Raw genomic sequence first — 144,179 nt, forward strand, 5'->3', positions numbered from 1 at the left:
CTTTGGTTTATCTTTTCAATATATTTTTGTTTTTGGCAGTATTATAGAGAAATACAATTGTCGTATTCCTAACGACTCCATTTCAAAAGCTTCTTTCGCTTAAATTTGTTTATTTTTTACTCTTATAATATAGAGTGTACTTAATCAGGTTTCCAAATTGATGAAAACGTATTTTAGTTTCATTTACGTACTATTTATTTTTTTAAATATGTCCGCAAACGTAATTTTCTTTTCAGTGTTGGATTTGCACCGATTTGATAGAAATAAAATATTTCTTATTATGTATTGAGGCACTCTATCCTGTAGTATTTGTTTGGTATTTTTCTTTCGTTCGTCGAGGAATAATTTAATACGGAACAAACTCTCCCCAAAATCGATAATATTTAAGTATTTATTACTTGGTTTGTCTTCTTTATATCCGCGAACGCCGGAGTGAAATTTGTGTTCGTTTTTAAAAGATATAGTATTCGAATGGAATGTTTGATTTTAGCGATGTCCGATTGATCAAACAATGATTTCCATTCGGTTGCCTTTGCGGATGATTCGTACTTGTCCCGGTTGGATGTCCGCAACTCCCGTAGATTTGAAACATAGGGGCACCATTTCTTTGCCGAAGTTAGCTTCAAATCTTATTATACCAAAAATGTAATGGTTAGTACATTTTGAAAGGGTCATTGCTTTTAAGTAGTGGCCCAACAATGGTTGGATCAAACTGCGCAATGTGTTGGGTGTGTCGAAGGGCTGATCACCAAGATTTTGTATATACACCGAGTACGTTATCAGAGAGTACGTCGAGATTACGGGGAGTACGTCGAGATTATGCGGAGATTACGATGAGTACGGCGAGCTTACGAGAAGATTACGGGGAGTACGTCAAGATTACGCGGAGATTACGATGATTACGGCAAGCTTACGAGAAGATTACGATGAGTACGGTGAGCTTACGAGAAGATTACGGGGAGTACGTCGAGATTACGAGAAGATTACGGGAAGTACGTCGAGATTACGAGAAGATTACGGGAAGTACGTCAAGATTACGCGGAGATTACGATGATAAGGGCGAGATTACGCAGAGATTACGATGAGTACGGCGAGATTACGCAGAGATTACGATGAGTACGGCGAGATTACGCTAAGATTACGATGAGTACGGCGAGATTACGCTAAGATTACGATGAGTACGGCGAGATTACGCTAAGATTACGATGAGTACGGCGAGATTACGCTAAGATTACGATGAGTACGGCGAGATTACGCTAAGATTACGATGAGTACGGCGAGATTACGCTAAGATTACGATGAGTACGGCGAGATTACGCTAAGATTACGATGAGTACGGCGAAATTACGCTAAGATTACGATGAGAACGGTGAGATTACGGGGAGAACGGCGACATTATGCTACGCACTGATTGTATACGACGATTACGCAGAGTGATCAGCCCCTCGGCATGTGTAGTAAAAAGTACACCAAAGTAAAAGGAAAATTGCAATTGACTTTTTTATGTAATACTTCCTTACTAAAGCCAAATGCAGAAAGTGCGAGAAAACGTGTCTTAGTTTACTAGCATGATCCTACTGTATGACGAATTGCTACCCGTTCGTCACAAGCGTAGTCTGCCGCTCTTGGCCAGGAAGGGAGTACAGAGAGTGGAAAATATCATTGTGTCTCGTCGTGCCATCTAACGACCGCCCGTGGTACTTATATTTATTGCACATTATGGAATGTAGGCTATCCTACGAAGCGCCATCTATTGAATCTTAACATTTTAATATATTGTATAAATTTTTGTTTAAATATTATGATATTATTAAAATTAATTATGGAGATAAAATAATTATATTGGTACTGCAAATAATTTGTTTTATATTATTCCTTTTGTAAATTAGAGTACCGGTATAGATGGCGCAAAAAGGCATAGTGAGATTTTTTTCCTCAATCTGAAACTGACGAAAGAGTTGCAGAAAAAACCGAAAGTGCGTTGACCAGTCAAGAGAAAGATCGTGGCTCTAGTCCAGAATCAAACCAGAATTCATGCAAATAAAATTTGACGTCATGGATAATAATTTTTTCATTGAACAAGACATTTACTAAATCTAGCAAGCATTCTCATTCGAAAAGGCAATAGCTTTTAATGACTGAAATTCTTAAAAACCCTGCAGTATAATCGTCAAAAACAGTACAGTTTCAAATATCTGTTAGACGCAAATTTTAGAAAACTTCAAAAGTCTATAAGTGGTTTCTTTTAGCTTGTTCCGTAATTTTATAGTATGGTAAGAAGAGTAAGACTATGACGTCATTTTACTCCGATTCTGTGGAGTAAAAATGTTTTTCCAAAATGGCTACCCGGGGCCTTTTCAGCAGATAAATTATGGCTAGCAGACGACAAAATCCGATTTACTCCTTTACACCTCCTTTTCAGAAGAAGAAGTAAAATGAGTAGCCCTAATACTCCGGAACAAGCTTATAGTTTATGGGGCGCAGTAATTCTCATCCCCTGAACAGGTGAATAAAACGTTTTATGGTAAAAATAGTACACTTTCAGTCCTAGAACTGGCGAAAAGAAACCACCTAATGTCCGACCGTCCATGCATTATTCAAACTAAGACCAGTCAAAACAAACTTGACAAAGTTGACAAGCAAACACGTGGTGCGAGCACAGATATAAGAAATGTATATAAAGGTCTAGATAAATTTCGGGGCGTCTAAGCCTAACATAAAATACGGAATTGACACCTAGCACCGAGGAAGGCACGTGACCAAGAGCGCGAGCTCTCTTAGCATTTTAGTACTAAGTGCTTGACCTTTCCGCTGGCCGTAGTCTTTAGACACCATCTGTTGGTGACTTTTAGTATAATATTTAAGCAGGAGACAATGGCTCTCGCGACGATAGCACGAGCTTTCTTAGCGATAGATGGCGCCTTATAAGGATAGCCTGCGGAAATTACGCGTTTCTGCTAGCTGTCAACTCCGTATTCACTCCCTTTGAAATATTTTATCTAGACCTTTATATACGTTTCCTATATCTATGGGTGCGAGTGTATTAAAATGAAATGAAGACTTACTCAGGCGAGATAACAACTTCCGGTGGTTTACCAGTCGCGTTCTGAATTACCAGGTACAATTTGGTCACGATTTCGATCACGTGACCGGTTTCGAAGAGAAAGTCACCTTTCTTTTTCGTTGTTTCCGTCTACAAACCCACCAAAACAAGAGTAGAATATCATAAGTTAATAATTGAAAGGGTGAAGAAAGTATGTCCTTACGCTTCTGACGTGGAAGACGGCAATGTCATCGAGAAAAGGACTGAGCGATATCCTGTAGATTTCGGCAGCCGGAATGCGATACTTGATCTGCAAAGTTCTCTGATCTAGCACCAACATTGAGCTTGTGCTGATTATGAATAGGTTCTGAACGCACTGCAGTCAACAACAAAAAGGGAGTGTTACAGATATTGAACGTTTAAAATGAAACGTTTGGGGCTGGTTTTTACTAGAGCAAATGCGCCGCAACAGCGAACGCTAAACGTAATAAGCCTAAGCACTGGTTTCCACTAGCAACTCCTCTCAACTTTGGCACGTATAACGGTTTTAAAATGAAACGTTTGGGGCTGGTTTTTACTAGAGCAAATGCGCCGCAACAGCGAACGCTAAACGTAATAAGCCTAAGCACTGGTTTCCACTAGCAACTCCTCTCAACTTTGGCACGTATAACGGTTTTAAAATGAAACGTTTGGGGCTGGTTTTTACTAGAGCAAATGCACAGCAACAACGAACGCTAAACGTAATAAGCCTAACTTCCTAAGCACTGGTTTCCACTAGCAACTCCTCTCAACTTTGGCACGTATAACGGTTTTTACGCGGTTAAACATTATTACGTACGCAAGTGGAAACTAAACTTAACGGGAATTTTTGCGTCGATACAAATAAACAATTATTATGCTTAGTTTCCACGGCACATCAATCAACTTCGGCATTTACAAACGTTTCACGCGTAAAAAAAATACACTATCGCGCGCGATAGTAGAAACTATGGCCGCGTTCAGTAACAGCAAACGGTTTAACCGTTGAATGCACATTCGCTACTCTACGACTTTTTTCACTTCCGGGATTGAAGTCACGTTTGCAATCGAATAGCAATCGAAATAAGCGGCTGGAAGAGCCGCTTATTTTGTTGATAAACGAAATCGTGACGTTGCAAGCATGGCGACTTCTAATCTGCCTAGTAGTTTTAAACAAATTGATTTGTCCGATAATGAAGGAAATATTTATAGCATAGCAGTGCCATCGGACGATTATGACAGAATACTAATTGGTAAGTGTTGTTTCATTAATTTTTCAGCTATTAAGTTACCAAATTTATTCAAAATACTTAAATTAGCATAAGCCTCGGTAAAAATAACTTATTTGAGCTTTTAAGATGCAGAAAAAAATAGCAGACGACTCAACGTAAAATTCAGTCAATTTGCCTGGAGCCGTTCAGTAGAATATTACGTCACGTTAGCAATCGCAACTCAACGGTTGATAAACTGTTTACTCTCCGATTACGGTTACTGAACGCGGCCTAAGCTTTAGGCCGAATGCTTAGTGTCCACTAGTGTGCGTAAGTAGGCGTCACTCAAATTAACGTATATACTAATCTCCACCACTCTCCCCCTATTCGGCTTTCCGTTGCTACGCAACTCGTTTTGAAATTTTTAATATTTAGGCTTAGTTTCTCTATTCGGTGTTATAGTCGCGAGCCAGATTTCCCGCACGGTACTGAAGAGTCCCAAATAGGACGAAACCGGTCTACCGTTGGAATTTCTGGCTATTTCGTTTAATTTAATTTAGTTTTTCACTCGAAGATCTATTTGGTCCGAGTTTCGCGTCTTTTTGTTCGCTCGAAGACCTATCGGTACGAGCTATTATTAAGTTTTTAAATTTCTTAAAATTTGTTTAGGGTTTAGCTTTATTATCCCTTTTTATAATGGACTAATCTACTTATTCGCTAATTTTATCATCCTTTACAATGCAGTCCAAAGGTGATTCCTTTTAACTCAAATTAACGTTTTGCTAGAGCGCATGGACTAATTAGTTGTTAATTAGTCCATGTAGAACGTAAACAAAAATACATTAAAACGCGCAATAGCGGAAATTAAGCTTCACCGTGAAATATTACTTTGACGCAAAAAATTAGCCCTAACGGAAAATGTTTACGTTGACGGTCGCTATCACGGCGGGCTTGTCCTAGTGGAAATCAGCCTTTTTAACATACCTTGCCACTAGATCTAGTGATTTTGTTGATTATGTCCGCAAACACGACGTACTGGTCTCCAGTTTCTTGCGCTATCTTTTTCCATCTGACATTATGGCGCAATCTCAAATAGTCACCGCGAAACGGATGAGAGACGCTATCACGCCAACAAAAGTCAAAGTGTTAAAACCGGCGCTACGATTAACGTCGCGACAATCAGGGCGTAGGAACGTTCTAGAAGTTGGAGGGGGCAAAGAGAAACGAAAAGGGGTCTAAAGAATGGAGTGCAAGTGTTATTTTTACTTTTATGTGAATTGGTGGGAAAAGACTGAAAATTAAACACAGTTTTGGTTCTATAAGCTTTATATGCGTTTAAAATAGGCATTTGAGCCTTTTGAAGATTTCAACAGACCAAAAAGTTGGAGGGGGCAATAACATTAGTTGCCCCTCCCAGCAAAATTCTAGGGAGGGGCATTGCCACCCTGCCCCCCCCCCCCCTGGTTCCTACGCCCCTGGCGACAATACGGTTACCTTCGAGGGTAGGAAGCCTTTTTATCTTTGAAGATAAAACTGGCAGTAACTTTTTCCCTCATCCTATTCCTCGAAGTTTGATCAAACTGTTGTCTGTACTTTTGACACTACACGGGAAAGTAGACCAAAAATGGGTTAAAGCGTGATAGCTAAACGGAAGGAGCGGATGGTAGCGTACCCTCCACTTGTGGTAGAGTTTTCTGAGCAGGTAACTGGTCTCTTGCAGACACCAGGGCGCGGGTGGCCACTCGTGGAAGAGAGGAGACTCTAAAGGCAGGTGGCGCGCGAGCCACATCAGGTAATTCCTGCGCTGTGGGGAAGAATAACTTTGAATGGTCGGTTCACTGCGAGCCACAATCGGCACATTGGAACAAGTACGCCTGCAGCCCGAGATTTCTCGGAACGGCGGCTCATTTTGGCCCGTTCCTTCACATAGCAGCGGTGCTATAAAGATTGCGGACGTTTCGGTGCCATATACAACCACTCGCTTCCCATTCCACTCAAAATAAATAACACAAGATTAAAAGGAAATTATAAAAGACACGATCTTATTTGGGATAAAAAAGGAGACGTAGGACAGTCGTTCTTTCCAGGTCCATCGCGGACAGCTTCATTCTCTTTGACCTTCGAAAGGCGGGACTCTCCGGCCCTTTGCAACGCGAGTTGACCCTTATTAAAACGAGGTACCACGTAACGCTAGTAACCCGTAAAAGAACGAATGACCGTAAGAAAGCACCGTAAATGAAAGATAGAAGAGAAGAAGGGATATTGACACGCAAATAAAATAGATGGAAGAGAGAATTGGTTCGGGGATGGGATGAAGGCTGGACAAAAACGGGAGAATGATTGAAGAAAATAAACGAAAAGAACTTTGTTGTTAGATTTGGCAGTTGACGTTGGGTGTCGGGTGGTGGTGGTTGTGGGGGGGCCCCCATTCTGTGGACGTCACGAAATGGACCTCACCTTCCAGTTGAGGTAGTTCTCGGTGAGGCATCTAGCGGCAGCCGCGACTCGGCATTCCTCCACATCGACCTCCGTTTGGGACTTTTCGTGCAAATACCAAACACAGAGACCACATTGTACCCAGACAGCACGTGCAAAAACAAAACTTTGTACAAGCATCGAGAGCCCGATAGATAGACCGTGCTATACTTTAGCTTAAGTATTTAATTCAGTTTATTTTCGCTACAAACTAAACCTAATTTAGTACTACTACGTATACGTATTACCGTGAGCAAAATGTTTGACAATACAATGATGTTATTTCTTTTCCAAATTTTGTTTTCACAAATGTGCCTTAATTGACACTATTCACTCGTACATAAAACCGGATAAAAATATATATATACACTGTATTTGGCACCACGCACCAATCCATTTCGTGAGAAGGGGGAGGTAATGCCCTACATTCGTGAGATGGGACAAAAGGACAGTCATTGTTTCAAAAAAATCAGGCCTAAACTATGTCTGTCTTCAAAAGCGCGTCAATATCTGAAATAAGCTTTATTTTACTGTAAATAGGGATACATAATTCGTACAAAATTTTGCCACTAATTTCTGGAAAAAAGCAAAAAGATTTTTATATTTGCTTAAAAATTAACTAAATAGCCTAGCGTGTTTAGTCGCGTTATTTAAAAGCATTATAAAGCTAAAGCAAAAATGCATCCTAAGCAGAATCTTTTGCAAAATTAATTTGACTTCTGAAAAACCTTATGTATGTGGTTTTACGTTTAGTGGATCGAATTCACACCATTTTATATATATATATATATATATATGTGTGTATTTTCCTAAATGAAACCTTGTTCCAAGGATTTGACGTAACTTGCCCCATTCCCAACGTGTGACATTAACTATTGAGAAGAGTTGAAGGCTAGTTCCCACTTGGCGAATTTTCGAGACGAATAAAATTTTCGCGCAACGAAAAAAGACGCGTTTTTTCGGTCGCTGGGGATGCGGTTCTCACTTTAGCGCGAAAATGTAAAAACGCTGAAAACAACTCGTGCGGGTTTTAGTAATGTTTTAGGCCTAACATAAAACATCAGTTCAAAATGAACCAAATGGATGTTCCTGTTGATAATTTCAATAAATAAACGATTCTATTCGTATCTTGGTCAAGTTGGCTGAGCTGCTTTTCTAAAGACCTAGGCTTAATAAGTGACGGACGGGAGCGGAAGAGATCGAGGGAACGCGTTTTCTGATTGGCTGAAGCTTTTTATCGCAGGTGTGGACGTCAAAAAATAGAACATTCGCTAGATACCGCGGAGACGCGACTTTAGCGGCGAATTTGAAAAAAAATCGCTAATTTTATCCGCGAGCGTCAATTTTCAGCGCGAAAATTGTTTTTTTTTCGCTAAGTGGGAACTAGGCTTAATGGAAGTTAGAGAAAGTACCAAATCATAACTAAGACAGCTCGTGCTGCTGGCTCTGACCAACCAAGTTTATCTCGCGCAGTTCGAGAATACTTTAAACTTTTTAATTTGGTTTCCATTGGTCGAATAGCCGTATATACTTTTCCAAATATAAGCGTTTTAACCTTATCTGTCCGATTACTAACTGTTCTGTATGAAACAAGGTCTCATTGACTTTTTATGGATATATTACACTGAGAATCTATTCGGGTGAACAGAAAATATGTTAAGGCATACACATGACATTAGCAACGCGTTACTAGTTCGTGTATATGAGTAACAATGAATGACGTCCTTTTGTATGACAACCTTTCCATCGCAACAATAACGAACCGAGAACCATCAAAATTTGAAACAAAAATATACCAATTGTGGAGAAAAAATGTTCGTTTCCCCGCGCGAAAAGGGGCTGTTATAAAGGGGAGAGGGGTCGTCAAAGAGAAGAGTAATGCGGATTAGATTAATAGTAGTAATAATAATAATAGGCACAGACCACTTGATTAACCAAAGATAACCTTCAAAGGACGTTACTATAGGAGCAAAAGGAGAGGACCTTCCACCCAAGGTATCTGGTGGCTAGAGCAACAGCGGAACGCTTCATCCTGAGATATTCTTTCCTTACCTAACACAGACAGAGAACATACCAGTAAAGCCCCGCCTCTTCCATCCTAGCTCATGGTTGGCTCATCTCTCAAGAAAGCCAACTCGAGCAACACGACCGAACAACAACTTCGATATTTCTCAAAAAATAAACCAATTCAAAACGAAAACGCATTTTTCAATGTACAGGGTGTTTCAAAAGGTATTGCAAAAATTTGAATTAATTGTAAGGGGTGAGTTGAGAAGTATGCCTGGTTTTTCCCCATTTTCCTACGATGAGTTAAAAGAGCGCCAGAGAACTTCAAAGTATGGCCTACTAGCCCCTGAAAGTAGGTTGCAACAAACACAAAACCAAGCAGCAGGGACTTTAAATACGGTTTAAGCTAGGAGCAATATACACAGCACCCCACACAAGGAGAACGCAACCCGTCAAAAAACCTGCATTTTCTTGAGTACAGTTTTCATTGGTTAGACGCTTTAGCGCCTGCTGCCGTCGGAAGGAGAAAATTCGGAAATTGTCTTTCCCTCAGCGTAAAGGTTCGTCCAATGAAATTTGTACACAACACTGCGTTAGCGTGTTTAAAGGCTAGCTTGCGTTCTCCTTGTGTGTGTTGCTCCTAGGTTTAAGTTGACTCTTTTACGCTGGTTACCTCGATTTGTTTACAAAGTCTTTTTTTACCTATCACACGAACCCAAACCTTAATGTTCGCGTTTCCCTGCTGCTTGGTTTTGCGCTTGTTGCAGCCTACTTCCAGTGGCTAGTAGGCCACACTTTGAAGCTCTCTGGCGCTCTTTTAACTCACCGTAGGAAAATGGGGAGAAAACAGGCATACTTCTCAACTCACCCCCTACAACTCCTTCAAATTTTTGCATAAAATTTTATACGCCCTGTATTTAAAAAGGAAGTCGTTATTCTAGTTGCTCGTGAGTCATGAACTCATAAATAAAAAGCAAGGCTGAGGGTTAGGATGGTGTTTCAAAATATATTTCTTCTTGAAGTGTTATCGAAATTGCATATAAAATGATTTACGTATCCATTACTAAATAAATTATGAAAAATGTTTTTTAACAAATATACAAAAATTAAGAGTGAACACAAAGTAACGATTTAAAAAAAAATCATGACCAAATTTTATTACCATATTTATCAAGTCTCGAAAAAGGTTAGAACTACCATTTTATATTTTTAAAATTAACGAAAACAATTCAAAAGCTTCTGATTTTTTTTGGGGAATTTGTCAGTCAAAATAAAAGCCTTTTTTGAATCAGATCCAAAAAAAACCATTTTACAAAGAACAACGGCACATTTCGAAAAATGTAATTTCTAAACACCAGCCTATTTGTGTGCTATCGTGCCAGGCAAAACCAAAATGAAAAAAGTGTCTAGGTAATTATAGTTCGACTGAAGTGACGAAGTTCTGAAAGGTATGCGGTCTAAAGGTGAAAGGTCAAGAACTTATATAATTTGAATATTTTCTTTATCGAGAAAAGTACGTTCATACTCGTACAATTTGTTTTTAATAGTTATCAAATCAGTGTGCGTTTTTCACTTAAAAGGTAACCAATTACCATCTGTTGCTTCTGCCACTACAGTACCGGAAGTACCAGTTCTTATTGCAAATAAAAATAGCAAAACAAATGAAAAAGTTACGTAAAAAAGCCAAAAATATCTATAATATGAATATAAAATAGAAAAAGCGTGCGCGAGGGAAATATATTTTATCAATATTTAATATTTTCAATATTCAAATTGAAACCTGAAAAGAATAATTATATGGTTTGGTGGACAGGGGGAAATAAGAGTAACCAATTTTCGACTCTAACAAAAATTTCAAAGCGTGATAAAACTACCAAACCTACTTGTACATTAATTTTAACGTTACTTAGATATGTTCGACATGCACCGAAGACGGGTTTTTCAAATTTAATGAACTGAATTGATTCAAAATACGAACCTCTCCCGGTAGCACTTCTCTCGAAACAATCTAGCTCTAATCTTAAGTAACCTAATAAAAATAAGTATGACACTTCCTATTCCCAACGCGATAATGTTTTTAGTGATAGTCTTTTCAGCAATAATAATAATCAGCTAAGCTAATACCCAAGGCACCACTTTAGGCCCAAGTGAACTAGCGACAGGTGGCCGGGTTACAATGCAAGAGGGTGGTGGCAAGCCCTTCAGGACACGCGAGCCAACAGCTCCCTACACTCACTATTACCGTTAACGTCTACAAATAACCACATATATCATTGGTTACTAGTCTTTGAAAGTATCAGGTAACCATGCCCGAGAAGTCGTCAACTATAGCTTATTTGTGTGACCGGAAAATTGATAATCTTACACGATAAAAAATAATGTTAAATTTAACATAATAATGATAAACTATTAAGCGTGGTTTAGGTAATTTTCAGAGTAGTTTAGTTTATTTCAAGAGTAGTTTAGGTAATCGTTGAATGTCATACTTATATTAACTATGTTACTTATGTTCTTACGCAGAATTTAAGTACATTTCTACTTGTTATTTGAACTTTGGTGTCTAAAACCTCGAGATACGGTGGCGGGAGAGATTCGACAACGAAGTGAAATTTGGACGAAATGTAAAAGTGCGGAGACACTAACCTTCCAACTTCTGAAGTTTTGGGCAATGAGTAGTTGGCTGTTCCTGAGTCCCATGAATCGGTGTCGAAGGACCCAGCCTCTCCACGTCTTCTGGATCAACACAGCCAACTCGTTCAGCCGCTCACCGCGAAATTCCTCCAGCTCGAAAACCTGATAAGTAATCGCCAATTTCCCCATTAGAGACTCTACATACTTCATTCAGGGTAAATATTAATAGCTGATAGAGAAGAGGTCTCGAAGTATTAAAGAACGCCATCTGTTGGCAATGACGGCAATGTTTAAATTCCTCTATCTTCTAGGCGCTATTAAATTTATCCCGAAGGCAAACTTCTTCTCTAGTTTAGGGTTTTCCATTTTCAGTTCTAGAGCGAGACACCCCCGGTATGTATTTACTGACGATACGGGGGTATATAAATCAAATAGTGCAGCTCTAGGGCGCTTTGAGCTTGCACGATCCACCATTTCGGTCAAATTTTGTTTTTGAGTGTAGTTTTCGACTCTGGTTCGCGAAACGCGTTGATTTTTCGTTCCTACGCTCCACAGAAAGTTATTGAAGAAAATTACCTTTTCTACTACTAAATATTTAAATTTATATTAAAAAATGTATTTTTTATTAATATTATCATTTAGGTTGCCGTTATGAAAAAGATGTATACGAAAATTATGAAATTTAAATATTTTAACCTAAGCCTCAGTCAGAAAAACAGGCCGACAAATTAATTAATTTCGTAAGTTTTATCATATCTATAAGCTGATTTCACACTCGACGGAATATTAGCAGCGTAAAGTTGAACGTTAGCGGTATACAGGGTCTTTTTTTTGCTCGGAAAAGTGTTTATTTTCAAAAACTATTTATAGTACCGATTTCAAATTTGGAAGGTCAATTCTCTATACCGGGGGACATCAGTTTGAGAAATTTGAGCGTTTTCGGTAATGTTTTTCACCAATTTTGAAAAATTATTTTTCGACCACTAGGTGCGAGATAAAAAATTTCTATTATAAAGTTGTAGGCCGTCATCGAAAACCCTTAAAAATTGTTCACTCGACGAAAAACAATTTATTTATCAGTGAAAATTCGAGCTTGAAAAATTTACAAGTTGGTGAAGCCAAATTACGATTGTTTGAAACGATAATTGAAACCGAATTACCTAATCCAGTTGAAACTTTGGTTAAAAAAACGACCGGATTTAAAAAACACGAGGCTATAGGTCAATCCTAAACATGCATTGGGTATTTAAAGGAAAACTTTGGGAGATTATTATCAGTGTTTGATAATATTTCGAACAATGCCTCGTTATTCAGTAGCTGAGCGTACCGAGATAGTTGCCATTTACTATGGAGAAGCAGCGCAAAACCTTAGAAGAGTGACTGAAATCTTCGCAGAAAGACATCCAAATGGAGCACCATCTGTAAATACAGTAAGACGAGCAATTCACGATTTCAATCAATTTGGTAACTTGCAACCTAGGTTTCGCGGATTGGGTCAACCGGATTTAGACTTCGAGAACAATGTACTCGCGTACTTTGTGGCATATCCTCGTCACAGTTGCGCTAACGCCGCTGCTGATTTGGGTTGTTCTGCAAATCGTGTGTGGAAAATTCTTCGTAAGAATCGCTATCACCCATACAGAGCTACGCTCCACCAAGGACTAATTGACGGAGACCATCAAAGACGTTATGAATTTAGCAACTGGTTACTAAATGCTGTCCAAGAAGATAGACAATTTTTGCGCCATGTTTTGTTCTCCGACGAAGCGTCATTTTCTAGAGATGGGCCCTTTAATCATCAAAACAGCCATCTTTGGTCTGACATCAACCCACATTGGGGTTTTGAATATCATCACCAGGTTCAATTTGAACGGGTCAATGTTTGGGTTGGACTTGTTGGAAACCGTTTGATTGGTCCCTTTTTCCTGCCGACGAACCTCAACGGCCAAAGGTATTTACATTTTCTACAGAACGAACTGAGTGACGCAATCGACGACCTTCCATTGGCTGAAAGACGTCAGTTGTGGTTTCAGCAAGATGGCGCCCCTCCGCATTTTTCCCGGCAAGTAACTGAGCACCTCAACAACGAGTTTCCTGAAAGGTGGATAGGGAGAAATGGTCCAGTGCATTGGCCAGCAAGGTCACCTGACCTAACACCGCTGGATTATTTTCTCTGGGGATTCGTTAAAGCAAAGGTATACGCCACGCCCATTGAAACTAGGGAGGAACTCATTAGACGAATAATCAGTGCTTGCCGAGACGTCACACCAGAAATGGCAGAGAAAGCGTTTGATAACTTAATTGTCCGCGCACAAACCTGTGTTGCAGCCAATGGTGATATTATTGAAAATGTTTTGTAAAAATTTATGTGAATAAAATATCTGCATTTAAAAACCAAACGTGTACATTTTTTCAAGTGTGAAAACTCTACTACGTTTGTATTAGACTTGTTCCCTTTTCAATTATCGTTTCAAACAATCGTAATTTGGCTTCACCAACTTGTAAATTTTTCAAGCTCGAATTTTCACTGATAAATAAATTGTTTTTCGTCGAGTGAACAATTTTTAAGGGTTTTCGATGACGGCTTACAACTTTATAATAGAAATTTTTTATCTCGCACCTAGTGGTCGAAAAATAATTTTTCAAAATTGGTGAAAAACATTACCGAAAACGCTCAAATTTCTCAAACTGATGTCCCCCGGTATAGAGAATTGACCTTCCAAATTTGAAATCGGTACTATAAATAGTTTTTGAAAAAAAACACTTTTCCGAGCAAAAAAAAAGACCCTGTATAGAATGGGAATCAATTTTCAGCTCGGCGTTTCTTATCGTCTTTCCGGCATATTTTCCGTCGAGTGTGAAACCAGCTATAAATTTGTTAGTGTTTGGCTTTTTTGCCAACTTTTTATTATGGACTTTTACCATTTCGCGTAATTAAGCTCCATCATAGTCCATAGGTAGTTTTTATTAACTTTAACTTATCGGTTATTTCATTCTCCACCAATATCCCCATATTTGGTTTTCCTTTGCTACGCAACGCGAAATATAGCTCCATCTGCTTTAATATCCGTCAACTAAATATGTAAAGAAATTGCAAATGACGTTTGAATTTTAATGTTTTTCAGCGGTCGTGCAGAGAGAATTTTGAACAAGCGTCGATACTTGTTAACAATATTTTAACTAAGCACGAAGCCTATAAATTTGTTAGTGTTTACATTTTTTCCCCTTTTTACTATGGATGTTTCTACCTTTTCAAGTAATTTAACTGCATTATAGTCCCTAGGTGGTTTTATTAACTTTAATTAATTAATAAACTTGTTTATGATGATTTTGTGTACTTAAAAGGCATTAAAATTATTTTAAAAATTAGCAATTAGCGCTAAATTGTAAAATAAAGCTAGACCTAGGTCAGTCGATTCGAAAAACAACGCTTAAATACATCACATGACCATCGTCACGTCAAACCGAAAACGCGAAAAATCGTTCAAAAAGAAACCGGTGTCATAGGTTAGAGTTAAGAGACGAGATCAATGACGTCAGAGACGGTCGGAGTGAATCTCAGGCAATCAAATGAAAAAGCTATCCTAAGGTCCCCATAAGCAAAGGTCTAGGCCAAATTTTTGACGATCGCATACCCGTTATTAAGAGGTAGGTATTCAAAATCTGCACCTCCTAGTGGTTAATTCCTCAACTATGTATTTCTGAAATAAATTTTACGATATGCATTATGAATGAGGACAAGCCGTGCGCGAACGTATTTAAACTTAGAACCACGCGGGATAAATCTCCGCCGCGAGCCATTAGCACCGTAGCCAAGGCTTATTATCAATTTTATCGATTTAAAACTTAAAGTTAACACTTATCTTTGCAAAATGATTCATCAGGACCTAAAACTGGCTATTAGAAATAAGAGTTGTCTTTCTGAAGGTATTTATTTTTAAAATTTGAGATTTAGACACGTTTTTTGTGGCATTTATCAACCCGAGCGCGGCTGCTCTATCAAGTAAGAGAATATTTTAGATGTAGAAATTTTGAAAAAGAAGATGTCGCTATTGCCCTATCGCCGTACGTTAATTTTCTTCTCTCCAGAACCACGCCGTTACCAGTGGGGTAGCCAGAAATTCGTCAAGGGGGGGGGGTCTGGACCCGGAAACACCCCCTTGTCTACGCCAATGGCCGTTACCATGGGTTCCTATGATAGACCTTTACTTAAGGGGACCTTAAGATAGGCTTATGGTATAACTATTTTCGAAAACTAACTTCGGAAGAGAAGAAGATTTATTTGGTTTTGACAATTAAGGGAAAGGGATGAAAAGAGATTTTACCGTTCTAGAATGTTTAATGAAGACTTTGGTTCTTCCGAAGGCGTACTCTAGAGGGTGAATGGGCAGGTCTCGGAGTAAATGCGTGACTCCTTCGATGGGCAACCCCGACCAGGAGGGCCACGTGTGCAGCGACAACATTTTGTAGCGCTCTAAGAAAGACTCGTAATCCTGACGGAAGGCGTAACCGGCTTTCCGAATCTTCGTCGTCTCCATCACCCTGCGGAGATCATTCGAACGAAACCAATTACCATCCATAACCTTAAACCCGATCGCCCGTTGCCTCACGTACCCGAGATATCGAACTTGATGTTGTACCAGGGCCATTTCAAATATCATGGGCTGCTTCAGTTCGTTAGGCTGAGGGAATTGTGGGAAATTTAGTATATTGTCGTTCGTCGCTAGAGAAGGCTGGCTTTTCGTTTCGTATCCATCCTGCCTTCCACAAGGCATTGTCTCCGTTACGAAGCAAAGGCTCGTGAAATGTAGGACGGAGACGTTACGAAGAGCAGTGAGCGCCTGGCGAACTAACCTTAATGCATCGAACGTAGTTGGGTTGCTTGGCCTGCAAGCTTTTCATGAGCGCCCCTATTGATATCCTAAACTGAGTGGATATCGTCGCTGGTCGCTTCAGCGTCGTCCTTTTGGGGTTACCTAAGAAGACCATACAAGCTTTATTGAAGTTTCATTCTAAATGAGTGGGAGGCAGCGTTACCTTCTGGGAACAAGGTTTTCAAGAGTGGATGATCACAGTTAAACATGGCTTGGGATAAGTCTCTACACAGCAGGTCGTTATTTTTGTCGATGAAGCCGCTAACGCTGTAGGTGACGGCGCCGGCGAAGTGGCGCAGTCGAAAGCACTGGTGTGGAAGGGTACTGTCCATCAGGAAGTTCCTGCAGCCTCGACTCTCGAAGTAAGGGTTGTCCTGACACGCTTGCGTCAACTTGAACAAGAAGCTCTCGTCGTTGAGAGCCCCCGATCGAAGGCACTCCTCATCCAACAGCGCCAATATGCCATGGTTATTCTGAGCAACAGACGCTACATTAACATCCTCGTTTCAACATACCGCGTCCATTAACGATACCTTTTCAATGAGATCACATATCACAGCGTTGTTGAAATACTCTACCGACATCCACGTAATTCCCTAAACGGGTTTAATCACTTATGTCAGTTCTTCCTCTAAAGAAGAACCACTTTCAACTAAGGATACAAACTTCTCTCAGGTACTCTTCTTGTTCTTGTCTCAGCGTCAGCTCCGTCAGAACGTGTTGAAGTTTCTCGTTGCAGTAGTTAATTATTAACTGCTCGAATGTGTTGTGCTAATACAGACAAGAAAAATTCAATACCACGATTGGATACCCCAATGATGTGGCGAGCCCTTTCCTATACGTCAAATCTATTGATATATATTTTGGCCTTGAGCCTAGTACTGGTCATGGCCTTGAGCCTAGTACTGGTCATGGACTCTTAGAAACGCACTGAGGTAATTAGGGCGTCCATCAACCCCCGTAATAGTGTACGTTAGAAAAACCATACGAAGCACGTATCAGACCCGAGGGACTAACCACTTCGTAAAACTTTGTACAGGCATACGAAACTGAGTACAGCCTTTCATAGTGCTTCCAAGAGCTACCTATCAGGTTATTCAGCTCATAATTCTCAGATATCTGAAGATATTGAGGGGGGCATTTACTAGGGTAAAATTGAATGACCTTGAACTATGTCTTCAAGGTCATTCAAAAACTATCTCGAGAACCGTTAGGTTAACGGATTTGGTTCAAATTAGAAATATGACCAATCAGAAGCCAAGAAATTGAAGTTTTGCGAGAAAGAATAATTAATGCCTTCCGTGACCTTTCAATTGAAATTTTGAACAACACTATGAACTCCGTCGTTAAACGAGCTCAAGCATGTATCGTAGACGACGGTGGCATAAATGAACCGTTGTAAACTATTCAGTATTTATTTGATTTAGTCACATAAAAACTAATCAGATTATTTTATTATCAAACACTGAATATATATATATGATATAAAAAATTCGGAGGATAATTAAAAATCTATAACTGTGTGTCTAGTGCCCTTCTGTCGGTCGGTTTTCAATGAATTCAGATTAGTATCTGGTTTGCATTTTAATCCATATCAACTGGATCTGATAATATCTTGACGTAAATGCGGATATTCTGATATCTGATCTATCTTAATTATTAGCCCAGGTTGACTGTTATCTGAGTATCGATTGGAAGCACTAGCCTTAGATCATACGTAATCAGATACGTACAGTCAAAATTACAAAGCCGTACACCTATCACGGAAGTGACCAACCTCTGGATCTGATCCGCAGTTTATTGATACCAAGAAGGAAAAGGTTCACTAAAACGGATTGAAGGCTCTCGTCGACTAATTACCTCGAAAACTTCAAAGCCATAAATATCCAAGATACCTATGTATTTCCTCTTCCCCATTCTTTTCGCCTGAGAACGGAGAAACCAAACAATCAGAGAGAACGCGACATAGTACCGCTTACCTACTTACCCTAATAATTTCGTTTATTTTATTTACAATCCAGGTAAACAGACGACTGTACAAGGCTTTGCATAAGGCATCTTTTGCATATGTTGCCTGTGTTAGAACGGGACATTAGTGTTCGATAATTAGGAGAATTAAAGCACTCAAAAGGATGAAAAGCGTACCTCCGAAGCGGAGAGGTCTGTAATCACAGTTTCGTGCCTAGAGTCTACAAGCCTCTGCGTGAGTGCGTTGTGCAGCTGAGTGAAATCCCCTTTCAGGAGATCGCACACGTCGTAGATCTCTGCTCCGAATGAAAGATCAGCGTTACCACCAATTTTGCGGATAGAGCCGTGGAGAGGACGTGAGAGGTCAGGAGGATCGGGAGTTTTAGGGGACAATGAATAGAGAGAGGAGCTGCTAGTATAACAAAGAGAAACTACCATACGGACCGTATTCGTTCACAAGCGTGCAGCCTTCGGTGCCGTCCATGTTAGCTCTTGGCTGGAACTGAGCATTGCCGAGCTTCAGGACAGCGGAGACGATCTGGAAAGCCGCAAACATCTCGTCCTGCGAGAAGCCCATTGCCTCCATTGACTTCTGCGCTCACCAATACACCATCATCATCAACAACAACATCAACAACGAACGTAATAGTTACCATCGCGAGTTCGAGAGAAAAACACGGGATTGACGTCAAAAATTGATTTAAAGAAAACGGAAAATAACAAGCAATTTCCGACCGTCTTAAGAGAAAGTCTTGGACAAGCCACGTATTCAAGCTTCCACTATGATTGGAATGTTCTTAAATGAACTCAAATGAATTTCTGCCATTTTCTTAACAAATACCAAAGACTATTGTTAATTTCAAATAAGCAATTATTGTACTGAGATATTTAAGCAATAGAAAGAAATAACTGTGTAAAAATTGTAGATTGTAATTTTGTAAGCAGGACCTATACTTGGAATGCTTATCGCGGCAGATTTTCGTCTCGATGTGGCTGACTGTTTTTTTTTTGACGTCATTATGTTAAGAAGAACCGGGTTCGATCCCGGCTTGTGGCACTGGGTGAAAACTCGGAACTACTCCTTCTGCATTGATTTTGCAAGTTATCTCCCCACTGGTTTAAGGCCGGGTTTCCCCTTTCATAAAAACTTGTTGAGGTTAAATCTAATAGTTAGTGTAGGGAGCATTGCAACCCGGTTACGCCTAATGCTTGTTTTCCACTGGCGCGCGCAACGACGCGTTTCTCAGCTTTGAAACGTTCAAACGTTGTTACGCGCGTAAAGAAAATAACATTATGACGCGCGCTAGTGGAAAACAAGCTTAAGGTGGTGCCTTGGGTATTAGCCTAGCTGATAATGATGATTATTACTTAACAAACAACAACGTGAGAGGGGAGCGCGCGCAGAGGGGATTTTTATCTTGTAGGTGGGGCCAAAGCCGTCAGAGTGATCTTACCATTCGCGATACGGCAGAATAAGCATTCCAAGTAGAGGTATGGATTCCCGTTGTAAACAATTGACGGCTTTTAAAATTCATTTTGCGCGTGAAAATACCTCTACATGTTATGGTCAAAAAAGCACGCAAATAAGGCTGTGTGCCCAAGACATGTACCTGTAGTGTCGCGCGGTAAAACGTCATTTCAAAATCCGTCAATTGCAAATTTAATTTTGTCTTATTAAAACCTCAAAAAGAAGCGAACTACATTTTATCGCGGTAGAGTATACATTTGATAAAATCCATGGAATTGCATAGAAATCTAAAAATACTTTGCGCTTTGTGCAAGACTTTCTCCACCTATTTGCTTTTGCCGAGAGTACCTAGAACTTGTAAATTATATTAACCTCGCATCACATTTAGTGTTAATATAAATATACAGGGTGTATCCTAAATGGTGGTAGGACCGACCGTCTACGGGTTCTACAGATAATTTTAAAACGAAAATGTTCTATGGCATTTTTCCGATTTAGGCCACCGTTTCGCAGTTACGAAACGATTGATGTATGGACGACCCCTTCATTTAACTTTGCATTTTAATACCTTAACGTAAATTAGCTGATTCATTCACAAACATCGGCACGCGGCCGAAATAAAAATCTTTCTCGACGAAGGCAACTTTTACGAATGAATAAAATATTCACGCGCTCACTAAAAAATAATTTTGTTGGGACGCGAACGCGCTATTTTTTCGTTACCATGGCGACTATCTGATTTGTTTTTATTATAAGTTTAGTAAAGTTTATTTTCACTTATTTCCTAATATAAATAAATAATTGCCATGGAAACAAAAAAAAGCGCGCTCGCGTCCCAACAAATTTATTTTTTAGTGAGCGCGTGAATATTTTATTCATTCATTAAAAGTTGCCTTCGTCGAGAAAATTTTTTTATTTCGGCCGCGTGCCGATGTTTACGAATGAAACTGCTAATTTACGTTAAGGTATTAAAATGCAAAGTTAAATGAAGGGGTCGTCCATACATCAATCGTTTCGTAACTGCGAAACGGTGGCCTAAATCGGAAAAATGCCATAGAACATTTTCGTTTTAAAATTATCTGTAGAACCCGTAGACGCTCGGTCCTACCACCATTTAGGATACACCCTGTATAAACATCGCTTAAATAAAAATCGCTCTTTTTTATTTTAGTGTAAAATTGCAATTTTATAATGAAGGATATTAATGAACATTTGGCGGAAAGATACTAGCACGAATTCCCTGTAAATCGGCGGCAGAAATTTCGAAATTGGCCTGTTTACGGTTGAATTTCTAAGTATACCCGCGCGCGTTGTATAATTTTGGAAAATACTTTATTACGTTATATTTCAATATGTTAATTAATGATGATTCCAGGGTAAGTATAGAACGGGTAAGGCCGAGATCACCACGTTGACGTACATAATCGTGTTATTTGATGATTGTTTAGGAGCGTAATACTAAAAATACGCTATGATGAAGCTTAAAAATAAATATGTTAATTAAATATTTATTGATCACTTTGAAATTTACGTAAAAGACATTTCTAAAATGGATTAATGTAACACGCGTAGGAACCTTTAAGAATTCAACAGAAAATAGTCGAAATTCGAAATTCCCGCCACCGATTTACCGGAAATTCGTGCTAAGTCTTTTTCCGCCAAATGTATTAGATATTTGACCTTTTTTAACCTGCAACTGAGTATATTGAATTATTGTTAATGAAATGTTATTGGGAAAATGAGCTTTGCATTTTCCCTTGAAATTGTTTTCTATATCCCATCAAATATTATTCGTACAAACAGAGTTTATAAATTGTTTTATTTACCACAAATATCTCTATTTAATTCGCGTTATTATTTCTTGACCCCAAGTAATTAAAACAACAAGATTGTCGATATTACGATTTGGGTACATTTGTTCGAATTTCATTCGTCCGAACGGTGGTACAAATGTCCGAATGATCATTTGTCCGAATGCCGGAAAACAGGATCGTATGTCCGAAAACGTATTACATTTGCCCGAAAAATTTATCACAACTTTTGTTGGTGATTTAGTCGTTCAATTTATGTTAACTTTACTGGCGAATTTCATTTGTTCGAATAATCGTTTGTCCGTTTTTTCAAACATTAGGAATTGGTTTTTTTTTTAAATATTGTTAATATAAGAAAATAGTAACATTAACATGAAGCTAACCTAACCTAACCTAACCTAACCTAAAATATCCACAACATTCAACATAGTTTTTTATTTTTTATTCTTTCACTAAGAAAAATCCGGACCAAAAAAACAGCAATAAGAAATACTAATTTAGCGACAGAATTCGGACGAATGAAACAAACAAGTTGTTCAATTCGAACAATTGAAACATTTGTTATTTCGGCGGTTCGGACCGAGGGGCAGGTCACTTCCTTGATTAACGACGCACCCCTCAAAAGATTAAATCCGATTTAATCGTGATTATTTTGATTAAATTCAATTTAATCGCGATTAAGTTGATTAAATCAAGTTTAATCATGATGAGAATGTTTAAATCTGATTTAATCAGGATTAAATGATTAAATCTGATTAAAATGATTAAATCTGTTTAAAATGATTAAATCCTGATTAAGAAAGTTATATCGGGATTAGTATGATTAAATCGTACTTTATTTTTGATTTTAATGATAAATTCTCGATTCAACCGATTATATTGATTAAATCGTGATTAAAATGATTAAATCGTGATTAAAATGATTAAATCGTGATTAAAATGATTAAATCGTTTAAATAGTGATTAGATTTTCTAATCATGATTAGAATGATTAAATCTCGTTTAAATAGTGATTAGATTTTCTAATCTTGATTTGATTTTTTAATCTTGATTACCCTGATTTAATCTATTTACTATGATTAAGACGCACCCAAAATGGAAGTGACCTGCCCCTCGGTTCGGACGAATGAAATTCGATCATTTGTTCCACCATTCGGACGATTGAAATTCGAACAAATGTACCTACCCCGATATTACATATCTGAACATTATTAAGCGTGGATTGACAAAATCCGAAAAAAAATTCCCCTTTCATTATTCTTTGCAATCATATCTTACATTAAGTTTTGCTTTGAAACGGCCTCCCCAACTCCCCGAAATCCCATATTAAAAAAACCTTTATTTTAACGAACAAAAGTAATCGATGATGACCCGAAACTATCACAAAAAGAGCCAAAGTGGGACATAGTTAGGAACGAAGACTTTTTTCCCAATTGTTTTTGATGTCGATGAATATTTACAACAGTGTCAGGGTTATTTCCACTGCTATAATAGCATCGCTACCGCTGTCAACGGACGTTGTCGGATGGTGTAGCGCGCTTTTTTTCCCGAGAACTGCAATAAATGAGCTCCGCGAATGGGAAAATATTTGTTTGCTGATGTCATTCGTTAGCTTGTCCCCGGGGCCACAATTAAACGAGGATCTCCATTTTGAAACTACTCTTAAGAGTCGGGATTAATATTATACTAATGCCAAGGTTTTTATTTTCAATGGCTCGTTGTTAAATGAGCTTTTCGATTCATGCTGGAACAGTTGGACACTCTAATTGGAAATTTACAAGCCAGTCCTTAAAAGGAATATGAACTTGCGTATTTATGGTGGATTAACGAATTTCACATATCTGCTACTTACAAGGAGACTACCCGAGGTGTTACACACCGATTTAGTTCAAAATCGGGGGATTGGTAGACCTTCATGTAACTTGAAAAATCCTAAAGGGATTTTATTCAATGGGCAACGGTTTTGCCATGGCAACGAAAAATGTTTTTGACAACTTAAAATGGAAATTTTCCCATTGAAAATAACATGGGATTTTGACCGATTCCAAGGCCCCCCCCCTGTGAAACATTTTACAAAATTGAAAAAAAATTAAAATACCAAAATTATAAAAAAAATTGATAAAAATTGACGGAAAAAATCAAAATTTGTCACATTTTTATCAATTTTGTTGCCCATTGAGTAAAATCCCTTTAGGATTTTTCAAGTTACATGAAGGTCTACCAATCCCCCGAGTTTGAACAAAATCTGTGTGTAACACCTCGGGTAGTCTCCTTGTGAGTACCTAGTCCCTTTAACAAGGAGACTACCCGAGGTGGTTATCTCCGATTTGGTTCAAACTCGGGTGGTAAGTAGACCTTCGTGTAACTTGAAAATCACTAAAAGGGTGGACAAGAATGGGCTTTCGTTTTGCCATGGCAACCAAAAATCTTTTTCGCAACTCAAAAACTGATTTTCTCTATGAAAATTAACATGGGAAAATCGAAGATTTTAAGGGCCCCCCCCCCCCCCCTAACAATATTTTACAAAAAATTAAAAAAGGTTCATCAATTAGATACATAATTCAGATCATGGCTAAATCTGATACATTTGGACCAATATACGTCAATTTTGGTAAATATGAGTAAATATACATATATTTAGTAAATACGAGTAATGAGTTTTTAAGTTGTGAAAAACATTTTTGGTTGCCATGGCAAAACGAAAGCCCATTCTTGTCCACCCTTTTAGGGATTTTCAAGTTACATGAAGGTCTACTTACCACCCGAGTTTGAACCAAATCGGAGATAAACACCTCGGGTAGTCTCCTTTGTAAGTGTAAAACCTTGGAAAATCCCAAATATAAATTGATTCAAAATACTTAGAATTGTACGTTTGATTACCTTCTTTGGTCAATCAAAATTAAAATAGCGTTAGATTTATTTCATATCTAAGCAAAATTCTTAATATTTTGACGTAGCCTCTCATTACGAAGTAAAAACCCATTTTTTCGAAGTTTATTCCGTAACAAAATTCTAACCATCGATGTAAGCGTTGTCTACGATATAACAAAGGCCTGTGCTTGAATCACAACAAGGTGGTGGTACATTTTAACGACGCGACTACTTGTGTCTTTGCTTCTGATTCACGAGAGATGGCGGTCTAATCTGGACCTTTCTTTTTCTTAAATTCTGGGAAATAAAATTACGTAGAATAGCTAAAATAGAAAACTCCACCCGGAATGAGTTATAATGCAACAGTTTTCACTTTGCCATCTTCATTTGCTAGTCTGAAAGCAAGTGGCGGCTCGACGTGAAGTAGCTCTTTTTTCAATAGATGTCGCTAGCGTCGAAATCAAAAAGGCGGTACTTACAGGTACCCCTCGCGTTGATTGGATCGTTTGTAAATTGCTCAATAACATAAATTACAGCAATTATAAACAATATTTTTACATAGGATATATAATTTAGGTGAAAGTACACTAAATAGAGTAAGTTGTCTAACTATTACACTCGACAAAGGCTCTCTTACGACATTATCATTTGGATATTTTGAATTTTAGCTTCCTTTGCCATTAACAGATGGCACCACAATCTCGAGTAAAGTCGCGTTTTTCGAAGAATCGGATGGATTCATGACCATCTCTAATATAACAGGGGCCTTATCATAATACAAGTGGCAATGATGGAGCTGCCATTTGCTTTAACTCTTAAAAATTAAAACCTCACCGTTGCCTAGAAACTAGCGGCCCGAATTGTCGAACTAAAATTCCAGAAATTAACTGAAGAAATGTACGGTGCAAGGGCCTTTATAATATCGTAGGCAACGATGTAAGCCCCATATGTCAACTTAAACGGATATAAATCCAAGCGATTATCACTATTCAAAATAAAGCGATTGGATTCGATTCAAAAGCTTTCGGAAACGGTCGGAATCATTTGAGTCTATCGGAGCGAGGATGAGCATTTACCTTCGTCGTTAGGAATCCCGACCTGTCATCAATATTTTCGGCCTGAATACATCGGCCTTGCCGGAGGATGCTGTAGTTCTCCAAATTCCTCTGAAGCTTGAGGCTTTCTGCAGATACACCACGAAAGGGAGAAATGAGAGAAAAAAAATACCGCAACAAGACGGTCATTAAACCTAATGACTACTCTTCCGCCTGCCCCCACCCGTTCGGACACCCGAGAACCCCGAAACTTCTCTCCGGCTTTTATTATTTAGGCTCAACGACTTCCCCTTTCGACCAAATATTTCCTATTTAAGAATGCGTTGGGACAATGGAATAAAGAAGCGCTAGAGCAAAAGGATGAAGATGGGGATGCGGAGGTAGAGTGCGTCTCCTAAGGGGATTAGTGGTTTTATTGCTGCGAGGACGGAGTAAGAGGAAACTCTCATTCCTATTTATACCTATAGAGGGCGGGATAAAACGTTAATTTGTAAGCAGCGACGTTAGCGGCCATTCCGGAGATATATACAATTCGAGACTGAAATTAATCTCGGGAAACTCGCGTTATTTTCCGCTACGGTTTTGAATTGCGGCTTATATTAAAGAGTGTCTCTAGCTTATACATCATTTCGGAGCTTCGGCCAATGTTGGCTGGTGCGCTTCCCTGCACGCCCTGTTTTTGGTTCGTTGCTTATATTTATTCCTGGCAGCCGCGTCCGCCCCGCCCGCAGCCAAAGGTCGCGGCCTGATCTCTCCCGCGCCCAACTGGGAAATATGGCGAGCGTAAATAATGGAAATCCACCCCGAAAACATACGCTGAAAGACCAGAACCACCACTGCTGGTCATTGGTAACAAGATGTCACGGACATTTAAGTACACACAATAATTGTGTGTACTATATTTTAATATTAAATTTAAATTTGAATTTTTTTCAAATATCTTGAACATTAATTTAATAAATCAAAATATTTAATATTGAATTTATAATATTTAGCATTTAATATTAAATATTTAATATTTAATAAAAAAAAATTCCCAATTTTGCGTACGGTTTTAAAACGGTTTCGAAAGATCAAATTGTAAAATTTTGCTATCGAATGTATTTATCGTATTATTAATGCAGTTGACACCGAAAATATTCAATTTTATCTTTCAGAAACTGTTTTTCAGATTTTAGGGCGTGTGGTTTTCCTTTTTTTTAAGGCTGATTTAGCGATTTTGAGACTGATTTGGGTCCAAGTCGATTTCAAGATTTCTAAAATAATTTTTTTCTAGACCGTACGGGATTTTTACGAATATATTTTGGCCGTAAATATGTGCAGATTCAATCTACCGTCTACAAACCAACTACCGCCTAATACAGTGGGGTAGTGAATCCTCGCAGCAAGAAAAGCCAGGTTCGGTGGCACTGGGTGTAAACTCTCTCCCTGCTTGATAAAAGGGTTTCCCCCGAGCTCTTCGGTTTCCCCCTTCCATAAAAACTTGTTGAGGATAATGGTAATAGTAAGTGTGAGAGCTGAGGGATTGCGTCGCATGAAGGACTTGCCATCACAAGTCACTAGTTAACTTTGGCCTGTTTGGTTCCCCGGGTATTGTCTTAGCGCTGGTTTCTTTTCGCCTGTTCTCGGACTAAAAGTGTACTCTTTTTACCCTGAGACGTTTTATTCGCCTGTTCCGCGGATGATAATTACTTCTCTTTTTACTCCTTCTGCAAAGGAGTTGTAAAGGAGTAATTCGGATTTTGTCGTCTGCTAGCCAGAATTTTTCTGCTTAAAAGGCCACAGGCAGCCATTTTGGAAAAACGTTTTAACTCCGACTCAAACTATTCGCCACCACAGAAACGGAGTAAAATGACGTCATAGCGTTACACTTAAGGGTTCGTACAAAATTTCCAGAATTAAATTCCCTGACATTTCCAGGTTTTCCCTGGCCAAATTCCCAAATTTTCCCTGAACATTTTTGTAGAATAAATGAGTTTTTTTAGGTAAAATGTAAAAAAAAAAATGTATTTGTCCGATTTTTGTTTGGGTTCATTTTAAATTTCCCTTACTTTTTTGGAGTTATTTTAAAATTCCCTGACTTTTCGAAACATTTTAAAATTACCTTACTTTACTGGGGTTATTTTAAAATTCCCTGACTTTTCGAAACATTTTAATTCCTTTACTTTTTTTGGGTTTTTTAAAATTCCCTGACTTTTCCCTGACCTTTTGGAAACATTTTAAATTTCCCTTACTTTTTTTGGGTTATTTTAAAATTCCCTGACTTTTCCCTGACCCTCTGAAAACATTTTAAAATTCCCTTACTTTTATGGAGTTATTTTAAAATTCCCGGACTTTTCCCTGACCTTTTGGAAATATTTTAAAATTACCTTACTTTACTGGGGTTATTTTAAAATTCCCGGACTTTACCCTGACCTTTTGGAAATATTTTAAAATCCCCTTACTTTTTAAGGTTATTTTAAAATTCCCTGACTTTCCCTGACCTTTTGGAAATATTTTAAAATTACCTTACTTTACTGGGGTTATTTTAAAATTCCCGGACTTTTCCCTGACCTTTTGGAAACATTTTAAAATCCCCTTACTTTTTAAGGTTATTTTAAAATTCCCTGACTTTCCCTGACCTTTTGGAAACATTTTTAAATCCCCTTACTTTTTGGGGTTATTTTAAAATTCCCTGACTTTTCCCTGACCTTTTGGAAACATTTAAAAATTCTCTTATTGTTTGGGGTTATTTTAAAATACCCGGACTTTTCCTTGACCTTTTGGAAACATCATAAAATCCCCTTACTTTTTGGGGTTATTTTAAAATTCCCTGACTTTTCCCTGACCTTTTGGAAACATTTTGAAATTCCCTGACTTTTCCAGGTTTTCCAGGTTGAGTACGAACCCTGCACTTCTCACCCTACTCCGAAATCCCGGAACAAGCGAAAAGAAACCAAATAATTTTTATTATAAATGCAAAACTTACTGAGCAAGTGTACGTCGGCACCACAAATGAGTTGGAAAAATATATGAAAATTCCTTTCACCCTGAGCTTGGCTCACTATCCGAGACTGCTCCGGTCCAAACACGTCCGCGAAATATGAAAAACAAACAAAAGGGCGAGAGAAATACAAAATATCGTAAAACAACGAGCGCAAAAAGATAAAGAAAAACATCAATACGAGGGCATATGGTTCTGATTCCCTTTCCCCTTCGCCCCAACAAACTCCAATTCTGAAAAGGTCAAATGGGTGTATGCCTTTACCATCCATCGCAACCTGATACCTAATTCGATAGAGTTAAACGTAACTTTCACCCCATACCCCGCTTTCGTCTATCACTATCGGGTTAACTGGAATCGGCCAGTTTTCTTTTTGGGGTCTTAGACGAAAGCCTCTCCAATAAAAAGGTGCTGGGAAAAATCAATGAAATATTTGGGCCGCTTTTGCTAGCAAGAAAATGAGATAATCTCTGAGCGGCTGGCTGCTGTACAGAGAGCATTAAAGCGATAAATTGTAACCCCCCTTTACAATCAAGAATTCGTTAGGAAGCTCCTTTTTTATACTTTGAGCGTTATAAGTTAGATCATAAGTAACATAATAACAATAAGTATGACACTTCCTATTGCTTTAATGCTAATTTTCTAACCGAACCTTTTTTCGGCACTGATACTCTCTTCAAGCTGTGACTTGGACTCGCGACTTACCGTTTTGGATGACCACTTTTTGATACAAATTTAAGCCTAATATCGGAGAGCACGTTCTGGAGTCGCGAGGGGCTTTGGCTTTGTTTCGAAGCCCGCGTGCGAATCACGCGTTATTAAAAAAACACGAGCTCGTGGCGCCGAGAAAAACCTTTTTTAATTTTTATCACTTTAGCCTAATATTCCGCCTATCTATCGGGAACCAGATATTTCGGCATGGCGGAAGTCTCGCGTATTTTAGACACTAGAGGGCTCTATGTTGATAAAACATCTTGATTACGCAATAACTATGAAAATCACTTTGGTTGTAAATATCGTTAATGGTCATACTTATTGTTATTATGTTATTTATGGTTAGATCAAGAATGTGCTCGGGTGAGCCCGTTCGCCTCATGATCTCCGGAAGAAAAACCACTCCCCTTCCACCTTTCATCGCGCCATCTTTCCCCCTTTTCAAACTCGGGGGTTAAGAAGACCTTCATGTACCTTGAAAGCTCCGAAAAGGAAAAGTTTCAATAGCCATTCGTTTAACCCATGGCAACCAAAAATATTTTTCACAAGTTTAAACTTTATCTTCGTAAAATCAAAAGTAAATGAACCAAAGTTATCAGACTGCTATACTCCTCATGTTGGAGGCGTTTTCCTTATGAAGTTACATTTCGATCTCGAATTTGAAATTTTGCGCGCTCCTAGGCCGAAAAAAACGCGCTTTTGTTTTTAAGAAAACATTTTTTATACATAGAAATAGCTATACCCACAATTCCCAAGTGCAATTTATCGCGTCAAAAGACGGGGATGGAACTATGCTTTTTTTTACTCGATTTTCTGATCATTTTCATAAGAAAAACGCCCCCCGATTCTGAGTGCTATTTCGACAACTTAGGTTCATTAACTTCTGGTAAAATAGCATAGGAAAATCACGGTTTGCCATTTTTTTTAAATTAAAATTTTTGGCAAAACAATTGGGTAAAATTGATAAAATGGTGTAAAATCGATAAAAATTGGTAAAATCAATAAATTTTCGGTCAAATCGTAAGGGTTTACAATCCGTGATTTTGCCATAAGGAAGTTTAAACTTGAGTTGTGAAAAACATGTTTGGTTGCCATGGCAAAATGAATGGCTATTGAAACTTTTACCTTTAGGAGCTTTCAAGGTACAGGAAGGTGTACTTAACCCCCGGGTTTGAAAAAAATCGGGGAGAAACACCTTGTCAGTGTAGGAGGATAATATCTTCCGGGATTCATAAAAGCTAAATATTATCCGCTAACCTCTATACATTCTTGGCTATATCTAAACTCGCAACGGATTTATAAATAGCTCCTTTTTTTTATTAAATATTGAATAGGTCAACTTGGTTTCGGATTTTTTCCCGGTGGGGTATGCTATTGGTTACTTGCCTTATCCAAGAGATCTGTCCACGGAAAATGCAGCGTCCACGAAAAACAAGAGGGAATTATTAATGTTCTTTCGGTATTAGCCTAGCTGATTATTATTATTATTATTATTATTTTTATTTGTTTAAAGCAAGGGTCGGCTCGACGTGAGGTAGCTCTATTTTCAACAGATGTCGCTAGCGTCGAAATAAAAACAAGATAATTAAGCTATATTTTCACCAAAAGGCGGGACATAAGAGTACCCCTCGCGTTCATTGGTTCGTTTGTAAATTTTATGATAATTTAAATTATTATAATTTTTTACAATATATTTTTTATGGGATATATAATTTAGGTTAAAGTTCACTAGCTATAGTATAAGTTGTCTAATTATAATACTCTACACTGGTTCTCTGATGACGTTATTGTTTCGTTATTTTGAATCTAGCTTCCTTTGCCATTAATAGATGGCACCACGCTCTCCAGTAAAGTCGTTTTTTAAAAAAAAATCGGATAGATTCATCGCCATCTCTAATAACAAGGGTCTTGTCATAATACAGGTGGCAATTATAGAGCCGACAGTTGCTTTAAAGCAAATGGCGCCTCCAGTCTAGTTGCATTCTTTCGCATTAGATGTCGTTAGCGTTATTATCAAAACAAGTTGAATAATTATCAAAATCTAGCCTAAAAGGTGTGGCAAATTGGGAACTTCTGGCGTTGATTGGCTTTTCGGAATCACGTAATTATTAACTTAATAAACACGTGGTTTCGGGAAGCCAATAGATGGCCTTTCGCTTTTAGTCCCGAAAGGTGCTGCCATCTAGAAGCCTTTTGGTAAACGTGTTTTTACTTTTTTGATAGAGCCGCCACTTGCTTTAAGTGTAACCAAAAGTAAACCTAACGGACTAAAGTGAGAAAATAAGTGAGTCTTACAATGAGTGATGACTCCACCCATCGGATCTCCTTTGAAATCAAACTCCACGTCCAGATATTTTCCCTTAGTACAAGAATTAGTCGATTTACTAAAACGGTCATTTATTTAGCAGAACAACCATGGTTTTGAAAGAACCTTTAGCACGCGAGACACACTAACAGAAGTATATTGTATAACTCATTCGTGAGAAGTTTTCAATTATAACGTAAGATTGTAACATGTTCCAACGAACTATTTTCCCACAAAACCCCATCACTACCTGTTTTACTCCGAACAATGACATAAATTGTTAAAATTAAATTACCTAACAAAGCTGCACGGATTCGTGTCCAATTTGAGCTAAAAAGTGATTTTGAGACCTGGTTCTTTAAAAATGAGCCCAACAAATACGGTGTTTAAAATAAGAACTGAGCCGAGACCCTAACTTTTCTTCAGATGAGACTAAATCGAGGTTTAGTTTTCCTATAATTTTATGAGCCTTGGGAAATTGAGTCCAGTTAAATATTTTATTGTAAAAGACACCATTAATCCAATGGTTTGAGTCTATTTGATCGATTCCCAAATGATCGAACGGGTCCCATTTGATCGAATTTCCATTTGATCGAGTGGCATTTGATCGAACGAAATTTGATCGAAAGCTACTGTAGGGTAAAACTACTAGTTTTTGGGAGTAAATCGAAAAGGCAACATCTAGTCAGAATGAGATACAGTAGACTCTAATACAGAAAAAAAACCTAAGCGCAGTGACGTAGAAAACAAAATATTCTATCGGACATAATTAATAGAAAGACCTATTAAAAAAAACGAACTCTGTACCTAATTTTTAGCAATAGAAGGGCCGTGAACGTGGTCAGACCCCTCGTATACAACGGTGCATACGCGCCTACGGCGCGCGTACATCAACCTAACCTAACCTAACCTAACCTAATCTAACCTAACCTAACCTAACCTAATCTAACCTAACCTAACCTAACCTAACCTGACCCTATTTATATATATCAAAAACAACGGGCCGTTATCGTCGATGTCATAAAAAATTCCATCATATAGTGTATAAAGTAAAAATCTCTTCATCTTTGTGGCTTAATACAGTTAAAGCAATGAATTATTCCATCATTATTCCTTCTACACTTAAGCAATGAATTATTCCATCATTATTCCTTCTGCACTTCATATTGACATTCGGTAAAATAAAAACATACCAACTGGTACTATAGATACTTTTGAATTCGATCAAATAGTATTCGATCAAATAGTATTCGATCATTTGAAGGTTCGATCTTATGAAACAAATGACAAATGGGATTCGATCAAATGGAATTTCGATCAATTGCAACGTATAATGATCGACTGTCGATCACATATTTTTCGATCAAATGGACCAACACCAATCCAATAACAATTTTTAAATCTCTGTGGATATCTTCATAATGGGTGCTTCAATGTAGGGTGTAAATTATTACCCTACGTGTTGCCGTTTTGGCGTCAGCATACAGCGCCATCTGTAGTATACTATGACGGTGGATGAGTCCAATGTTAAATTATCTAGATACAGTTGAGCCTCTTAGTTCAGAATCCGAGAAGAGTCCTACAAATTTTACTATTTTAATTTTTTAACTGAAAGAGTTTTAACCAAATTTTGAGGTGAGCCTGACTGAATTAAGTTGTACAGCTATGCTAAGTAGAAATATTCAGTTATATATTTTCCAGATTAAATAGTTTTAGAAAGTTAGGTATTTGGTTTTTCCGAAACGTACGTCTTAACAGTAGGCTGCGATGGTACATGTTTCAATGAAGTAGAGTTGTTAATTTTCCGGAAAAAAATGCGCCTAACTGATTATTAAATAGATTCCTATTCCGTTAAATTTTTCGAATTGAGGGAAAATAATAAATTGAAACATATTTTACTTTATAAGGGTTTTTATTCCAGACAAGTCTATAAGTTTAGTTTTACTTTTGGATTCGACCAAATAAGGCGAAAAAGCCGCAAAATTTTAATTTGCGAACAATTTTAGCTTTTTTATTCTTTTCATCGGAAAAATACGGCATATTTTCCCAAAAAAAGCCTCGATAATTTTTTGGAAAATTTTACGACTTAGAAGACTACAAGGAATACTTCTCTACTACGAGTTAATTTATATATTTATGATAGTACGTATTATTGGTCGTGTAAAGCGTTCCTTAAATGTACTTCCAAAACTACCAATGCGCGGATAGAGACACGAAATAATGAACTATAGAGCATATCTTGGACTTACAAATCTCGAGGCGTTGTCGTTTCTGACAGTTTTGGCGTTCCCGAAAGCTGATCAAGAAAGAAACAAATATTATCGAAATTTCGCTTCTTCCCCATCTAATTTAACGTTTCAGCGCTTATGAGATATGGCAATACGTTTCTTTATAAGCCCTTGAATAAACCCCTACCCCTATTAGCTTCTTCACGCCCTTCCTCCTAGCTAATTTGCCTGGCTAGCTAAAAATGTCAACTACAATCAGGGCACCCACCTCAAATCTTCAATTTTGTTATAGGAAAAATAGGATAATATTTCTAAAAATATAGGACTTTATAGGACTATTATTTCAAGAATAAAGGATTTTATAGGACTATTATTTCAAGAATAAAGATTTTATAGGAATATTATTTCAAGAATAAAGGATTTTATAGGACTATTATTTCAAGAATAAAGGATTTTATAGGACTATTATTTCAAGAATAAAGGATTTTATAGGACTATTATTTCAAGAATAAAGGATTTTATAGGACTATTATTTCAAGAATAAAGGATTTTATAGGACTTCTATTTCAAAATAAAGGACTTTATAGGACTATTATTTCAAAATAAAGGACTTATATCGGACTATTATTTCAAAATAAAGGACTTATATCGGACTATTATTTCAAGCATAAAGGATTTTTTAGGACTATTATTTCAAAATAAAGGATTTTATAGGACTATTATTTCAAGAATAAAGGATTTTATAGGACAATTATTTCAAAAATAAAGGATTTTATAGGACTATTTCATTTACTAACTTTATGCATTTAAAAACTAAATGTATATTTAGTGAAATAAATCTTTGATTTCCACTTAAAAAATAGAAACTATTTAACCATTTTATCACAAAAATAAACAAGTAGCTAACCATGTTAACAATAACAAAAGTGAAGACTAGAATGACTTTGTATAGAAATTAATCGTATAGCTAAATCTAGCAATTTAACTGAGTGGCGGGATTTGAAATGGGCAAAATATCAAAATTGTAGGATTTTATAGGACATTTTGGGGATTTTGCAAAAAAATAGTTATAGAAGATTTTGGAAAATATATGATTTTATAGGGCCCTGATTTCAATCCATACTTAAGTCAAAACAAGTCAACCTAAATACCCCAAATTGACTCAAATATTGTCCACTCGTTCCTACGTCTTTTGCCATTTTCGGTTTGTTACGAGCTATCTTGATCGTAAAGAACGCGTTGGAGGTTTTTCCCTTTAAGATTGGTTTTAATTTTTCAAACGGGCAAGCGCTCCACGATGGCGACCGTCGACGCAAAAATCTCCGTTAGGGTTAGGCCTAACACAGTTTTATTGCGTCTTGGCGTTTTTGCCCCAGTGAAAACCAGCCCTTATTATTACCAAAAGTGTATAATATTTTTCAGATAAGTGTGACACTTCCTATTCTTCACATGAAAAGGTTTTACTGACAAGGGAAGTACCCGAAGTGTTTATTGCTGATTTTGTTCAAAGTCGGGCGTAATGTAGACCTATTTGAGATATGAAAATATTTTCGACCATTTAAAACAAATAAAATCTCGATTTAAAAAAACCATTGGATTTTCTCGGTTTTACAGGGTCCTACCTATAAATTTTTTTAATTTCATAAATTTTAATTTTTTTAAATTACAAAATGGGTAATTAAAATTTGAACCGAGAATATTATATGCTTTTTTAATTGGAGATTTTTTTGTTTTAAGTGGTCAAAAACATTTTCGGTTGCCATGGCAAATCGAATGGGTAGTGCAACGTCTCCTTTTGGGAAATTTCATATCTCATATAGGTCTACATTACGCCCGACTTTGAACAAAATCGGCAATTAACACCTCGGGTACTTCCCTGTGAGAGCTATTCACAAGACAGACTGCATTACGGGCTTCGTCACCGTTTTGCCTCCGCTTGCTAACGCGTCACACTAGCCTTCAACAGCACCTCGTTAGAGGGAGATTTTCTTCTTGCGATGACGTCACTCCGTTACTAGCTCTCAGTAAAATATTCCCCCAAAGTGACAGACTTATGGAATAATATTATAGACTTATGGTATTACAGTATTAGTGCTTCCTTTAGAATTGCAGGAACGGATTCATTGAAGTGTGAATACCTTCAAGGATCGTACTCGATTGCAGCAAGTACTCCTTCATGGTCGTCACTTCCTTCCACCGACCCGACACTTCCGCTATGTAGTGCAAGATGAATTTGCTCGCTTCTGCAAAAGGGTAAAATGCCATACAAATAAATACAGGCTCTCGACTTGGAAATTGTATATATACTGACCGGTCTTGCCAGCACCACTCTCCCCGGTAATAATAATACATTGATCATGATTTTTATCCACCAGAGACCGGTAAGCATTGTCGGCCATGCCGTATCTACCAACAAAATCCAAATATCAACATTTACGAATGCAATGAAATTTACTATTCAAATAAATGTACGACAGAGTCACTTTCAACATATAGGTTAAATACACTTATTGTATATTTAGCCATGCCGATTTAACTTTGCAATTTTAAGTGTTAGGCCTACTTTCACGTCATCAGTTTATAAGCGCTTTAGTAATGAAGTGTACTAAACATACAACGGTTCCCTATTTTCATTGGTCAAAAATTTTCTGCTGAGACAAAGAAATTTTCCAAACTAAAGATTTGCGTTTTAATAAATTAACATAATTTAAAAAAAATCTTACCCTAATCAAACCAAAGATCAAGCTAATCTAACCTGAGCTTAACCTTACCTAATCTAACCTAAGCTTAACCTAATCAAACCAAAGATCAAGCTAATCTAACCTGAGCTTAGCCTTACCTAATCTAACCTAAGCTTAACCTTACCTAATCTAATCTAAGCTTAACCTTACCTAATCTAAACTAAGCTTAACCTAACCTAATCTAACCTAAGCTTAACCCAAGCTAATCTAACCTAAGCTTAACCTAACCTAATCTAACCTAAGCTTAACCTAACCTAATCTAATCTAAGCTTAACCTTACCTAATCTAAACTAAGCTTAACCTAACCTAATGTAACCTAAGCTTAACCTAAGCTAATCTAAGCTTAACCTAACCTAATCTAAGCTTAACCTAAGCTAATCTAACCTAAGCTTAACCTAACCTAATCTACGCTTAATCTAACCTAATCTAAGCTAAGCTTAACCTAACCTAATCTAATCTAAGCTTAACCTAACCTAATCTAATCTAAGCTTAACCTAACCTAATCTAATCTAAGCTTAACCTTACCTAATCTAAACTAAGCTTAACCTAACCTAATGTAACCTAAGCTAATCTAAGCTTAACCTTACCTAATCTAAACTAAGCTTAACCTAACCTAATGTAACCTAAGCTAATCTAAGCTTAACCCAACCTAATCTAAGCTTAACCTAAGCTAATCTAACCTAAGCTTAACCTAACATAAGCTAAACTAACCTAAGCTTAACCTAACCTAAGCTTAACCTAACCTAATCTAAGCTTAACCCAACCTAATCTAACCTAAGCTTAAACTAACCTAATCTAACCCAAGCTTAAACTAACCTAATCTAACCCAAGCTTAACCTAAGCTAATCAAACCTAAGCTTAACCTAACCTAATCTACGCTTAACCTAAGCTTAACCTTACCTAATCTAAACTAAGCTTAACCTAACCTTAACCTAAGCTAATCTAAGCTTAACCTAAACTAATCTAAGCTTAACCTAAGCTAATCTAACCTAAGCTTAACCTAACCTAATCTAACCTAAGCTTAACCTAACCTAATCTAACCTAAGCTTAACCTTACCTAATCTAAGCTAACCTAATCGTAACCTAACCTATCTAAATATGTCATTTTCCACATTAAATTCTTGTTCCAAGTAACTCGGCTGTATTGGAGAATGAAATATTTATCGATGAAATGCCATTAGAATGGGTATTTAGGAAGGCCCTAAATCGGGGAATTCGAGAGCGTATTGGAAGCGAATAATTTGAATTAATAGAATTATCTGAACGCGACCATCCGAAAGCTATCTCGTAAAATGAATGGAATCCAAACGTTAAAAAATTAAACAACAAAAGCAATATCGTGCAATGAGCGAGTTCAGGGAAAGCGTAGCTGCGAAAACGTCTAAATGATAAATTCGCCTCTAGATTCTCAGATTAATATCGCAATTAATACCCGGGGGGGGACCAGACCGATCGAAGGCTAGGCTTTCCCTCTCTCTCCTGCACTGTATCAATCAATGGACAATTACCACCTTAATTGGCTTAAGTTTTGCGTATAAATGTTATAAGCCCTAATTGTTATTAAGAACTAGTAGGATTAATCTCGACCACACGTAAGACGACCTTTCCTACAGCCCCCACCCCCCCCCCCCCGGCCACTTACTTAAAATATGAAATCAAGAACATGTTTAGGTTACTAAGAACGTGCAAGTCAACCCAATTACAGCACCGAAATGGTAACGACGTCTATCGGAATAGTTCTTTTTATAAACTAACGTGGTCTTCTTGTTGAAATTTTGCTCTTACGTCACAGTCTCTTTCTTCCACAAGCCTACTAGCGCGCGCTACAGTCGCGAGGAATATAGGTTTCTTTAGCGCGCGTGCAAATCGCTCGTGCGCAAAATATACTAATAAAGCTGTGTCTTGTGACGTAAGAGCAACATGTTAACAAGTTGGGCAAGACCACTTTTTATTTTATAAAATCAACTATTATTTTTAATATTTTGGTTCTTAACGCGGTTATTGAGAATCTGACAACTATATTGCTATACCTGATTTATTTAATTAATTAAATCGTAAAATATTTCTCTTAATAAAGTTACTCGACCTACATTCTGAGCTAAATCAAACTTATACTAATTATAATGGTGCTCTCGAAAGATAAAAGGAAAAATTCTTACAACCGATACTAGGTGACGCGATACAATAATGGCGAATGACGCATCAACAAAGATTTTTAGCTGTGACCCCTAGCTGATTATTTTTATTCCCTTTCTTGAAGGTACACAGGGTTTTCTTTGGTGTCATAGATCTCAGCGAATTTAGACCATGGAAAACTATTCACACTCCTAAGTTATTTCAATAAATAGTGACAACTAGTTTAAGGGTTGGAAAAGACCATTTTGGAGCATGGTATCACGTGATTTATTTCGAAAAACGCGTATGGATAGCTTTAATTTTCCAACGATTATTAGTAAACGTTACAATTAGTCCATTTAATATTTTTGAAAGTTTCCCTTCGCAACCTTTTAAGAAAGTTGAGTTTCAAAATTTTGAAATTAATTACTAAATTCCTAGCTAAAATTTGGCTAGAAAAAAATGTCGTAGAATAGTCCTACCGTTGCATAAATTAGCGTTACCACTAATTTGCACACATAATTATATTATAAATAATATTAAGTTAATCTAATTTGTACCAGTAATCTAATAATTCTTAGATATTATAGTTATAAATGTATATAGTTATAATAGCTTAAAGTCTTTCGAAAAAAATACCTATAACAATTAAAATTATAAAATTAAATCAAATTCTTTTATTTCCGCTCTTTTTTTTTTAAGAAAAGTCTTTCAATAAAAAGATAAAATACATTTAAAAATATTGAAACCTTTTTCCGAAAGAAATTACTTTTTTCTTTTAGAGAACTTTATTTACTTTTAATTTACACCTATAAATTAGTTTTACCAATTTTTTAATTTAAAACCCAACTTTCTCCTAAGGGTGCGAAAGGGAAACTTACAAAAATATTAAATGGACTAATTTTAACGTTTATTAATAATCGTTGTAAAAATTATACAGGGTCTTTTTTTTTGCTCGGAAAAGTGTTTTTTTTCAAAAACTATTTATAGTACCGATTTCAAATTTGGAAGGTCAATTCTCTATACCGGGGGACATCAGTTTGAGAAATTTGAGCGTTTTCGGTAATGTTTTTCACCAATTTTGAAAAATTATTTTTCGACCACTAGGTGCGAGATAAAAAATTTCTATTATAAAGTTGTAGGCCGTCATCGAAAACCCTTAAAAATTGTTCACTCGACGAAAAACAACTTATTTATCAGTGAAAATTCGAGCTTGAAAAATTTACAAGTTGGTGAAGCCAAATTACGATTGTTTGAAACGATAATTGAAAAGGGAACAAGTCTAATACAAACGTAGTAGAGTTTTCACACTTGAAAAAATGTACACGTTTGGTTTTTAAATGCAGATATTTTATTCACATAAATTTTTACAAAACATTTTCAATAATATCACCATTGGCTGCAACACAGGTTTGTGCGCGGACAATTAAGTTCTCAAACGCTTTCTCTACCATTTCTGGTGTGACGTCTCGGCAAGCACTGATTATTCGTCTAATGAGTTCCTCCCTAGTTTCAATGGGCGTGGCGTATACCTTTGCTTTAACGAATCCCCAGAGAAAATAATCCAGCGGTGTTAGGTCAGGTGACCTTGCTGGCCAATGCACTGGACCATTTCTCCCTATCCACCTTTCAGGAAACTCGTTGTTGAGGTGCTCAGTTACTTGCCGGGAAAAATGCGGAGGGGCGCCATCTTGCTGAAACCACAACTGACGTCTTTCAGCCAATGGAAGGTCGTCGATTGCGTCACTCAGTTCGTTCTGTAGAAAATGTAAATACCTTTGGCCGTTGAGGTTCGTCGGCAGGAAAAAGGGACCAATCAAACGGTTTCCAACAAGTCCAACCCAAACATTGACCCGTTCAAATTGAACCTGGTGATGATATTCAAAACCCCAATGTGGGTTGATGTCAGACCAAAGATGGCTGTTTTGATGATTAAAGGGCCCATCTCTAGAAAATGACGCTTCGTCGGAGAACAAAACATGGCGCAAAAATTGTCTATCTTCTTGGACAGCATTTAGTAACCAGTTGCTAAATTCATAACGTCTTTGATGGTCTCCGTCAATTAGTCCTTGGTGGAGCGTAGCTCTGTATGGGTGATAGCGATTCTTACGAAGAATTTTCCACACACGATTTGCAGAACAACCCAAATCAGCAGCGGCGTTAGCGCAACTGTGACGAGGATATGCCACAAAGTACGCGAGTACATTGTTCTCGAAGTCTAAATCCGGTTGACCCAATCCGCGAAACCTAGGTTGCAAGTTACCAAATTGATTGAAATCGTGAATTGCTCGTCTTACTGTATTTACAGATGGTGCTCCATTTGGATGTCTTTCTGCGAAGATTTCAGTCACTCTTCTAAGGTTTTGCGCTGCTTCTCCATAGTAAATGGCAACTATCTCGGTACGCTCAGCTACTGAATAACGAGGCATTGTTCGAAATATTATCAAACACTGATAATAATCTCCCAAAGTTTTCCTTTAAATACCCAATGCATGTTTAGGATTGACCTATAGCCTCGTGTTTTTTAAATCCGGTCGTTTTTTTAACCAAAGTTTCAACTGGATTAGGTAATTCGGTTTCAATTATCGTTTCAAACAATCGTAATTTGGCTTCACCAACTTGTAAATTTTTCAAGCTCGAATTTTCACTGATAAATAAATTGTTTTTCGTCGAGTGAACAATTTTTAAGGGTTTTCGATGACGGCCTACAACTTTATAATAGAAATTTTTTATCTCGCACCTAGTGGTCGAAAAATAATTTTTCAAAATTGGTGAAAAACATTACCGAAAACGCTCAAATTTCTCAAACTGATGTCCCCCGGTATAGAGAATTGACCTTCCAAATTTGAAATCGGTACTATAAATAGTTTTTGAAAAAAAACACTTTTCCGAGCAAAAAAAAAGACCCTGTATACCGGTCTGCATTTGAGATAAATAAACAATAATTGAAATATCGTCCAGTGGGATTTTGTCAATTTATCAAGTTAGTGTGTTCAACCCCGAAGAAACCCTAGCAAAAGCTTAAGTGTTGTTAATTTTCCGGAAAAATTTCCGAAATTTTTTCCGAAAATCAGAAAAATAAAAAATTTTAACATCAATTACTTTTTAAGGGTTTTTATTTATTTTTTTTAACCTTTTATCGATATAAAATGTCTAATAACAGTAAACATACCACAAAACATTAATATTGTTATATTGTTAATCAGTTTAAAGCTAGTCTAGAGGTTTAGTTTTTCTTTTAGATTCGAAAAATTGAGGCTAAAATTCCGCTTTATTTAAATTTGCAAATAATATATTAGACTAATCATGGAATGAAAACTTTTTTTCGGAAAAAGTTCCGGAAAAAGGCCTCGGTCAGTTTCTGACTTACAACACTAGCAAAGGCTCATTAGAGGCGATATCTCGATTTGTAAGTATTTCGTGAGTAGGAATGTGCTCCGCTTACATGTGAGGTGGCAGTTCGAACATGCTGTGATGCTGGTAGGCTCGAATGATCTCGGGCGTGTACAGCGCCAGCTTCTTGTAGGGATTCACCGACACGGCCGTCGTTCCAATGTACGTCTGTAACGAAATCAAAGAAAGCAAATTATATCTATCAGCCGGCATTCATCAATGAGGAATATTTTTACTGGAAGTAGGCTGCAAAAAGCGCAAAACCAATCAGCAGGGAAATGCGAAAATTAAGGTTTGGGCTCGTGTGATAGGTAAAAAAGGACTTTGTAAACAAATCGAATTAAAAAAGTAAACTTAAACAGTATTTAAAGTCCCTGCTGCTTGGTTTGGCGCTCGTTGCAGCCTAATTCCAGGCCACACTTTGAAGATGGGGGAAAACAGGCATACTTCTCAACTCACCCCCTAAAACTCCTTAACATTTTTTAATAACCTTTTGAAACGCCCTGTATATGCTAAAGATGGCACTACACAGGATTATGGGCTTTTATCATTGAGTTGTTAATATAGTCCTTCTAGAGCCACAATTTATATCTGCTCTGGTTGGGGTCTTGAAGAACACTTTCACGAAATCGTGTACGAAACGAAACCTATCTTTCAAAGAAAATATATTTTTTAAATGTTGTCTGCTTATACTTGTTTCACGCTAGTGGTAGATAGTGCCATCTAGGAGCAACAAACCCAGCACCCCACACAATTAAGGAGAACGCAACCCGTCAAAAGTCACGCATTTGCTTGCGTTCAGTTTTCATTGGTTAGACGCTTAAGCGCCAGCTGCCGCCGGAAGGGGAAAATTCGGAAATTGTCTCCCCCCCCCCCGCCTGTAAAATGTTCGGCGTTAAGGCTCGTCCAATGAAATTTGTACACAACACTGCGTTAGCGTGTTTAAAGGCTAGCTGCGTTCTCCTTGTGTTTGTTGCTCCTAGGTGCACGGAAGAGACAGTTAGCAGAAGACCCATATTTTCTGGATGCACTACGTAATTGTGCCATTTATCAGTGACCAAATTAGAAGTTGGAAAATATTTTCTGGATGTGCTACGTAATAGTGCCATCTATCGGTGTATAAAATTAGTATTTGGAAAAAAGAACGCGGTAGATTAGGCCTAATAATGTTGGTAGCCCTAGAGTAACGTGGAGTTGAAGTCACGTGTCATTATTATTGCTTTTGGTGGAAAGATGGCGCTGTAACTTAGCGCATCCAGAAAATACGCGTTGTCTTCTAGCTGTCAGTCCCTCGTAGAATTGTGGATCTATGCTATTCCATATATCTATGGTTCTACATGATTTCGAAAAAGGCATCTCAGCCATCAAATACAAATTTGGCTCTAGAAGCACTATACTAAATGACAATGGGTTTTACCCCTTCTATTTGGTCTAAATCCATTCGTTAACGAGATAAACTCTGAATAACCTTGAACCATGAATTAAAGGTCATTCGAGTTATAAGCCCTTCAACCTGGTCTCTGGTACAATATTTTCATCACGACCTTCATGTTTCTGTCTAAATTCTCTCGACTTGTTATTAGTCAAATTAGGTGAGATAAAAGCTATTTACTCCTAAAATGCAACGGGGAACACGTTTCTAATTGAAACCAACTTTGTATCTCTAATGGTTCTCGAGATAAATTTTTAATGACCTTGAAGACATGGTTCAAGGTCATGGAAATTCCCGTTGTCAAGGGACCCCCTGCTGCCCTACCGTTATATGTGTCCTGGAAATTTCAAATTCCTAGTTAAAACAAATTTTGAGATAATGGTCCATTATAGTTTTTTAAATAACACCCTAGTGCTCTAGACTGGTCAAATTAAGCAAAGTGCTCTAGACTTTTGAACTACAACGTCGGGGTACTTAGACATTCGTTATATTAAATTCTTTAAAATCGTTTAAGCGTGTTTTCAGTCCACCGGCTAACCAAAACGAATACCGTTCTAATAGAATTTTAACAAAATTTGATTTTATTTTGCTAAAAGAGCTATTTGAATTGTTGTGCGCGTTGTCTAAACAACAATTTTTTCTTCGTGTATCCGCTTTTACAGAAAATTCGCATCATATTAAACTTCGGCTTAGTTACCCGTTTCAAATAAAACCACTTCGTACATGGTGCTAGCCAAAATCATATATCAGAATTCTTTCGATTTTGTTCCACAAAAATGGTAATGTTCAGTATTTTCAGTATTATACTAAAAGTTACTTACATAATTTGACTGGAGTGAAAACGTAAACTTTACCTTAAATTAATCTTTATTAAATGGAAATATTAATTAATAATGAAATTTAACTGCATTTTCTCTGAATTGAAATTTCTAAATAAAACACTTTCGTACATTTTCATAAATACATTGAATTATAATACGTGATTTAAATAAAAGATTTTTTATTAACAATCACTTGATTTAAATCGTGTTTTAAATCACTGATTTAAAACAAATTGATTTAAATCACTGATTTAAAACAAATTGATTTAAATCACTGATTTAAAACAAATTGATTTAAAACAAATTGATTTAAATCACTGATTTAAAACAAATTGATTTAAATCACTGATTTAAAACAAATTGATTTAAATCACTGATTTAAAACAAATTGATTTAAATCACTGATTTAAAACAAATTGATTTAAATCACTGATTTAAAACAAATTGATTTAAATTTAAAACAAATTGATTTAAATCACTGATTTAAAACAAATTGATTTAAATTTAAAACAAATTGATTTAAATCACTGATTTAAAACAAATTGATTTAAATCACTGATTTAAAACAAATTGATTTAAATCACTGATTTTAAACAAATTGATTTAAATAACTGATTTAAAACAAATTGATTTAAATTTAAAACAAATTGATTTAAATCACTGATTTAAAACAAATTGATTTAAATCACTGATTTAAAACAAATTGATTTAAAACAAATTGATTTAAATCACTGATTTAAAACAAATTGATTTAAATCACTGATTTAAAACAAATTGATTTAAATCACTGATTTAAAACAAATTGATTTAAAACAAATTGATTTAAATCACTGATTTAAAACAAATTGATTTAAATCACTGATTTAAAACAAATTGATTTAAATCACTGATTTAAAACAAATTGATTTAAATCACTGATTTAAAACAAATTGATTTAAATCACTGATTTAAAACAAATTGATTTAAATCACTGATTTAAAACAAATTGATTTAAATCACTGATTTAAAACAAATTGATTTAAATTTAAAACAAATTGATTTAAATCACTGATTTAAATCAAACTGATTTAAATCTCTGATTCAAAACAAATTGATTTAAATCACTGATTTAAAACAAATTGATTGAAATCAGAGAACCCTGCTTACAGGGCCACAATGCATGGCGTTTGAATATGACGCGAGCGCCAGAAATAAAAAATTCCATAATATGATTGGCCCAATCTGTTATTTTCATCCAGATTTTATAATCGCCAATGTGGCCCTGTAAGCTCGACAGAAATTTAAATATTCTAACAAATCGTGAAATATAATCATGTGATACTCGACTTTGCCGTTCAAAATTTAGTTTGAATTTAGGTAGCTCAGGTATATTGAAATAATAAATTAAAACATCCGGGTATTTTAGTCCAGGAGATTTACAAAAGGAATCAAAGTGGTCCGCTGGTAATCCAATAGCTTTCCTTTTTTCGTCAACCACGTATAAACGATTTTAATGGGATATTATGAAACGCCCGACGGAAACAATTATTTCTTTTTTCATTGGGATTATTCCGTTTGTATGTCGATTGAGTTTTTTCGCTAAGTCGTAAAGAGTTTGAGGGCAAATTCCCTAACGTCAGTAATGGGTACCCAACTAAGGCTTAAGGCTTCGACTAAATTCTTACGAATGTGGAATTAATCTCAATTTTGTCATCATCCACTAAAAAGATAAACAAGTTGGCAAGCCAAAATATACCTCTCCTCGGAAGAGTTTTTAATTTTCAGTGAAGCGTAACTGTATCCGTGGTTCTGCGGTAGAACGCTCACCTGTCGTGCAAAAGGGCTCGGGTTCGAATCCAGGCCGATAAAACGTTATGATACACCCAATGACAAAACGAGGGCGCTTTTGGAAAAACCTTTTCCCTGATTCTAAGAAACTCGGTACGCAGTGATTACCCTTTGCCCCGAAAATGCGAACGCGTTCGCAGGCCTGACAGACAGACCCACTGACAGACAGACAGACAGACAGACACGGTGGTTGTATAACCCCTCCTAGGGTACAAAGTCCCCTCGGAGAGGTAAAAATACAATAACGTATATAAAGTTTTCCCCCCAAAAATTCAATGGATAAAATGATTGGTGGGGTTTGAATTTAACAACGAGGGGGCTTAAGCTGTAGAGATTATGAAATCTCGGTATCATTTTTTCCTGTCGGAAGATAGAAAGATTGTTTTTAAATGAAATATAATTTCTTTTGAGTTTTCAAAATGAGAACTTGTATTTGACAATATCTCCTTCGTGTTTTTTTTATATTTCTAATTTAAAAGTGATTTGGGAACGCTTTACTTGTCACAAAAAGCCAGATTTAAAGAATTATTTTAGTTTGAAAAAAAGCAATTTCGTTGACAGAATGGCTAAAATTGAGATTTCACGATTACATAAGACCAAACTAATCCTAGCTAGAAGTATGTACTGAGTAAAATTAAGAAAACAACGATAGTTAAGAGTGCACAAAAATATTTTTATTATTAATTAATATAATATAATATAATATAATATAATATATAATATAAAATATTATTAATTATAATTAAATGTTTTCTTAATTTTACTCAGTATTTTTGCACAAGTAGTTAAATTTTAATTAGAAGTATGTAAATAAATAAGTATATAGCGAAGTTGTGACCAAATGGGCATCTCAAAAATGTACTAAATCTTGAAATAAAAAATAATTTTATTATAAAAAAAATCAATAAATAAAAATATAAACATGGCGATCTCGACCACAAAATGTCTATTTTGACCTTAAAAATATTTATTTATAAAATATACTAAAATAATATAATAAAAATTAAATACACTGAATATAATGTATCTTCCTAGTAGCTAATATGATTCCCTTGAAAAATAGTACAAACTGACTTTCTGAAACAACACCGTTGCCGCGTCCCGTAAATTAAATTATCGTACCATGTGCAAGATAATTATCGATTTCAGGAAATAATTATCGATTTCACGAAATCATTATCGATTTCAGGAAATCATTATCGATTTCAGAAAATAAATATCAATTTCGGGAAATAATTATCGTTTTCAGAAAATAATTATCGATTTCAGGAAATCATTATCGATTTCAGAAAATAAGTATCGATTTCAGAGAATAATTATCAATTTCGGGAAATAATTATCGTTTTCACAAAATAGTTATCGATTTTAGGAAATAATTCTCGATTTCAGAAAGTAATTCTCGATTTCAGAAAGTAATTATCGATTTCAGAAAATAATTATCGATTTCAGAAAATAATTATCGATTTCAGAAAATAATTCTCGATTTCAGAAAAAAATTACCGATTTCAGAAACAAAATTATAATACACCTGACAATTGGCAGTAAATTTGAATTTTGTGGGATATTGACGGTAAACTTGAGAAATGAAAATTTTAAATAGAGTTTAAAAATGAAGTTCGAGCTATTGAAAACAAAAATCTAATGGTAAAAAAAATTGAGTTTTAACAGGTTTTCTACAAAATTAAACAATAACGTACATATTCGTTCGCGCAGGTTGAATTATTGAAAATATTGTATTATTTCTAGTACGCCGTTGAAATTATCGACGCGTACCTAAATTATCGAAAGTCTGGCAAAGCTGTAAAACAAATACATCGGGAATACACGGTTTATTAATAAATCAATAAATGTTCCTAGGCATGGTACGTTCAGTAACGCCAATCTGGGGAAAATCGGTTTTTACTTGATGTTGGTTTGATGAGCGCTTGTCGTCATGGTGACGTAGGAAGGTACTGAACGGTGTTATTTCTAGTCAGCGCTGTTTCTAAAGATGGCGGCTTTAAATGTTACGGGGCCCGGAAAATCAGAGGAAGCGAAAAATATTATTTTCAATAATTAATGAGTTGGTAAATGACGAAATTGTTGACGACCATATTCCTTAATGTTGCAACGGTCAGTCTTTTATTAAAAAAAAAAACAAAAACGGCCATTGCAGTAGCTGAGGCATTCCAATTAGATGATAGGCCTTTGACCAAACCAGTAGAATTGTTGATTAAAACTACAGTTGTATAATTTTTACTCCTCCGCCAGCTAAACTGTAAATTTAGTGGTTAATTTTCCAGAAAAATAAAATGCGGAAAATTTTCTGCAAATCGGAAAAATAAAAAATTGAAACATAAATTACTTTTTAAGGGTTTTTAATGATTTTAACTATATAAAATGTCTAATAGCAGTAAACATACTACAAAACATTAATAGTGTTAATCAGTTTAAACTAGTCTAGAGGTTTAGTTTTACTTTAAGATTCGAAAAAATGAGTCGAAAATGCCACTTTATTTAAATTTTCCAAACAATAGAGTAGCACTCCGTAGCTTTGGCCATGGCCGCCATTTTGGTCGCAAATTTTTATCTATAGGAAAGAGCATGGGTGACGTACTAGGACGTCACGGTGCCATTTCTCTATATTAGACTAATCAGGGAATGAAAACTTTTAAATTTTTTTCGGAAAAATACGTAAAAATTTCCGGAAAAAAGGCCTCGGTCATTTTCCGGAATATTTTCCGGGCGGAAAGTTTTCCGACTTACAACACTACTGTAAACTGATGCCCATCGTGGCGTCAAATCGGAAACGCGAAAAATCGTACAGTAACAAAATGTTGGCATCGATTACTCATCGATGTTTTTGATGAGCGTTATTGAACGTACCCAGTGTCATGTGTACATTTTACATCGTCAGGCGGAGTAGTACACGCGGAAAATATTGAGCCGTTATTCGGTTTACTTCGATCCTTCCATTTCTAAAGCCCAGACGGATACACTTCTCCCGTAAAAAAATATAATATAAACTCCGAGCGAACTGTCAACAGACAAAAAGTAAACTGTACCCCCCCCCCCCCCCCCTATGTTCAGGAATATAAAAAAACGGCTCACGCACGACGGAGAAGCCCCTTCAAAGGGGCACGTTGAAACGCGCGGCTTCCAATGGCGGATCGAGCTGAGAATGATGAGTGGGGTGTGCCCGTTTCAGCTGGCAGCGGAGTTAAGGTTTAAGTAACCTATTTCGCAGTACGCGTGGTAATGGTCGAGAGAGAGAGGTGGTGAGTGCTGAGGTCGTCTTCAATTTGTTTGAAAACAAGCCGCCAGTCACGTTCGACTAGTCGCCTATATTTGGGGCCAAAACCGCGACTCTGCCTTCAATTCCGGCAAAACTCTCATCGCATAAAAGTGCGCGCGCGTTCGTGTGGTCGGGAATAAATATGACCGTTTCTTTTCCCTTGAAAAAAATGGAAAATATAGTCATATGTACGTATATTTACTGGTATGTTTTAAACAAGATACTCAAGACTGGAATGGGAAACTTCACTATCGACCCTCTTAATTAGGTACCATTGTGTAATGTAGTTGATCTGTAATCCCCTCGAATCTATCCTAGAATCAGGAATAGCTGTGCCCTCACCCAGGTCAAAGCAGTTCTAGAATTCTAAAGATATTGTCCCTCGCTTAGGTAAAAACAATAATAGAATTCTAAAGAGATTGTCCCTCGCCCAGGTCAAAACAATAATAGAATTCTAAAGAGATTGTCCCTCGCTTAGGTCAAAACAATACTAGAATTCTAAAGAGATTGTCCCTCACCCACGCCAAAGCAGTACTAGAATTCTAAATAGATTGTCCCTCACCCAGGCCAAAGCAGTACTAGAATTCTAAATAGATTGTCCCTCGCCCAGGCCAAAACAATACTAGAATTCTTAAGAGATTGTCCCTCGCCCAGGTCAAAACAATAATAGAATTCTAAAGAGATTGTCCCTCGCTTAGGTCAAAACAATACTAGAATTCTAAATAGATTTGTTCCTCGCCCAGGCCAAAGCAGTTTTAGAATTCTAAATAGATTGTCTCTCACCCAAGCCAAAGCATTACTAGAATTCTAAATAGATTGTCTCTCGCCCAGGTCAAAACAATACTAGAATTCTAAAGAGATTGTCCCTCGCCCAGGTCAAAACAATACTAGAATTCTAAAGAGATTGTCCCTCACACACGCCAAAGCAATACTAGAATTCTAAATAGATTGTCCCTCACCCAGGTCCAAACAATACTAGAATTCTAAAGATATTGTCCCTCGCTTAGGTCAAAACAATACTAGAATTCTAAAGAGATTGTCCCTCACCCACGCCAAAGCAATACTAGAATTCTAAATAGATTGTCCCTCACCCAGGCCAAAGCAGTACTAGAATTCTAAATAGATTGTCCCTCGCCCAGGCCAAAACAATACTAGAATTCTTAAGAGATTGTCCCTCGCCCAAGTCAAAACAATGCTAGAATTCTAAAGAGATTGTCCCTCGCCCAGGTCAAAACAATATTAGAATTCTAAAGAGATTGTCCCTCACACACGCCAAAGCAATACTAGAATTCTAAATAGATTGTCCCTCACCCAGGTCCAAACAATACTAGAATTCTAAAGATATTGTCCCTCGCTTAGGTCAAAACAATACTAGAATTCTAAAGAGATTGTCCCTCACCCACGCCAAAGCAATACTAGAATTCTAAATAGATTGTCCCTCACCCAGGCCAAAGCAGTACTAGAATTCTAAATAGATTGTCCCTCGCCCAGGCCAAAACAATACTAGAATTCTAAAGAGATTGTCCCTCGCCCTGGTCAAAACAATGCTAGAATTCTTAAGAGATTGTCCCTCGCCCAAGTCAAAACAATGCTAGAATTCTAAAGAGATTGTCCCTCGCCCTGGTCAAAACAATATTAGAATTCTAAAGAGATTGTCCCTCGCCCAAGTCAAAACAATGCTAGAATTCTAAAGAGATTGTCCCTCGCCCTGGTCAAAACAATGCTAGAATTCTAAAGAGATTGTCCCTCGCTCAGTTCAAAACAATAACAGAATTCTAAAGAGATTGTCCCTCGCCCTGGTCAAAACAATACTAGAATTCTAAAGAGATTGTCCCTCGCCCTGGTCAAAACAATGCTAGAATTCTTAAGAGATTGTCCCTCGCCCAAGTCAAAACAATGCTGGAATTCTAAAGAGATTGTCCCTCGCCCTGGTCAAAACAATGCTAGAATTCTAAAGAGATTGTCCCTCGCTTAGGTCAAAACAATAACAGAATTCTAAAGAGATTGTCCCTCGCCCAGGTCAAACCAATACTAGAATTCTAAAGAGATTGTCCCTCACCCAGGTCAAAACAATACTAGAATTCTAAAGAGATTGTCCCTCGCCCAAGTCAAAACAATGCTAGAATTCGAAAGAGATTGTCTGTCGCCCAGGTCAAAACAATGCTAGAATTCTAAATAGATTGTCCCTCGCCCAGGCCAAAGAAATATTAGTATTCTAAATAGATTGTCCCTCGCCCAGGCCAAAACAATACTAGAATTCTAAAGAGATTGTCCCTCGCCCAGGTCAAAGCAATACTAATACTAAATAAATTGCCCAGGATGGCAAAGGCAATTCGAGATAGTTTATAAACTACCCACCCAGAAATTAAAAAAGTTAATGTTTAAATTAGCTTTAAATTTTTTAAATAAATTTCAAGATTTTTTAATAAATTCCAATATATTAAAATAAATTCCAATATATTAAAATAAATTCCAATATATTAAGATAAATTCCAATATATTAAAATAAATTCCAATATATTAAAATAAATTCCAATATATTAAAATAAATTCCAATATATTAAAATAAATTCCAATATATTAAAATAAATTCCAATATATTAAAATAAATTCCAATATATTAAAATAAATTCCAATATATTAAAATAAATTTCAATATTTTTAAATAAAATCCGACATTTTTGAATAAATTCCGATATTTTGAATAAATTCCGATATATTTGAATAAACTCCAAGATTTTAAAATAAATTCCAAGATTTTTTAATAAATTCCAATATATTTAAATAAATTCCAACATATTAAAATAAATTCCAATATATTAAAATAAATTCCAATATATTAAAATAAATTCCAATATATTAAAATAAATTTCAATATTTTTAAATAAAATCCGACATTTTTGAATAAATTCCAAGATTTTTTAATAAATTCCAATATATTTAAATAAATTCCAAGATTTTTTAATAAATTCCAATATATTTGAATAAATACCAAGATATTTGAATAAATACCAAGATATTTGAATAAATACCAAGATATTCGAATAAATACCAAGATATTTGAATAAATACCAAGATATTCGAATAAATACCAAGATATTCGAATAAATACCAAGATATTAAAATAAATTCCAATATATTAAAATAAATTCCAATATATTAAAATAAATTTCAATATTTTTGAATAAAATCCGACATTTTTGAATAAATTCCGAGATTTTTTAATAAATTCCCAGATTTTTTAATAAATTCCAAATTATTTGAATAAATTCCAAAATATGGGAGTCAATTCCAAATTATTTGAATAAATTCCAAAATATGGGAGTCAATTCCAAGATTGTTGCATAAATTCCAAGATTTATTCATTTTATATTGTGGGTTCACAAGATTTTAACAAATGTCCGACTTTATTGTTTCAAAAGTGAAAACTACAAATCTAAATATCGGACACAATGTTCAACATTTAAAGGTCGATTTACTTTGAAGTACATCGTCCACTCGCCTACTCCTCGAATATGGCAGCAATGATTCTAGCGAAAGAAAAACACAACTGATATTTGTAGCGGCGGCTGGGGATATTATTTTAATTAATATTAATTAATATTAATTTAATACGGATCTGAGTCGACAGTGGCGGCGTCTGGAATGATGCCGAAATAGCACGTTTCTTTATGGAGGACAAAACGACACTGGCGCCCTCACCCGGCGGGAGCGTGGCCCATCGGATGTCAAACTTACAAGAATCAAATTTTTTCTTTCCGATCTCGGAGCGACCTTCTTTGACCCGGAGGTCGTGTCTCGTCCGACGAAAGCGCCGAGCCGATCACTTTGATTTTTATTAAATACATTTTTCTCCGGACGCCCTACAAAGACACACCGCCTGTCCTTCCGATCTCTCTCTCTCTCTCTCTCTCTCCCTGTCCTTCCGATCTCTCTCTCTCTCTCTCTCTCTCTCTCTCTCTCTCTCTCTCTCTCTCTCTCTCTCTCTCTCTCTCTCTCTCTCTCTCTCTCTCTCTCTCTCTCTCTCTCTCTCTCATCTTTGTCTCTTCAAAGCCTTCACCTTTAATCTTTCAGAAACGGATCCCGGTCAATTTCAAATCTGACGACAACTTCAACCCCAATTTCCAACGCGAAAAACGGAAAAACCATTTTTACAATTTTCATTTCGTATCTTGGGTAAAATTTTGGAGGGATGTTTTGAAATTTTGTCACGTTAAATAGAAACGTTGTGGTATGGTGTGCTATATTTTAGGCATTGCTATTTTTATTTATGGCAAGAAGCCGATTTCACCCTGTCATAGAAACTAGCACCTGACAGCCAAAAAGGTTTAATGGAAATTAAGTTTTGTGCGGATAAAACTCTTCTATAGGAGTATCGGTCAATTTTGGGTAGAATATTTGCCGATTACATAATATTTTTCGTTTAAAGTTGAACTATAGAGTAATGGCAGTACCACGTGACGCGATGTCACCCATGCTTTTGCCTATAGATAAAAAAAAATTGCGCTCAAAATGGCGGCCACGGGCAAAGCTACGGAGTGCTATTACTTTATTTTTTAGCGAAGCTCTCTGGATATCAAAAAGCCCCAATTATAGGGCAGTTTATCGCCAATATAAAAAATATCACATAAGGTAAATTCATACTTAACCCATTTCCAAATAAAAAATTTAACGAAACACGACATTTAAATGAAATTGAATTCAAGTACAAAAAAATGGTCTTCATTCTCCAAATCACGTACGAGCCTACGAGGCTATCTTGACATTTGACAAAAAACGCGGAGAGAACTAAATCAAAAAGGCCATTATTTTTCCGCGGAAAATGTCGAAAAAAAGATTCGAAATGACAACGTGGAAATAACGTTAAAAGGACGTTGTAAATGGCTCTAATTCTCCAATAAGGTTGGCAATAAATAGGCGTCCAGCGAGCTACGATCCGCTACCTCGGAACAAAGCAAATAAAAAGACGAAAAGGTCTTTGTCTTTATTACTTTTCCATAGAGCGAGCCGGAGAATTGGGATTAAAGTTCACTAAGCGTTCGTGTAGAATGTAAGAGGAAAACCTGGCGGTACATGTCCCGGGAAAACGATCTATATGGTCCGTGGCTGGTGGCACTGAGCTTCAAAGACTGCTTACTTCGATACGAAGTATCAGCTGATCGTTTCAAGTTTCGCGCCTTCGTTGGCTGTTTCCAGGAGCGTCGTCAGTACACTAACAGGAGAGTACCCGAGGTGTTTATTGCCGATTTTGTTCAGAGTCGGCCGTAATGTAGACCTATATGAGATATGAAATTTCCCAAAAGGAAACGTTGCACTACCCATTCGATTTGCCATGGCAACCGAATTTTTTTTTGACCACTTACAACCAAAATAAGATTTTTTCCTTATTTTACCCAAAATGTTTTGTAAATTTACCCCGAGGGGTCGGACATTTACCAAAATCCCGTACACTTTGTCTAAAATCGCAAAATCTTTAAACTCTATCTATGGTAAATTAACATTGAAATCCCAAAATCACTTCAAAAAGTAATGAAAAAATCGCCAAAATCTCTACGAAATCCCAAAATCCCGTACAAAATAATGGCAAGTGTCCGACCCCTCGATTTACCCCAAAAATGTTCCAATTTACCCAAACTTGATGAAATTAACCTAAATGTGGTCCAAATTACACATTTCGTGATTTTCAATCTCTTCAAAGGGATGATATTAATATATACATTTTAAAGTATTTCACCGGAAAAATAGTTTACATTCTAGAGTCGTTGTAAATCTAAAGGGTGTTTCAAAAGGTGATGCAAATGTTTTAAGGAGTTGTAGGGTCTAAGTTGAGAAGTATGCCTGTTTTTTCCCATTTTCCTACGATGAGTTAAAAGAGCGCCAGAGAGCTTCAAAGTGTGGCCAACTAGCCCCTGGAAGTAGGCTGCAACAAGCGCAAAACCAAGCAGCAGGGAAACGCGAAAATTAAGGTTTAATTAAGTACAAGAAAGATTATATTTAAACCTAAATTATAGCAATTGGCAAGGTTTTTTCTTTTTCAAAATTACTATATAAAAATTGATTTAAATCAAGTTGATTTAAATCAGCCAACCCTGTTAAAAACCTAGATTATAATGCAAAGGTTTCTGAAAGTATACAATTATGAGAATAATCCGTAATTTTGTTGACTTACCCACGTAAAAACGATTGTAGACCATTGGACCGAAATCCCATTCGTCCGAATGTACCATTCAACCGAATTCCAATCGACCGAAAACCGCGTTTTGCGCGGTTTTCAATCAATATTAGTGATACATATTTATATATCGTAGGTTACGTGACGATAGTATATCTAATTTGGACTAAACTATGTCTTAAATATTCATTATTTCGTATTTCGTACCGACGTGTATTTTTAGACCTTTTTCCCTTGAAATTTGATATTTTCCGTGTTTAATTTTGGAATATAACCTTGATAAGACCCGACGTGAAATAGTTGCCTACCATATCTAACCTAACCCAACCTAACCTAACCTAACCTAACCTAACCTAACCCAACCCAACCCAACCTGAACTAACCTAACCCAACCCAACCCAACCTAACCTAACCTAACCCAACATAACCTAACTTAACCCAACATAACCCAACCCAACCTAACTTAACCTAACCTAACCCAACCTGAACTAACCTACGTGAAGTGAAAACGAACCAGATTTAAATTTCCCATTCAACTGAATCCCGCCATGTTGGGCTATAAACTAAAATACTTTTCGGTTCAATGGGATTCGGTCGAACGGGATTCGGTCCGATAGTATACAACCCGTAAAAACCCCATGGGAAGAAAGTATTTCTTATAAAAAGATTAGGTAATTTAATACCTGTTTTCAATTGAATTTGTTTTATTTAATACGCTTTTTTATAATAATTGATAACTTTAATAAGTTATACGGCACTAATATAATTAAAGGGGTGGAAATATTTGTGACGTAGTTTACGGGTGGCACTGGTTTTTAAGTTCGTTACTTTTTGTTACGAGGGTAGAGGGGTCGAAAACCAGAATTTTTCCCACCTAAATCCCGGGAATGGGTTTATTGACAACTTGTTCTTTGTTTCAAAGTCGCATTCTCCTAAACCGAAACTGCGAATGGAAAATTGGGGGAACCGCTGTTTGAAAAATCCTTTATAACTTTAGGCTCCATACGACACAAAGTTGAAAACATAGTTTTTATATTCCAAGCAAGGAGACTTGGCTTATTAAAGAATCCTTTACTTTCGCACTCACTGTCTAGAAAGTCGCGTTTTATTAAGGAACCCGAGCTTAGCCACCCCGCCTTAGGTGTCAGTGGAATTTTTAGGCGGCATTGCCTTCCGACTCATTGCATTTCACGAGCGAATTTAATCCGTACAAGCGGGGATTAGGGAAAACGGAGAGGGTCGCTGAACAAACTAATTTGAAGCCTGGAATTTTGGCGAGACTTTTTTCGCGTCGGTTCTCGAGTGAAGAGTGTGTGTAGGGGAACAAGCTAGTTGTAATATGTGAGACTCATTCAAAATTAAACGTCAACTAGTACACGCGCCAGGAACAAGATCTTTAATTAAAATGTCCACTAAGTCAAAATTCGCGATGGTGTCGGGGAAGGAAACGAATTCCTCCCCCCTCCGAAGTGAAGAGAGGAAAAAGGTTTTGCTACTTTTGAAAGGTCAGCGGCCGACGATCCATATAATTGTCATTTAGCTTCATCTAAAAGTCATCTGCTAACACGTGTAACACTTTCTCTTAACGTAACTAACGAAAATTAGACCTAGCTGCTGTTAAACCTGGTAGTAAAATTGTAAATTAGTTGATCGACCATGACCGTGAAAACGTATTACTTCCCTTAAAATTGGAATTGTTCGATTTTGTAAATCAATTAACTGTACCTTCATCCATTTAGTCATGTTTATCTAGTTTCGTCGTCATACCACGTTAGCTAAACGCCTTCGAAAATGTATCTTTTTGGCTGAGGTGTAGACCAAATTTTAATAAAATTGTAAATTTTTTTCAAATAAGATATGAGCACCTTCTACAATCATAAATTATCCCAAATGAGCAACTTGACAAATGATAATAATAAATAATAATAATCAGCTAGACTAATACCCAAGGCACCACCGTAGGCCCAAGTCATCCAGCGACTTTTAAAACCATTAATTCAGGTGGCCGGGTTACAATGCGTAGGAGGGTGATACATTTAAAGTTTAAACTCAACTAGTTAACATCATTATAATAATATGATCATATTTCTTGAATTACTAATTTGTGAAAGCCAGAGATTTTTCATAGAAATAGGTCGATTCCGAAAGTCAGTAGGTGAAAATGTTATAATCCCTCTCTTATCACATCCCCTACGGCCTACGTCAATCACCGTCATAGCGCTGTCTGTTTCGTTGAAGGAAGAGGTCTTCTTTACAAGACAGTGGCGTAGCCATGATTTTGTTTCGAGGGGGGGGGGGGGGGCACGCCATAAAAAAAAAGTAAAAAAATAAAAATATTTGTACGTACGACCATACGTTTCAGGGGGGGGCATGTTAAACGGTTTGGGTCCACTTGCGCAGGTTTCATTTGCGCAGTTTCCATTTGCGCACTTCCCACTTCCGCAGTTTTCGTTTGCGCACGTTCCCAATTGCGCGTTTCCCATTTGCGGAATTGCTATTTGCGCAGCTCCCCATTTGCGCAGTTTGTCATTTGCGCAATTTATCATTTGCGCAGTTTCCCGTTTGCGCGGTCCTCTGTAATAGAACAGCTATATGAAAACGGTGCCTACGCGCCTGCGGCGCGCCCGGCTAAACTAACCGTTGCCTTGATATAACTACCTCTATATGACAAACCTGCGCAAATTAAGAACCGCGCAAATGGAAAATATCTGCGCAAGTGGAAAACTGCGCTTACGGAAAAAGCCCAAATGAAAAACGCGCTAATGGAAAACTGCGGAAATGGAAAACTGCGGAAATGGGATACTGCGCAAATGAAAACTGCGCAAATGGAAAACCGCGAAATTGCATTTGCGGAAATGGGAACTGCGCTAATGGGAACTGCGCAATTGGCCCATTACCTGTTAAACCTTTATTGGTTATCGTTAGTTTCAGATTTAAAATGACTCAAATTTAACTACAAATAGAGAGAACGGATAAGTACACAATGGCATAATAGGGCCTAGCAGGCATCACTCCCAAATAAATATAAAAGTATTTTCATCTTAATCCGATAAAGTAAAGTTAAAAGGAACCACCTATGGACTGCATTGTAAAGGATGATAAAATTAGCGAATAAGTAGATTAGTCCATTATGAAAAGGGATAATAAAGCTAAACCCTAAACAAATTCGAAGAAATTTAAAAACTTACTAATAGCTCGTACCGATAGGTCTTCGAGCAAACAAAAAGACGCGAAACTCGGACCAAATAGATTTCAAAACTCGTTTTGAATTTTTTTAATATTTAGGCTTAGTTTCTCTATTCGGTGTTATAGTCGCAAGCCAGATTTCCCGCACGGTACTGACGAGTCCCAAATAAGACGAAACCGGTCTACCGTTGGATTTTCTGGCTATTTTATTTAATTTAATTTAATTATTCACTCGAAGATCTATTTGGTCCGAGTTTCGCGTTTTTTGTTCGCTCGAAGTACTATCGGTACGGGCTATTAGTAAGTTTTTTAATTTCTTCAAATTTGTTTAGGGCTTAGCTTTATTATCCCTTTTCATTACGGACTTATCTACTTTTATTCGCCAATTTCATCATCCGATAAAGTGAAGTCAGCATCGTATTGTACAAAAGTTAAAAAAAGCAAAAACGCGGAAATCAGCATTTCACCTTTTTAGTACTGTAGTAAATGCAATAACAAACCTGCAAAATTTCCAGACGTTAAAAAACATTGAAAACTGAGTCTATACTAAACTAAATGATCTTAAAAAGGCCGCGAAACTTGCAAAATCGAAATATGCCTTATAGCTCTGCCAACGAAAATGATATCCGATAAGATTATCTCAAAATGCAATTGTAACTGACATATCCCAAGAAAAAATTAAACCAAAAAAAGTATCATCCACTATGCACTCCAACCTACCCTGAATCAATCAAGCTAGTTGGTGGGCTGCAAAAAGGTTAGGTGGTGTAGCAAAAGGGGGCAGCGGGTGAAGCCACCCCGGCCGCCGGTGGCTAGGGCGGCGACAAAGGGGTACCCAAAGTATTAAAATGGATTTGTTGGATTAATTTATTAAACTCATTATTGTTGAAACGTCAAAAATACACTCGGGGGTGCAAATTTAAGTGTTTTGCCCTGGGCCCCAAATATCCTCGCTACTCCACTGGTTAGCACTTTCGCCTCTCATCAAGAGAAACCCGGTTCGATCCCAACTTGGAACAACTTCTATCGCGTTGAGTTTGCAAGTTCTCTCCCCACTGGTTAAACGGATTTTCTCTGAGTACGACGGTTCCACCTTTCCATAAAAACTTACAAGGAGACGACCCGAGGTGTTACACACCGATTTCGTTCAAACTCGGGGGATTGGTAGACCTTCATGTAACTTGAAAAATCCTTAAGAGATTTTATTCAATGGGCAACGGTTTTGCCATGGCAACCAAAAAATATTTTGACAACATAAAATGGAAATTTTCCCATTGAAAATAACATGGGATTTTGACCGATTTTAAAAAATTGAAAAATTTTAAAATACCAAAATTATAAAAAAAAAGTTAAAAATTGACGAAAAGAATCAAAATTGATCACATTTTGATCAATTTGAACCAAATGGGTGAAAATTAACCGATATGGCTTAAAAAAAATTTCAATTTTATGTTGTCAAAAACATTTTTGTTGCCATGGCAAAACCGTTGCCCATTGAATAAAATCCCTTTAGTATTTTTCAAGTTACATGAAGGTCTACCAATCCCCCGAGTTTGAACGAAATCGGTGTGTAACACCTCGGGTCGTCTCCTTGTTAGTGTAAGGAGCTGTTTAGGGCTCGCCACAACCCTCCTACGCATTGAAACCCGGCCACCGGAATTAAGGCATTAAAACAGCGTTGCCAGACGTACGATAATTATCGCACAGTGCGATATCGTACCATTATTTCGATAATTCTGCCTCAATGTACGATATTTTTTTGATGTCTTGAAAACCTACGAACGATTCAAATTGTATTGTTAATTTATATAACTTCTGCTTAAAAATGCATTTTATGGCGAACGTGCTGCGTTTATTACTCTTAGCTGTTACTGCATTTTTTATACATTTTTAAACCTATTAAGTTTAGTTAATAATGATAATATGCATTTTGTTTATTTTCCTGAAATAAAGCTCCTGTAGCGCTTTCAAAAAAATCATCCAAGTTCAACGCATTTATGTATGAATTCAAATTTAGCACCAGAAATAAATGTGCGATAATTTTTCAGGAAAATCGATAATTTTTTGACCAAGATACGATAATTTCAGATTTTCGATCTGGCAACGCTGCATTGAAAGTCGTTCAATGACTAAAGTCAAGTTTTCATGGAAGCTTTTAGCATGTAAAAATTTGCCGTGAGCTAGAAATAGTTCAAAATACACGCTAGCACTATACTAGCTTTTCAGTTTTCATCCACGCTTTAGAAATTAAAATATTTTACGCTAGTTGCGTGAGCTTGTGAAACGAGATAGGGACCAGGGTTGGACATAAGGCACTAGTCACGGCATTGTGACTACTAAAATAAATGCTCTGACTAATAAAATTAATCGAATACTCGGGTGAAAAATTTACCTAAATATTCATAAATTATGGCGAATATGGCGTATCATAATTTCGTCATTCATCAAAGTCGTGTAACTCAAGCGATAATAAATTCCTATTTTAGTTCTGACGGGAAAAGAAAAATGTTGGCTGTCCTTCTTGTTTTTATACCCCCATTTTTACCCCCACTAGTCAGTGAATATTAATATAAATTAAGATAGCAGGCTCACTACTCAGGCTGACTACTAAAAAGAAAAATATCCTTCTGTTCAACCCTGATCGATTTAAGTGAGCGTTTTTCTAGTTACGGTTTATTTCTTTTCAAAAGTCGTGTTATTATTTTTAAAATGTCGCATTTTAGTTTCTATCATATATCTACTTTATTTAGGAACTAAATTAACCAAATTATCGAAAGCAAAAGTTTAATATTCACGTATTTTATAGAGAACTATTTTTCATCGTGGCGTAGTACAACCGATACCTTTGTGTCCCTGTAAAGAGGCGAGGGGGAAGTCATTTCCGAAGCCCAAAAATTTTACCCCTCAAATAAGACGTCGTGTGGTTGGACCCAAGTGCCAGACTTTCTCCCCCTATTTACTTTTGTTATTATTATTAAAAAATAATACTTCACCCCGAATTAATTAATTAATAATAATATACAGTTATTTAAATAAAATTTTCATTGTTAATGAAGGACAGTTAATAGTATCGGGCTCGATACAGCACCACCAAAAATCAATATATAAAACGACATCAGCAAAATCTCATTAAAATTAAACTAATTAAAAGATACAGAGACCTTCAATTTATAAAATTTGGGTTATTCTGTCTTGTTTGTATGACACGTGTCAAATTTAATACAATATCTTTTAATTGGGTCAACACAAACTTAATTATTTCGGCAAAAAAGGGCGTAAAGGTTTAACCAGATCATCGAAAATTTTTAAAACTTTCCCAGACCTCTTTACCTCTCACAAACAAGCCTCAAAACGAATTCCACTTTCATTTAAAATCCCCTTACGTTCAAGTATAGATCAATTTACATTTTTAAAGCGGCAAAGACGACTTTAAAGGGGTAATATTCATCCGAGGTAACGTGGTGATGGCGTTATTTGTTAGTAGATGGCGCTCTGATAGCAGCATGACGTCATAATTTTGATTTTCAACGATTGGTTAAAAGTTTTCAGTTTTTAGTGGAGAACGGTTTTGTCGAGATTTAAAATACAAAATTATCTTCCCTGATTGGATAGTTTAAAATCGTATTATAGTGCCATCTATGGCGGAGCGTGTTAACTTCTGTTAAAATTAATTGTTAATTTAAATTACAAAAATTATATATTTTTAATAAGAATTTAAAGTACTATAATTTAGTAATTAATTAATAACTTTTTAAAAAAGTTTATTTTTCATAAACTTTATAGTGTCGCCATCTACCTCAAACATTATTAAATAGGAAGGTACCTCGGATGGATTTCGCCCCTTTTTGCATATTTCGCTGTAGGCAATATGTGAATGCGTCTATACGATAACAAGCATTTAACGCATTTTTAGAGCGAGTAATAACTCCCTCCCTTTTTCCAGATAAACACAAACCTCCAAAAAAGAGGAAAAAATTAAAGATTATTAAAATTAGTTTTCCCCTGCACGACTAGTCCCGCCCTCTGTTGTAATTCTGACGAAGTTAGAGCGACCATTAAAAAAATAAAACAAAAAGAGGGGAAAAAAGGGGAGGTATGGAAGCCAAAAGGGGTGGAAAGAAATAGTTGTAACTTTAGCCTCGAAGGTATTAATACAGCATTAATGACGGTTGTTGTTGAGGCCGAACTTTCGCTAAGATGCTTTTCGACCCGTTCCCTGGGCGTGATATTCATCAACTAGGGTCGAGGACGAGGCTCCGGCACCCGACAAGAGAGGACATGCCCTGGTTGGAGAGAGAGGCAACGCCGCCTAGTGGCTTATTGCTAAATGAACGAGCGCGCGTATCTCGCCGACGTTTAAAGGCGATCCATAATGGTGTTAACGTTTTCTCCAGCTTCGATTTTTATTGGCCCCCACCCTTTCCCCGTCACTGCCCCTGGTGGTCGTCATCCTTTTCGGGCTCGTCCCCCCGATTGGCTTCCCCCTTTCTATTGGGTTTCCCGATGTCATTATTTTTGGCTATCCAGTACCCCATCTTCATTCGTATCGAGATACACGCGTGTTTTCTGCCCATATCATCTTGTTCGCTAATATCATCACTTATCGACTTGCATTCTTACTTTTGGATGATTTTCCAGCGATATTAAATCCCGATATTCACCAACGAGTCTAGGTGGCGTAACGGCGCTAGCTTCTCCGAGGTTTTAATAATAATAATAATAATAATAATAATCAGCTAGGCTAATACCCAAGGCACCACCTTATAGGCCCAAGTCATCTAGCGACTTATAATGCCTTTAAACATGTGGCCGGTTTATAATGCGTAGGAGGGTGGTGGTATGCCTTTCATGACACGCGAGCCAACAGCTCCCTACGCTAACTATTACCTTTAACCTCCACAAGATTTTATGGAAGGGGAAACTGAAGAACTCGGGGGAAAACCCCTTTAATCAGTGGCGAGAGAACTTGCAAACTCAACGCGGAAGGAGTTGTTCCGAATTTTCACCCATGTAAAAATATTGTTTATAATTGCTGTAATTTATGTTATTGACCAATTTACAAACGAGCCAATCAACGCGAGGAGTACCTATAAGTACCGCCTTTTTTTATTTCGACGCTAGCGCCATCTATTGAAAAAAGAGCTACTTCAACTTATTGTGAAATGGTTACTACACTAACTATGATCTAGCGTCTGCTACAGACAAATTAAAAAGTCATGGGAACGTAATTATATTAAAATGCGAGTATCAATATTAATAAAGTCAAATGTACCCTTAACGATGAGGAAAAACCAATAGCGTCTGCTTTAGCCGCTACCCATCTAGGTTTCAATTGGCAAACCAAAGGGGGCGTTGCGATAGTTTTCGGTCGTGAACAGTTAATAAATTTGAGTTTCCTCTTCAATATTTCATTAACAAACGATTTCCAACACTATCATAAGATTGTTTCGGCAAAATCAAAAGTTTAAAAAACATCTCTTAGAAATAAGTATCCTTGCGCTAAGGCCTACTCATATGACTAAAATGTTTATTAGGTGAACACTGATTTCTACCCTGGGTTCCTAAAACACGTTGCTTAATTTCCTTCCACGCTCCATGAAAAGATGTTGAGATTTCGCTCGTTAACCAGTGAAAATGTTACTCGTAATTTTTAAACAAAAATCTCTACTTCTACAAAATATGTTGATTTACAATTATAATAAAGATATTTTATATTAAAAGTTTCCAATTATTAGTTAGGACGCGTACGAAAATTATTAGATTAAAATATTTCGCACTAAGTTCCAGTCATAATAATAATAAATTAATAATATTAATATGGTTTATTACAAAATCAGATATGAACTTAATAAAACAGATTCGCGCTTTAAAATCTTAAAGGTTTAAATATACATTTTACTGAAGTATTCAATGTTAACAAACTAACAATAATAATAATTCGATAATAATAATACTCGAATAACAATAATAATACTTGAATAACAATAATAATACTTGAATAACAATAATAATAATTGAATAACAATAATAATAATTGAATAACAATAATAATAATTGAATAACAATAATAATAATTCAATAACAATAATAATAATTGAATAACAATAATAATAATTGAATAACAATAATAATAATTGAATAACAATAATAATAATTGAATAACAATAATAATAATTGAATAACAATAATAATAATTGAATAACAATAATAATAATTGAATAACAATAATAATAATTGAATAGCAATAATACTCGAATAACAATAATAATACTTGAATAACAATAATAATAATTGAATAGCAATAATAATAATTGAATAGCAATAATAATAATTGAATAGCAATAATAATAATTGAATAACAATAATAATAATTGAATAATAATTGAATAACAATAATAATAATTGAATAACAATAATAATAATTGAATCCAATAGAAGGCGCTTTTGTTGAGTACTATCTAAAGAACACAAACATCTACAATATAAGTTACCAGATTTTAGCTTTCACAAAAATCGAACTTAAGTATGACTACTTACCGAAATATTACGTCGATCTTTTTGATTTTTGGAGGACATGTCCTGTAAGATTAAAAAAACCCGAGCACCTGGATGATATTTTAAAATTACCAATTTTACATAATCCACACGTAAATTTGGACTTTTACCACCCAAAGTGGAAAACACCCGGATATCGTTTTCTCTGCAATATTTATAATCGTGAACTACACGCGTTTGAAAACCCGTTTTTAGGGAAAAATTTAAGGCCGCAAACGGAACGACTCTTAACTAACCAATTTACAAAAATCGCTACTTTATATAAAGAACATTTTGAACAGTTATGTTCGCCACCCATTATAAACCAAAACGTCCTAAATACCGAATTAAATTTACTTCTGAAAATAAAAGGTAAAAACATTCCAATAGATGAAATATCAAAAACGCAGTTTAAAAATTTAATAACGTTGAAATCTGAAAATTTAAAAAATCGAATTATCAGAACTATCGACGTAGAAGAAAATGTATCAACTAAATTAAATAGTGTGTGGATTTCCTGCTTTTTTCCTAAAGAAAATAACATTTTGTGGAGAACGCTTTTAGGTTGTATCACTACTCCAGTGATCGCGGGAAATATCTTCAATGTTACTACCGAGTGTCCTCTATGTGGTACGCACAGAGGTGATTTAAAACACATGTATTTTAATTGTGATTTAACGAAAGAATTTTTAAATAATGTTGAAGTGTTTATAAAAAATTTTAACCCGGATTTTAAATTTAATAACCAATTGTATTGGTTTTATAGTGGAAAGAAGTTAGCGTTTTTTAAACTTATACAAATTTTTATAAATATCGTGAAGTTGTCAATTTACTTTACATATCAAACTAGGATGAACACTAAAAACTTACTACCAACGGTTATGCTCAATGAGTATTTTAATAAAAAAATGTTTCTATGTATTTTAACTGAATTCGAGTTTTATAAAAAAGGCGATCTCATGGTTTTTAATGAATTTGTTAAAGCAAAGATTTGTGAAACCGATGGCAAAAAACTGTATATGAAAAAATGGTTGTAATTGTATAGGTAATTTGTATTATATTGTTTTTTTTCCTTTGTTTTGTTGTTTTGGTTTTTTGTGTAAATTGGAAAATTTTGTTTTCAATAAAAAATTAAAAAATAATAAAAAAAAATAAAAAATAAAAAAAAAAATAACAATAATAATAATTGAATAACAATAATAATAATTGAATAACAATAATAATAATTGAATAACAATAATAATAATTGAATAACAATAATAATAATTGAATAACAATAATAATAATTGAATAATAATTGAATAACAATAATAATAATTGAATAACAATAATAATAATTGAATAACAATAATAATAATTGAATAACAATAATAATAATTGAATAGCAATAATAATAATTGAATAACAATAATAATAATTGAATAATAATTGAATAACAATAATAATAATTGAATAACAATTATAATAATTGAATAACAATTATAATAATTGAATAAAAATTATAATAATTGAATAACAATAATAATATTTGAATAACAATAATAATAATTGAATAACAATAATAATAATTGAATAGCAGTAATAATAATTGAATAACAATAATAATAATTGAATAATAAGTGAATAACAATAATAATAATTGAATAGCAGTAATAATAATTGAATAACAATAATAATAATTGAATAATAAGTGAATAACAATAATAATAATTGAATAACAATAATAATAATTGAATAATAATTGAATAATAATTGAATAACAATAATAATAATTGAATAATAATTGAATAACAATAATAATAATTGAATAATAATTGAATAACAATAATAATAATTGAATAACAATTATAATAATTGAATAAAAATTATAATAATTGAATAAAAATTATAATAATTGAATAACAATTATAATAATTGAATAAAAATTATAATAATTGAATAAAAATTATAATAATTGAATAACAATAATAATAATTGAATAACAATAATAATTGAATAACAATAATAATAATTGAATAACAATAATAATAATTGAATAACAATAATAATAATTGAATAATAACAATAATAATAATTGAATAACAATAATAATTGAATAACAATAATAATTGAATAACAATAATAATTGAATAACAATTATAATAATTGAATAACAATTATAATAATTGAATAACAATTATAATAATTGAATAACAATAATAATAATTGAATAAAGATAATAATAATTGAATAGCAATAATCCTGGCAGCTTGTTCAATATTTAAAATTTTACGATCTTATTTATCATGCGAGTAACGATTTAACTTTTTTCACTTAAGAAATATATTTGATACTACTGTCAAAAACGTCGTGAAGATATCCATTAAATATATTGAATCATGGTAATTTGGATCATTAAGATTGTTAGTAATGAACGGGCTTCTTCTGGACTCTATAAATCAGGCGATCGGTGAACGGTCCGAGGTCGTTGCCAAGGAACCCAACCAAAGCAACGCCAGGACACCGATCAATATATTCAAAAGCTTCCACCTACTGCCTCTTAAAACTGTCGAGAAGGTGACCAAGTAAAAGAACAAGTATTGATCCTCGACTCTTTTAAGTCGGGTTACTTCGTAGAACAGAGAAATTTACTCCCGTAATGAGCGAACTTCGATATTAAAAACCGAAGCCTATCGGATTTTCAAACAACTATTTCGCGATGAATTATGGGATCAATAAAGTTATTTTGAACGATACGGTTGACGTAATAGGTATTTTCAGCGTCTTAAGTTAAAAAGTTACAAAAACGCCTGTAGAAGTGTTCCTCACACGCTACACCGGTGTTCAAGGAAACGATTTTTTACAGTGTTTACACGTACTAGTGCCATCTATACGTTAAGCACTTTGTTGAATACCAATCCTTTCACCGATTTTTATAATCGTAGCTATACTATACTAAACTGATCTAATATCAAAAGACAAACTAATATAACCTAACGTAACTTTAACTAATATAACCTAACGTAACTTTAACTAATATAACCTAACCATACCTTAAACTAATAAAACCTACCTTAACCTTAAACTTATAAAAACTAACCTTAACTTAACTAAAATAACCTAACCTAGCCTTAGCTAATATAACCCAATCTAACCTTAACTAATATAACCTAACCTTACCTTAAACTAATATATAAAAACAAAATATTAAGGAACGCTTTCATTGTTTGCATGAATAAATTTTTAATTAATAATTAAAACAGATTATAAAAATTTATTAATGCAAACAATGAAAGTGTTCCTTAATTTTAGTTTAATATCATACTGTAAGCATGAAGCTCCACACGATTTATTTTCTAATTAGACTAAAATAGTCTAACTAACGTTACCTTAAACAAACTAATATCACCTAACCTTACCTTAAACAAACTAATATCACCTAACCTTACCTTAAACAAACTAATATCACTTTACCTTACCTTAAACAAACTAATATCACCAACCCTATATTAAACTAATATAACCTAACCTTAAAGTTATATAACTTAACCTTTCCCTAAACTAATATCACCTAACCTTACCTTAAACTAATATAACCTAACCTTAAAGTTATATAACCTATTATTTTTTTTTAAAAGCTGCTACTTCATGGCTTTAAAAAACTTTTATTTAACCTAACTTTAACTAATATTACCTAACCATACCTAGACTAATATAACGCAACCCTACATTAAACTAATATAACCCAACCCTACATTAAACTAATATAACCTAACCTTAAAGTTATATAACCTATTATTTTTTTTTAAAAGCTGCTACTTCATTGCTTTAAAAAACTTTTATTTAACCTAACTTTAACTAATATAACCTAACCATACCTAGACTAATATAACGCAACCCTACATTAAACTAATATAACCCAACCCTACATTAAACTAATATAACCTAACCTTACCAAAAACGTATATAGCCTAAACTTACATTAAACTAATACAACCTAACCTAATATAACGCCAAAACACTAGGAAAAATTAGGCCTAACTGGCGACTCTCAAATTTCATTGACCAGAAACAAGATGACGTAAACCAGCATCCAACCAAATCGGGAGGCGTTGCAACGTTCAGTCGCTTCTCTAATTAGAAATCGTCTTAGTTTGTAATCCGAATAAGCTATCCGTCAGTAGCTTTGTAAACCTAATGGTCGAGACAACCGAAATACGTGTAAAAATAAACGACGAAAGCGCCCCCTCTTACACGGACGTAAAAGGGGTGAATATAAAGCGCGTTTAGTTCGCACCTCGAATGGTGAGCGTCCGGACAGTTATAGTACTTTACACACTCGTCTAAAGAGATTCTGGATCCGGCCACCAGGGGGAGAAAGACGCCCGTATTACGTTCGATGGTCATTCTGCCAGATGACGCTGAGGGACGGAAATGACCTAGATTGGTCCGAGAATCTTTCGCGGGCGCCTCGGAATGGGTATCGGTCTCGCCTGGACGACTCTTACGGACTTGGGAAAAGACAAGTGGGGGGGGGGGGGCGCTAAGCCTTTGTGTTTCTCACAAATGGCAGCGAGAAAACGGGCGTCCCAAATTCCCGGTTCGTCCTCCATTGTTGTTGGAATGATACCTAGCACCAGCAATGGTCTCGACGACAAAAAATGAAAGCGTCACTGGTTGTAGTGAATAAAACTTATCTTGGTTCCTCCCTTTTGTTGAAGGCACGGAAGAAAAGGTTCTTAGTTGACTTCCAAGGTAATGGCGGGGATGAGGTGTAGTCCGTGAGTACTCGACCGCGCTTCGGTGTCGGGTGGGACCATCTCGAGAGAATCGGTTATTAGACGAGAGAGTTACAAGGATTGGCTGATGTCCCGCTGGTTGCGATGAAATGTCTCCGATGGATACGCGTGTGCCGCCTTCCTTTTCTTACAGTTGCTCGAAAGTGATATACTACACGCGAGTACGGATACTCGTTGTGTACAGGGGATTACCGTTAAGCCTGCCGCAAAATCCCAACGTCAATGAGATCTGAGATACAATATTTTCCGCAAATATTGTTTACTTTTGTCAAATGTAAGTAATAGGACCTTACATTGGGGTGGAAATGTTTTTAAATGAACTCCAAAAGTGGCTATAAGTCCCTCGATGGCTTGGCCTTTAAATGTAAATTATACCAAAATCTAATAAAAATTTAGTTAAGTAACGCAAAGAAATACAGGCTTAAACAAATTGCGTTGCTGATTTTTTTAAATTTGTTATTATTTTTTGAAACTGAGCGTTTATCAATTTCATTGTCTCGGAAAACTTCTAAACAGCACCAAATCTTTGTAGTAGATCATTGAAGCTATTAATTTCCAGTTTCTGAAATATTATTAACAGTTATAATTGTTAATTATTTTACAGTTTGGTCGGAGTTGTGTATAAATGCACTGTTCAAGCATAGACTAAGAATATGTTTCACCTTTAGAATAAAGCAACGACTAAGAAAATGTTTCACCTTTAGAATAAAGCATTGACTAAGAATATGTTTCACCTTTAGAATAAAGCATAGACTAAGAATATGTTTCACCTTTAGAATAAAGCATAGACTAAGAATATGTTTCACCTTTAGAATAAAGCATAGACTAAGAATATGTTTCACCTTTAGAATAAAGCATAGACTAAGATAATGTTTCAAATTTAGAATAAAGCATAGACTAAGAATATGTTTCACCTTTAGAATAAAGCATAGACTAAGAATATGTTTCACCTTTAGAATAAAGCAACGACTAAGAAAATGTTTCACCTTTAGAATAAAGCATTGACTAAGAATATGTTTCACCTTTAGAATAAAGCATAGACTAAGAATATGTTTCACCTTTAGAATAAAGCATAGACTAAGAAAATGTTTCAAATTTAGAATAAAGCATAGACTAAGAATATGTTTCACCTTTAGAATAAAGCATAGACTAAGAATATGTTTCACCTTTAGAATAAAGCATAGACTAAGAAAATGTTTCACCTTTAGAATAAAGCATTGACTAAGAATATGTTTCACCTTTAGAATAAAGCATAGACTAAGAATATGTTTCACCTTTAGAATAAAGCATAGACTAAGAATATGTTTCACCTTTAGAATAAAGCATAGACTAAGAAAATGATTCACCTTTAGAATAAAGCATAGACTAAAAAAAGGTTTTACCTTTAATACAAAAAAAAACATTTCTGACCAGCCTGAATTTTAATAGCAGGGATTAGCCAAAAACATTATTAACATTGATTAAATAACGTTAAAAATTATCTATCGAAAATTATGAGAACTTAACTAAAATACCAATACTTTTTTGTAAACTTTTCTTAATCAATAATTTAATATTTTTAAATATGATCTTTTACTATATTCTGTAACATGCAGTATCTACAAATCGAAATATGCGAACGGCCCCTATAACTATTCTCGCAACAACGAAAAGTGAGACGGAACTGAAAACTTTGTTTAGAACCAAAAATCCAAATCTTTGAAAATCCAAGCCAGTCCTTTCAAAAAGACAACTGCGCGCCAACGATGCGATCAGGAATAGCAATGTCACTTGGCTTGTAACTTTTAGTAAGAAGAAAATGAGGAGAGAGAGAGTATAATTAAATCAATCAAGTATAACCGCCGAAGTAGGGTCAGCCGAGTCGGATCAGAGAGGAAGACGTCTTATCAATTAGTGAATATTTGCACACTGCCCTCGCCGACGTCGCTTTCCGCTCCTGTAAGTCCGCTAACCCACAACCCGCCACTGCTTCTCTCGCTCTTGCGCTCAGAATGGAACGCCAATGCTACGCCTACGCTAAAAGAGAGAGTTGGCCATTCTCTGGAAAGACAATTAAAGTTACCAGGACGAAGAATATATTGTTAATAGGCGGCACAGGGCAAGATGAAGACCACTACTACACAGCATACTCGCCTGCTTCTATTATGCTAACTATATCCTTATCCATTATACTTTTTAAATAGTATGTTCAGACTCCAAAATTCGTACAATTATCAGACTCCAAGATTGGTACAATTATCAGACTCCAAGATCGGTACGATTATCAGACTCCAAGATCGGTACAATTATCAGACTCCAAGATCGGTACAATTATCAGACTCCAAGATCGGTACAATTATCAGACTCCAAGATCGGTACAATTATCAGACTCCAAGATCGGTACGATTATCAGACTCCAAGATCGGTACGATTATCAGACTCCAAGATCGGTACGATTATCAGACTCCAAGATCGGTACGATTATCAGACTCCAAGATCGGTACGATTATCAGACTCCAAGATTCGTACGATTATCAGACTCCAAGATTCGTACAATTATCAGACTCCAAGATTCGTACGATTATCAGACTCCAAGATTCGTACGATTATCAGACTCCAAGATTCGTACGATTATCAGACTCCAAGATTCGTACGATTATCAGACTCCAAGATTCGTACGATTATCAGACTCCAAGATTCGTACGATTATCAGACTCCAAGATTATTACGATTATCAGACTCCAAGATTATTACGATTATCAGACTCCAAGATTATTACAATTATCAGACTACAAGATTATTACAATTATCAGACTCCAAGATTATTACAATTATCAGACTCCAAGATTAGTACAATTATCAGACTCCAAGATTAGTACAATTATCAGACTCCAAGATTCGTACAATTATCAGTCTCCAAGATTCGTACAATTATCAGACTCCAAGATTCGTACAATTATCAGACTCCAAGATTCGTACAATTATCAGACTCCAAGATTCGTACGATTATCAGACTCCAAGATTCGTACGATTATCAGACTCCAAGATTCGTACGATTATCAGACTCCAAGATTCGTACGATTATCAGACTCCAAGATTATTACGATTATCAGACTCCAAGATTATTACGATTATCAGACTCCAAGATTATTACGATTATCAGACTCCAAGATTCATACAATTATCAGACTCCAAGATTCATACAATTATCAGACTCCAAGATTCGTACAATTATCAGACTCCAAGATTCGTACAATTATCAGACTCCAAGATTCGTACAATTATCAGACTCCAAGATTCGTACAATTATCAGACTCCAAGATTCGTACAATTATCAGACTCCAAGATTCGTACAATTATCAGACTCCAAGATTCGTACAATTATCAGACTCCAAGATTCGTACAATTATCAGACTCCAAGATTCGTACAATTATCAGACTCCAAGATTCGTACAATTATCAGACTCCAAGATTCGTACAATTATCAGACTCCAAGATTCGTACAATTATCAGACTCCAAGATTCGTACAATTATCAGACTCCAAGATTCGTACGATTATCAGACTCCAAGATTCGTACGATTATCAGACTCCAAGATTCGTACGATTATCAGACTCCAAGATTCGTACGATTATCAGACTCCAAGATTCGTACAATTATCAGACTCCAAGATTCGTACAATTATCAGACTCCAAGATTCGTACAATTATCAGACTCCAAGATTCGTACAATTATCAGACTCCAAGATTAGTACAATTATCAGACTCCAAGATTAGTACAATTATCAGACTCCAAGATTCGTACAATTATCAGACTCCAAGATTCGTACAATTATCAGACTCCAAGATTGGTACAATTACCAGACTCCAAGATTCGTACGATTATCAGACTCCAAGATTCGTACGATTATCAGACTCCAAGATTCGTACGATTATCAGACTCCAAGATTCGTACGATTATCAGACTCCAAGATTCGTACGATTATCAGACTCCAAGATTCGTACGATTATCAGACTCCAAGATTATTACGATTATCAGACTCCAAGATTATTACAATTATCAGACTACAAGATTCGTACGATTATCAGACTCCGAGATTCGTACGATTATCAGACTCCGAGATTCGTACGATTATCAGACTCCGAGATTCGTACGATTATCAGACTCCGAGATTCGTACGATTATCAGACTCCGAGATTCGTACGATTATCAGACTCCGAGATTCGTACGATTATCAGACTCCGAGATTCGTACGATTATCAGACTCCGAGATTCGTACGATTATCAGACTCCGAGATTCGTACGATTATCAGACTCCAAGATTCGTACAATTATCAGACTCCAAGATTCGTACAATTATCAGACTCCAAGATTCGTACAATTATCAGACTCCAAGATTCGTACAATTATCAGACTCCAAGATTCGTACAATTATCAGACTCCAAGATTCGTACAATTATCAGACTCCAAGATTCGTACAATTATCAGACTCCAAGATTCGTACAATTACCAGACTCCAAGATTCGTACAATTATCAGACTCCAAGATTCGTACAATTATCAGACTCCAAGATTCGTACAATTATCAGACTCCAAGATTCGTACAATTATCAGACTCCAAGATGGTACAATTACCAGACTCCAAGATTGGTACAATTACCAGACTCCAAGATTGGTACAATTACCAGACCCCAAGATTTGTACAATTATCAGACTCCAAGATTGGTACAATTATCAGACTCCAAGATTGGTACAATTATCAGACTCCAAGATTGGTACAATTATCATACTCCAAGATTCGTACAATTATTATTAGGTACAAAATATTATCAGGTACAAAATATTTTAAATTGTCAGGAACAATATATTTTAAATTGTCAGGTACAAAATATTTTAGATTGTCAGGTAAAAATATTTTAAATTTTCAGGTACAAAATATTTTAAATTATCAGGTACAAAATATTTTAAATTGTTAGGTATAAAATATTTTAAATTTTCAGGTACAAAATATTTTAAATTATCAGTCACAAAATATTTTAAATTGTCAGGTAAAAAATATTTTAAATTGTCAGGTACAAAATATTTTAAATTATCAGAAACGAAATATTTTAAATTGTCAGGTATAAAATATTTTAAATCTTCGGGGACGAAATATTTTAAATTGTCAGGTAAAAAATATTTTAAATTGTCAGGTAAAATATAATTTAAATTGTCAGGTACAAAATATTTTAAATTGTCAGGTAAAATATATTTTAAATTATCAGGTACAAAATATTTTAAATTGTCAGGTGTAAAATATTTTAAATTATCAGGTACAAAATATTTTAAATTGTCAGGCACAAAATATTTTAAATTGTCAGGTATAAAATATTTTAAATTTTCAGGTACAAAATATTTTAAATTGTCAGGCACGAAATATTTTAAATTGTTAGGTACAAAATATTTTAAATTTCCAGGTACAAAATATTTTAAATTGTCAGGTACAAAATATTTTAAATTTTCAGGTACAAAATATTTTAAATTATCAGGTACAAAATATTTTAAATTATCAGGTACAAAATATTTTAAATTATCAGTCACAAAATATTTTAAATTGTTAGGTACAAAATATTTTAAATTGTCTGGTACAAAATATTTTAAATTATCAGAAACAAAATATTTTAAATTTTCAGGTATAAAATATTTTAAATTTTCAGGTATAAAATAATTTAAATTTTCAGGTACAAAATATTTTAAACTATGAGGTTCGAAAATGTTTTTAAACTATGAGGTTCGAAAATGTTTTAAAATTATGAGGTTCGAAAATGTTTTTAAACTATGAGGTTCGGAAATGTTTTTAAATTTCGAAATTCTTTAAAATTCTCAAAACGCGGAAATTTTCCCCTGATTACAACATCGGGTTCTTAGCGTCAGTTATTCCCTTTTTACTTCGAACATGACTCACCTGTTCTTTGTACTTATCACACACTTTGAGGGTAAACGGGATAACTCAACACCCTGTATTGCAGGTTTGAACTGCAGCAGCATTATAAAAATAAAATAAACTTCAGATAAAAGCTCACCGGGTACTACTCTTAAAGGCTAGAAGTTGCAGCAACTACTTCGCTTCTGTAAGCTCAGGTAAAGCTAATTTCGTGTATTGGAAGGTAAATCACGAGTACTTTTCTCAAATTAGGGCCCTCGTTCCCGGTTGACTCACTGGATTTCGGAACAAGAGCAAATTAAAACTCAGGGCGGAACGACAGAGAATTCCAAAGAGAATTTTCCAACCCTCAAAAGAAGCGACAAAAGTTTACCTCAAAACGAAAGACGTGAAATAATTATACGGGTACTGCCAAGTCAAAGAGACTTATTAGGCTAATTAAAGCGTGGAACGGTTGTATATCTAGACAGCGCGTGTAATCTTAATGAGCATTTCTGTTGGTATTGAATTCTCAAGGTGAAACCGGGAGTGCAAAATAACGAAAGTTTTATCCGCGATTAATCATTGTCATTTCCGAATGAAGGAGCTACCAGAATATGATTTTTAGTGGAAAAACCTAAAAAGTGCTCCAGGTATAAGGCTCCGCTAGAAATAACATATAGGATAACGAAACTAGAGCTCGGGTTTTTGGATCAGAAATTTCCCTTTTATTTAAATTATCCGAATAAAAATTTATTTTTTGCATATTAAATCGTTTTATAACCGCGAATAATATCCATTAATAAACAGTTAACCGAAATTTTTATGAATAATCGAAATTTTGGCGGTTAATTAATCTGTTCCGCCGAGCTCATAACCGAAAATTATCCGAATAAAAATTTATTTTTTGTATATTAAATCGTTTTAGAACCGCGAATAATATCCATAAATAAACAGTCAACCGAAATTTTTATGAATAATCGAAATTTTGGCGGTTAATTTATCTGTTCCAACTCGCAGTGTTCTCGAGTGGGCTGTCGGGTTGCAGAGGATTTAAATATATCTACTATTGAGTCACGTGACCCGCTTTGAATTCTTGAAAAATTGTTACGAAGTTGGGTTTGAGTAGAGAAGTTGCTAGCGTCAGACGTTGCTCTAAAATAACACTCTCGTCCCTTATTTGTTGCTCTAAGAAAGTATATTCTCCGGTTGCATCGTTTGAAATTAATGGTATCCCGGTTTCCGTAACAACGTTTTGAAAATTGGATTTTACATTAAGTTACATTTAGATTTTCTTTAAACAAATATATTTTGTAAATTGAATTTTGTTAAAAATGTTGTCATTTTGTCTTAACCAAATTAAACAGTTTGTACAATACGACTGAGAATCAAAATTATACAGGGTGTTTCAAAAGGTTATGCAAAATTTGAAGGAGTTGCAGGGGGTGAGTTGAGAAGTATGCCTGTTTTTTTTTCCATTTTCCTACGATGAGTTAAAAGAGCGCCAGAGAGCTTCCAAGTGTGGTTTACTAGCCCCGGGAAGTAGGCTGCAACAAGTGCCAAACCAAGCAGGGAAATGCGATTTCAGGGGTACGATGAATTTGAGAATGCGTGGGAATTGAGATAAATAACAAAAAACAACTGAATATCCGCCAGTTCTTCCGAAGTGAGCCTCATTGTAAGGTGGGGTGGCGAAGTGGTTGGGAAGAGGAGCCGGGTTCGATCCCAGCTTGTGGCACTGGGTGGAAACTCGGAACAACTCCTTCCGCGTTGAGTTTTGCAAGTTCTCTCCCCACTGGTTTGAGGGGTTTTCCCCCGAGCTCTTCGGTTTCCCCTTCCATAAAAACTTGTAGAGGTTAACGGTAATAGTTAGTGTAGGGAGCTGTGGGCTCGCGTGGCAATGTAACCCGGCCACCTGAATTAATGGCTTTAAAAGTCGCTGGATGACTTAGGCCTAAGGCAGTGCCTTGGGTATTAGCCTAGCTGATTATTTATTGTTGCAATTTGAAAGTGATCCTCAACAATATATCTACTAAACGTATAAGTCAGATAACTATTCGGCAAACTGAATCTGGTGAGATGAATCCATTACGATCCGTTACTTGGGATAAAGTATCAGTTACAGTCTGAGATCTGTCCGTTTGGTGAGGGGAATATCTCTGACTATCTGATTACCTTAAGCTATCTGAAAATTTCGACCTGGATAACCCTATCAGTGTGTAACGGAGTGTTTGTCTTGATTCCAATTTTAAGAATTATCTAACCCAACAAAAGTATTCCAAAATATAAAATCGTACACAAACAGACATCAAAACCCATTTTGTAGTTCTTTATTTCTAAACTATATCTTTTTAATTGAATAGTTTTAGAAATAATGATTTCTCGCTAGGAGCAACAAACACAAGGAGAACGCAGCTAGCCTTTAAACACGCTAACGAATGGTTGTGTACGAATTTCATTGGACGAGCGTCACGAGCCTTTACGCTGAACGTTTTACGGGCGGGGGGAAGACAATTTCGGAATTTTCCCCTTCCGACGGCAGCAGGCGCTAAAGCGTCTAGCCAATGAAAAATGTACGCAAGAAAATCCACGACTTTTGACGGGTTGCGTTCTCCTTGTGTGGGGTGTTGTGTTTGTTGCTCCTAGATTTCTCGTTGGAGATGTATTTTCAAAAATCAGCAGGTGTCTGCGAATAACATTAGTAGTACCTAGATACGGTTACTTATATCTAGAGGTCGGCGGAACAAATAAATTAACCGCGAAAATTTCAATTAATCATTAAAATTAGTATTATTTGTTTTATACGAATAAATTATACGATTAAACAACGATTTAACACGCAAAATTAATCATATTCTTCGAATATTTCTGAATAATTCTCGGTTATGGATAAATAAAAACAATCGTATAATTTCTTATTCAAACGCCGACCTCTAATATCCTAAAATATATTATATACTTCTGTTTACACTTATTTTATTGATGAAAAGTCGAATATAATTATTCATATGCTATGTCTAATTTAGTGTATATTTTCTAGTGTTGTTAATTTTCCGGAAAAATAAAATGCGGAAAAATTTCCAGAAAATTTTCCGCAAATCGGAAAAATAAAAAATTGAAACATAAATTACTTTTTAAGGGTTTTTAATGTTTTTAACTTTTAATTTATATAAAATGTCTAATATCAGTAAACATACTACAAAACATTAATAGTTTTACATTTTTAATCAGTTTAAACTAGTTTAAAGGTCTAGTTTTACTTTAGATTCGAAAAAATTAGGTAAAAATGTCTCTTTATTGAAATTTACAAACAATATATTAGACTAATCATGGAATTAAAACTTTTTTTTATTTTTTCGGAAAATTTTCGGGAAAAAAGGCCTCGGTCATTTTCCGGAAATTTTTTTTCCGAATTACAACACTAATTTTTTCTATGATGGCTAACATATTAATATCAAGAATGTATTTATTTATACTCAGGGAGAATGAATATGTCGAGATTATTTTTAGCGTTTCTTCAATTCCACCCGTTGGGCCCCCGGTATGCTCCTCCGCTTTAATAAAATCCAATAATACTGCAATCTCATTGGTTCTTAAAAATTACGTTTTTCGACGCGATTAACGCTGCTGCGAGGACTCAAAAAATAAGACCGCCTCCCCCCCCCCCGCCCTTAGCGTGACGGGGCTAGGGCCTCAACGTGTCCGTCGATAGTCTCGACATATTCATTCTCCCTGAGTAGAAATAAATACATTCTTGTTAATATTAAAGACAGCAGACCTAATTGTTTTTAAATAACCAATTTAAATCCGTGTTTAAAATCAACTACCCATTATAACCTCTTCAGGCGAGGCTTACAAATAGTATGGCGATAATCAAAACCCAGAAATGGCCAATCTTTGGAAGTCGAGAATTCCGAGAAAGTTCGCAACAAATTCGTTTCCAAAATGTTAGATAAAAAAAAATAAAAAAACGCGATGGCAAAATGAGCCCCGATAGCAGAAAATTATAAACCATAAAAAATATCCATAAATCAAGAACTTTCTCCCCAACCCCATCTCTCCACGATGACTATTTAAATAGCAGGGTACCCTCTCTCTCACTCTTGGGTTTTTTTGGTCACTTATATTTTTTTCACGGTTTTAGGCGGGTCTACCTTGATACCACTCATTGAAAGTTGGTGGAGTTATTCCCGGCACCGTTGGGGACGCTGATATGCAAGACGATCGCTTAGAAATAAAATTCGCGGAAAAAATCGGCTGAGGGGCCCCGGAATGTGTATACAGGGTGTTTCAAAAGGTGATGCAAAAATTTGAAGGAGATGTAGGGGTGAGTTGATAAGTATGCCTGTTTTTTTCCCAATTTTCCTACGATGAGTTAAAAGAGCGCCAGAGAGCTTCAAAGTGTGGCCTACTAGCCCCTGGGTTTTTCCCCATTTTCCTACGATGAGTTAAAAGAGTGCCAGAGAGCCCCTGGAAGTAGGCTGCAACAAGCGCAAACCCAAGCAGCAGGGAAACGCGAACATTAAGGTTTGGGTTCGTGTGATAGGTAAAAAAGAACGTTGTAAACAAATCGAGGTAACCAGGGTAAAAAAGTAAACTTAAACAGTATTTAAAGTCGCTGGGATCGAACCCGGCTCCTCTTCCCAACCACTCCGCCACCCCACCTTACAATGAGGCTCACTTCGGAAGAACTAGCGGATATTCAGTTGTTTTTTGTTATTTATCTCAATTCCCACGCATTCGCAAATTCATCGTACCCCTGAAATCGCATTTCCCTGCTTGGTTTGGCACTTGTTGCAGCCTACTTCCCGGGGCTAGTAAACCACACTTTGGAGCTCTCTGGCGCTCTTTTAACTCACCGTAGGAAAATGGGGAGAAAACAGGCATACTTCTCAACTCACCCCCTACAACTCCTTCAAATTTTTGCATAAAATTTTATACGCCCTGTATTTAAAAAGGAAGTCGTTATTCTAGTTGCTCGTGAGTCATGAACTCATAAATAAAAAGCAAGTCTGAGGGTTAGGATGGTGTTTCAAAATATATTTCTTCTTGAAGTGTTATCGAAATTGCATATAAAATGATTTACGTATCCATTACTAAATAAATTATGAAATTTTTTTTTTAACAAATATACAAAAATTAAGAGTGAACACAAAGTAACGATTTAAAAAAAAATCATGACCAAATTTTATTACCATATTTATCAAGTCTCGAAAAAGGTTAGAACTACCATTTTATATTTTTAAAATTAACGAAAACAATTCAAAAGCTTCTGATTTTTTTGGGGGAATTTGTCAGTCAAAATAAAAGCCTTTTTTGAAACAGCTCCTTCAAATTTTTGCATCACCTTTTGAAACACCCTGTAGATAAATGAAGTGTTCCGATGGGAGTCCTCACGCGGAGTATATGTAGCTATTAAAGAGAGGTGATTCTGGAATTATTTCTTTTCCGGAGAGAGAGTGAAGAGGAAATCCTCTTTTATTGAAAGATGGAGCCACTTAGTTTCCATCCTCAGCACCCTCCCAACCCAGCCCACTCCTCTTCGTTCTCATATTTTCAGACTCGAGTGTAGAATAGCTAAAATTGTGTATTTGACTGGGTCGTTCTGAAAGAGTTTTTAAATAGAGAGTCGATTCGAGAATTTGGGAGAAAAGTTAATGGGCTAGCGTAGTTGGTCGATCAAAATTGATAAGATGGCGGCCGTCCTGCGATAGCCAGTACAGGGTGACCACAGAATATTTTTAATTCCTTTAAAGGAATTATAGGAAATTTATCAGTGAAATATAGGAAGAAAATTGGGGGGGAAGGAAGAAATAGGAAGAAAATTGGGGGGAAGAAAGGAATAAATAGGAAGAAAATTGGGGGAAGAAAGGAATAAATAGGAAGAGAATTGGGGGAAGAAAGGAATAAATAGGAAGAGAATTGGGGGAAGAAAGGAATAAATAGGAAGATAATTGGGGGAAGAAAGGAATAAATAGGAATAAAATTGGGGGAAGAAGGGAATAAATAGGAAGAGAATTGGGGGAAGAAAGGAATAAATAGGAAGAGAATTGGGGGAAGAAAGGAATAAATAGGAAGAAAATTTGGGGAAGAAAGGAATAAATAGGAAGAGAATTGGGGGAAGAAAGGAATAAATAGGAAGAAAATTTGGGGGAGAAAGGAATGAATAGGAAGAAAATTGGGGAAAGAAAGGAATAAATAGGAAGAAAATTGGGGGAAGAAAGGAATGAATAGGAAGAAAATTGGGGGAAGAAAGGAATGAATAGGAAGAAAATTTGGGGGAAAAAGGAATGAATAGGAAGAAAATTGGGGGAAGAAAGGAATAAATAGGAAGAAAATTGGGGGAAGAAAGGAATAAATAGGAGAAAATTAATTATACAATAAGAGAAAACGGTTGTCAAAATTGTTTAAAGGGGGTATAACCTTCAAAATAAAGTTGATAACCAATAGAAATAGTCGAAAACTATCGGCAAACAGTGTTGGAAATAAGCATCTCTAAAAACTAGGACAATATGAAGACTTCTAAGGTAAAATATCAACTATTTTAATTTATTCAGACGTTTGAGTTAAAATATAGGGTATTATAGGAAATTTAATGAAATTATAGGAGGAAAATGGAAAGACGTTAAAGCAAGTGGCGGCGCTATCATTGCCACCTGTATTATGAAAACGCCCCTGTTATTAGAGATGGCCATGAATCTATTCGATTCTTCGGAAAACGCGACTTTACTGGAGAGCGCGCTGCCATATATTAATGGCAAAGGAAGCTAAAATTCAAAATATCCAAATGATAATGTCGTCAGAGAGCCATTGTAGAGTTTTATAGTTAGACAACTTATACTCTATTTAGTGGACTTTAACCTAAATTATGTACCGCATGTAAAAATATTGATTATAAATGCTGTAATTTATGTTATTGACCAATTTATAAACGAGCCAATCCACGCGAGGGGTACCTATAAGTACCGCCTTTTTGATTTCGACACTAGCGACATCTATTGGAAAAAAAAAGCTATTTCACGTCGAGCCGCCACTTGCTTTAAATTATAGTAAAAAATAGGAAATATAGGAACTGTGGTCACCCTGCCAGTAGTGGAAATGTATTCATTTCAATCGCATTCGGTAGCGCGCCGAGCTCCAAAACGATTGTGTAAGGCAGCTAATTGTCTTTTGAAAACAAATTCGAATTCGTATAATTCGAATACCCATCATTTCGATTGAACAAAAATAAATTAAAATATTAATATTATACACCTTTGTTAATGATAATTAATAAATTTCGTACTTGTACAGCTTATTTTACAAGAAATACAAGTCATTTTCTTCGCCAGTTAAGCCGCGAAATCATTGGAACTTTGATGGAACACGAAATGTTTATGACTTTAAAACTTAAAAACTTGTAAAAACCTGAAAAAAATGGAAAAAACTCTTTTCATGCTAAATTAATCACTGATATATCTATTAAGTGACTAATTTGGTCATTGCAAATAGGAGAGATGAAAAAAGGCCAGAAGAAGAGTGAATAGAATAGAAGAATATACTGCTTTTATTTATTTTTTATTGAATTTTGCCTACCATGGAAGTACGATTTTCCACACTGTTTTTAACAGGAAAAAAACAGGTGGAAAAACCGCGAAAAAAATCTAGTTTTTTCCACCCTTGGCAAAATTGTGCCCACCCTGCTTAGAGACTGAACGCCCAAACCTTGAAACAGTTCAGAAAATATATTAATTTACATTGTAAAAATGGTGAAGTTTTTTTAATAAAAATAACTACTACCAACAAAATACTTTAATTTACATTTATAAATCGGTTTAATTTAAATATTTATTATTAGATTAAAATATTGACTCTGAGCATTGGTCGTCAATTTTCGTTGCTAAATGTTTTCTCCATTCGCTTGAAAAATCAACTCGGTTCGCACACCCCTGTTGGCCAACACATCAATTACGATTTTCTTCGTAATAAAATTAGTACGAGAAGAAATACTTTTACGTCGTAAATTGGTAAAATTACCCATAAAGGTCGTTAATTAAAATTATAAATCGTTCTAGCCCGATCCCATTATAGTTAGAAACTAATAACTTAAAACGATAAATGTACCTTCGGGCGGCGCGCTGAAACATTTTTCTCCAACCTCAACTTCACGGCATTCCTGTCGCCAATAAATCTTGACGACCCAATGCCGATAATTGCCGAAACATAAATAACGAACGATAACGAGCTTACTTTTAGAAGTTCTAACAAACTCCTGGTCGTAAGTTTGTGGTCTCCTGATACAAAATACTAACTTTCACCAACAAAGTACTTTACAACTAAAACCATAGTTATATCACTTTTGGAAAAACGGAAGTTTTTGATGACGATAGGAAAACAGAATATAATAGTACCTTAATTAGCCTTTTCAGTTTAAATGGAGCCACTTAACGGTGAACGCGAGAAACTCTTCAATTGCTGGATTTTCGTCAGCTAAGCAGACGCTTTGTCATTTGATTTATCGCCGTTGTAGAAACTATTGTTCGTCCAATATGTTCATTATTTTAAAATAATATACGTATTTAATCTTCTAACCGGATAAGTTTCTATATTCTAAACCGGAAAATTTCAATGTTCCAACCGGTTAAGTTTCAATTTTTAAACCGGATAAGTTTCAATTTTTAAACCGAATAAGTTTCAATTTTTAAACCGAATAAGTTTCAATTTTTAAACCGAATAAGTTTCAATTTTTAAACCGGATAAGTTTCAATTTTTAAACCGGATAAGTTTCAATTTTTAAACCGGATAAGTTTCAATTTTTAAACCGGATAAGTTTCAATTTTTAAACCGAATAAGTTTCAATTTTTAAACCGGATAAGTTTCAATTTTTAAACCGGATAAGTTTCAATTTTTAAACCGGATAAGTTTCAATTTTCAAACATGAAAAGTTTCCGTTTTCAAACATGAAAAGTTTCAATTTTCGAACAGAATAAGTTTCCATTTTCGAAACCGGAAAATTTAAATTTGTCAACCGGATAAGTTTCCATTCTCTAACCTAAATCCATAATAAATCGGCCGTTTATTTTTTTTTAATCCTGGCAATGCCACTGTACGAAATAATGTATCCTGAAATACCCCTTTGGCAGGGTAATATTTACATTTTCAATCGTTATGGGGAATGATAAAGGGGGATAATTTTGAGGGGTGTATACGCTTCCGCTGAGAAAACGTGTTCATTTGTAAACTACATAGAGCCTGCGAATGTACAACCGAAATACTTCCCTAGTAACAAATATGCTATTTTCTTCTGTTGTTACTCAATCTTTTGCTTAGTTTCCACAAGCGCAAATAACGGAGAGTAACTCACCTTTTTGATGTGTAAAAGTGTTAGGCGCGTAAGGAAAACTAAGACTTACGAGGAGGCGGAACTATCGAAATTGACGTAATTTGTGTTATTTAGGACCTACACGCCTTGGATTCCACTAGCGTTAAAACGTTTGTCAATAAAAAGTTGACTGACGCGCCGTTACGCGCCCCAAGGCTTAAAGGGGAACGGCCAAGCTTTTCCTTATTTCCGTATCAAAAGATTAACAAGACGTTCAATATACTAACACGTACCTTTTTTTGTCTTGAAAAAATAGCTTTTGGCCTAAAAAGTTGAAACGAAAAATAACGCCAGGTGTTTGGGTTTGAATTTTCGCCGCCATCTTAGGGGCTGCCGCCAGCGCCCCTAACCCCGTATGAGCGATTTGCGAACTGTCCTAACTTTTAAAATCGCGCAATTTAGGCTTAGGTTTCTTATAACTGGAACGCGCCGCGCGTGCAAAACAATTTTTTTGCGTCTTCAGCAGCACGCGCTTTTACGTTGTTTTTCCGTCTCACCGACTTGTCACCAGGTGTCGCGGCGGACGCGCGCTTTTCGATTTCCCGAAATTTCTTTATTTTATTAAAAATTAACCACTCAATAGTTTTTGATGCGGTTTTCGCCATACATTTTAGTTTTTAATGGGCTATAGGGCTACCTAACTGGTTAAAGCTTGACCGTTCCCCTTTAAGAATGTTTTCCGGGGTAGGTACATTTGTTCGAATTTCATTCGTCCGAACCGCCGAAATAACAAATGTTTCAATTGTTCGAATTGGACAACTTGTTTGTTTCATTCGTCCGAATCGGTAGCATCACTTGTCCGAATTCTGCCGCTAAATTAGTATTTCTTATTGTTGTTTTTTTATAATATCTAATCATTTAATCCTATTATATACATTTCTCCTTTGGCCGATATAGTAAGAGGGAATTGTGTTGAATGTTGTAGATATTTTAAGTTAGGTTAGGTTAGGTTAGGTTAGGTTAGGTTCACGTTAATGTTACTATTTTCTTATATTAACAGAATTAAAAAAAAATTCCTAATGTTTAAAAACGGACAAACGATTATTCGAACAAATGAAATTCGCCAGTAAAGTTAACATAAATTGAACGACTAAATCACCAACAAAAGTTGTGATAAATTTTTCGGGCAAATTAAATACGTTTTCGGACGTACGATCCTGTTTTCCGGCATTCGGACAAATGATCATTCGGACATTTGTACCACCGTTCGGACGAATGAAATTCTAACAAATGTACCCAAATCGGTTTTCCACTAGCGCGCGTCATAATGTTATTTTCTTTACGCGCGTAAAAACGTTTGAAAGTTTCAAAGCTGAGAAACGCGTCGTTGCGCGCGCCAGTGGAAACCAAGGCTTAGGCCTAACTAAATTTTACCAAGGCTTAGGCCTAACTCAATTTTTATTACGTCAACGCTCACCGCAAAAAGAATTGTATTAGACTCTCCCCGTCGTGGCGTTTTCGGCCTAGTGCAAAGCAGCCACAACGGCCGCTAGAGGGAGCGAGCAGATTGACAGATATGGAGAGACTTACGTAAATTTGATCTCTCTTGAAGCGTTGATGTAAATTGGCGATGAAGGCCTCTTCGCTGAGCGGGTCCAATAGAACGGCGTCGCTGACTCCCACTTCCTGGTCCAGGCTGAGGACGCCCCGCGCCGAGGACACTCCACTCATCGTCCGCGGCAGACCTCCGCCCCTGCACCAACGCCCGACGCTGCAGCTACCACTGCACAAAGACACAAGCATTTGTTAGAATACTCGATCGAGACATACGCAATCTATCCAACGTATACACACTCTGTTAAAGATAATTAATAATTAATATCCAAAATACTCTAAATTATGAGACCTTGAGCAATTTCAATAGAGTAATATCGGTGTGACGTATTTCGACGTCACCTATGCTTTTTCATATAGATAAAAACTGCCCTCAAAATGGCGGCTACAGAGTGATACTATACTCTAACCACAGCTTGCTCGTGGGTGTTGCTTGTGTTCGTTGCCATGGAAACGATTATAAGTCGGCCATGACATTAAGACGCCCATGGTGGTCACGTAATATTTCGCAGGATCGTGTGTCGTTTTGCCTCGTGATCTGTGACGTCTAATTAATGTCATGACGGAAGTTACAAGGCGGGGCTTAGCTACGACGTATGCTTACGACGCTACGAGCAAGCACCCAATACACAGGGTTGTGCAGAAGGAGGCAGGGGGGGGGGGGCAAAATCGCCGAGGCCCGACGGGAAAAGGGCCCGTACACACGCGTTTGGGGGCCCATCGCCTTGGAAATTTCAGTTAGAATGACCCACGATGACGTAATTTGCCCCGAGACCCAATTTGTCTTAGCACGACCCTGTCAATACATACTCTTATTATCTGCTACTACCAAAAGTAAATAGGGTAGAAAGCTTCAACGTTAATTTAAATTTTACTAGTACACCGGAAATAGGGCTGGAAAAATATCGGAATACGTTTGGCCGGATCTGCCATCACGATGTACGGAAAAGGGTAGAGCTACTTTGATTTTCATCCAGAATTTTAAAACGCCGTTGTAGGCAGAGATCGGCGGACTCTGGGCTCTAAAGAGTCCGAGAGCTATTTTTGGGCGCGAGCGCGAAATCAGCCTCTGAAAAAAAGATAAGACCACGAGATTCAGCTTCTGAGATAAAAGAGAAGAGCGCGAGCGCGAGCTTCAGCGACGCCCTTAGAGAGCGAAATTTAAAACAATTGTTTCCCGCCTTTCTTCACGAATCACATCACGTGGTGCTTTTTCTGAATGTGAATTTCCCAGAATCTATCGGCCTCTGAGAGAGGGCGCTTCTCATTACGAGCAGACCGCGAGCTCTAGCTCTTCGTCTTAAAAGAACGCGAGCGTGGGCTCGCCCTCTTGTACTAAAAGAGAAGAGCGCAAGCGTGGGCTCGCCCTCTTGTACTAAAAGAGATGAGCGCAAGCGTGGGCTCGCCCTCTTGTACTAAAAGAGATGAGCGCTAGCGTGGGCTCGCCCTCTGGTACTAAAAGAGAAGAGCGCAAGCGTGGGCTCGCCCTCTTGTACTAAAAGAGAAGAGCGCAAGCGTGGGCTCGCCCTCTTGTACTAAAAGAGAAGAGCGCAAGCGTGGGCTCGCCCTCTTGTACTAAAAGAGAAGAGCGCAAGCGTGGGCTCGCCCTCTTGTACTAAAAGAGAAGAGCGCAAGCGTGGGCTCGCCCTCTTGTACTAAAAGAGATGAGCGCTAGCGTGGGCTCGCCCTCTGGTACTAAAAGAGAAGAGCGCAAGCGTGGGCTCGCCCTCTTGTACTAAAAGAGATGAGCGCTAGCGTGGGCTCGCCCTCTGGTACTAAAAGAGATGAGCGCTAGCGTGGGCTCGCCCTCTGGTACTAAAAGAGAAGAGCGCAAGCGTGGGCTCGCCCTCTTGTACTAAAAGAGAAGAGCGCAAGCGTGGGCTCGCCCTCTTGTACTAAAAGAGAAGAGCGCAAGCGTGGGCTCGCCCTCTTGTACTAAAAGAGATGAGCGCTAGCGTGGGCTCGCCCTCTGGTACTAAAAGAGATGAGCGCAAGCGTGGGCTTGCCCTCTTGTACTAAAAGAGATGAGCGCTAGCGTGGGCTCGCCCTCTGGTACTAAAAGAGAAGAGCGCAAGCGTGGGCTCGCCCTCTTGTACTAAAAGAGATGAGCGCTAGCGTGGGCTCGCCCTCTGGTACTAAAAGAGAAGAGCGCAAGCGTGGGCTCGCCCTCTTGTACTAAAAGAGAAGAGCGCAAGCGTGGGCTCGCCCTCTTGTACTAAAAGAGAAGAGCGCAAGCGTGGGCTCGCCCTCTTGTACTAAAAGAGAAGAGCGCAAGCGTGGGCTCGCCCTCTTGTACTAAAAGAGATGAGCGCTAGGGTGGGCTCGCCCTCTGGTACTAAAAGAGAAGAGCGCAAGCGTGGGCTCGCCCTCTTGTACTAAAAGAGATGAGCGCTAGCGTGGGCTCACCCTCTGGTACTAAAAGAGAAGAGCGCAAGCGTGGGCTCGCCCTCTTGTACTAAAAGAGAAGAGCGCAAGCGTGGGCTCGCCCTCTTGTACTAAAAGAGATGAGCGCAAGCGTGGGCTCGCCCTCTTGTACTAAAAGAGAAGAGCGCTAGCGTGGGCTCGCCCTCTTGTACTAAAAGAGAAGAGCGCAAGCGTGGGCTCGCCCTCTTGTACTAAAAGAGATGAGCGCTAGCGTGGGCTCGCCCTCTGGTACTAAAAGAGAAGAGCGCAAGCGTGGGCTCGCCCTCTTGTACTAAAAGAGAAGAGCGCAAGCGTGGGCTCGCCCTCTTGTACTAAAAGAGATGAGCGCTAGCGTGGGCTCGCCCTCTGGTACTAAAAGAGATGAGCACAAGCGTGGGCTTGCCCTCTTGTACTAAAAGAGATGAGCGCTAGCGTGGGCTCGCCCTCTGGTACTAAAAGAGAAGAGCGCAAGCGTGGGCTCGCCCTCTTGTACTAAAAGAGATGAGCGCTAGCGTGGGCTCGCCCTCTTGTACTAAAAGAGAAGAGCGCAAGCGTGGGCTCGCCCTCTTGTACTAAAAGAGAAGAGCGCAAGCGTGGGCTCGCCCTCTTGTACTAAAAGAGATGAGCGCTAGCGTGGGCTCGCCCTCTTGTACTAAAAGAGATGAGCGCTAGCGTGGGCTCGCCCTCTGGTACTAAAAGAGATGAGCGCAAGCGTGGGCTTGCCCTCTTGTACTAAAAGAGATGAGCGCTAGCGTGGGCTCGCCCTCTGGTACTAAAAGAGAAGAGCGCAAGCGTGGGCTCGCCCTCTTGTACTAAAAGAGATGAGCGCTAGCGTGGGCTCGCCCTCTGGTACTAAAAGAGAAGAGCGCAAGCGTGGGCTCGCCCTCTTGTACTAAAAGAGAAGAGCGCAAGCGTGGGCTCGCCCTCTTGTACTAAAAGAGAAGAGCGCAAGCGTGGGCTCGCCCTCTTGTACTAAAAGAGAAGAGCGCAAGCGTGGGCTCGCCCTCTTGTACTAAAAGAGAAGAGCGCAAGCGTGGGCTCGCCCTCTTGTACTAAAAGAGAAGAGCGCAAGCGTGGGCTCGCCCTCTTGTACTAAAAGAGAAGAGCGCAAGCGTGGGCTCGCCCTCTTGTACTAAAAGAGATGAGCGCTAGCGTGGGCTCGCCCTCTGGTACTAAAAGAGAAGAGCGCAAGCGTGGGCTCGCCCTCTTGTACTAAAAGAGATGAGCGCTAGCGTGGGCTCACCCTCTGGTACTAAAAGAGAAGAGCGCAAGCGTGGGCTCGCCCTCTTGTACTAAAAGAGATGAGCGCTAGCGTGGGCTCGCCCTCTGGTACTAAAAGAGAAGAGCGCAAGCGTGGGCTCGCCCTCTTGTACTAAAAGAGATGAGCGCAAGCGTGGGCTCGCCCTCTTGTACTAAAAGAGAAGAGCGCAAGCGTGGGCTCGCCCTCTTGTACTAAAAGAGATGAGCGCAAGCGTGGGCTCGCCCTCTTGTACTAAAAGAGAAGAGCGCAAGCGTGGGCTCGCCCTCTTGTACTAAAAGAGATGAGCGCAAGCGTGGGCTCGCCCTCTTGTACTAAAAGAGAAGAGCGCTAGCGTGGGCTCGCCCTCTGGTACTAAAAGAGAAGAGCGCTAGCGTGGGCTCGCCCTCTTGTACTAAAAGAGATGAGCGCAAGCGTGGGCTCGCCCGCTTGTACTAAAAGAGATGAGCGCTAGCGTGGGCTCGCCCTCTTGTACTAAAAGAGATGAGCGCAAGCGTGGGCTCGCCCTCTTGTACTAAAAGAGAAGAGCGCAAGCGTGGGCTCGCCCGCTTGTACTAAAAGAGATGAGCGCTAGCGTGGGCTCGCCCTCTTGTACTAAAAGAGAAGAGCGCAAGCGTGGGCTCGCCCGCTTGTACTAAAAGAGATGAGCGCTAGCGTGGGCTCGCCCTCTTGTACTAAAAGAGAAGAGCGCAAGCGTGGGCTCGCCCTCTTGTACTAAAAGAGAAGAGCGCAAGCGTGGGCTCGCCCGCTTGTACTAAAAGAGATGAGCGCTAGCGTGGGCTCGCCCTCTTGTACTAAAAGAGAAGAGCGCAAGCGTGGGCTCGCCCTCTTGTACTAAAAGAGATGAGCGCAAGCGTGGGCTCGCCCTCTTGTACTAAAAGAGAAGAGCGCAAGCGTGGGCTCGCCCTCTTGTACTAAAAGAGATGAGCGCAAGCGTGGGCTCGCCCTCTTGTACTAAAAGAGAAGAGCGCAAGCGTGGGCTCGCCCGCTTGTACTAAAAGAGATGAGCGCTAGCGTGGGCTCGCCCTCTGGTACTAAAAGAGAAGAGCGCGAGCGTGGGCTCGCCCTCTTGTACTAAAAGAGATGAGCGCTAGCGTGGGCTCGCCCGCTTGTACTAAAAGAGATGAGCGCTAGCGTGGGCTCGCCCTCTGGTACTAAAAGAGAAGAGCGCAAGCGTGGGCTCGCCCTCTTGTACTAAAAGAGATGAGCGCAAGCGTGGGCTCGCCCGCTTGTACTAAAAGAGATGAGCGCAAGCGTGGGCTCGCCCGCTTGTACTAAAAGAGATGAGCGCAAGCGTGGGCTCGCCCGCTTGTACTAAAAGAGATGAGCGCAAGCGTGGGCTCGCCCGCTTGTACTAAAAGAGATGAGCGCAAGCGTGGGCTCGCCCGCTTGTACTAAAAGAGATGAGCGCAAGCGTGGGCTCGCCCGCTTGTACTAAAAGAGATGAGCGCAAGCGTGGGCTCGCCCGCTTGTACTAAAAGAGATGAGCGCAAGCGTGGGCTCGCCCGCTTGTACTAAAAGAGATGAGCGCAAGCGTGGGCTCGCCCGCTTGTACTAAAAGAGATGAGCGCAAGCGTGGGCTCGCCCGCTTGTACTAAAAGAGATGAGCGCAAGCGTGGGCTCGCCCGCTTGTACTAAAAGAGATGAGCGCTAGCGTGGGCTCGCCCTCTGGTACTAAAAGAGAAGAGCGCTAGCGTGGGCTCGCCCTCTTGTACTAAAAGAGATGAGCGCAAGCGTGGGCTCGCCCGCTTGTACTAAAAGAGATGAGCGCTAGCGTGGGCTCGCCCTCTGGTACTAAAAGAGATGAGCGCAAGCGTGGGCTCGCCCGCTTGTACTAAAAGAGATGAGCGCTAGCGTGGGCTCGCCCTCTGGTACTAAAAGAGAAGAGCGCGAGCGTGGGCTCGCCCTCTTGTACTAAAAGAGATGAGCGCTAGCGTGGGCTCGCCCTCTGGTACTAAAAGAGAAGAGCGCAAGCGTGGGCTCGCCCTCTTGTACTAAAAGAGAAGAGCGCAAGCGTGGGCTCGCCCTCTTGTACTAAAAGAGAAGAGCGCAAGCGTGGGCTCGCCCTCTTGTACTAAAAGAGAAGAGCGCAATCGTGGGCTCGCCCTCTTGTACTAAAAGAGAAGAGCGCAAGCGTGGGCTCGCCCTCTTGTACTAAAAGAGATGAGCGCGAGCGTGGGCTCGCCCTCTTGTACTAAAAGAGATGAGCGCTAGCGTGGGCTCGCCCTCTGGTACTAAAAGAGAAGAGCGCTAGCGTGGGCTCGCCCTCTTGTACTAAAAGAGATGAGCGCAAGCGTGGGCTCGCCCGCTTGTACTAAAAGAGATGAGCGCTAGCGTGGGCTCGCCCTCTGGTACTAAAAGAGATGAGCGCAAGCGTGGGCTCGCCCGCTTGTACTAAAAGAGATGAGCGCGAGCGTGGGCTCGCCCTCTTGTACTAAAAGAGATGAGCGCAAGCGTGGGCTCGCCCGCTTGTACTAAAAGAGATGAGCGCTAGCGTGGGCTCGCCCTCTGGTACTAAAAGAGAAGAGCGCTAGCGTGGGCTCGCCCTCTTGTACTAAAAGAGATGAGCGCAAGCGTGGGCTCGCCCGCTTGTACTAAAAGAGATGAGCGCTAGCGTGGGCTCGCCCTCTGGTACTAAAAGAGATGAGCGCGAGCGTGGGCTCGCCCGCTTGTACTAAAAGAGATGAGCGCTAGCGTGGGCTCGCCCTCTGGTACTAAAAGAGAAGAGCGCGAGCGTGGGCTCGCCCTCTTGTACTAAAAGAGATGAGCGCTAGCGTGGGCTCGCCCTCTGGTACTAAAAGAGAAGAGCGCAAGCGTGGGCTCGCCCTCTTGTACTAAAAGAGAAGAGCGCAAGCGTGGGCTCGCCCTCTTGTACTAAAAGAGAAGAGCGCAAGCGTGGGCTCGCCCTCTTGTACTAAAAGAGAAGAGCGCAAGCGTGGGCTCGCCCTCTTGTACTAAAAGAGAAGAGCGCAAGCGTGGGCTCGCCCTCTTGTACTAAAAGAGAAGAGCGCAAGCGTGGGCTCGCCCTCTTGTACTAAAAGAGAAGAGCGCAAGCGTGGGCTCGCCCTCTTGTACTAAAAGAGAAGAGCGCAAGCGTGGGCTCGCCCTCTTGTACTAAAAGAGAAGAGCGCAAGCGTGGGCTCGCCCTCTGGTACTAAAAGAGATGAGCGCAAGCGTGGGCTCGCCCGCTTGTACTAAAAGAGATGAGCGCGAGCGTGGGCTCGCCCTCTTGTACTAAAAGAGATGAGCGCAAGCGTGGGCTCGCCCGCTTGTACTAAAAGAGATGAGCGCTAGCGTGGGCTCGCCCTCTGGTACTAAAAGAGAAGAGCGCTAGCGTGGGCTCGCCCTCTTGTACTAAAAGAGATGAGCGCAAGCGTGGGCTCGCCCGCTTGTACTAAAAGAGATGAGCGCTAGCGTGGGCTCGCCCTCTGGTACTAAAAGAGATGAGCGCGAGCGTGGGCTCGCCCGCTTGTACTAAAAGAGATGAGCGCTAGCGTGGGCTCGCCCTCTGGTACTAAAAGAGAAGAGCGCGAGCGTGGGCTCGCCCTCTTGTACTAAAAGAGATGAGCGCTAGCGTGGGCTCGCCCTCTGGTACTAAAAGAGAAGAGCGCAAGCGTGGGCTCGCCCTCTTGTACTAAAAGAGAAGAGCGCAAGCGTGGGCTCGCCCTCTTGTACTAAAAGAGAAGAGCGCAAGCGTGGGCTCGCCCTCTTGTACTAAAAGAGAAGAGCGCAAGCGTGGGCTCGCCCTCTTGTACTAAAAGAGAAGAGCGCAAGCGTGGGCTCGCCCTCTTGTACTAAAAGAGAAGAGCGCAAGCGTGGGCTCGCCCTCTTGTACTAAAAGAGATGAGCGCGAGCGTGGGCTCGCCCTCTTGTACTAAAAGAGAAGAGCGCAAGCGTGGGCTCGCCCTCTTGTACTAAAAGAGAAGAGCGCAAGCGTGGGCTCGCCCTCTTGTACTAAAAGAGATGAGCGCGAGCGTGGGCTCGCCCTCTTGTACTAAAAGAGATGAGCGCTAGCGTGGGCTCGCCCTCTGGTACTAAAAGAGAAGAGCGCAAGCGTGGGCTCGCCCTCTTGTACTAAAAGAGAAGAGCGCAAGCGTGGGCTCGCCCTCTTGTACTAAAAGAGAAGAGCGCAAGCGTGGGCTCGCCCTCTTGTACTAAAAGAGAAGAGCGCAAGCGTGGGCTCGCCCTCTTGTACTAAAAGAGAAGAGCGCAAGCGTGGGCTCGCCCTCTTGTACTAAAAGAGAAGAGCGCAAGCGTGGGCTCGCCCTCTTGTACTAAAAGAGATGAGCGCAAGCGTGGGCTCGCCCTCTTGTACTAAAAGAGAAGAGCGCAAGCGTGGGCTCGCCCTCTTGTACTAAAAGAGAAGAGCGCAAGCGTGGGCTCGCCCTCTTGTACTAAAAGAGATGAGCGCTAGCGTGGGCTCGCCCTCTGGTACTAAAAGAGAAGAGCGCAAGCGTGGGCTCGCCCTCTTGTACTAAAAGAGAAGAGCGCAAGCGTGGGCTCGCCCTCTTGTACTAAAAGAGAAGAGCGCAAGCGTGGGCTCGCCCTCTTGTACTAAAAGAGAAGAGCGCAAGCGTGGGCTCGCCCTCTTGTACTAAAAGAGAAGAGCGCAAGCGTGGGCTCGCCCTCTTGTACTAAAAGAGATGAGCGCTAGCGTGGGCTCGCCCTCTGGTACTAAAAGAGAAGAGCGCAAGCGTGGGCTCGCCCTCTTGTACTAAAAGAGAAGAGCGCAAGCGTGGGCTCGCCCTCTTGTACTAAAAGAGAAGAGCGCAAGCGTGGGCTCGCCCTCTTGTACTAAAAGAGAAGAGCGCAAGCGTGGGCTCGCCCTCTTGTACTAAAAGAGAAGAGCGCAAGCGTGGGCTCGCCCTCTTGTACTAAAAGAGAAGAGCGCAAGCGTGGGCTCGCCCTCTTGTACTAAAAGAGAAGAGCGCAAGCGTGGGCTCGCCCTCTTGTACTAAAAGAGAAGAGCGCAAGCGTGGGCTCGCCCTCTTGTACTAAAAGAGATGAGCGCGAGCGTGGGCTCGAACTACTTACTGTGAAAGAGAAGAGCGTGAGCTCGGAAATTTGGTTTTGGCCTATCTCTGGTTGTAGCCATTTAAATGAGTTTGAGAACATTTTGACAAGCCAATGGAATTGCTGCAAACTCGCGCCTTTTTATTACAACATTGTGCTCTTCTAATGGTTTCTAGGGTGCGAATTTCAGACATCTTTTGCCAAATTAGCAATTATACCAATTTGATTAATTTTAATTACAGTGTAATATATTTTAGAAATACAATCGATATATCGTAAAGCTGTAGTTTTAAATGGGAGATTTTTAGTAAATGGTGATCTCGACATTATCATCTTGGCCTTCAAAAGGTTTATCTCGAACATATAATACAATTTTATAATAAAAAATAACAAATATAAACAACGCGATCTTGACCTTCAAAACGGCGTTCTTTTAAATTGAAAATTTGGACACCCCTGGATTAAGCTTCAACGTGGACAAACAAATAGCTGTAGAAACTCGCTTTCAAGAACAAGTTAATTTAGAACAAACGTCACGAAAACATTTTAACTCCATTTATCATTTAAAGATCACCATTTTCAAGGTCGAGATCGCCATTTACAAAACATCTCCCATTGGCTCATCCCTGACTCATTTTTTCAAAAAATAATGGAATGGAGAGTAAATAGGGACTATTCAATTAAATGGTTGAACAATAAAATAAAAGTTTGACAGAGAACGGTTGCCAAATTTTTCGTTTTATCAACTGTACCTCGATTTCTTAAATGTAACTCGTTTAGTCAGCTGTACCTCATCTTGTCAAATGTATCTCGTTTTGCCTACTATACCTCATTTTGTCAACTGTACATCGATTGGCCAGCAGTAATTCATTTTGTCAACTATATCTCATTTTGTCAACTGTACATCGATTTGTCAGCCGTAATTCTTTGTTTTCCAACTGCCTCGTTTTGTAAACTGTACCTCGATTTGTTAAATGTACCTCGTTTAGTCAGCTGTACCTCATCTTGTCAACTGTAACTCGTTTTATCAGCTGTACCTAGTTTTGATAGCTGTACCTCATTTGGTCAAATGTACCTTTTGCCTGCTGTAATTCATTTTGTCAACTGTGCCTCAATTTGTCAGCTGTAATTATTTTTGTCAACTGTGCCTCAATTTGTCAGCTGTAATTATTTTTGTCAACTGTGCCGAAATTTGTCAGCTGTAATTTTTTTTCAACGCTGCCAGTGTGCCTCGTTTTGTAAACTATACCTCATTTGGTAAATTGTACCTCATTTTGTCGACTGTACCTCGATTGCCTGTTGTAATTCATTTAGTCAACTGGGCCTCGATTTGTCAACTGTAATTCTTTTTTTCAACTGTGCCTCGTTTTGTCAACTGTGTCTCGATTTCCCTGCTGTAATTCATTTTGTCAACTACCTCGATTTGCCTGCTGTAATTAATTTTGTCGACTGTGTCTCGATTTGCCTGCTGTAATTCATTTTGTCAACTGTGCCTCAATTTGTCAGCTGTAATTATTTTTTCAACGGTGCCAGTGTGCCTCGTTTTGTAAACCGTGCCTAGTTTTGTAAACCGTACCTCATTTTGTAAACTGTACCTCATTTTGTCGACTGTACCTCATTTTGTCGACTGTACCTCAATTTGCCTGTTGTAATTCATTTTGTCAACTGTGCCTCAATTTGTCAGCTGTAATTATTTTTTCAACGGTGCCAGTGTGCCTCGTTTTGTAAACCGTGCCTAGTTTTGTAAACCGTACCTCATTTTGTAAACTGTACCTCATTTCGTCGACTGTACCTCATTTTGTCGACTGTACCTCAATTTGCCTGTTGTAATTCATTTTGTCAACTGTGCCTCAATTTGTCAGCTGTAATTATTTTTTCAACGGTGCCAGTGTGCCTCGTTTTGTAAACCGTGCCTCGTTTTGTAAACCGTACCTCATTTTGTAAACTGTACCTCATTTTGTCGACTGTGTCTCGATTTGCCTGCTGTAATTCATTTTGTCAACTGTGCCTCAATTTGTCAGCTGTAATTATTTTTTCAACGGTGCCAGTGTGCCTCGTTTTGTAAACCGTGCCTAGTTTTGTAAACCGTACCTCATTTTGTAAACTGTACCTCATTTTGTCGACTGTACCTCATTTTGTCGACTGTACCTCAATTTGCCTGTTGTAATTCATTTTGTCAACTGTGCCTCAATTTGTCAGCTGTAATTATTTTTTCAACGGTGCCAGTGTGCCTCGTTTTGTAAACCGTACCTCATTTTGTAAACTGTACCTCATTTTGTCGACTGTACCTCATTTTGTCGACTGTACCTCAATTTGCCTGTTGTAATTCATTTTGTCAACTGTGCCTCAATTTGTCAGCTGTAATTATTTTTTCAACGGTGCCAGTGTGCCTCGTTTTGTAAACCGTGCCTCGTTTTGTAAACCGTACCTCATTTTGTAAACTGTACCTCATTTTGTCGACTGTGTCTCGATTTGCCTGCTGTAATTCATTTTGTCAACTGTGCCTCAATTTGTCAGCTGTAATTATTTTTTCAACGGTGCCAGTGTGCCTCGTTTTGTAAACCGTGCCTAGTTTTGTAAACCGTACCTCATTTTGTAAACTGTACCTCATTTTGTCGACTGTACCTCATTTTGTCGACTGTACCTCAATTTGCCTGTTGTAATTCATTTTGTCAACTGTGCCTCAATTTGTCAGCTGTAATTATTTTTTCAACGGTGCCAGTGTGCCTCGTTTTGTAAACCGTGCCTAGTTTTGTAAACCGTACCTCATTTTGTAAACTGTACCTCATTTTGTCGACTGTACCTCATTTTGTCGACTGTACCTCAATTTGCCTGTTGTAATTCATTTTGTCAACTGTGCCTCAATTTGTCAGCTGTAATTATTTTTTCAACGGTGCCAGTGTGCCTCGTTTTGTAAACCGTGCCTCGTTTTGTAAACCGTACCTCATTTTGTAAACTGTACCTCATTTTGTCGACTGTGTCTCGATTTGCCTGCTGTAATTCATTTTGTCAACTGTGCCTCAATTTGTCAGCTGTAATTATTTTTTCAACGGTGCCAGTGTGCCTCGTTTTGTAAACCGTGCCTAGTTTTGTAAACCGTACCTCATTTTGTAAACTGTACCTCATTTTGTCGACTGTACCTCATTTTGTCGACTGTACCTCAATTTGCCTGTTGTAATTCATTTTGTCAACTGTGCCTCAATTTGTCAGCTGTAATTATTTTTTCAACGGTGCCAGTGTGCCTCGTTTTGTAAACCGTGCCTAGTTTTGTAAACCGTACCTCATTTTGTAAACTGTACCTCATTTTGTCGACTGTACCTCAATTTGCCTGTTGTAATTCATTTTGTCAACTGTGCCTCAATTTGTCAGCTGTAATTATTTTTTCAACGGTGCCAGTGTGCCTCGTTTTGTAAACCGTGCCTCGTTTTGTAAACCGTACCTCATTTTGTAAACTGTACCTCATTTTGTCGACTGTACCTCGATTTGCCTGTTGTAATTCATTTTGTCGACTGTATCTCGATTTGCCTGCTGTAATTCCTTTTTTCAACTGTGCCTCGTTTTGTAAACCGTACCTCATTTTTTTAACTGTGCATCGTTTTGTCAAATGATCAAAAATGAATCAGGAATATTTCCCCCAAAAGGGTAGTGGATTAGGAAGCACTCTTTACTAACTGCTGTATCTCTATATCTTTAACGCAAATAAAATTTCCCTGTAATCCCTCACAAAAAAATGTCTGAACAATGCATATCGTAGCGAAACGTAAACCGCTGGGAGACTAACATTGTAAGTATGATCATTTTGTAAGCGGCTCCTCATCGAAGTCGATCAACCGTCGAGGGAGGAACCGGAAGCGGAAAGGAGACCAGAATCTCGACACTTGCACCGAACGAAAAACAATGGGAAGGGGGGGGCGGACAGGGTGGCGGCGAGATAAAAAGAAAGATACGTTCTTTTTAGAAATCGACCCAATACACGACAAGCCCTTTCGTGGTATTTGACCATTTTGTTTATCTGTTTTCCGAAGGACATTGTCGGTGGTCAATCAGGTGATCAGATAAACTGATAGTGTCCCAACTGAATGTAATACACCAGAAGCTTATAACATGTCTCTTAAAGGCCTAGGATTTCTTCTGCCAGTTTTCCCTTAAAGTTTTCTTCCCGCCGCGCAAACATCCTGGTGGTAAGCCAACGTGTTTAAGCCGGGTTTACTAACTACAGCTGTTATAAGAAAGTAAACTATGGCCAACTTCACCTATAGCGTGTAGTTGGCAGTGAGTTAGCCGAACTGTGTTTATTTTATGACGGTATAAGGGGCGAGAGAACCGAAAACGAGTAAGTGAAACGGTATCTTCCCATTGCGCTGAATCCCATTCGACCGAATTCCCGTTAGACCGAATTCCGCCAATGTTTTTGATGAAATTAGCCCAAAGGCGGGTTTTGTATTTTTCTAATTGACCGACGCAATATTCACAATCGAGCAACCGCAAAAAAAAATAGTTTTTCTTTCTACTCCTTCTGATTTTTTATGGAAGCGTTTTAATATATTCTTAAGTCTGTAGGTTAGTGTGACGTAACTTCCCACTCTTTTCCTTGATTCCAAATCCAACAAACAGACTAGCTTTATAGGTTCCCACCCAAACATACGGGAGTTAGCGGGTTTAAACGAAACATCGGTCAGTTAGTTGTCTAGGGGTATGATATGTGAGCTTACAGTAAATACACTGAAACGAGGATCTGGCATTAATCTTAATTTTAATATTTTAAGATAAACAAAAGCGGATCGTTAGAATAAACAGTTAATACTTAGAATTAATAACAAGGGGAAGTTAACATTAAATACATATACAAACACTAAACATATTTAACATGGTAACCTAACCTGGAAGTACTTCCCACTATGCACGACCGAACGACAAAAGGAATAACTAGAGCTCTAGCAAATATATACAAATACAGGTAGTGAATTAAAATAGTTTGTGACATGAGGATTAAACGTTGAGTCTCTATTGAGACTCAACTATAAACAACTATAAACATAAATTCAAATTTAGGAGTTCATGGTGAAGAGCGGGCACGCTACGCTTCTGATCGGTGGCGACCTGCAGGTTCCTGAGCCGTTTTAGAGATTGGTGAGTAATGTTGACGTGGGCAACATGGCGTAGATGCTGTTGGTTCCTTTTTTTTATTTATATCGCTGTATACGCGTGAGACTTATACTTTGTCATATCGACTAGTTTTAGGAAAGTCACCGGTGCCGTCACTTTAACTTTTTATTAAACCGAGTCGCTCTTAACGACCTCAGACGTGGTTCCGTCACTGCTCGTCCGGCACACATCGTTTCGCGCCCAAAACTGCTCTATTTATGCGTTCTGGGTCATGTGACCCAAACGCGCAATTAACAGTGCCCAATCACCACTCGGGTGATGACACTTCTCCGAAGATCACGGCTTTCAACCCACGCTCTTGGGTCCGACACCATAAACTATAGTTCGTATTTATCTTTCGTCCTTGCGAAGCGAAAGATATGGTCGCACACAAACACACATGTCACGGGGTAACTACAAAAAGACCGACAAGGGGTACGCAACAATAAATCACACACTAACACACACTAAAAATATTTAAAACGAAGGGTATGGCATTCTAAGTAATAAAACGTAATAAAACAGGCATCGAAAATGGGGGAGTCTAACAATACTATAAATGGAGCAATGGAATACAAGAAAAAGGCAAGGGACTGGGAACTAGCGAGCATCTCGGCCAAAGAAGCATCGCTTGCTCAAGGCCAAATACTTTCACCCGCGGGCGACCAGCGCCTTTGAACTGTAAGCATTTGGGGCCCTCTACCCTCGGTCCTTACAATAGATATTTTAGCCCAAGATGTTTATATATGCCTAGTTTTAAGCATTTTAAGCATTACATTAGGTTAGGTTAGGTTAGGTGAGGTTAGGTTAGGTAACACTGCATGCTGTTCTGACAGATCCTAAACCCGGAGAAGTGCGGGTTTTTCGGTCGAATGGGACAATCCCATTTGACCGAATCCTAAATCCGCCAAAGTGCGGCTTTTTCGGTCGAATGGGATTGGGTTCGGTCGAATGGGATTCGGCGCAATGGAACAGATTCAGTGAAATGTGTAGGATAGATAGTCTGTGCACAATAAAGCTACGTCTACACTACTACCAATTAACCCAATCGTGGGCTTAATTTATATAGCCAGCATTTCCTAACGCCATGGTTTCTCAAACATTTAAAATTAATGATCTATTATTTCAGTTAAACTTGCAAATTGTTAGGCCTGAACATCGTAGATATACCAATTAGTCCCGATCTCTACTCTTAGATGGCGCCACGCTCTCCACGATTTAAGTGAGCGTTTTTCTAGTTACGGTTTATTTCTTTTCAAAAGTCGTGTTATTATTTTTAAAATGTCGCATTTTAGTTTCTATCATATATCTACTTTATTTAGAAACTAAATTAACCAAATTATCGAAAGCAAAAGCTTAATATTCACGTATTTTATAGAGAACTATTTTTCATCGTGGCGGAGTACAACCGATACCTTTGTGTCCCTGTAAAGAGGCGAGGGGGAAGTCATTTCCGAAGCCCAAAAAATTTATCCTCAAATAAGACGTCGTGCGGTTGGACCCAAGTGCCAGACTTTCTCCCCCTATTTACTTTTGATAATATCGTTCAGAACTGTTAGGAGGCGTAATGGACGCCATTTTTAAACATGGACGCTTCTTGAGATTCCTGATTATCTGCAGTCACTGTTAAGCCAATATTTTCCGAAATAAATACGGGAATAAGCATTTCTGTTCTTATTAGGAATTTCAATTGCACAAGGAAATTAAATATTATATGAATGTCTAAGCAATGAGGAAATTGCGTCGAATGCAAAACTTAGCGTGCGTTTTCAAATTCATTGGCTGTCACCGTCACTTATAAAGACACTCACCAGAATTACCAGAAAATGTATTTAAGAAATTACGATTACTTTTCACACTGAAGTTCTTTATGAATTTATACTATAGAACCATGTATTTAGATGCTTAAAAAAGTAAATAAGGTATTGTTAACTCTTATTTGAGACAAATATAGATTTTCACCTACGACAGTAAACCACACCTATTTCCATGCCAATAGTCAGGGCCCTTATAGTCTTCCTTATACATTCCAAGTGTATTCACATATAATTTACTGTTAAATCCAAAAAGTCCGTGTAGTAATTAGCCCCAAGATAAATTAATTTATTTTTGGAAATATACGGGAACGAGTGTCACCATTGAATTGGGAATAGTACCGCTAGAATTACAAAGGCGCGTTCGGAAGTCGTGGTGTCACGAAATAAATTCTGAAATTTCGAGTCGGCGCACTCAGCCGTCAACTCTATCATTATACGGTGGCGCCATCTATTACTTTCAAAGTCTTAACTTATTTCAGTTTCCAATAGATCTTAAAAGAAATTGATTTGAAAAAATTCAACGGTTATATTGTGTAAATTGGCGCGTGCTTGCTCGGAAGGGATAATCTTATTGGCTAAGACAAATGCGGATAAATATTGCTAAGCCCACGTGATTCTATTTTATTATCAGAATAAATAATTACACGTGCTACGACAAAATGGGCGATATCATCGAGATTCACGCGTTTTTAATTTAAAAACCCTTCCTTTTGACGGTTTTTATTTTGGAGCGAATAATTTCTTTTAGCGTCTATTCCCGCTGACGCAAAAAAATTCAATAGGATAAAGTTCCCGCCGCTAAAAGTGAAAGGCGCCACCTACAAATGAAATAGTTCTCAATTTTGAAAAAATTGTTTCGCGGAAGCAGTGTTGCCAATGTGTGGGAAAACTCCCACACTGTGGGGTTTTTGGCGATTTATCGCGCTTTGTGGGATAAAGGGATTTTTAAGTTTAGTTTTAAATTTTTTTGCAAAAAAGCACTATTTCCGAAAAAAAATATAAATTTTACCTATTTGTGTATTTTATATCGCCATTTGATATTTATTTTAATATAATTTTTTATTCTGGACTGTGGAATTTCGCTCCTCAAACAATGGCAACACTGCGTGGAAGGCAGTTTGATACTGTAATTCTAGAGGTATTATTCTAGAGGTATTATTCTAGAGGTATTATTCTAGAGGTATTATTCTAGAGGTATTATTCTAGAGGTATTATTCTAGAGGTATTGTTCTAGAGATATTATTCTAGAGGTATTATTCTAGAGGTATTGTTCTAGAGATATTATTCTAGAGGTATTATTCTAGAGGTATTATTCTAGAGGTATTATTCTAGAGGTATTATTCTAGAGGTATTATTCTAGAGGTATTATTCTAGAGGTATTATTCTAGAGGTATTATTCCCAATTCAATGAGTGTCACCGACTATTTTCGGAGCATTCACGGTTGATCGAATAAGCAAACCAAGAATGTCAAATCACCGATTTCCCCTCTTAATTTTCATCGCAGTAAGAATGCCTTTCAATATGGCCATTGTCCTTACAGGCCAAAAACCGTAATTAGTATTCTCTCTGTCCGCCCTGTTACGGTTTATTAGAAGGTCCCATCTTCGGAGGAGGCCCAACTCTAAATCATCCTAATCCGAATAGCTCATCGCGCCTCCGAGCAAAAGGGGCCTGCGAAGAAGATTAAACCGAGGAGAGTCTACTTTCGCCATCTTCCGAATCTTGATCCTGATCTCGGGGAGAGGGAAAGCAAAAATTTCCAATTTCCTAAATGCGTTCATCTCGCGGGAGAAGTGGAGGCCAACTCCGCGAGCAAATTAGCCTGCCTGCGCCAGATTTTTTTTCCTCCCTAAACCGAGTCCCGGAACTGCTACGACGGGAAGTTCGGGCAACCTTAAAAAGGGGCAGACTTGACTCGTTCGTTCGCCTTTCTCGGAATTGTCCGATTATCCTCTATGCAGTAGCGGCGCTAAGGGTGGGCTGAAGTGGGCTTTAGCCCCCCTGCATTTCTGAGAAGGGCCACATATTTATATTAAAAGGGCCACATATTCATAATTAAGAGGCCACATATTTTAATTTATTAATTTTCATTATCTCTAGAAATTTGTTTTATTGCCAAAAAAGGTTTTTCTGGAAAAAAATCTTTCAAAAACAATTTGTTTACTCAAAAAGGTAGTAGACCATAAACAGATAGATTCGGGAGGAAGGTAGCGGAAATTGAGAGAAAGTTGAAAAGAAAGGGGCTTATGGGAACTTAGGGAAATATCCCAGGCATGCACGTGTCCCCTCCAGGTCGGATACAAAGTCAGTAGGGGGTCCAGAAAACGCGAAGAGAGCCGCAACAATAAAACGACGTTGCTCTTCTCGCTTCCTGGAAAATTTTTGGTTTTTTCGATATCACCACTTTTGCAAAATATGGTCGATCCAAGGTTCCCGCTAAGGGCCACAAAATTCTTTGGGGCCACAAAATAATTAGCCCACCTGTGAAAAAACCTTAGCGCCGCTACTGCCTCTATGACTTTCTCTAAATGCTCTGATAAAAAAAGGAGGTAAAAGGACCTTACCGTGTCTGAAGAAGAAAATAAAAAAATTAACTAATATAAAAGTTGAACCAGATTTGGTAAGAGTGACGAAAACGCGAGTATGGAAGTGGCTTGCTATACAGATCCTACGCCTAGCTGCAACTATAAATGTATATGCTTAATACACTTGGCACTTTAACGTGATAGGTTGATAACCAGTTTTTTCGTTAAAAATTGCGACTTGCATTTAGTAAAAGCAGCGGTTTGGCGTTTATTTAATTTCTTTTATAACTACGCGGAATTTTTCAGCGTTATTTTCGAGTAGAAGAATCTTTATTTACGGAAACCAGGAATCCATACCTCTACTTGGAATGCTTATCGCGGCAGATTTTCGTCTCGATGTGGCTGACGGTTTGTTTTTGACGTCACTATGTTAACTTAACAAACAACTACGTGAAAGGGGATTTCTGCTAACAAAGCCGCGTCTTGTGACGTATGAGCAACATAAACCCGCGTCTTGTGACGTAAGAGCAACATAAAGCCGCGTCTTGTGACGTAAGAGCAACATAAAGCCGCGTCTTATGACGTAAGAGCAACATAAAGCCGCGTCTTATGACGTAAGAGCAACATAAAGCCGCGTCTTATGACGTAAGAGCAACATAAAGCCGCGTCTTATGACGTAAGAGCAACATAAAGCCGCGTCTTGTGACGTAAGAGCAACATAAACCCGCGTCTTGTGACGTAAGAGCCACATAAACCCGCGTCTTGTGACGTAAGAGCCACATAAACCCGCGTCTTGTGACGTAAGAGCAACATAAAGCTGCGTCTTGTGACGTAAGAGCAACATAAAGCCGCGTCTTGTGACGTAAGAGCAACATAAAGCCACGTCTTATGACGTAAGAGCAACATAAAGCCGCGTCTTGTGACGTAAGAGCAACATAAAGCCGCGTCTTGTGACGTAAGAGCAACAAAAATCCGCGTCTTGTGACGTAAGAGCAACATTTTAACACGTTGGGCAAGACCACTTTTCATTTTATAAAACCAACTATGCGCTTTACAATTTGTTTTGAACTTATCGATTGCAAGTTACTCCGAGCTTCTGCCTTATAATATTAATAATAATGATAATAATCAGCTACGCTAATACCAATATGGAATTATTTTGCCCATATTCTTATATTTCAACCTAATCACTTATTTCGGGGCATTAAAGTGATTAACCAAAGAATGTGTGTGGCCTATACAGGCGTTTGCCATTCAAATTAATTTTAATTATTCAAGGAGAGATGACCAAAGCTTTATTAAATGTGATCTTGACCTTGGAAAATGGTTATCACTACCTTCAAAATTATTCTGTTGACCTTAAAAATGTTTATCTAGATGTGCAAAGTACTACACTCAAAAATATATTAAAATCTTGTAAATGCAAATTATCTGCAATAAATTGGGTGAGGTCGATTTTGAAAATGATAATCTCTACCTTGAAGAATGGGCCAAATAATGATAAATCCAGGACATGACTCTGGTTCCTTCACACGTGCTAAATCGGTCGTCCACCAAAAGTAACAGGCGGCCATTTTAGTAGGGGGGGAGGAGCAAATAAAAAATTGGGAGCAAATTCAAGCAGAAATTTTCGGTTTCCCGGACGCCATGTTGTGTTGACTGAGTCGGAATTCGGAAATAAGTGGCGGTTGTAATCCGAAAATCCTGCCATATTTGGCCCCTTATTTTTAGATTAATTTTAACGATTCTAGGAAAGTATACGATTAATATTATATAATTATATATATTATACCAGGAAACTATATAGGTATACACTTGGAAGGTCTAAGGAAGGTTTCTACGGCCGTGATGAAGCTCGTAGAAACGGGCGTGTATTAAAGCGGGAAAACTCACAAGAAAAACTCTCGCGCCTAGCTACTCTAATTCGACGAAAACTCGTCATTAAGCCTAGTCATGGTTATTATATTATTAGCTTACCTGATTATCTCTTTCATAACCATACAAATACCTGAAATTAGGTATCACTACACTTCTTTCGCGAAGAACATAATAATTACTTCAAAATATTGATGTGGGTACATTTGTTCGAATTTTATTCGTCCGAACGGTGGTACAAATGTCCGAATGATCATTTGTCCGAATGCCGGAAAACAGGATCGTATGTCCGAAAACGTATTTCATTTGCCCAAAAAATTTATCACAACTTTTGTTGGTGATTTAGTCGTTCAATTTATGTTAACTTTACTGGCGGATTTCATTTGTCCGTTTTTTCGAACATTAAGAATTGGTTGGTTTTTTTTTAAATATTGTTAATATAAGAAAATAGTAACATTAACGTGAACCTAACCTAACCTAACCTTGAACAAACAACGATATTTACAATGTAGTTTTTTATTTTTTATTCTTGCACTAAAAAAATCCGGACAAAAAAAACAGCAATAAGAAATACTAATTTGATGAAATTCGAACATTTGTTCCACCGTTCGGACGATTGAAATTCGAACAAATGTACCTACCCCAAAATATTAAGTACGATAACAAATTGACGTTTTTAAATCCATGGTTTAATAAGCCTTTTTTGCGCGGGAAGATCGTCTATTTGTTACCATGACGACGCATTCTTTTCGCGTCAAGCCTCGAGCCAATGAATTTGAAATGTCGTGTTACGTCTTACACTTGACGTAGTTAAGCCCCGCCTTTTTCTTGACGCGCTTTCGTATCACCGTCCCAATGGAACCTTAGACATTCCAAGTGTATACCTCTATAGTTTCCTGATTATACTAATTACGAACGTAGTACGTATAAAAATAATAACCACACTATATATGATAACTGTGAATAAATATTCCAGGATATTTACTACGACGACAACGTGTATTATTTTTGAAGGGGCCCTCCAGTGACCGTAATTACTGTATTCGAAGGCATACATCTATATCAATCGTAATTTATATTGGAGAAATTCCTAGGTAGAAGATTTTGTTTTAAAATTACCAAAATGTCTACCTCGCAGTTTACCTCGCAGTTTACGGACGCAGCCTTAAATCGCAATGTTGCATAACTATCGCATATTTAGTCGACGATTGATAAGAGCTTTTATTTAGTAATATAACCGTAGAGGTCGGACTTCTACGCTGAATCAGGGAAATTCAGGCACAGCCTAGTTCCAGGGATAAGAGTAAATGCAGCGCGTGAAAAGGGGGCCCAGACTCCTTATCTGCCTATGGGCCCAGGATCTCTAAGTCTGGCCCCGACTATTGCGTTATCCTGTTTAATAGAAAAATTGAAGTATTCTATAAGTATTCTAAGGTTCCTGTGAACTTCTTTAGATAACCTAGTATTAGAACCGTTCTCAATAGAGAGGTTAAGCAGAGTGGGGATTTTTTAACAATAGGTACTTTTGTTTTTTTTTTTACAGAGTGATCTAAAAGTTTGAACGACAACGTGGAGAGTATCTAGACGTTCGTGAAATTAAATTCTTTAAAATCAGTTAATCGTACTTTCACTTTGACTGCTCTAGAAAACATGTACAGTTACGTTATAATTTTTACACATTTTAGAAATATTTGCTAAACCCGGGTACATGACGAAAATAAAAACTTGTTTAATCAATACTAAAATGCTGTGAGCATTGTCTAAACACAAACATTTGTTTTACTTTATATGTGTCCTCGATTTCGCCTATAATATATAAAACTTACGAGCATTTAAATTTAAACCAGTATTTAAGATTTCTAAAACGCACTTTGCTAGAAAAAGAACAACCGTGGCATCTAGGAGCAACAAACACAACACCCCACACAAGGAGAACCCAACCCGTCGAAAGTCGTGCATTTTCTTGCGTACAGTTTTCATTGGTTAGACACTTTAGCGCCTGTTGCTGTCGGAAAGGGAAAATTTGGAAATTGTCTTCCCCCCTGCCTGTAAAATGTTCGTCCAATGAAATTTGTACATAGCACTGCGTTAGCGTGTTTGAAGGTTAGCTGCGTTCTCCTTGTGTTTGTTGCTCCTATAGCTGTCATAATTATCTCTCGATTTGTTGAGCAGGAAAATTGTAATATTCAGTATTTTTATTTTACTTAAGATATACTAACAATCTAAATGTCTTCAAGTTATAAAAGGTTCCGAAGTATAAACGCGAAAAGAAAACTGTGGCGAATAAGAATTATCACGGGACTCTCGACGTTGTCGTTCAAACTTTTAGAGCGCTCTGCTTAACGTCTCAATTAGCTAGTTTAAAACATAGTATTGAACGGGTTCAGTCGTTAGTGTTACCTGGACACGGGATAAACCGAATTAAAAATTGAGACAAGTACAATCTCCATCAACAGAAAATAATAATAATAATTATAATAATCAGCTAAGCGAATACCTAAGGCACTACCTTAGGCGCAAATCATCTAGCCATAATGCCTCACATAATCAGCACTCCAAATCTGTATATTACATTAGTGTTCATTAAAAACGTAATTTAAATACTGGCCACAGATTTGGTTTTAAAATTCAATGGTAGTTCCTTCACACAGTGGCGTAAATAAGGCCCCCAAATTGCCTATGGGGCTGTATACGGTGCAGCCGCTCGAAGCCGAATCTAATTTTCCCTCTTATCAGCTCAAATTAATATTTTGCTTGCCTCAAATATTTCTCTAGGTTTTCTAAGCCGATAGTAACAACAGGCGAGCCCAAAATTTTATAAATACAACAATAACCATCGCATAAATATCCAAACAACGTACATAGTAGAATAGGGAGTTCTACTTTACTCAATTGTGAATAATATAATGAGGTGACTAAATAGACGACGAAAAGGCTGTCAGTCTTTCGTAAGCCACAGTTTAGTTTCGATTGTTTCGCGGTTTTATCATTGTCTCAGTCTGTTTCCGTATGATAACGTCGCGAGTAACATGTTACTTGCGTTTTTGTTATCGGGCACCCAGGGCCGTCGAGATTGGGCCCGGGCCCCGGTAAAATATCAATTTCGGGCCCCAAGAGAGCCGTTACTACTGGAGATAGCTATACTTTTCGGAGAGAAACCCGGGATAAGTATATCTTGTTTATTCAATCCCGGGCCCCGGTAATTTGTACCGGCTTCCCCCTCCCTTGTCGGGCCTGCGGGCACCTAATAGCCTGAGACCGTTGACAAGTTGACAAGTAATATATTCGGGGTTAAATAAGTAAAAAATATACGTTTTAAAAGTTAAAATGCCGCCTTATTCAAGTGGTGCGCAGAAAAGAAAACTAAAAACAATGAAGGAAAAAGAACAGACAATGCAGCTTAAAATTAACTCTTTGTTTCAAGATACACACGCAGGACAGTCACAGAAGGAAGTTGAATAACCTTTTCTTCAATACCTTAAAGACGATTTACAAATCGGACCTGAGGTAGCATTGTCTCAGGTAACGATGAATTTAAACTTTGCTAGCGAATCTTCGGAAATTGATAGCCTTCATGGAAATGGTGCTGCGTTGTCATCAATTTACAAAGCTGAAGCATGGACACTGTATCTCTAACCGGACTGGAAAAGCAGCCTAAAAAGGTACCCCCTCACTGTCCGTTTGCGTCCTATTTCGTATTAGCTGAAATAGTCGGCCGTACTCGATTCGCAGGGCCGTCAAGGTCATTCGGAAGAATGTAAATCCCCATTTCAAACGGAACGTTTTGTCGACCAGGTGACGAATTATATGGCCTTGACAGCCCGAAACTTTCACAATTCTTGAACCTCCCCCCTTTACAGAGAGACGGTGGCGGCGCCAGGTGAATCTGTATGGTGGAAGCTACAGGGTTTTCCGTCCGGTTAGAGATACAGTGTCCATGCTTGAAGGCAGGCGAGTAGGAACGTTTTGGATTAAGGGGCGTACAGCTTGGATGCTAAATTTGGCGCCCCCTCATCAGCATCCTTTTTGCGCCCCTTCTAAAACAATTTGGCGCCCCCTCATCAGCATCCTTTTTGCGCCCCTTCTAAAACAATTTGGCGCCCCTTTCCAATTTCAAGGGGGGTACATTGTACCACTGTACCCCCCCCCCGTTCCTACGCCACTGCTTGAAGGAGTTCAATGGCAGAAAATATCAACTGAGAAACGCCTATTAAGCACTAACATAGGGGTCATTCCATGACAAAACGACCTAGTTTTTTTTAATTTTAACACCTGACCCCTTTCGATTTCGCCAAAATTTTGTATACAAGGTTTTTTGGGCCTAGGAAAACGATTTTGACAGTTTCATAACGATCGGTTCAGCCGTTTACGAGATACAGCATACGCGTTTTTTCAAAAGTTCGCCTTGACCCCCTAAATGTTTTCTAGTATATCTTATGACATAATTATCGCAAAATCACATGTAATACCTCATTTTAAAGACAATGCGCACCCTAATATGAATATTTAATCAGAGTTGTCATTTGACGTAAATGTCATTAAAATCTGGGCCTTCAAATAATTTGACCTTTGACCTTGCCCAGACACCTCAGTCGTAGGTCAACGATTTTAGCATTTTTAAAATTCCCACTATCGAATACATAATAATCACTCAAAATCTCAAAGTAATATTTGTAGTTTTCGAGATATTAATTTTTGAAATTTACCCCACCACACACAAAATGAAATACCAAAACCATTTATTTTTATAGTTTACACACCAATTAATTTTTTATTTACACAAAACAGCTTAAACTTCTTTATACATGGAAAAGGCTTTGGTAATTTTATTTTTATCGTGTTCTTTGATTTGATAGCCTTTCGAATTTGGTAAACCTACAAGAATTTCAATTGCACATAGAACATTTTCACTTGACACCCAACTGCTATCGATCCTTCTGGGCCATGTGTATTTGTCCGAAATACCAGGGGGACGCAAAAAGTTTACAAAGAAGTCTCCAAACTCTTCTGATACTTCCTCAATTAATCCAACGTAAAGTTGGCCTTTGTAGACGCTGGCTACCAAATTTCCCACTTTAAAGTTTTCAGCCTCTTGATTTCGAGTATCTGACAATTCTAAGTCGAAACCTTAACTGTGGTTAGCGAATCGTCATTAGATAACGGAGAAACCATGATTTCATTTAACGATTTCGGAACGAATTTATGAAACCCTCGAGTTCCTTTTACTGTTATGGCTTTAGAAAACCTTTCTTTTAAAAGTTCCTTTTGTCGCTCAATTTCTTCGTTTTTAACATAGATGAACTTGATATTTTCGAAGTTTGATAGGCAGAAATTAAACATATCTGTTGGAGTCAAAATCTGTCCAGTCACTGGTCGCTGAAGACTGACTCTTGCTGTTTTACGCTTCACTGTTCCGCCAATTCCGTCACAAGGTCCCTTGCCATGAGATGTGGCAAAAAAATGCCATTCAGCGTCCAAACCAAAATCTTGTTTGTGGCAACAGAGATTAGAAAAGTTGTATTTGTTTTTATACTGTCCAGCACATCCATCCGTAAAATAAATTAGCTTTCTAACATTAGGAACATGTGTTTTTATATTTGGAATTAGATAAGTTAAAAAACTGTGAACAGTATTGGTTGTATGTGTTCTGGTATCACTGATAATACAAAAATTTAAGTGGTTAAGTTCTCCGTTTTCGACTACCCTGAAGTAGATTACGAAGGGATGCACTGTCGCTTGAGAATTGTCCCAATGGAACCCTTGTGCTTCGTCTTGAATTACGAAGGAATAGTTCTCCGCAAAATCACCGAGAACAATTACGTCACCAGGTTTTAGAGTTTTTTTGAGGTTTTTAAGATAATTAGATTGCGACTTAGATGTGTAATGATGACGCGTTAGTTCAAGTAGTTTAATGGCCAAAGAGTCGAAAAAGTTTTCAACACTCTCGCTCAAGGTCATGAGCTTTGTGCTGTCAGTTGTCACCCATTGCATGAACTTTATATTTTCAAAATCTTCTAAAAGGTTCGTTAAATATTCATTTTCAAGTAGACCATTTTTCCCAGGACAGTCCTTGCACACCCTCATCATACAATTCCTGTTTTGAGTGTCACACACGGTGAGCGCCATGAAATCGATATCACATTTTAAAGGACAAGGAGACGGTAGAGCTGATATCATTAGCTTGACATTTTGGTGATAGGTGCAGACACACACTGAATGTGTACCTGACGAACCTGCTAATACACACCAAGGTGGTCGTAGATAACAAAATGACGAAAATCCTAACGTCAAATCATGCTCTTCCTTGAATTTGTTATAGAGCTCTCTCAGGTTCAGCAATACAAGCCTCTTTTGATGATGTTCTTTTTGACCGGTCTCGTGGTTTTTAACTGACACAAACTCCTTTTGTCCAGGTGTCATACGACTGTTATCGTCATTTTCGTAAAATTCAACGACCTTTGATTTAACGTCTTCGGTCAATATTAATCCCTTCGATTGTTTCTGTGGTAGCGAAAGAATTCCTTGACTAGATTTAAGATTCCTGCTTCGTTTGACCATGTATTCTGGTGCTCCAAATTCCTCCATTGTGCGTTGTATTCCAAATGGTGACAAGGTCAGGATCTGAAGCTTTTCGCCGTATGATGTCTTGGAGTTATTGAATTTCTCTCTCAGTTCGTTCAAAATATTCTCATATAATCGATGTTCTTCGAGCTTTCTAAAAACATCGTCCGTAACCATATTATCGTCTGTTTCATCAAGAGAAATTTCCATTGACTCTTCTAATTTGCGTTTCAATGAATTGTTCACAGCGTTTAACTTAGTCCTGCTTAGAATTGTTTTTTGGCGAGATGACAAACCTTCTGTACAAAAGTTAAAAAATATATGTATTTATATATGTATACATATATAAATTCTTTCAAATTGAATATATTTCTTACTTCTTTTAACAGGAGATTCTCCCAAGTTTATTAGAGTTTCGTTAACTGCCACTAAAGCTATAGCTTTGTCGTCTTGCGTCGCATCTCCCGATGAACAAGGTTGACTAAATGAAAAAGAATCGCTTTCTTGTGATTCTTGTGCAGTGTGAACTTCTGAAACGTCCAACTGTATTTGGAGTGCATCCTTTACTTTTTTTCCAGAAGACATAAAACACTGGATGCACAACTTATTTCCAGCGATAACTTCAATTCCTCGTAACTTTAATTTTTTGAACAAATCCAATGAAATAGTTTTTAGTCCACTCTTTCTTTCAGCGTCGTGAGTGACAAAAGGATTCATACACTTCTTTTGACTCGTTGAATACCTTTTCATAAAAAGTTCTTCATGGTGACGACATATGTTTCTTATTTTGGACATAGGTATAGCTGTTCGGCTGCTAAGAACTAATTTGTCATCCTCGGACAGATGGTTGTTGATACCAACTGTTTTCGAAAGTGTTTGCAAATGACATTTACTACTGTCTCTCCAAAACGAACAATTTCGATCCATTTCAGGGCTTTGTTCGAGAATATACAGTTAAATAAATTCTATTTCGCTACTCAATTATCGCTGTTAATATATTTAACTACTCAATTATAACTATTATACATTAAAAAGATATTAAAACATTTTTACGTTATTAAAAACGTAATCGATATGACTAAGAGCAATATAGACGCGTAAAGAAAACCGCTTATCATTTAAAATATTTTTAACGAACTTCCGAGGGAATTGTGGGTAGGAAAGGAGAACCGGATTGGCTATTACGGCAGTCTGCGCAGAACCTATATTATCCTACTTGTACACTTTTACAAGTAGCGGCGGTTCAGTGTTCCACATCTTAAACTAATTTATTTTATATTTGTAATTTATTTAATTATTAAGTTTTAATGATTTAAACGGTTTTGGAATAAGAAAACCGTAGTTCCTGAAGATGAACTTTACAACTAGAAAAAAAGGTTTGAAAATATTCAAATCTAACTTAAAAAATGTTTTTCGGTTAAGGCTTAATGCATCTTTCAATGTAGGTCTGCTTTGAAAGTGATTTTAAATTAAGATTTAAGTTTACCAAAAGGAAAGCTTCTACAACCTTCAACGCAACACTTTGAACCACCATGTACACTCATGTAACAAAATTAATTTAAACTAATTATATTTAATAATAGTAAAACGATAAGAGGTCTTTTATGTATATCGTAAACAAAAAATGACAACATAAGCAGCCGACGTTCATAGACCAATCAAAAAGGGTTGATAGTTGTAAAACTCAGCCGTAAGATGTCGCTACCATCACAAATACCACGTGACTAGGCTGGATAACCCTTATTTTCTTCCCCCTTTTTCAAAATACCTTCCACGTGAAAATTAAAGAAAAACTGGCAACCAATTTCTTTACTCGTCTATTGGGTTTTCTTGAAATATCTAGCACATTTCCATTTTAGGGTGCAGTAAGATACGCTACAATAATATTGAACGCCAGACTATACTAAGGACAAGCAATTTAGTGATGTCTTCTGTCTACAGATAACATGCAAAACTAAAAATAATATGTAAATAACTCAACTTAATTTAAGAATTAGTGTATTTGATATTCTAAACTCAAAATTACCAAAATAATAATATTTTTAATTTATTTAGTAGGTCAACTAGTTTCGTGTATAAAATAGCATTTTCATTAATTTGAGGGGTAAATTTCAAAAATTAATATCTCGAAAACTACAAATATTACTTTGAGATTTTGAGTGATTATTATGTATTCGATAGTGGGAATTTTAAAAATGCTAAAATCGTTGACCTACGACTGAGGTGTCTGGGCAAGGTCAAAGGTCAAATTATTTAAAGGCCCAGATTTTAATGACATTTACGTCAAATGACAACTCTGATTAAATATTCATATTAGGGTGCGCATTGTCTTTAAAATGAGGTATTACATGTGATTTTGCGATAATTATGTCTTAAGATATAGTAGAAAACATTTAGGGGGTCAAGGCGTACTTTTGAAAAAACGCGTATGCTGTATCTCGTAAACGGCTGAACCGATCGTTATGAAACTGTCAAAATCGTTTTCCTAGGCCCAAAAAACCCTGTATACAAAATTTGGGCAAAATCGAAAGGGGTCGGGTGTTCTGTGGCAGGCGTTTTGTCATGGAATGACCCATAGGTCTCTATCCCGAAATCTTAGATGAAAATACCAAATTAAAAATTATCTCAAGCGAACCTTATACATGTATAAGCCAAAAAGTCCCTTCCCTAAAGATAGGAGCAGATCTTTCAGTACTGAGTATTATTACTCTTATACCAAAACGGGACAGAAAATAGAACGCTACTGGTTACGCTATTCGCCTACATTAAATGGAGTATAATGTGAGCCTTGTTGGCTCTTCGACGGTGATGGTAAAGAAGGCATGCCTAATAATGCGTGGCGTGATGGTCGAATAGAGGATTGGCAAGGATTAAGTAAAAAAATCAAAACACACGAGACTAGTGCCGCTCATTTTAAATCATGTATGAAATATAGCACCTGGAAAAATAAAAAACAATTCGTAATGTTATAAGCGACTGTTCAGAAAAATTAAAAGCCATTTTAACTAGAATATTTGTTGTAACAAGATCACTAGCTTTATGTCAACTTGCTTTCCGAGGTCATCGCGAAAACACGAGTGAGATAGGTCCGCAGTCTGGCAATTTCTTGAATATTATAGACCTACTTTAAGCACACATCTCAATGAGAAAAAACAAACTAAATATCTTAGCCCAACCATGCCAAACGAAATGATTACATTTTTAAGTGATTGTGTTTTAAAGACAATTATTCGTGAAATAAATAGTCAACCATTTTTTTCCATAATTCTTGACACTACGCCAGACATCACGAAAAGATCAACTTAGCTTGGTAATACGGTTTTTACACTTTGTTAGACCTAAATAAAGACGAAAACGAATCATTCCAAATAAAAAAAAGCTTTTTGGAGTTTTTCGAAGTTACAAACCATTCGGCAGAGTACTTCGAAAATAAGGTAATACCAAAAGTAAATAGGGGGAGAAAGTCTGGCACTTGGGTCCAACCGCACAACGTCTTATTTGAGGGGTAAAATTTTTGGGCTTCGGAAATGACTTCCCCCTCGCCTTTTTACAGGGACGCAAAGGTATCGGTTGTACTACGCCACGATGAAAAATAGTTCTCTATAAAATACGTGAATATTAAATTTTTGCTTTTGATAATTTGGTTAATTTAGTTCCTAAATAAAGTAGATATATGATAGAAACTAAAATGTGAAATTTTAAAATAATAACACGACTTTTGAAAAGAAATAAACCGTAACTAGAAAAACGCTCACTTAAATCGTGGAGAGCGTGGCGCCATCTAAGAGCGGAGATCGGGACTAATTGGTATACCTACGATGTTAAGGCCTAACAATTTGCAAGTTTAACTGAAATAATAGATATAGCTACGAGCTTTTTTGTTTATTTTACAATTGATATAGTAATTATTAATTAAAATCAACCGTTATCGAAGGAAATAATGGTCAGCATTTGACAGAGAGACTATTTGAAATCGCGAGGCGGTGACATGGTTGCCAGGGAATAAAATTCAAAACTTTCATCTTGAGCGCGAAACGGAATACCACAAATGCACTACTTCGCGCGTAATGCGCTATCCTTATTGGTTAGAAATATCACGTGATCACTAGCTCTTTAAAAAGGGTGTCAAGCATGGTGGAAGGTAAAATCTGAAGGCAGTGATAGACTTTCTCCCCCTATTTACTTTTGGTAATACGCCTCTTAGAAGACCGTTTTGGTATTAATTTTAAAAAATGCCGGGGACAGGGCTATGACGGCGCGGCAAACATGAGCGGAAAATACACGGGTTTGCAGGCTCGTATAAAGAATCGGGTACAAAATGCAGTGAAAGTGTTGCTAGTTGGCACGAATTACAAAATACTTTGGCAAATGACAAATGCGTAGCAAAGACCTTAAAAAAATTGTGCCCAACAAGGTGGTTTTCTCGATTTGACTCTCTCATAGCGATAAAATACAACTTCAAAAATGTTACGCAATATTTATCTTGTATAATTCTTAAAAGCCAATTTAGAAAATATAAATTTAGTTCCAAAATTGCTTCAGAGTTCGAATGCTGATCTCCAGAAAGCTTGCACACTATTGGAAGACGCCAGAGATAACTTGGTTACGGGTAGGGCCAATTTTGCAAAAGTAATAGAGCAAGCGAGTAAACTAGCGAAGTCTTGGAATACAGAGTGTAAACTAGTTTCGAAACGAATATCGCGAGTGAAGCGATTTCGCGACGAACTAGATGAAAGAATTGAAGATGCTGTTAAACGTTTCCAAGTAATGGTTTTCAACGAATCATGTGACATTATAATTCAACAGTTAAACACACGTTTCATTAGTATGAAAACCAATAATGACAACTTTTCGTTCTTAAACCCAAACCAATTATTGAACATGACCAATGACGAAGTTCAAATTAAAGCTACGAAACTTGTAGATAAATACGATTCGGATTTATCGTACGGTTTAGTTGAACAAGCGATAAGTTTCAAAACTATAATGACACCAGAAATAAAAAAAATAAAATGATCGTCGATCAAAGAATAGGTGTTTACAAAAAATAAAACAATAAAAAATTAAAAGTATAAAATGTTTTTAACTGCGTCACCAGCTTAAGCTTTTTAATTCTTTATTGGTACGCGCGTTTTGCACGCGGGTTCCAAATTCCGAAAGGTCTCGCGACTTTAACGCGTGCACTCTAACTTCAAGAGCTACAGCTAAGTGACGTAGACAAAACATTGTCACATGAACTCACGTATTTTTTGTAAACACCTATTAGCAAATCTTGTTATTGTTGAGAACACCTATCTAGCAAGTAGTCTTCCTGATATATGCACAGCTGAAAGATAATTTTCTAAACTCAAGCTAATAAAAACATTCTTAAGGAGTACCATGACAGAATCTAGATTAAGTGCTTTAGCCGTGATGAGCATTGAACATGAAACTTGTCGTAAACTCGACTTAAATGAAGTCGTAGAAAAATTTATGACACTCAAACAAAGACGTTTGGGAAAAATGTCATTAAGAATTCAAATGCTTCTTTTATTTAAATGATTTCTTAGTTCACATTATTTCTAAAGCGAACTGAAGTATTTGCATACGTCAACGCGTAATAGACGGGTCTCCACTCGCCCCTTATAAACGCCACTGATTATAGGGCCCCCAAAAGAGTTTCGCGGGGGGGGCGGAGATCTTAGCTACGCCACTGCCTTCACAACAGAACTATGAAAACTTATAATATTAGTATGTTAAGTTTTGACTTTCTTCTGATACCAAAAACCGGTTCAGTCTCAAAGGAGTTTCGGATTTGACGTAAACCATATAACCAAGTAAGAAATACTGATGCGTAAATTCCCCTCAGATTTGTTGATTTCAAAATATCAAAATTCAGCCTAACAAACTGTGAAAAAGTTCCAGAATTGACTAGCATATACAAATAGCAAAGTTATTCAAAATCACGCGTTTACAAAACTTATCTTATTCTACTTCCGAACAGGAAGTTAAAAATATTCCTAGTTCTAAAAATAAGCCACAAGTAACGTAATAGTTAAGTATGACGATTCCCATTATTTTAATGCATATTTTCTTACCGATTTCATGACCAGTATAGAAATATGAATAATTCCCTAGCATGACATATACTATCATGAATGTATTAATTACAACCATGAATATCAAACTAAATCATTATCCTTAAACCAAGAAAATTACTTGTAATTCTTAGAAAAATACCCAAGTAAAAAAACAGTTGATACTCATAGAAAAAGGTATTTGCTATTAATAGTTTTACCTATTTCCGTTTAAAGAAAAGAATGGATATTAAAATTTAACAAATGAAATTTCGCGCTAAGCGTTGGCAATGAAAACTAGCCAACCTATCTTCGTTTAAAGAAAAAAATGGATATTAAAATTTAACAAATTCATTTTCGCACTAAGCCTTGGCAATGAAAATTAGCCAAGTTTCAAAAACGTTGCCATCAAAACAATTTTTGAGCGGTGGCGATTGACTGACTTCATAATAACTGCCTAATGTAGTTGGATATTCATGGTTGAAATTAATACATTAATGATATTTTTTAAATATATAATATCATTAATAGAAGACCTTAATGATATTATATATATTAAAAAATATAATTAATGTATTCATTTGCAAAGAAGAATCCCCGTGACTAAAAAATGTCGATAAATATATAAATAATTTTTTGAAACCATAATAACAAAAGTAAATAGGGGGAGAAAGTCTATCACTGCCTTCAGATTTTACCTTCCACCATGCTTGACACCCTTTTTAAAGAGCTAGTGATCACGTGTTATTTCTAACCAATAAGGATAGCGCATTACGCGCGAAGTAGTGCATTTGTGGTATTCCGTTTCGCGCTCAAGATGAAAGTTTTGAATTTTATTCCCTAGCAACCATGTCACCGCCTCGCGATTTCAAATAGTCTCTCTGTCAAATACTTATTACTTACCATTATTTCCTTCGATAACGGTGGATTTTAATTAATAATTACTATATCAATTATAAAATAAACAAAAAAAGCTCGTAGCTATATCTATTATTTCAGTTAAACTTGCAAATTGTTAGGCCTTAACATCGTAGATATACCAATTAGTCCCGATCTCCGCTCTTAGATGGTGCCACGCTCTCCACGATTTAAGTGAGCGTTTTTCTAGTTACGGTTTATTTATTTTCAAAAGTCGTGTTATTATTTTTAAAATGTCGCATTTTAGTTTCTATCATATATCTACTTTTTTTAGGAACTAAATTAACCAAATTATCGAAAGTTTAATATTAACGTATTTTATAGAGAACTATTTTTCATCGTGGCGTAGTACAACCGTTACCTTTGTGTCCCTGTAAAGAGGTGAGGGGGAAGTCATTTCCGAAGCCCAAAAATTTTACCCCTCAAATAAGACGTCGTGCGGTTGGACCCAAGTGCCAGACTTTCTCCCCCTATTTACTTTTGGTGCTACGGAGGAGAAAAATTCGCCGAAAATTTCAGGATTTTATACCTTTGTGTCCCTGTAAAGAGGCGATTGGGAAGTCATTTCCGAAGCGAAAGTCATAACCACTCCGCCACCCCATTTGAAAAACGTTTAATTCATATAAATTTAACGATATTTAACTCAATCGTAGACGTCGATAATCGAAAGTTGATCGCAACCCAACACAAGTATAAAGACTAAATATAAAGCACACGGTCGTAAAATGTTCTCTATATAGAAATGCTTAAGGTACGAGTCCTCAAATCTTCGTCAAATAACCGCGTTGATCTCCATTATGAGCAGTTCCCATTATGTTCAGTTCCTATTATGGTCAATTCCGATTATGGGCTATCTCGTTTACCTTCGCCAAAAAGTTGGTTTGTCGGGGGTCGGGAGGATCGCGGAATGGCGGAAGTGGCGACCAAAACGGAGGGTTTGACTCTCGCGGTGTTGGTCGAAACGATCGTCCGAAAGGCCATCAATCAGCGACGCGGCGGTCGCGGTGGCGAAGCCATTACGACAAGAAGAGAAAACGCTTGATGGGCCCCGCGTCCATTGTTCGAGACGGTCGTGGCCAATGGCAACAACGCCCATCAGTCCATCACGGTAGACGGGCCACGGAAGCGCCCGATCAAAAAGGCCATTCAACTTTCTTTCCTCGAAGCGACGTCTTCGGAAGAAGGTATATAACCCAGTCTGGATGGATGTCCCGTAACAGAAATAAGAGGACGAGTGCCGAGGTGTCCTCGTTTCGAGCGGGACGCGTTTTCTTCGCCCGCGACGGGGTGAAGAAGCCGAAAAAGCGCCGTTACGCTCGAAGGGAGTCGCTCTTGAATCGAATTAACTAGGCGTTATGGCAACCCTAATTGACGGACAATGGGAAAACCCCACTTGACTAATTTGACGTCAAAACGCGTTTGGACACTCGATCGAAGCGCCGCCTAGTGAGCTTTCAAGTGCGCCTCAAACTTTCTTTTCTTCATATTGTCCTGATAGTCAAATACAAATTTATGCGTAGTAGGGCACTAACCACAGGAAACCCCCCTAATTTTTAATAAGAAAATACTCAAATAATAGACAATTTATAGGAAATTATAGGAGTACTTTTTAGGTTAATATAGGAGTAATATTTAGGTAAATATAAGAGTAATTTTTAGGTAAATATAGTAGTAATTAGAAGGAAATTATAGGAGTAATTTTTAGGCAAATATAGGAGTAATTTTTAGGTAAATATAGTAGTAATTAGAAGGAAATTGTAGGAGTAATTTTTAGGCAAATATAGGAGTAATTTTTAGGAAAATATAGTAGTAATTAGAAGGAAATTATAGGAGTAATTTTTAGGTAAATATAGTAGTAATTAGAAGGAAATTATAGGAGTAATTTTTAGGTAAATATAGTAGTAATTAGAAGGAAATTATAGGAGTAATTTTTAGGCAAATATAGGAGTAATTTTTAGGAAAATATAGTAGTAATTAGAAGGAAATTATAGGAGTAATTTTAAGGTAAATATAGGAAATTATAGGAGTAATTTTTAGGTAAATATAGGAAATTATAGGAGTAATTTTTAGGTAAATATAGGAAATTATAGGAGTAATTTTAAGGTAAATATAGGAAATTATAGGAGTAATTTTTAGGTAAATATAGGAAATTATAGGAGTAATTTTAAGGTAAATAAAGGAAATTATAGGAGTAATTTTAAGGTAAATATAGGAAATTATAAGAGTAATTTTAAGGTAAATATAGGAAATTATAGGAGTAATTTTTAGGCAAATATAGGAGTAATTTTTAGGTAAATATAGTAGTAATTAGAAGGAAATTGTAGGAGTAATTTTTAGGCAAATATAGGAGTAATTTTTAGGAAAATATAGTAGTAATTAGAAGGAAATTATAGGAGTAATTTTTAGGTAAATATAGTAGTAATTAGAAGGAAATTATAGGAGTAATTTTTAGGTAAATATAGTAGTAATTAGAAGGAAATTATAGGAGTAATTTTTAGGCAAATATAGGAGTAATTTTTAGGAAAATATAGTAGTAATTAGAAGGAAATTATAGGAGTAATTTTAAGGTAAATATAGGAAATTATAGGAGTAATTTTTAGGTAAATATAGGAAATTATAGGAGTAATTTTTAGGTAAATATAGGAAATTATAGGAGTAATTTTAAGGTAAATATAGGAAATTATAGGAGTAATTTTAAGGTAAATATAGGAAATTATAGGAGTAATTTTTAGGTAAATATAGGAAATTATTGGAGTAATTTTTAGGAAAATATAGTAGTAATTAGAAGGAAAATATAGTAGTAATTAGAAGGAAATTATAGGAATAATTTTTAGGTAAATATAGGAAATTATTGGAGTAATTTTTAGTAAAATATAGTAGTAATTAGAAGGAAAATATAGTAGTAATTAGAAGGAAATTATAGGAATAATTTTTAGGTAAATATAGGAACGTCCAGGTGAATTTATAGGAACTTATGGGAATAATTTTAGTAAAGATAAAACAACTGCTTTTAAAGGAACTTTGGTTCAATAGTAATATTACATTTAATATGAAAACATCACAGACCTCGTGACTAGATTAATGTATTAAAGTAATATTACATTTTCATTTTAAAACAACAGCCAGCAGTAAAAGTCAATGATACTAGGGTTTTATTAAAAGACTGGCTGTTTTTGAACGCCTTCTATCGAACTTTAAAACTATATTGAAATCAAAACGCGAAGTACGAAAAATTGGCAAATATGGGAAAATTGACATATTATAGGAAGTTATCGAAAAAGAATCGAAATATAGGAAAAATTATAAAATATAGGAAGTGTGGTCACCCTGATGTAGCTGTCTCGTGACGTGATTTTTATCAAAGAAAATAACTGTTATCAGAAGTACATAAGATATCTCTTACGAGATAAGTATCCACCTCTCTAAAGTGCTAATTTTAATCGCTAGAAACATATAACTTTGATTGTGCAAAATAGTGTGAGAAGCTAGAAACATATAACTTTGCAGGTTGAGTGTGCAAAATAGTGTGAGAATAAGTACAGTCTAAGACTATTACATCGAAGCCTTTGTAACATAAGTACTGATAAGTGTGCCGCTGGGTAAAATTTTCATAGAAAAAAATTCAATGAAACGTTGTTTCACACGGAACATTCAATAAGTGGACGCAAAAACCGAAAATTCTTATAATCCTTGCTCTATTGAAAAAGTTACCATGGAAACTAAATCACACGATCACGAGGCACCAGCTGAACTATACGCGACCGAAACTATCACTACGCCCCTTTTGGTTCGCCATTGAAACCTAGATAGGTAGCGGCTCTATTAGTTTTTCCTCATTAGTAAATTAGACTTAATAAATAATGATACTTGCATTTTAATTTAATCTTCGCATCGTTTGCTTATACTTTGACAAGTTTATTTAAGAAAAAACCTTCTTATTACTTTTTAATTTGACTGTAGCAGACGCTAGATCATAGGCGCTACCTCAGAGAAGCTAGCGCCGTTACGCCACCTAGTTTTCGGTCGCGAATAAATTGTCAAAGCCAGCAACGCTAACTTCTGTAAAGTTGACGACGCGTTTTTCGTCACCGAGTTGGAAATGACGTAATTTACGTAATATCCAGTGAAAATGGTTTCATTAAAGAAAATGCTTTTATGGCATATTTATATTTATACTTATACTTAGGGATAATGTTATTAGTATTATTACATTCAATTGGAAACATTTCAAAAATGTAATGAAATAATGATATTCTATGAATTAATAAACTGTATTAATAATAATTAATTAATATGAAATTTAAATGTACCTCGTTAAATTGGAAAGTTATTAAAGATGTATGAAATAATGATAAACTGTTTCAGCCTCAGCGAGCCGATCAAAAATGGGTAGTTCCAACACAGAACGCATAGAAGTAACTTAGATCGACAACATCGTCCCCAGCTGCCATGATCTTATACTTCTCAGAATGGAAACGCCCAACAAATCTGTCCGTAGCGCCATCTGGGAAAGGCAAAAGTGGCTTATAAGCTTCGTGCGTAGTTTAAATTTTGGTCACTAGTATCGCCGCCTATCGACCGAGTTTAAATTGAATATATGAAAGCTGTCTGCTCGTTCAAAATTCTCTCTGCACAACAGCTGAAAGTTGCAACCGAAAAACATTGAAATTCAAAAATCGTCTGCTATTTCTTCACATATTTAGTTCACGGATATTAAGGCAGATGGCGCTATATTTCCTAAGCTCGAAACCTATTGTATCCTCGCTCCGATTAATGATTCAAAAACAATAATAATAATAATTATAATAATAATAATCAGCTAGGCTAATACCCAAGGCACTACCTTAGGCCTAAGTCATCAAGCGACTTTTGAAGCCATTTCAGGTGGCCGGGTTACAATGCGTAGGAGGGTGGTGGCCAGCCCTGCATGCCACGCGAGCCAACAGCTCCCGACACGAACTATTACCGTTAGAGTAGATAATGTTTTTAACTTTAATTCGCTTGCTGAGAATTATAAAATTCTTAGCGTGAGATTCGAAATGGCCTTGTTTCTTTTACGAAGAATTCTTTGCGGCATAAAATTCATCTAAAAAATCAAAACAAAAAAGCGCGTGTTTCTGTTAGGCCTAGGCTCTAGAGCACAATTTTAAAAGAGTAGGTACTATAATAACTGTTAGACATTAACAATCAATGACCAATAATGACGAATTATTACTTATCATTCACCATTCTTTCGTATTCCCACTGTTTTACACGTTAAATATAATTTCCATCTTGTTCGGGATCTATAATGTCACATCAATTACAGCAGCACAACACCCCGCCATTTTGATTTCTGTCGGCAAGGGGCGCGTCAAATTTCTAAGAATTCTTCCCTTGATAGTAAGATTTCTAACTTCACAAAGCATTCTCACTTGTTCAAAAAGGGGGGATATTATAAATAAAATCAGTTTACTTGATGCTGAAGAAAATAAACATTGTGATATTTTTGTGGGCGAAAGTGAATTTCGGAGAATATAGAATGGTTAGTTATTTTCCGATGAAACATTTCCTTTTAAATTATAAATAACATGTTTTCTTCCTTCATATATTGTAGTGAAATCGTGTAAAAATAATATTAATTGTCAAAGGCTTAGTTTACAACGATCGTGGCATTATCGTAAGCCGCCATTTTTAGAAGAATCTTTTTACTTTTGACGCATTTTAGAGAAATGTCACGGGGATAAGAATTCCTTCTCAGAATTTTGACGCGCCCCAGGTACCTCGAAACTATTCTGACTATTTGGCTCAGATTGGTCAAAAACCAATTATTCTATTTCTCAGAATGAAAAATTTCTGAGCTTCTGAGTTAGAATTCTGACAAACTAGACGTAGGAAAACACTGGTCGGGTGAGCCAGCCTTTAGCTATGTTCTTGTTCCAACTGATACTCCTTATTTCCCCCTTTCAGTCGAAATCGCGCCCTGTCAGCTTTGTCTGTAATAGGGAAGGATAACTTATTTCAACGTCCTATATATCTATAAAAGGATTGGGCCGACTGCAGACTCAGATGGAGAATCTTATCGAGCGAACTCCTTTCCTTCATTTATTTTAAGAAAATCCCTTCTAGTACGTCTCTTTCTCTCTCATTTTGTGCCACCGACAAAAATAGAAGAATGCTCAGATTCAGCTACGCGAAAAGGCTGCTCTGACTACGTGAGAGCGCAAAATGCAAGTAGCAACTGATTTAGGAATCCAGCTTATGTGAAAAATATTGTGTAAGAGGAGGAAATAATGATACAACGTTTATCATACAATATATCATTTACCTGGTTTCTCATTGGTAAACTAAAAAGAATGTATTTCGACGTGATTCAAGCAGCAAAGTTAACTTCACGCGTTTGCCACTAACAAGCTCTATCTTAACTGAAAAGTATAATTTTGTGATTTGTTCGCGAATAATTTTTCTACGTATTTTCGTATTTTTCTTAGATTTTAAAATCATCCAGAAATTCTGAATATTTTGTTATGATACCATTAATTTCGCGATTTTCCGTCAGAGTGATCTTACCATACGTGATACGGCAGGATAAGCATTCCAAGTAGAGGTATGGATTCCTGGGTCGAAAAAATATGTATTGCTACTAGCTTTATTAAACTATTACAGACTCTAATATTATTTATAAATAATTGAATATTCTTATGTGGTTTAGTATTTTACATTTTAGGAGCAACAAACACACAAGGAGAACGCAACATGTCAAAAGTTGTGCATTTTCTTGCGTACAGTTTTCATTGGTTAGACGCTTTAGCGCCTTCTGCCGTCGGAAGGGGAAAATTCGGAAATTGTCTTCCCCCCGCCCGTGAAACGTTCAGCGTAAAGGCTCGTCCAATGAAATTTGTACACAACACTGCGTTAGCGTGTTAAGAGGCTAGCTGCGTTATCCTTGTGTTTCTTGCTCAGAGCTGCCATAAAACAACAATTCGCAGTCTCGGGTACGTCATGGACCAAATATCTAAGTTGAATCTCTGTTCTCTGAAGACTGGATACTGCACTTTATAGACGCGCTGTGTGGTTTAGTAGAAAATCATCTGCAAAATATAATTCCGGCTCTTTATGAACGTGGCTCTACGTAAAATGAAAAGGTTAACTTAAATGGGAATCCTTTTTTAACTTTCTGTTTTATATTAAGTACTTTTTTATTCATGGGGATAATTAATATGTTGGGACGATTATAAACGTTTCTCTTGATCCACCACACAGTCTGACCATGGACAGTAAATTAAGAGGACAGGTTTTCGATACCCTTCCCCAGTGCATTTTATTTCTCCCCGCGTATTAATCAGCTCGAGAGAGTTTGAGGGAGTCCTGCCAGGTCGTTTGTACCACAAGGTCGTTTGTACCACGTGATCTTCAAATTTCAAAATGGCAATCTAACGCGGTTGATATTGTTACGTAATTTTTCGCGCTTTATATTTTAGTAATTTTTAATTTTGGTTTTTTAATTCAATAAAATCTATCAACTGATATTTAGTATATCATATTTAATCTATAAAAACGTGAAAAAAACACAAAAAAAAATGTACTTCGTGTTTATCTTTTTTCTTTTTTCGAACAGTATCGTCCACTCTTAGCGGTACTTGTTTTTTTGTTTTTTTTTTTTCAAATAACCTTGGACGACTCCCTTAGTGTGATTGGTTTACGGGAGCTTAAAACCAGGCTTTTTACCGATCCTCTAAAATCTACTATCCATGGTCTGACAGTATGCTTCTCGTGTTAAATATCAATCAAATCATAAGCCTATAGGGGTGTGCAAAATATTTGGTCAGACCAAATAATTCGATCGAATACCAAATCGAATATTTGATTCGTCGAATCGAATAGCGCTTGGAAAAGTTCGCGAATAATCTAATTTTTTGATCAAATAGTCGAATATTCGAAAAGATAGGGAAAAAGTATTTGGTATTTTCAAATAGTTTGAATAACCGCGGGTCTTTTTCTAATTTGTTGAAGTTCAAGGCCATCCCAGGAGTGCGTAGTGAAATTTCCGAACTAGTCCTAATTTCTGGCACCTCTCTTTAGGCCGCAGCGCCAAGGACCATATAAAGAGTACATGTAGCTTGCACGTCCATTATCCATACCGTTTGTATTAAAACTTCTTAGCGAAAGGCAGAAGCTGTGTATTCTAGCGCCTATTGGCTAGATTACTCGCGTGTTCTCTTTTGTTATGGAATTTTCTAGAATAGCAAAGTAAAACTAAAATTGAGTCTAAAACGTAAACCAAGTCTAAAACGTAAACCAAGTCCAAAACAAAACTAAAAACCGGGAGGAAAGTTGAAGTAAGTATCTTTATGGATTTTTCTGTTTAGAATTTTTGAGTTAACCAAATTAATAATTATTGATATAAAATTAATATAAATGAAATTTTTTAATTTGTAACAAAAGATCTGCTCCCTCTCGTTTTACATATATTTAAAAACTTGAAATTTTAATTAAGTGTTTGCAAACTATGAAGTATGTAGCATGTCCTTTGATTTTAATTGTAGTTAGTAGTTACTAAAGGTTAAAAGTCACTTGAAGACTTGGTCCTGGAGTGGTACCTAGGGTATTAGCCTAGTTAATTATTATTATTATTTTGGCATGGTACCCAATTAAAATATGTATGATAATTGATAAGTTGATATGCCGTATATTTTTGTAGGTTACGATTAACTCATTTTGATCAAATCGAAAAAATTGTTCGAAGGAAGGTTGAAAATAAAGACATTTCGTACAACAATTAGAATTAATTTGAATGATAACTTAGAGTTTACCACAGTGCCGTAATATAAAATTATGGGCCCGCCTGCAGCCTGAGACAAAGGACCCCCTTCAGTGTTTTTTATTAAGAGCCTTAGAGAAGGCTAAGTAAAATTTAAAATTTAAAAGACCATCTCTTAGGACGGGCCCGTCATTATACCACTGATTTACCAAGCTCGTCCAGGGAACTTTGTTCTAGGCTATACTGTATTTGGTTTAATATTTTACTATTTTCAAGTAAAACGAAAAGTGATATCAATTACTTTTTTTGACATATATGCAAACTATTTGGCTATTTGAAAACCAAATACGTCGAATAATTTGATATTCGAAATAATATTTGGTATTTGATCAGTTAACTGGTCTAAATTTTTGCCCTAAAAATATTCGACCAAATTATTTGACGTTATAAATATTCGATTTGGTATTTGCCGTGCTTTGAAAAAAATATTTGATATTCGATTCGATCCCCAAAAAATGGTATTTGCACACCTCTATAAGCCTATTATAAGGTCCCCATAAGCGAAGGTCTAGGCCAAATTTTTGACGATCACATACCCGTTATTAAGAGGTAGGTATTCAAAATCTGCACCTCCTAGTGGCTACGTCCTCAACTATGCATTTCTGAAATAAATTTCGTGAAATGCACTATGAATGCGCGCAAGCCATGCGCGAACGTTTTTAAACTTAGAACCACGTGGGAGAGATCTGCGCCGCGAGCCCTTAGCACCGTAGCCAAGGCTTATCCACAATTTTACCGATTTAAAACTTAAAATTAACACTTATCTTTGCAAAATGATTCATCAGAACCTAAAACTGGCTATTAGAAATAAGAGTTGCGTTTCTGAAGGTATTTATTTTTCAAATTTGAGATTTAGACGCGTTTTTTGTGGCATTTATCAACCCGAGCGCGGCAGTACACTAAATAAAAATACAACTCGAATTTTGAATTCTGAAGCCCGTAATATTTTTTTCAGTTTATTAACTTAGCTGTTTGTTCTTCCATTAATCAAAACGTATCAAAACTCATAACATAAAACCAAAAATATATAAGATATATCTACTACCAAAAGTAGCATAAGACCCAAAAGTATGTCAGAAGGGTATAGTAGATAATGAGAGTTTGTCGCAAAGTTAAAAAGGGAAAGGAAGGGGGGTCGGAAAATGCGTCATCAAACTCGAGGTACTCCAGCGCCGCCGAGTGAGGCGTTTTAGAAGGTATGTCTACGGGCGAGTAGATCGAAGAGATAAAATCACGTTAGACTAAAGACTAAATATAATGTTGCTAGTACTGTTCAAACTAGTAGGTTATGTAGTCTATAGTGTGACTAGGTCTCACTAGAAATTTTAAAAGGCGCGAAGGTACAGCTGACACACTTTTGGGTCTTATGCTACTTTTGCTACTACTTATTATGTAATTCGCTTGAAATATGCATTTCTAAAAAAAGTTTGGGAAGAAAAAACAGTGTTTGGCGAAGACCGTCATATATTGATTTTCTAAACCTATTTCATCGGGAAAATATGATTTATCAATAGCTTAATCATTTTACATATTTAAGCGAAGTAATGGACACGGTAAATTGTGACCCGTAATCCTAGATTAAACCAATTTTACCGGTAAAATTGAATTTCAATCCCAGATGGCTATATAAAAAGATCACATTTTGCAAATTTATCTGATCCGAATTTGTAAGAAATGCAATGCTATAGGGATTAAACTACGCCCAAATTCTAAGGCGTATTAAACCTACTTGAATGCATTAACAGCCCGATATTCAGTCTACTTCCAAAGTAAACTTTATCCGCGCCTTTCAGTCGGAATAAAAAGGAAAGGCTTATAAATAATCGATATCCAAATCGGGTAGACTATAAAATATCGTTTCACTCTATCCATCGCTAAACAGTCTCAGTAATCAAAAACCAACTTCCACAAGCGGGGCTTTCAATCTGATAGTTGGTCGTAAATAAGCTTAGCAAGTAGGGATATTTTTAATATAATAAGTAACCAACAATTCTTCCCAACTTTCTAACGCCAATTGGTTTTGAGGGGTCCTCCCGAAAGACTACTAAAGAGGTTTTGGAGGCTATGGAGAATGTAAAAATATGAACCCTGACGTAATTTCTGAACGACCCCGCGTAGCCTCGGAATTTCGTGTATTTGCCGAAGACGGGCAACGGATGGCGAAGAGAATTTCGGGGAAGAAATATTCTACGCGAATAAAATGTTTATCAAGTAGGGTTGGCCATTTGAGCGCCCTTAAACTGGAGAATTTATGGAGGGAAAACCCCCTGTAAGGAGTTAGCCCTAGTTCCGTTAGTCTATCCTCGGGATGAACCATTCTTTATAAGATTTTGAAGATAAATAGGGTCAACCCTTTCTGTGTTATCCATTCTCATTTATGCAAAAATATAGAGACCGTAATACAGACCTATATAGGAAGCTAAAATCAAATTTATTTCGCTTAACAAATATATATATATACATATATATATATATATCCGTGTTATATATGTATTTAAATATTGTAAACTATTTTAAACTAATTGTTATCGTATGTTCCCGACTATTTTTCGATGAATGATGAACCACTGTTTTTAGTATAAATACCACCAGAAGTATATAACACTCCTCGATCGTGATAAGTATATATCTATCTAAGCTCGAGGTACTTTTCGATAGGAGAAAAAACACAGCTAACCTTTAAACACGCTAACGCAGTGTTGTGTACAACTTTCATTGGACCAACCTTTACGCTGAACGTTTTACGGAAAGGAGGAAGACAATTTCCGAATTTTCCCCCTCCGACGGCAGCAGGCGCTAAAGCGTCTAACCAATGAAAAATGTACGCAAGAAAATGCACAACTTTTGACATGTTGCGTTCTCCTTGTGTGTTTGTTGCTCCTAGGTAAAATGTAAAATACTAAACCACATAAGAATATTCAATTATTTATAAATGATATTAGAGTCTGTAATAGTTTAATAAAGCTAGTAGCAATACATATTTTTTCGGCCCAGGAATCCATACCTCTACTTGGAATGCTTATCCTGCCGTATCACGTATGGTAAGATCACTCTGACGGTTTTGGCTGAACCCCCCCCCCCTCCGCGCGCTACCTCCCACGTTGTTGTTTGTTAAGTTAACATAGTGACGTCAAAAAAACCGTCGACTACATCGAGACGAAAATCTGCCACCTAGGAGCATTAAACACAAGGAGAACGCAGCTAGCCTTTAAACGCGCTAACGCAGTGTTGTGTACAACTTTCATTGGATGAACCTTTACGCTAAACGTTTTACGGAAAGGGGAGAGACAATTTCCGAATTTTCCCCTTCCGACGGCAGCAGGCGCTAAAGCGTCTAACCAATGAAAACTGTGAACAAGAAAATGCACGACTTTTGACAGGTTGCGTTCTCCTTGTGTGTGGTGCTGTGTTTGTTGCTCCTAGCTGCCACAATAAGCATTCCAAGTAGAGGTATGAATTCCTGTTCGACCGAAATCACTTTTGAAATATTAGCGGATACATGTTCCGGCGAACATCATTAGAAATATACAGTTATTAATACTTATACTGATGGTAAAAGCAAAAAATAAATAAAAAATGCTCTTAAATATAATATCTGCTATTTAAATGATTAAATTAGGTGGAAATTCCAAACAGATGAGTCCCAAAAGAGGGAAGTAACGGTGGCTATGAAAACCAAAAAGAGGTACCCGGGGGGTGGGATAGAAGGGGGGAGGAATCTATCCAAATTTGTAAGAAGCAGCCGCGCGTCAATATGTTTATTTTAGGGTCCCCAAAGAGAGACAAATTCTAGGCGCTGCTGTTGGCAAACAAGCGAGACAGCGAGGCCTGCCGGTGAAGACGCCCCACCGTAGCGAAGGGGCAAACTTTGTTCGGCGGCTCCCACAGTCAAGTTGACGCCACAAAATCCGACTCGCCGTAACCTAAATACTCGTTGCAGAGGCGGAGAGGAGGAAATTCCAATTCTTCGCGTCTTGAAGTAAAAAGGGGGAAAGGTGCGGGTGTGGGTGACGCCAATGGGGGCGGCCGAACCCGTGACCACCCTCTCACCCACCCACTGCCTCTTTATCCGATGCTCATTAGTCTTCGTCTACCCATCCTCCCACCGCTTCTTCGCAACCTCACTGTTTCTATGGTCAGGGGTCGTCTCTAAATGGCGTCCAGCTCAACGGGGGTATTCACTTCAAAGCTGCTTTTTCTCAAAATGAGACCTTTAAAGGCTTAGAAAATTCATTTTCATATACAGGGTGTTTCAAAGGGTTATGCAAAAATGTTAAGGAGTTGTAGGGGGTGAGTTGAGAAGTATGCCTGTTTTATTCCCCATTTTCCTACGATTAGTTAAAAGAGTGCCAGAGAGCTTTAAAGTGTGGCCTACTAGCCCCTGGAAGTAGGCTGCAACAAGCGCAAAACCAAGTAGCAGGGAAATGCGATTTCAGGGGTACGATGAATTCGAGAATGGGTGGGAATTGAGATAAATAACAAAAAACAAATGAATATCCGCTAGTTCTTCCGAAGTGAGCCTCATTGTAAGGTGGGGTGGCAGAGTGGTTGGGAAGAGGAGCCGGGTTCGATCCCAGCGACTTTAAATACTGTTTAAGTTTACTTTCTTACGCTGGTTACTTCGATTTGTTTACAAAGTCATTTTTTACCTATCACACGAACCCAAACCTTAATGTTCGCATTTCCCTGCTGCTTGGTTTTGCGTAGGCCACACTTTGAAGCTCTCTGGCTCTCTTTTAACTAATGGAAATAAAAACAGGCATTCTTCTCAACTCACCCCCTACAACTCCTTAACATTTTGGCATAACCTTTAGAAACACCATGTATAGAACAAATGCAATATTTTTAAAGCTACGATGGCGTGATAAGTCACTAGTAGTGGTTGCCGTAGAAACTGAATTCAAACAATGATCTTATTAGCCACAATACCCATGATTAGAACACACAACGCACCACTTTAGATCCAAAATCAGATAACTCGACTTAACCGAATTTGCTTTTCAAAAATATATTTATTTATGCTTAAGGAGAGAATGAACACCTAACCACTGAGTCGGACATGGGCGAGACTTTATTGTTGTAACGATGGTAACGTGCCGCGACCCATTGTAACTTTTAAAACTTGGAATATTTATATTGGCAAGGCTTAGCGCCCAATTTTATTTCGTAAAATTTTAATACGTATCTTTTCAATAAAACAAAAGTAAGTGATAATATTAATATTAGACACCTTTAATAATGATAATTAACAAACTTCGTTCTTGTACAGGTATTTTTCTAAGAAATACAACTAACTTTCTTCGCCGGTTAACTCTCGAAATCATGGAACGACGTGTTCGTCACTTTCACGTGTATCCTCATTGGTTTAGAAAATTACCGCCCATCCGAGACCCTCAGTTAGATATTCCCGGTGAAAATTAATACGATAATGCTATCAATGGACGCTTCAATAAATGATACTCGGTTTTTACTCCCCTCTCCAAATTCATCTGGGAAGGAGCTATTTCCGGTCGGTCGGTTAAGCGGTTAGAATGGCTAGCCAAAAAGTCATATTTAAGCCAATTGGAGACGCCTTTTTGCCCTCATGAGAATTTTGCGTCAGATAAGAAACGCGTCGGCTCACGTGTATAAGGAACATACTAATGTTAATTTTCGATAATATATTTTAAGGTAAAATATATAATGTTACTAAAACTAAGTTTAAGAAGATAATATTATTATTATCATCCTCTTATGGTATAAATAATTAAAATTATATGTAATATATTTATAATACCGGGCAATTTTAAAGCTTCTCATGGAGGCAGAATTAATTCATTTCGTATAAAATTATCTTTTGGAAAAAGATGAAAACTCATTCCTTTAGAACTAAACATATTACCTTTGCAGTACGGTATGCAAAAAGTGTTTCCTTTTAACCAAGTAACTTTTTTGGCATGTTAAGGCTTAGCAAAAATCCGATATTACGTTCGAGAAAGTTTCCAGCTTTCTAATATTTCAACAAGCACTATATAAATAATAACTTATGAGTCCTGGCTGTCGGAAATATTACTTCTTGGCAATTTCTGGGAAGATGTTTTATTTAAGCGCCTATTAGGCAGTAATTAATGAAATAATTTGACCGTCAAGCAAATATATTTATAAGATAAAAAAATATCGCCATGATTTACGGACATCCCCGATAATTTCGTTGGCAACGAAATAAGTAAAGTAGCATCGTCGCAACACCTTATCCTTCCGAGGAAGTTGCGGGAGGCATTTATTGTCCAAATCAGTGCCTCCCGAAAGGATAAAAAGAATACCCCGTATAAGAGAGCATCTACATGTTACTAATTAGTTTTCGCGAGAATCATTCTTCGCTAAGAAAAAATTTTGTTTTTTGTTTTTTTTTAGTCTGTGAGATTGACAAGCTTGATTTCACGCCTGGAGAAATTGTGATTGTAATTCACTCACTTTTCATTGGAACGACTGGTTAAAAAAATTAATAAGTTTTCCAAGAGGTTTTTTAACGATGGCGTGTTATTAAGGAGAATTTGCTAATAGCTATGGACAAATTACTTGTCAAATGACGTACCACTGTCTGTGAGTAAATCTGGTACATACAGTTTTACATCGTGTTGTTAATTTTCTGGAAAAATAAAATGCGGAAAAAATTTGCCGAATTGCGGAAAATTTCCGGCAGATCGGAAAAATAAAAAAATGAAACATAAATTACTTTTTAAGGGTTTTTAATTTTTTAACTTTTTATCGATATAAAATGTCTAATAACAATAAACATACTACAAAACATTAATATTGTGACAGTGTTAATCAGTTAAAACTAGTCAAGAGGTTTAGTTTTACTTTTAGATTCGAAAATGAGTCGAAAATGCCGCTTTATTTAAATTTACAAATAATATATTATGGAATGAAAATTTTTTTTCGGGAAAATAAGGAAAATTTTCCGACTTACAACACTAGTTTTACATGACGAGGTCAAAGATAATAGAAAATAACATAGAAAACCGTTTATACTAACCGATATAAAATTTTGAAACACATAAATTTACCAAATAAAGGTGATTAATATTAATAATAACCATCTAGGCTAATACCCTTGGCACCAGCCATAGACTCAAGTCATCTAGCGACTTTTAATGCCTTTACTTTAGGTGGCCGGGTTGGCAAACCCTTTATGTCATACTAACCAACAGCTCCCTACCCTTACTATACAGTGTCACAAACTGGGATTGAACCCGCATCCTTTTGCTGTGAGGTGAAGACGAGGGGCAGATCACTAAGCTTTAAAGTGGCCTAATAATCATGATTAAATTATTAAAAATTCAATCATGATTAAATCATTTTAATCACGATTTAAAAAATTTAACCGCCATCTAATCAACATAATCACGATTTAATCAATTTAATCAAGATTTAATCAATTTAATCAAGATTTAATCAATTTCATCACGATTTAATCAATTTAATCAAGATTTAATCAATTTAATCACGATTAAATCAACATAATCACGATTTAATCAATTTAATCACGATTTAATCTTTTCAATCTCGATTTCATATTTTAATTAATTAGTAGTCTCATCAATGAACTTAATAAAATACCTCGTAAAATACTATATCGACTAAATATACAACCTTTTTAATCACGATTTAATCATTTTAATCACGATTTAATCATTTTAATCACGATTTAATAATTTTAGTCACGATTTAATCATTTTAATCACGATTTAATCATTTTAATCACGATTTAATCATTTTAATCACTATTTAATCATTTTAATCACGATTGAATCATTTTAATAACGATTTAATCACTTTAATCTTAATATAATCATTCTAATCAATTTAATCGAGATTTAATCATTCTAATAATTTTAATCGAGATTTAATCATTCTAATTCTTTCAATCATGATTTAATCATTTGAGGGTGACTTAATAATGATAATCATGCTAGTGATCTGCCCCGCGGGTGAAGGTGCTGACCACTCCTTCACCCCACTTTAAACACGACCTTCAACTTCATAAATTTTAATTTCTATCAAATTATTGCTCCATCGCAATAAACGTTTCTATAAATTCCTAGCTAAACAGATCTAACACTTTCACAAAGACAACATAGCGCTACTTCGATTGGACTAGCTAACTTATTTACTTTTTGGTTTTAATAATTCTGCTTATGCTCAATTTGATTTGATTGGTATTTATTTAATATTAAAGTAAATTTTCAAAATATAGCTAAGGTGGTCTACGTTAAGATAGTATATTTCAAAACAAAGTACGTTCATAACTATTTACTATTAGATATTGTTAATTAACTATTTATAATGGTCTTTATAACACTTTAACAGTTAAATGAGTAGGATTTTGATCACGAATCCACTATTTATCCAGACAACTAGGTTGGCAGGTTTGCCAGATAATCCTAATTTGAGCCTCCCTGGTTTCTAAAAAGTCGAGTAAAATCTGCTGCCTATCTATTCACAAAAGTTAATAACCACTAAGTAGTATTTTATAGAATGGTCTCTTCTAGTTTAAATGATATTATTCAAGGACAAATATAAAATTATTGGCAATTTCGTTATCATTTTTGTTAAAAACTAGCTTTAATACTCGGCTTCGCCCGGGGTCTTAAGATTAATGAATTAGATCTGATTTGTACGTAAGAAAGGTAAACGCTGTAAAAAAACGCAGCATCGTAGCAAAAAGGTAGCAAAAACGTAACACGCGTAGCAAAAACGGTAGCAAAAACGCAGCATGCTTAGCAAAAACGGTAGCAAAAACGCAACACGCGTAGCAAAAACGGTAGCAAAAACGCAACACGCGTAGCAAAAACGGTAGCAAAAACGCAACACGCGTAGCAAAAACGGTAGCAAAAACGCAACACGCGTAGCAAAAACGGTAGCAAAAACGCAACACGCGTAGCAAAAACGGTAGCAAAAACGCAACACGCGTAGCAAAAACGGTAGCAAAAACGCAACACGCGTAGCAAAAACGGTAGCAAAAACGCAGCATGCTTAGCAAAAACGGTAGCAAAAACGCAACACGCGTAGCAAAAACGGTAGCAAAAACGCAACACGCGTAGCAAAAACGGTAGCAAAAACGCAACACGCGTAGCAAAAACGGTAGCAAAAACGCAGCATGCTTAGCAAAAACGGTAGCAAAAACGCAACACGCGTAGCAAAAACGGTAGCAAAAACGCAACACGCGTAGCAAAAACGGTAGCAAAAACGCAACACGCGTAGCAAAAACGGTAGCAAAAACGCAACACGCGTAGCAAAAACGGTAGCAAAAACGCAACACGCGTAGCAAAAACGGTAGCAAAAACGCAACACGCGTAGCAAAAACGGTAGCAAAAACGCAACACGCGTAGCAAAAACGGTAGCAAAAACGCAGCATGCTTAGCAAAAACGGTAGCAAAAACGCAACACGCGTAGCAAAAACGGTAGCAAAAACGCAACACGCGTAGCAAAAACGGTAGCAAAAACGCAACACGCGTAGCAAAAACGGTAGCAAAAACGCAGCATGCTTAGCAAAAACGGTAGCAAAAACGCAACACGCGTAGCAAAAACGGTAGCAAAAACGCAACACGCGTAGCAAAAACGGTAGCAAAAACGCAACACGCGTAGCAAAAACGGTAGCAAAAACGCAACACGCGTAGCAAAAACGGTAGCAAAAACGCAACACGCGTAGCAAAAACGGTAGCAAAAACGCAACACGCGTAGCAAAAACGGTAGCAAAAACGCAACACGCGTAGCAAAAACGGTAGCAAAAACGCAGCATGCTTAGCAAAAACGGTAGCAAAAACGCAACACGCGTAGCAAAAACGGTAGCAAAAACGCAACACGCGTAGCAAAAACGGTAGCAAAAACGCAACACGCGTAGCAAAAACGGTAGCAAAAACGCAACACGCGTAGCAAAAACGGTAGCAAAAACGCAACACGCGTAGCAAAAACGGTAGCAAAAACGCAACACGCGTAGCAAAAACGGTAGCAAAAACGCAACACGCGTAGCAAAAACGGTAGCAAAAACGCAACACGCGTAGCAAAAACGGTAGCAAAAACGCAACACGCGTAGCAAAAACGGTAGCAAAACGCAACACGCGTAGCAAAAAGTCCTGAACTACTTAAAAATCCCAACTAAACCTCCCCTTCTACGAAATCCCTTTCTTTCACAATAACTCCCTTTCTACGAATTTCACACTAACCCGTTAAAAAAGTGTAAAGGTCGGGACGGGCGCAAGGAACCCCAGAGAGGAAAACCAACCGGGTGACGTTTTAAAACAAATAACGGCGCAACCGCGCGACATTTTTCTTTAAAAAAAATAGATCTGAAAATAGATAAGGGAAGCAAAGGGGTGGAAGTCCAAAGTCGAGTAAAATAAAATTGAATTATGAGTAAAATAATAAAATTGGATTAGTTTAATAACCATGTCAGGTATTTTGAATTAGGCGCGTTTAGTTGGAAATCAGGCCCTGAACATTGAGTTAAAATTTCAAAGCTCTCGAGCTAACCCTTCTCGAGTTTTTAGGAAGAGGACATACAAATAAATAAAAGGACAAACTTTAAGACTTATAGTTATAGAAGATATATTATTCTTGAAACGAGGAGAAACTTATAAATAACACGTTGTAAAAAAAATAGTTTTCGGTATAATATAAAATATGTAATAAGAGTTAGGTACTATCGGCAGAAGCAATATCCGACTTCGCAAAGTTGGGTTCACACGGTCGTTTTTTCCTCCCAGTTTTCTCATTTTCCGACAACGCTAAGACGTTGATAAAAAAATCCCAATATCAAACTGATTGAATAACTGGTTCCAAAAACATTTATACGGTCGAAACAAGCGGCTCCTTTGAAAAGGCCTAGTGGTTCAATAGGGGTTAATTTAGGCAGTGGCCGTTCGGAATTAATCCCGAAAGAAACGTCGCGAAACCTCCAGTTCAGCTCGGCCCTAGTTCATCTCGCCACACACGGCCATCCATCGATCGATGAAGAGCGAATGGAAGACCACAGCGAAGCCTCAACGTCCGCGGGAATCCGACGAGTTAGCGCGGGACCTATATTCCACGACTGGCCATTTGACCCCGGTTCGTATCGAGGGGGTGGGGACGGCGCTAGGGGAAGACGCTTGAGCCCCTTTTAGAGATGGTACTTAACTCGCTTCTTGAGCTAATTCGATGGTAGAGGAAAGGTGCGTTACTATACAGAAGATCTACGTCTAGCCTATACGCGAGGAAAAACCTTAGGATAATAGTCTCTACTTGGCCAAAACGCGCCAGCGCTAGAGCCCAAAGAATTTTTTTATTTCTATACGGCGGGTTCTTGGTAATAGGCAATCGTTGCCCGGGGAAAGCTGGCTTGATAGAATATTTTCGAGCGGAAGAGAGTCGGGCTTAGATCTGGAATGTGGAGGAGGGAGACTACTATCCTATTCACCAGTAATATTATCTCCTTTTATCAGGAATACCTTTTAAGGTAATACGCTTCCTTAGAGGATAGGGACTATATACCCACGGTACCCTTTTCGAAGAAGCTACGCTAAATATAAACCAGAACTCCGGCGTACGCTTGAAAAATAGAACTTATACAGATTAAGTGAAGTCATCCATTTCGGATGCTTTAGTCCAAACTCTTCCTTTAAAGGAATTTCATATCGTTCCATTTAAAGGGAGTAGAAACTAAATGGAAAAATCCTCTGCTAAGACCGGATTTTTTTTTAATCCTTTTGCGCCAATTAACTTTAGCTTTGTCTTATGAAACCTGGTGCCTGTACACTTCGAAAGTGCTAACCACTCCGCCAAAGTGGCGTAACTAGGACCTCCGCCCCCCCCCCCCCCCGCGAAAAATAACTCGGGGCCCTTTTAATTTTTTTAAATAGCACCGATATTAATCATAAACGTTTGGGGGCCCTAGTTCTCGCCCCCCCCCACGCTGCGGGGTCTGTGGGTGCGTAAGTTACGCCACTGCTCCGCCACCCCACCTGGTGTAAAAAGATGTATCCTTTCTTATATATATAATAAATAAATATCAATATAATCTTCTACCGTATTGTAGACTACGAAATGCCAAAAACGGTATAGAGCAAATCAAAATAAGAACGTACAATTCATTTTGATTTTGAATAAAGATTTTTTGACTAGTTCCGTGGAATACAATTCCCAAACCGCAATCCCGCAAAGAGAGATACTTTTGCATATTAAAACATTCAAGCTGGGCGAATAAAATCCATCCATCATCCAATGGAGAGGATCCTCAAAAATAATTCAAACGAACAGTCTCTGGAATCCTGGAAACCATTGTCGATCGGCAAAAGGGTGGCTTACCTTTCCGGCCCTTTCGAGAGCCCCCTACCCCTCCCCCTTCAATACGCAACGCCATCTCTCGTGACTGTCTCGCATTATAGTAGCTGTGGCCAACCTTTTTGGCCGATTGTTTTGGCCTAGTGTATTCTTCCAACTCTGTTTTTCGCGGCGGAATAAGGGACTTAGAGTAAAGAAACGAAAGCAAATATTGATTCGCCAACAAAAGTGACGCTCCAAAACTCTTTTAACTTTAAAGTTTGATTTCAGATTTCAGATATTAGGGCCCGGAGAAAAAATATCCCCGTGTATGGGAATCGATGCGCCATTACGAAATAGAGAATATTATTTGAAAGGTTGGGGAAACTTTCTCGTCTCGTTTCAGGAGGTTTCCATTACTACGTGGTTGGTGTCATCAAAAAACTCGTTTTAAAATCAAAACACGTATTTGCAAAACTATACGAAACGATGCAAATTCCTAGATTTTTACGCCATTACGGGCGGGAAAGATGGTTCGGTGGAGCTTAAAAGGCTTATTTATATCTATTATGTAATTTTATAATTATTTTTATTTGTGAATTTATTTCTATATTTCATTTTTTTTTTGTTAATTCATTTCTATATTTAATTTTTTTTGTTAATTCATTTCTATATTTCATTTTTTTTGTTAATTCATTTCTATATTTCATTTTTTTTGTTAATTCATTTCTATATTTAATTTTTTTTGTTAATTCATTTCTATATTTCATTTTTTTTGTTAATTCACTTCTACAAGAATGTATCTATATAATAAAAAGCTGTTGGTTGGGTGGTAGCAAGAATGTATTTATTTATACTCAGGGAGAATGAATATGTCGAGACTATCGACGGACACGTTGAGCCCCTAACCCCGTCACGCTAAGGGGGGGGGGGGGGAGGAAAAAAGGAGGCGGTCTTCCATTGTAATGGTGCCCAAATGGCCGATCTCTAGTAAATTTATATCGTTCTATAAGCTTAAACTCCTTCCCCGTCAAGAAACTCGAATCAACCCTGTCTCTCTAATCATTGATTCCCTAAAACATAGTAACGTAAGTCTTCCGACGCGATTGAAGAACACCCCTGTGACGTCCCCCCCCCCCCCGATTCGTACCGATGGACAATAAAATAAGTAAATAATAATCAGCTAGGCTAATAACCAAGGCCCCACCTTAGGCCCAAGTCAAAAGTTTAATATTCACGTATTTTATAGAGAACTATTTTTCATCGTGGCGTAGTACAACCATACCTTTGTGTCCCTGTAAAGAGGCGAGGGGGAAGTCATTTCCGAAGCCCAAAAATTTTACCCCTCAAATAAGACGTCGTGCGGTTGGACCCTATTTACTTTTGATAATAATAATAACAATAATAATAATCAGCTAGGCTATACCCAAGGCACCACCCCACCTTAGGCCCAAGTCATCTTGCGACTTTTAATGCCTTTAAACAGGTGCCGGGTTACAATGCGTAGGAGGGTGGTGGCAAGCAGGGGCGTAGGAACCGGGAGGGGCAGGGGGGAAAATGCCCCTCCCTAGAATTTTGCTGGGAGGGGCAACTAATGTTATTGCCCCCTCCAACATTTTGGTCAGTTGAAATTTTCAAAAGGCTCAAATTATAATTTTAAAAGCATATAGTGTTTATAGAACCTCAACTGTGTTTAAATTTCAGTCTTTTCCGGCCAATTTACATAGTAGTACACATGCATTCGGAGAAGCTACATTCCATTAAAATTTAAAAACCATTCTCCAGACCCCTTTTCGTTTCTCTTTGCCCCCTCCAACTTCTAGAACGTTCCTACGCCCCTGGTGGCAAGCCCTGCAAACCACGCGAGCCAACAGCTCCCTACACTAACTATTACAGTTAATTATTTTCATTATAGTTTGGATATTTATTCAAATATAATTTCTTAATAATGAGGTACGTGGTTTTAGATTCACGAAAGGCGTTCTAGTACATATAAGAAATTAAAGCACTACCAAACCGGGATAGTTTTAGTGGAATAATTCCTCAAAAACCACTGGATTTCACACTACGTAAAACACGTGGTTAGAAAAATGAGGGGAGGGAATTATGTACTGCCCCAAATTCCAGAAAAGGTTATACTCCCTTTAAGCACCACAAAATCAAATAGCGGATGCAAAACTAGCCATCTCTGCCATCAACTTCGTTTATGCAAGGCGCTGCGGGAGAAAGAAATAACGTGTAATTTCCGAAAAGGTAAAAACCTTGCGGGATGGTTCCGAAGGCGGGCACTCGCCCAACCGAAGGAAGAAATCGCTGGAAAAGAGAGTGCCCAAAAATTGCCTCTGTTATTTTCCAAGTTCTTAAAGCGAAAAAACCTTGAAACGAGAAGGGGCTTCTATTTAACTGGCCCCCCTCATAATTCTTACGGCCTAGCAGAGCCCGTAATGCCTCTCTCAGGGCCAAAAACAACTTTTATACACTCTTTTTTATTTCACCGAGCCCGCCCCTGCTCGCGAGGTTTTCTGTAAAGCCGGTCTAGCGGTGGGTTTCTCGCTTTCCCCTCCAATGACCTAAAAGTTTTTTGTTTTTTTTTTACCCAGACTCGTTCACAGCGGGTGAAAATTCGATTAAAAAAATAAATAAAAAAAATCGGGTCGGCGACAGCTTTAACACGCGTTCGCCGTTATTAAGTTCATAGTGTCGCCATCTAGGAAACGTGTTAGATTATATTAAGGAAAAAATCCATTTACCACGGTATTGAATTAATTGAATAGCGCTCTGTGATTTATGAGGTC

General features: G+C 37.4%; 1 protein-coding gene across 1 annotated transcript; it reads right to left on the minus strand.

Annotated features, from left to right (window-relative positions):
- Nucleotides 1-218: 218 nt before the first annotated feature.
- Nucleotides 219-86,942, minus strand: Myo95E (Myosin 95E). The gene is made up of 25 exons (XM_090176135.1): nt 86,707-86,942; nt 41,964-42,079; nt 35,974-36,068; nt 35,801-35,905; nt 33,684-33,730; nt 31,342-31,488; nt 28,401-28,485; nt 25,454-25,560; nt 18,663-18,819; nt 18,405-18,523; nt 18,247-18,333; nt 18,120-18,185; nt 16,926-17,030; nt 16,793-16,855; nt 16,423-16,732; nt 16,240-16,361; nt 16,000-16,067; nt 15,711-15,927; nt 11,398-11,547; nt 5,945-6,076; nt 5,767-5,873; nt 5,257-5,392; nt 3,267-3,419; nt 3,066-3,193; nt 219-628 (listed from the first exon to the last, which is right to left on the minus strand). The coding sequence occupies exons 1-25, from the start codon at nt 86,917-86,919 to the stop codon at nt 505-507; spliced, it is 3,159 nt and encodes a 1,052-aa protein (XP_090032261.1). The 5' UTR covers nt 86,920-86,942; the 3' UTR covers nt 219-504.
- Nucleotides 86,943-144,179: the final 57,237 nt, after the last annotated feature.

Source organism: Leiobunum rupestre, chromosome 5 (assembly GCF_980474605.1).
Source record: "Leiobunum rupestre chromosome 5, qqLeiRupe1.1.hap1, whole genome shotgun sequence".
NCBI lineage: Eukaryota > Metazoa > Arthropoda > Arachnida > Opiliones > Sclerosomatidae > Leiobunum > Leiobunum rupestre.

What these genes read in the sequence shown, in the direction of transcription:
- Myo95E (XM_090176135.1), bottom strand. Translation starts at nt 86,919, where the DNA reads ATGCTTGTGTCTTTGTGCAGTGGTAGCTGCAGCGTCGGGCGTTGGTGC. An exon ending in AACTCTACCACAAGTGGAGG is followed by an intron (nt 5,874 to 5,944) that starts GTACGCTACCAT and finishes TTTCCCGTGTAG; the next exon opens with TGTCAAAAGTACAGACAACA. An exon ending in TCACTAGATCTAGTGGCAAG is followed by an intron (nt 3,420 to 5,256) that starts GTATGTTAAAAA and finishes TGTTGACTGCAG; the next exon opens with TGCGTTCAGAACCTATTCAT.